Source organism: Gadus morhua, chromosome 21 (genome assembly GCF_902167405.1).
Source record: "Gadus morhua chromosome 21, gadMor3.0, whole genome shotgun sequence".
In the NCBI taxonomy this organism is placed as follows: domain Eukaryota; kingdom Metazoa; phylum Chordata; class Actinopteri; order Gadiformes; family Gadidae; genus Gadus; species Gadus morhua.
Window position 1 is genome coordinate 4,186,575 of NC_044068.1, and position 118,849 is coordinate 4,305,423.

At 45.3% G+C, this 118,849-nt stretch overlaps 6 protein-coding genes across 11 annotated transcripts in view; 3 read left to right on the forward strand and 3 right to left on the reverse strand.

Annotated features, from left to right (window-relative positions):
• The window catches only part of prkg3 (protein kinase cGMP-dependent 3), a 15,409-nt gene extending 1,490 nt beyond the window's left edge, over window positions 1-13,919 (reverse strand). Inside the window, exons 1-21 of one of the 2 annotated variants that reach the window (XM_030345396.1) lie at window positions 13,594-13,919; window positions 12,663-12,893; window positions 9,674-9,763; window positions 9,353-9,403; window positions 8,847-8,973; window positions 8,003-8,169; window positions 7,486-7,599; window positions 7,102-7,207; window positions 6,850-6,913; window positions 6,550-6,627; window positions 5,998-6,086; window positions 5,685-5,750; window positions 5,470-5,517; window positions 4,941-4,982; window positions 3,922-4,033; window positions 3,362-3,498; window positions 2,863-2,952; window positions 2,217-2,358; window positions 1,447-1,610; window positions 814-930; window positions 365-427 (exon numbers count right to left, since the gene is read on the reverse strand). In XM_030345396.1, coding sequence (XP_030201256.1) covers window positions 365-427; window positions 814-930; window positions 1,447-1,610; window positions 2,217-2,358; window positions 2,863-2,952; window positions 3,362-3,498; window positions 3,922-4,033; window positions 4,941-4,982; window positions 5,470-5,517; window positions 5,685-5,750; window positions 5,998-6,086; window positions 6,550-6,627; window positions 6,850-6,913; window positions 7,102-7,207; window positions 7,486-7,599; window positions 8,003-8,169; window positions 8,847-8,973; window positions 9,353-9,403; window positions 9,674-9,761 — 1,865 coding nt within the window. In that variant the 5' untranslated portion in view covers window positions 9,762-9,763; window positions 12,663-12,893; window positions 13,594-13,919. Of the gene's footprint in view, window positions 1-364; window positions 428-813; window positions 931-1,446; window positions 1,611-2,216; window positions 2,359-2,862; window positions 2,953-3,361; window positions 3,499-3,921; window positions 4,034-4,940; window positions 4,983-5,469; window positions 5,518-5,684; window positions 5,751-5,997; window positions 6,087-6,549; window positions 6,628-6,849; window positions 6,914-7,101; window positions 7,208-7,485; window positions 7,600-8,002; window positions 8,170-8,846; window positions 8,974-9,352; window positions 9,404-9,673; window positions 9,764-12,662; window positions 12,894-12,982; window positions 13,111-13,593 lie in introns of those variants that run through there. The other variant, XM_030345395.1, reaches the window with a different exon arrangement.
• A 237-nt stretch (window positions 13,920-14,156) lies between these two features.
• On the reverse strand, window positions 14,157-22,312 carry LOC115534417 (protein ABHD1). Its single transcript, XM_030345397.1, has 9 exons — window positions 21,561-22,312; window positions 21,232-21,392; window positions 20,870-21,052; window positions 20,117-20,162; window positions 18,660-18,772; window positions 17,955-18,128; window positions 17,685-17,733; window positions 17,125-17,290; window positions 14,157-15,874 (listed from the first exon to the last, which is right to left on the reverse strand). Exons 1-9 carry the CDS (start codon window positions 21,675-21,677, stop codon window positions 15,669-15,671), a joined length of 1,215 nt encoding a protein of 404 aa, XP_030201257.1. The 5' UTR covers window positions 21,678-22,312; the 3' UTR covers window positions 14,157-15,668.
• Window positions 22,313-56,832: 34,520 nt separating this feature from the next.
• LOC115534055 (WD repeat-containing protein 20) lies at window positions 56,833-62,477 on the reverse strand. 2 transcript variants are annotated; one of them, XM_030344649.1, is made up of 4 exons: window positions 61,974-62,477; window positions 60,423-60,605; window positions 58,831-60,267; window positions 56,833-58,524 (listed from the first exon to the last, which is right to left on the reverse strand). In XM_030344649.1, exons 1-4 carry the CDS (start codon window positions 62,220-62,222, stop codon window positions 58,468-58,470), a joined length of 1,926 nt encoding a protein of 641 aa, XP_030200509.1. In that variant the 5' UTR covers window positions 62,223-62,477; the 3' UTR covers window positions 56,833-58,467. The 2 variants fall into 2 exon arrangements, with proteins under 2 accessions (XP_030200509.1, XP_030200511.1); XM_030344651.1 differs by having other exon boundaries at window positions 56,833-58,682; window positions 61,974-62,476.
• On the forward strand, window positions 61,802-68,357 carry hsp90aa1.1 (heat shock protein 90, alpha (cytosolic), class A member 1, tandem duplicate 1). Of its 3 annotated transcripts, none has more exons than XM_030344648.1 (11): window positions 61,802-61,825; window positions 64,627-64,773; window positions 64,892-65,258; window positions 65,353-65,486; window positions 65,589-65,888; window positions 66,000-66,165; window positions 66,279-66,469; window positions 66,684-66,831; window positions 66,949-67,217; window positions 67,494-67,827; window positions 67,951-68,357. In XM_030344648.1, the coding sequence occupies exons 2-11, from the start codon at window positions 64,627-64,629 to the stop codon at window positions 68,055-68,057; spliced, it is 2,163 nt and encodes a 720-aa protein (XP_030200508.1). In that variant the 5' UTR covers window positions 61,802-61,825; the 3' UTR covers window positions 68,058-68,357. The 3 variants fall into 3 exon arrangements, with proteins under 3 accessions (XP_030200508.1, XP_030200507.1, XP_030200506.1); XM_030344647.1 differs by lacking the exon at window positions 61,802-61,825 and adding an exon at window positions 62,011-62,139; XM_030344646.1 differs by lacking the exon at window positions 61,802-61,825 and adding an exon at window positions 63,392-63,616.
• Window positions 68,358-68,469: 112 nt separating this feature from the next.
• On the forward strand, window positions 68,470-75,868 carry hsp90aa1.2 (heat shock protein 90, alpha (cytosolic), class A member 1, tandem duplicate 2). The gene is made up of 11 exons (XM_030344645.1): window positions 68,470-68,652; window positions 70,078-70,227; window positions 70,595-70,961; window positions 71,091-71,224; window positions 71,487-71,828; window positions 72,281-72,446; window positions 72,604-72,794; window positions 73,607-73,754; window positions 74,001-74,269; window positions 74,827-75,160; window positions 75,462-75,868. Exons 2-11 carry the CDS (start codon window positions 70,078-70,080, stop codon window positions 75,569-75,571), a joined length of 2,211 nt encoding a protein of 736 aa, XP_030200505.1. The 5' UTR covers window positions 68,470-68,652; the 3' UTR covers window positions 75,572-75,868.
• Window positions 75,869-77,539: 1,671 nt separating this feature from the next.
• ppp2r5cb (protein phosphatase 2, regulatory subunit B', gamma b) lies at window positions 77,540-101,629 on the forward strand. Of its 2 annotated transcripts, XM_030345720.1 has the most exons (16): window positions 77,540-77,671; window positions 78,173-78,232; window positions 80,157-80,322; window positions 92,293-92,492; window positions 93,828-93,938; window positions 94,799-94,891; window positions 95,093-95,223; window positions 95,334-95,393; window positions 95,789-95,897; window positions 95,993-96,046; window positions 96,362-96,532; window positions 97,607-97,734; window positions 97,891-97,992; window positions 98,144-98,216; window positions 98,489-98,605; window positions 98,786-101,629. In XM_030345720.1, the coding sequence occupies exons 1-16, from the start codon at window positions 77,645-77,647 to the stop codon at window positions 98,921-98,923; spliced, it is 1,740 nt and encodes a 579-aa protein (XP_030201580.1). In that variant the 5' UTR covers window positions 77,540-77,644; the 3' UTR covers window positions 98,924-101,629. The 2 variants fall into 2 exon arrangements, with proteins under 2 accessions (XP_030201580.1, XP_030201579.1); XM_030345719.1 differs by lacking the exons at window positions 77,540-77,671; window positions 78,173-78,232; window positions 80,157-80,322 and adding an exon at window positions 86,084-86,311.
• Window positions 101,630-118,849: the final 17,220 nt, after the last annotated feature.

A 118,849-nucleotide genomic window follows, 5' to 3' on the forward strand; every position in this document is an offset into this window, starting at 1 on the left:
GTAGTGATGGTATTTTCTTGCATTGTTTAGTACCTAATCTTGAAATTATTTGTCATTGTGGGGACACATTGTTGTGTTTGAAACTAACACAGCGTTTCTCCTGGGAGTTGTGGCAAAACGGTATATTTGCATATATTTTGAATTTGAAAGTCTTACAACTCTCATGAGGTATCACACAACCCAAGATGCATCCTGAAGTATAAGCCCTGTGGATGACGGCACTTGTGTCATCGTTAAATCTCAACCAGACACATGCTTCGATCAGTCACTATTATCAGAAACACGTTTGATGTGACCAAGGGATGAGTTCTAGAAAAATAAAAACATTCTATCATTCAATTACATAATACGTTTCCATGGTTACCTGTGGTGGCGAACATCTTTGATGCCATTCTTGGTATTTCCTAGTCTTTGACCCGGCCTGGGCCTGCCAACCAAAGCACAAGTTTAATCCCACATCACCATGAGCTCATGTCAGTTGCTTCAAGCACAAACAGGCTCTTCAAAGCATACATTACATGCACTTCAGAAATGTGCGTTTGAATCAAGTCATTACCTTTGAGGTGGCCGTATGGTCCTAAGACAGACACAGCTGATGCTCATTACACTAATTATGGGTCTGCTCTTTTTATGTACCAGGGCACGGTACTGGACTAAAGAGGACATTGCACTTTGATATTTGATCTTTACTGGTGCTTTGACACGCACAAATGTAATACAACTAGCTCAAACGTTGATGTTCTGAGGTCCACACCTGTTTTAGTCTGTTTTAGTATGACACTGACTCAGTGGGAAAAGGTCTATTTATCTCACCTGCACAGCTTGCTGATGATAGACTTGGCCGCTTCGTTCAGGTACGGTGGGTACTTTATGACTCCATCTAGGATCTTGGCGTAGATCTTCTGGGGCTCTGAGCTTGAGAAGGGGGGGCTGGCAGTGGCGGGGGAACAAACAGCGGAGGTGTTTTATTATTAACTCGAAAAGTAAACGGTTTCACCCGGCTTTTCAACCGATGCGTAATCCGTCACGCAACAATGCTGCCCCCTACTGGAGAAATTAGAGAATGCGGCACCCTACTGGAGAGATGAGGTCCTCAGAGTTTTTCGGAAAATGAACATGGCTTTTGATTCTAATTTAACGTGATTTTTTTGAGTCATTAAAAACCGGCTGATGTTTACGGCTATTAGCCTGACATGGCCTGACAAATTAAAAAATGCGTTTTAGACTGAATACTCTTAGTTCATTAGTTGATTTCAAAGTACAGTTTTCGACAGGCGGCCACCAAAATGCTTCTGAACTTAATTGGAGGGGGGGGGGGGGGGGGGGGGGGCACATTCCTCTGGTTTTCAGGCTATGTGGCTATAACTCTGTCAGATAAATCAAGACAATATTCCATAACGTGTAGTGCATGGATGCGTGGATGCGTCCCAGCGTATGGTGAGGTACCTTCCAGCCAGCAGCTCATAGATGAGGACACCCAGAGACCAGAAGTCCACCGCAAAGTCGTGGCCCTGGTTCTTGATGATCTCGGGGGGCATGTACTCTGGGGTCCCCACGAAGGAGTAGGTCTTTTCCCCCCGCACCATGTCCTTGGCGAAGCCGAAGTCCACCTGCACGCACGCACAAACATACACAGACACACATATTAATACACACACACATTTACAGACATGCTCACACACAAACACCCACACATATTCACACATGCAACCACTCACATATAATAACACATGCACACGCATACACACACACAAAAAAATGCACAGACACACACATATATACACACACACACACACACACACACACACACACACACACACACACACACACACACACACACACACACACACACACACACACACACACAAATGCTTACCAAATTGAAAATCCTTATCAATTTGTTTATAACCATACACATAAAAAATCGACCTTCTGACACACACACACCCCCACACACTCACACACAAGCATACACACACACACATGCACACACAAACCCAGATGACCACACACAGGCTGTAAACGTGCATATTTTCCTTATCAATTAGTTTATACGCATAAAATAAACATGCCTGATCACACGGAACACACACACACACACACACACACACACACACACACACACACACACACACACACACACACACACACACACACACACACACACACACACACAGACACAGACACACACACACAGCATTATCCCCCTGACCCACCAGCTTAACGTAGCCCCTGGAGTCCATCATGAGGTTCTCTGGCTTCAGGTCTCGGTAGAGGATGTTCTTTTTGTGGAGGTACGCGTAAGCCTCCACCACGCAGGCCGCGCAGAACACTGCGATGGGCTCATCGAAACGCCCTCTGAACCAACAACAACAAACTTTACAACTCCATACACTGTCCACAAAATGGCCACTCTAATCGCTGGCCTTGCACGTTTCAGGAATGTCGTCCGATGCCTACAGTCGTAGTTAGCTCTCTCTCTTTCTGTCTCTCTCTCTATCTGTCTCTGTCTCTCTCCGTCTCTCTCTCTATCTGTCTCTGTCTCTCTCCGTCTCTCTCTCTATCTGTCTCTGTCTCTCTCCGTCTCTCTCTCTATCTGTCTCTGTTTCTCTCCATCTCTCTCTCTCTCTCTCTCTGTCTCTCTCTGTCTCTCTCTCTCTGTCTCTCTCTCTCTCTCTCTCTCTCTCTGTCTCTCTCTCTGTCTCTCTCACTCACTGTCCCCCTCTCTCGCTCTCTCTCCCTGTCCCTCTCTCTTCCGTCATTTAACGTATTTTGTAAACATTTAAGGCGATGTGTGCGTGGCCGGACTAGCCAGCATGTGTTAAAGGGTTTGAAGGCCTGTGAAGCAGTGGGTTTCCTTACACTTCTTTGAGCTTGGTCCACAGCTCCCCTCCACTGCAGAACTCCATGACCATATAAATGTAGCGGGAGTCTTTGAATGCGCCGTGGAGCCTGGACCATTAGAGAGAGACAGAACAGAGGGGAGAGAGGAAAAGAAGAGACAGGGAAAGACAACGAGTTAGAGATAGAGAAAAGACACCCTTTTAGAGAAAGGCTTCTTGGGCAAATTTTGGAAGTAGTCAGCCTCGGTCAGAATCATTTCTTAAATTGCTTTGCGTGAATAATCCCTTTCCAGGCGCCTTTTTCCTTCGTCATTAACGATCCACATCTAACTCAGACCTTAAAGGGCCCCTATTTTTACCCTGTTTCAAAAAGGGCCCTAGCCATGTGACATAGTGACATCACAAGTGTACCAGCATACCCAGTGGACTGTACCAAGGCATAGGCTTGTCAACACCCCCAGCTGGCGGTAAAATGGGGCCATTTTAAGCTATCAAGAGTTTGTGACCAATCGGCTGACCTGACGATGAAGTCGCACTGGATTGCTTTCAGGATCTTCTTCTCGAACAGCATGTGCTCCTCCTGTCGCTTGGCAACGATGTGCTTCTTGCTGACGCGCTTCATGGCGTAGTATTTCCCGTATTTCACGGAGGTAACCTTCAGCACCCCAGATCAATACAAAGAATTACGGTGAGTAGCGAAGAGGGGTTGTGTTCGATTTACAGTGGTCTTTATGACACAAAAAGGCACTTAGCTATCGACATGCATGAATAGATGGATGATCCATCACACCCACACACACATACACACACATACACAAATATGCATACAGCTATACACACACATACATCCACGGCCACACAGACAGAGATATACACACACGTAGACACACGAACACAGACACTTACATGAAGAAACGCACACACACGCACACACACATACACATATGAAGATACGCATACAAACCACAAACACAACCACACAAACACACAGACGCACACATATGAAGTACGTGGAGGGACGCACAGAAGCACACAATCACACACCCACAATCACACACACACACACACACACACTCACCAGGCTAACGCGGCCAAAGCCCCCCACTCCTAGCGTGACAGCCTCTCCCTGGTAGCGGCCCTCCTGGTACAAGGCCGGGACCAGGTCTTTGAACTTCAGGGACGTGTGGAGACTGAAGAAGAGGAGGAGGAGGAGGAGGAGGAGGAGGAGGAGGAGGAGGAGGAGGAGGAGGAGGAGAAGAAGAAGAAGAAGAAGAAGAAGAAGAAGAAGAAGAAGAAGAAGAAGAAGAAGAAGAAGAAGAAGAAGAAGAAGAAGGAGGAGGAGGAGGAGGAGGAGGAGGAGGAGGAGGAGGAGGAGGAGGAGGAGGAGGAAAATACAGTAAAGCTGATAACCATACCAAAACTAACATAACAAGCAGTATCTTTCTCCCGTCCATCTAGCAGTAAGTCTAGTGGTATAATTAGGTTGTAATATAACTTCATTTGCACATATACTAGGTTAGAATGACTTTAAAATGAGTACACTTTCTTTTATTAGGTAAACTGTGTTTTCCTAGAATAAAAAGTGTGAGTCGACAACTCGGAGTCAAAGATCGTTAAAACAAAAACCTGTCACTGAAGCAACAGCCGCACAATGATTGCATCTTAACCACAAGGATGCTCGTTCTTGTTGTGTGACACTTTTCCAGACACCTCAGGCCTGTGATTAGTGAGTTGGAGGTTTCATAACGTCTTAACGATGATTAAATCGGACAGACAGATAGACAGACAGACAAACAGACAGACAGAAGAACGGACAGACAGGACAACAGACGGAAATTAAAGAAGACAGGCAGACATACATATAGACAGAAAGACCGAAAGACTGACAGACGGAAGGACAGACAGACAGACAGATATTCAGGCGGAGAGACAGGCAGACAGGCAGACAGACAGACAGACAGACAGACAGACAGACAGACAGACAGACAGACAGACAGACAGACAGACAGACAGACAGACAGACAGACAGACAGACAGACAGACAGACAGACAGACAGACACACACGCAGACAGGCAGACAGGCAGACAGATTCTTACCTGTGGTTCTCTGGAGTTTCAGCCTCCTGCAGCACTTTGGTACTAGAGATGGAGGAGAGAGGAGAGGAGAGGATAGGAGAGATGGAGGAGAGAGGAGAGGAGAGGATAGGAGAGATGGAGGAGAGGAGAAGAGCGACGGAGGAGAGGAGAGGAGAGGAGCGACGAAGGAGAGGAGAGAGATTTTTGAAAAAATAGGTCAGCTGCAGTCAGAATGATTTCTAAAGGTAATTTCTAAGTTCAATTACTGCCCTGCCATGTGAACTAGTGACATCACAAGTGGGACTGTCTACCTGGATGTATGGTGAAAATACGAGATGGAGAGGAGGAGAGGAGAGGAGAGGAGAGGAGAGGAGAGGAGAGAAGAGCAGGAATTAAAAAGAGTAGAGATAGATGACAGGACAGTTGTAAGACAGAAAGCTCATCAGGGTATGCTCTCACACAGACTGTATTGTTATTTTTTGCATTGTACAAAGAGGTGTCAGAAAAGGAGTGAGAGAGGAAATAAACGTTATCGCCTCCGAGGACATACTCATCGAAAAGCTCCAGGTGTTCCACAGGGATGGTCTCCTCAAACACCCTGAGATTCAAAGAAACAACACAGGTGAAGACAGGTGTGTGCTTGCAAATGGGATCCGGTTTGTACAATTATTGAGCAGAATCCACTCCGTTTGTCGTGACAGAGCTAAGACACCCAGAGAGCGGTGATATCCATTGATCACATGAGCGGTTTAAATGAGAACTCACTCTTTGTCGATGGATAAACACGTGACCGGGCCGTCGGCCGTGCACGTAGCCGTCCTCCTCACCTCCCTGCACATCCCCACGAGGGACACAAAAACATTCATCCACATGATACTATGAAAGTACTCAAACGAACGATTAGCGGAAAACACAAAAAGTTATTAAATCGTTAAGACGGATCGAAGGCGATATGAAACTCTAACTATCACGGACGCAGAAAGTTAAAACACAAAGCCGCTTAACTAAGTAACGAGCAACACTCCAATCATACAGTGTACCGTCTGCCGCACTCCGATCAAACCGTTGCTATGGTTACCTGATGAGGGCCTGCTCCCCGAAATGCTCTCCCTTCCCCATCCGGCGGATCTGCTTCTGAGAGCCGTTCACATTCTTCGACACCAGAACCTTTAGGGCGGACACAGGGACCGTGGAAGAGGGGAACAGAAGAGGGGGAAGAGTTTAGATTCGGTTCAATAAAATCTATTTTATTTCTATAGACCTTAATCACAGGTTCAGTCTTAAAGGGCTTAACAGGCCATGTAGTAATGACCCCCCCCCCCCCCCCCCCCCCCCCCCCCCGACATTAGCCCCCCAGAGGGCAAGAAAAAAAAACCTTAATTAGGGGATCCCTCCTTCCAGGGATGGTCAGGAGAGCAATGGGTGCAATGATTTACATACATACATTCAGGCAAAACACCAGCAATCATTTCGTTTATAAAATGAATGTCTATGGTGATGGCTGCTGCTTAGATATCTAGTCATGAAACATGTCTTGTGTTTTGGGCCTCGTCCAACGATGTGTGAGAGGGTGAGAAACACACAGGGGGCGAGCCCAGTGTGATGCAACATCAGATCGGCACCAGCTCACCTCGCCTTTGAGGATGATGTAGAAGGTGTTTCCCTCCGCTCCTTCTCGCACGATGGTGTCCTTGTCCTGGAACTTGACCTGAGGTACACAAAACAGAGCGCACACAACACTCTTCAGATACTTTAACATCAACCCCCGACGCAATGTTGACAGACACTGCTTTGAAGTACTGAAACATTTGTCCTTAAAAATATAAAAAAAAATTGAAGAAAGGACAATAGTAGATTTAGATTTATCTGATGTTAACCACTAAGCTTCTACTGTTCAAAACTGTTAGACTTATCCACTGAGAGTCCCTACCTCCTCCATGGAGTCGATGATCTTAGACAGCTGGATATCGTTCAGGTCCTTCAGAGTTCTGGACCTGAGGACAAGAACACAGAGACAAAGGGGCTTTGAACACTACTCCAGAAGTCCATCTGGCCAAAACAGACCCTGTGCGGAACTATTTTGCAAAAAATCACAAAGCGTTACATTATAAGTGAGACGTAGCCGTTGACACGATGATGTAAATGTGAATTCCAGTGACAAGGGCCGTATCTCTCCACTCACGTCTTCAGGAAGCCCAGTAGCTCCTCCCGTTTCTTCTTGGACTTGTTGGTCATGATGGTCCGGTAAGTCTGCCTCTCCATGCACCACAGCCGCACCGAAGACTTGGCTGGAAGTACACATCCGCTAGTAAGAGCTAGTCCCGGAACATATCACAGTCCGACAGTTAGCTCGTTTTGGACACGTTTAGTCAAAGCAATTTACATTGAATTCAGATACCTGAGTATCCTTAAAGAGCAAGTAAGGGGTCAGGCGTCCTGCTCAAGGTTAGCTCGGACAGCGGGGATCGAACCCATTATCCTGCCGGTACTATCTTCAGTGATGGACCCCCTGTGATACCCATGCACCTCACAGAGGCATCAAAAGTCGCAAGGGCGGTTTCCGTACCTTTGACCGTGGCCGTGCGCTTGCAGTTATACAAGATGGCCAGCTCACCGAAGACATCGCCGCACATCAGGGATCTGAGCTGTCGACCCCCCTGGGTGACGACAAGCTCCCCCGCTGAGAGAGAGCGAGAGGGAGAGAGAGAGAGAGAGAGAGAGAAAGAGAGTAAGCAAGAGCAAGAGAGTAATTGAGAGAGAGAGAGACAGAGAAAGAGAGCGTGAGAGGGTGTGAGAGAGAGAGAGAGAAAGAGAGAGGGAGAAAGAGATAGTGAGCGAGAGAGAGAGAGAGAGTGAACGAGAGGGAGAAAGAGAGAGAGTGAGGGAAGGAGCGAGAGGGAAAGAGAGACAGAGAGGGAGAAAGAGGGATCGAGAGATCGAGAGAGAGAGAGAGAGAGAGAGAGAGAGAGAGAGAGAGAGAGAGAGAGAGAGAGAGAGAGAGAGAGAGAGAGAGAGATCATCATCATCATCATCAGAATCACATGGAGACAGCGACACGTACACACATGAACCCCCAGATGTACCTGCCACGATGTACATGGTGTCCCCCTCAGAGGCCTCTGCTATGACCTCCTGCCCGGGACTGAAGTCATGTGACACCAGCAGGTCAACCATCATAGCCGTCTGCTCGTCGTCCAGCCGGCTCAGGAAGTCGTTCTTCTGGATCGCCTTGACGATCAGGTTGGTCTCGCTGGGTCAAATTAAAAATATGTGACTGTGAAAATGGTTTGCTCACGAGCCTTGCCATATAACATTCGTTATAGGAGAGTAGTTACATAACTAGATGTTGGTTGTTGGCATCTTTGTTGTTGCATAACACACAGTGTTTTATAGCTACTGAATCGTGATCCTTAAGTATTGTTCATAACAGCAGTTTTTACAGTGTATAGCTCCTGTTGTGCTTTATATTCTCTGTAATAACGCTTTACACATGATACATTTCAAACTGAATGAGACACACTCTGTGATGTCGATGGCAGCCCTGCTTTTGGTAAATGGTCTGCATTTAAACAGCGCTTTACTCATCTGTGGCCCCCCTATGCGCTTCACAATATTGCCATCATTCACCCATTCATGCACACATTCACACAACGACGGCCGAGTCAGCCATTAAAGGCGACAGCCAGCTCGTCGGGAGCAGTCAGGGTTAGGCGCCCTTCTCAGGGACACCTCGACACTCGCTAGGAGGAGCTCCCCGGAGACATCGAACTAGCAACCTTGCGGTTACCAGGCAACCCGCTCTACCTCCTGAGCTTCCGCCACCCCACTTTCATTTCCTTTGCATTTCATTTGTTGCCCGAGCGACATCACTGCTCCATCTCGCAGTTGATTGCAGCCAATCAGAGGCAGCGGTGCGCTGTCACTCACCTGGCGGTCTTCTTGACCCGTGTGCGGGTGATCTGCAGGCCCTCAGGGATTGGCTCGGGCGCCATGACGGCCGCGCGGCTCTTCCTGACCTCGGGGGCCGCATCATTACTGCTCTGGGAGGGAAACTCTGTGGCGCCGACCAATAGGAACGCAGGGATGGGGAGGTCTGTCAGCTGGAGCTGTTTGTGTGTCTCTATTTATAGATATGAGTGTGTATGTGTGCGTGTGTTTGCGTGTGCTTTTCTGTGAGTGAGTGAGTGAGTGAGTGAGTGAGTGAGTGAGTGAGTGAGTGAGTGAGTGAGTGAGTGAGTGAGTGAGTGAGTGAGTGAGTGAGTGAGTGTGTGTGTGCTTGCATGCTTGTGCCATATGTGTATGTGCTTGTGTGTGTGTGTGTGTGTGTGTGTGTGTGTGTGTGTGTGTGTGTGTGTGTGTGTGTGTGTGTGCGTGTGTGTGTGCGGGCGTTGTGCCAGGTGTGTGTGTGCGTGTGCGTGCACTGGGCATCTCACCTGTGTCTTCATATTCACTCAACAGCTTCTCTTTCTCCTGGAGTCGTTCCTCTGAAACAACCAATGGCAGAGAGTTACACTTTGCACTCTAACTTCACCAAACCACGCTGATGAACACGAGCATAGAATGAACCAATCACAAGCCTGACTCAAGTTTAACTGCATATTGCCACACTTGATATTTCCACACGGTGATCCTGTACTGGTTCTGGATTACGTTTGATTCATTTCAGAGATTAGATAGCATTTTAGGCTTTGTATATTGTTGTTTATGTGTTGTTGATGTTGTTGTTGTTGCTGTTGTTGTTGTGTTTCTCCTACCTAGATCCTTGTTCTGCCTCTTCAGTTCCTGGTTGATCTGACACTGTTTCTCCAGCTGCTGCCTCAGCTCCTCCAGTTGTTTCTCCATGGCTGCAGGAAGCGGACAGTAGTACAGTATTACAGTATCACAGTACTGCAACACACAGGTCACACATGCAACACCATGCTGAGCACCATCACGGTGAACCGCACACCACACAGCAGCCTATGGCATTCAAGGACGCTGCCAAACCAACCACATCGCGGTGACGGACGTGCAGCATGTGACGGTTTTCCTCTGCCACACCGTGGCACTAGCGCAGGATACTAAAAGCGTGACTACTCTGTCGCTCTTGGAGTCCCCTGTAGCGGGATGGCTTTGAAGTGCTCTCTGCAGGATGAGCTCCAGCACGGCCCCCGTCTGAATAATGCAGAGCATCAGCGACGGGAGACGCTCCGGAGACCCCCGACCCCAGACCGGTTTTATGCAGGTCTCCTTTACATAACACATGATCAGGGAATGGCTCGGAGAGCCCCCAACGTTATTGGCTTTTGCTTGGCATTCAAGACCTATGATTAGAGTGTTTCAGTATGTCAGAGGACCCGGCTGAGCCACAGTCCTGACGGTGTTTTCATATTGACTATTTTCTAAACACAAATGCGCTGACTAGCTGTACCTTGGTTTCGATTCGTTTCAGTCGACCATTGTACCATATGTCTATCCGTTAGGCATCGAATGGTTCCCTGGAAAACACAGTGTCCTGTTTAGAGGATGTTCCTGTGGATTCACAGAGTTTTTCCTGGCCATTTTGAGAGGGCTTAGGGCAAGCGGGCGTCGTAAATGTGGGCATGTTGTATCATTGTAAGGGGGCGTCATCAAACGGATGCCCCTTGAGGCTCCAACTGTTAAAGTCCCTGAACATATGGCATCATCAGTTTGATTGACATCAGCTGGGTCCAACCGGATCCACAGCCAACCGGGAAGGAAGAAGTTAACATTTTGCTGATTTTATTTCTACACAGTGTGTAAAAAATGCATGTTCATTTATTAAACAGTGTACAGTCAGAGGACCTATCTCTACCAATTCAGTCTACTGGTCCAAGTGCACCGAGACATAAAAAGAACACGCCCCTAATTAGTGTTATGACAGCTGTGTTTGTCCTACGTGATGGTCCTATAATTAAAAATAGCATGCAAAGAGTATGGCCGGCTTGTCCCTAACGTTTGTGATTGTGTCGAGCTTATGATGAACACCATTGGTTGTTTAGGTGTCACTCCTCATCGTAGATGTCCCGCCTTAATATATCCAGTTACAGATATGGGATTTACCTTTATATGTGTGCATCTACAGATTGACAGGAACACTTCTTTTGTCATCGCTTTGACTTTTGCCTTAGAGATGCCAATAACACTAATCCAAAGAAGTCCTCCTCATCCTCCTCATCGTCATCCGCTTCTCCGGGGTCGGGTCGCGGGGGGAGCAGCTCAAGCAGGGGGCCCCAGACTTCCCAAAGAAGTGTTTATACCAAAAAACAACAACTTTGAAGCAAATCCGGGTTTTTTGAGACACAGAGTCGTTAAGGTCTGTGAAAATGAAATGGACCTGACTTAAAGTTCTGTTTGAGCGACATGTTTTCTAATTTTGAGATCCATATATAGTGTGGAGGATTCATCTGAAAGGATCACAGTACACGCACAAGTACACACACAAAATACAAGTTCCTCCCTTCCCTGGTAACCTTTCCATCGATCAGTTCACAAGAGCCCTGATTGTGATAAATGACTACCATTATACTTTAGCTGTCAATTACAAATAGCGTTTGTAGTATCTGTGTTTTTTGTGTGTGTGTGTGTGTGTGCGGTGTGCGTGAGTGCGTGTTTGTGCGTGCGTGCAGGCGTGCGGGCGTGTGTGTGTGTATTCCATATTGACACATCAAACACATTGCATCAGTTTAAAACGTGGCGTTGCACTATCAAACAGACCTGCTTAAATACTCAGGGCGGCACGACCCGAGTGTGTTTGGCTGTAATCATTTGGTTGACCCTAATCACCACGCTCTCGCCTTGGACGTTGGACATCGGAGGTGGGGCTGAAACTCAACACTCTGTCTCTGAGGGACAGAAATACGACTACAGAGAGAGATGAGGCCCATTGTTGAATAGACTCGACTGTGGAGTGTTCCTGTGTTATTAATATGAATGGACCACATAAAGCATTTTAATTTATTTAAAGAACCATTCTCTCCGTGTGAGAGGGTTAAGACGCGAGGTTGTTCTGGAAGGATCCAGCCGTGCTTTGCCTGTGTCTCAAAAGGAGTGGGAGTTCTTGAAGATATGGGGCCTGTTATTAAATCAGTTAAGAATCGATGGGTGAAACTGTATTACATGGAAACGACACTGTGTTGGAGTCAACAAACCAAATCAAATTAAACTTTATGGTACTGTTGTCATGGTGACCTGTCCTGCAAACAAGTTAAACTGCTTTTTAACACGCACAAGGACCCGAAAAACCTCAACATTACCCATGTCATGAGACACCAACGTGCAAATGACCTTTTTGAGTGAAAGTAAAGAAAATGTTGAAAATGTGTCTCTGTTGCAAACGTTGTTGTGTGTTAAACCTTTATGGCTCATGGCTCAGGCCACAATGGAAAGTTACACATCATTACGTAATACCGGTGGCATATCTGGTATGCTGTATTTGTTGCATAAAATTGGCTGAGGATGTGATGCTCATGAAGACACACTGAAGGGCATGAGCATGGGACCAGATTGGGACAAGACCACCTTTCACAATAAACCTCATTCCATCGTATTCTGACCCTTTCGCAACTTTTGAATACAATTGCCTGATTCCCATGAAATACACAAACTGAGACCAACGACAAATGTGAAAGCTGGCACAATCAGTGCCAGATAGTTAGGAGCGTGCATGTCTCCGGTCTTCTTTAACACCCAAACCTCTACAGTACAGAAGACCTGCAGAGATGTCTTCAGAGCTGCACTCACCTGGAGCCGGCGGTGGAGATTAGGAAGGGTTCAAGTCCAGTTCCTTTGATCGGTATCAGATCAATCTGTAGGAGTCAAAGGGCTAGCCCGGACTGGAGTATGTGTAGACGTCTCGCTCTGCAGGTACAGCCGGACTCGGCCCGCTGCTGCCAGGTGAATCGTTTTGGATCGGCAGAGGATCGGAGAATGTCCGGGATGCACTCCCTGACCCCATGCAGACTGGACACACACCTGGGCAGATACAAGCGTAAAGGAGCTGCCAGCGATCTGTCTGGTTCACAGTCACACGAACGCTGAGCTTCTCCTGGCAGGACTCTCACCTTCTGCTATTGTCAGGTCCCTATGCCATTATTTTTTTCTCCCTCCCTGTCTCTCTCACTCTCTCTCTCTCTCTCTCTCTCTCTCTCTCTCTCTCTCTCTCTCTCTCTCTCTCTCTCTCTCTCTCTCTCTCTCTCTCTCTCTCTCTCTCTCTCCCTCTCTCTCTCTCTCTCTCTCTCTCTCTCTCTCTCTCTCTCTCTCTCTCTCTCTCTCTCTCTCTCTCTCTCTCAATATATCTCTCTATCAATCTCAGCAGCTCCGGTATTGAATCATTAACCACCAGGCTCTGAGACTCCGCCCTTCCCATCAAGTGGGAGAAGAGAGGGGAGATTTCCTTTTTTTTACCTAACTCGGGAAATTGCTGATTTGAATTTTTTTTTTAATGCTAAATAGATATCTTCAAAATAATGAATTATATAAATACATCGTTTGATTTAAAACTCAAGAAAAATATTATTTTTGGAGGTAATTAATATATAAATAAATTGCCTACCCTAAATTTAACAAAGAATATATGAACGTTGAAATGCAAACATTGCCTCATATTCCATAAGACACATTTCCCATTCATGGCGAAGCCGGTGTGTGAGTGATGCAAATCTACCCAGCGCACCTGCATTCCCCTGTGCAGCTGACGTGAATTTTAATCCGGAGCTTGAATCTAAAATGCTGGAAAAATGTCACCTCTATAAGGATATGTTTTTTCCACAGCGCTGTGAACGTCCCAGGGCCCTAGGGCGTCATTAGAGGTCTCTTAGCGAGGAGACGTTCAAGCGTTCACATGGTGGCCGGCAACTCGAGTCTTTATGGCCCTCTTGTTAATCATCGTCAGTCCCTCGGGTTAATCAATCTCCAAAACACACTGGCGAGCTGCAGCAAGTTGCTGTGATAAAACATGGGTATGGGTCGGGTCTGCTCACGGTGTGAAGGAACGCGCCCGGGTGACCGGCAACAAGGCCTGTCGTGACCTTTTCCTGCTCTGAGGTTAAAGACGTGCTTTAAACAAGCAACCCAAAGGAAACAATGGTGTGGTCCTTGAAGGGGTGTGTTGACAGCAGAGCTGAACAGGAAGCGGAGGGTTCAGCCTGCGGGGAACGCAGCCCGATAAGGAGAGAGGATGCGGTTTCTCTTCTTGTCTTTGTGCATGTGGATGAAATCGAAATAAAAGACGTGAAATATGATTCTTATTTTATTTCAGTTAAATAGTTTACAGTTTAATATTTTTTACATTTTTACACATGACAAATAGTGGTCATTGTGAGAGAAGTTCATTCAAGTGCTGCCAAGCTGGGATTGATATTGCAATGGTTTATAGGCATTAGCAGGGCTGGTGTATTTCATTTGTTACAAAAATAAACACATAATGCAGGACGGAATCGCATGATTCTGAAGTGGTTATAATGCCCGTGACAACTGGTAGTGCAAACATTTGACAGCTTCCTAGTATCTCACTTCCCCTTCCAATAGGCTATAATGAGTTGTACTTCCTCTTGCAAAGTCTGGCACGACAAAATGTGCACGAATAAACAGAGCAAAACAGCAGCCATGGTGACAGAGGCACACATTCATGGTCGTAAATGCAGTACTGTGGATGATATACAAGAGAATAAAACCCTGAGAAAGGCCACAGTGGTCAAACTAAGGAGAATATGTGTACCTTTCACTAAATCATTTATTTTATTAATAATTAATGTAAATACCATATTTATATTAGATACTTATTTTGGTGTCTACCGATACATTCAACACGTAGTATATACATGTATTATACACGGGTTAATTATTAGCCGATTTCCTAGATATTTGATTTCTAGGAAAACATTATTTGTCAAACATTACAAGGAAAATAAATGATTACAGCATTCTGTTTCAATGAAAGACATAATGTCTCGTCAATGTCATGAAGTCACAGAAAAACAATGGCGAACATATTGACGAACAGCAAGGACATCTTTGGAAAAATTATTAAAGACGATTAAATTGCATTGACATCAGAACCCCACAATCCAAATTGGCATTTAATAAAAACGCTCTGTAAAATCGAACAAACTGCTTGTGTAAAGAATCATGGAAAAAGGGCTTTATAGCAGTGAATCTGAGGTTGTGTTGGTGGGGAGATGGACGGTGGGGAACTGCAGACACTACAGTTCACATTCTGAGGCACCTGAATGGTTCCTTCTGTGCGTGGAGACAGAAGCTCAAAACCAGGCCGTTTACCACTAAGGTAAAACAATGCATGAGCGAAGACGCTATGAAAGTTGTGTAACATGAAGAATATATAATAACAATAATAATATAAGAATTATAGGAATAACATAATTATATCATTATACTACTTATAATAATACAAATAATAAGGATAAATATAATTATTATTACCGGTTTATCATAATAATCTAAAAAAAATCTCCTAATATTAATAATCATACAAATAATGATAAAAATCACTATTATTATATCATAATAATATCATAACACAACTTATAAAATTAAAGAAAATAATAATGATAAAAATAATAATTATATCATAATTATATCAAAAGAATCATATCTTAAAATAAATATTAATAATACTACTACTGTAACTACCAGTACTACTACTTCTACAAATAAAATAATACTGATCATACTAATAAAGCTGTTTCTGTGTGTTCCTGGGTCCTAACCCAAACCCATCCGGTCGGGGGGTCAGGCACCCACCTCCTGCCGCCTGCCACAGGCCTGCACCAGCTCCTCTGTGTGCTCGAAGCCCGCCTGCATGAACTGGCCGGCCAGCCGGTCCATGTAGCACTCGCCCCGGGGCAGCAGGCCCTCCAGGAAGCCCAGGTGGCCCCCATGGGCCGTCACCAGGAGGGCGATGTTGGTCAGGTGCTGCACCGTCGCCATGGGGAGGCCTGGGAGGGGGGATGGGGGGGGGACAGTCAGGGTCAGGCAGGTTTAGATAAATGACAACCATGGATGCAACTGATTTTTATTAATTTGTCTGATTTGTTGCAGCCGATAAAAGACCAATATAGTAAATTACTTGTTTACGATGCAGCCAATAAGCACTTACTCAAAGACATACCAAGATTAATGCTGAAAGGTTGTTAAGGAAGCGCCTGGGGTCGGCTTAGCTCAGGAGGTAGAGCAGTTGTCTTGTAACTGAAAGGTTGCTAGTTCGATCCCCAGCTCCTCCTAACTGCGTGTCGATGTGTCCCTGAGCAAGATACTAAACCTTTACTGCTCCTGACGAGCTGGCTGTCGCCTTGCGTGGTTGACTCTGCCGTCAGTGTGTATTAACCGATGTAAGTCGCTTCGGATAAAAGCGTCCGTCAAATGCCCTAATTGTAATTGTAATTATGGAATGAGTAAGAGCTATGTCCAAGGATGCCTACAGTCACTCCGTGGACATCAGGGGATCCGAAACAGAGACAATTGTGTGGGATTTCGTACTGGTGCCCAACTGATATATATCGGTCATACGATTTTATCGTCTAATATTCGCCTCGCACAGATTTATCGGTCTCTGCGTGTATGTTTACCGATATGCGGCGATATGAGCATTTTATTTGAGCACATCCATGTTAAACACTCCCAACACTAATAGTTGTACATGTTTTTTTTTACTCATGGTTTAACGCATTGGTTCTCAAAGTGCGGCCCGCGGGCCAATGGCGGCCCGCTGAATCATTCCTGGCGGCCCGCAATGACATACATAATTATGTAAGTTATAAAAAAAATAATAAAATAGATAAAATAAAATAATTTTCGTTTTTTATTATTATATCAATATTAATTTAAACAAATATAAATAAGTATAAAGAGAAAATTCGACTCTCTCTAGCTTTCAATTAAATCCTTTTACATTTGTTAGTTTTACGTAATCCGACTGTACATTACTTTGAAAGGGTGCACCTCAGTTTCGTGATTTAGACCTCTCTTGACCTCACTCCCGGAGGTCCACGGTGCAATGTTTTTTTTGACCACTGGGATGCTGACGGCGTTTCCCGCCATTTTTTTTTTTCCTTTGGCGGCTCTCAGTCAAATTTTGGGTTCCTAAATTGGCCCTCAGTTGTCAAAACTTTGAGAACCCCTGGTTTAACGCAATGTTGCCTGAATCATCCCCCCCTTCCCTGTGGGTCGTGGACCCCGCTCCACTCACTGCTCCCGGGACACAGGGGGTCATCAGCAGCGTTGAGGCAGAGGACGGGTGTGGCGGTCCTGGGGAGTTTGATGTCTGGGTTGGCCTCGCTGTAGTAGTCGGCGCACGACTTGTAGCCGTTCACCACAGAGGTGAAGCGCTCGTCGAACTCACGGATGGTACGCGCCTGGACGGAGTGAATCAGAGAGATTAGAGAGGAAGAGTCATCAAGATGGGATGCGTTATGAACGTAAAAGGGAGTTACGTTGGCATTTACATAGAGGGCGTTTAGCAGACGCTTTTATCCAAAGCGACTTACAATAAGTACGTTTGTTAGAAGAAAGAGAAACAACAATATATCGCTGACGCTAAAGTACGGATGTTCATAGAAACAAGTGCCAAGCACTAACAATCGCTTGGTTAACCCATTCCACCTATACAACCTATATACAACAAATGCTGCACGATGTTTAATACTATTTAATAATACAAGTGCCAGTAAGAGTTTAATCGTGAAAAAATGAGCTTATTATTAGGAAAGCATGCATTCTGGGAATGCTAGGACGTGGAAAAGGCCATACCTTCATCACATGGTCTATGTCAACCACTTTGTCCAAGACCTTACGGTTCCTTTAAAAAACAAAACATGACATCAGAGTCCTGAGTAAGACGTGGGACGGATTCTTTGAAGGGATGGCTGGGGAGAGGGGCGGCTCGTCTTAGGGTTAGGGTTAGGGTTTGGGTTAGGGTTAGGGTTAGGGTTTGGGTTAGGGTTAGGGTTAGGGTTAGGGTTTGGGTTTGGGTTAGGGTTAGGGTCAGGTATGGCTGGGGAACAGGGCGGCTGGTCTGACCTGCTGATGGCGTTGCAGAGGTTGGCGGCCAGATGGCGGTTAAAGAGCAGCCAGTTGATTGGCCGCTCCACCGACTCGGCTGACTTCTGGGTGTTCCAGCAGACAGACAGGGTGAGGGCCGCCACCAGGCCGGACCGGGGGCCCTTATCGGCAAGGTAGTTCAGCACCAGCATGCTTCAGAGACACAATAGGGTGAGAAAATATAGTATAAAAGATATTAAACAAAGGTTTAGTTTCCATCCAATTGATCTGTTTTTGTGAATTGCTCAGTTATAACCTGATTGGTCAATCTGTTAATTGATCGGGTTAGGGTTAGTTGATCGGTCGGTTATAAGCGGTTATTCCCAGACAAATTGGGAACGTTATATACCTACATACACTTCAACGTGCACATACACTCAAAAGGACAACGAGAAGACAACACCGCTGCTTCAGTCAGTTACAAACCAGGGAAATCACCATGGACAGAAGAACAAAGAAATAACAACACGACAGACACACTCCTAGCAACTATTCTCCAGAGTACGAACCCAGCCGAGCATTCCCAGATCTTAGGGATGAGAGGCACCAGGAATTCCAAGGGGGCAGATTTCAAAACTGGGGCTTTGAGGTAATTTCATCTGGAATAATTGACGGTGGATTTATTTATCCTGAAGTCAGAAGGTTAAAAAAAGAGTCAAAACCAAATCTAAAGGGGACACTTACCCGCCCATAGAGACCCCAACGCCCAACAAGGGGGCATGGGGGAGTAGAGCTTTAACGTGGAGGATCACATGATCCAGGTCTGCAGTATTGGCAACACAGAAGGTGTAGGGTGTCTGGGGAAGAGGAGCATGAGGTCAGGGGGATCGGTTTTATTGTTGAAGAGTGGAATTACTATAACCACCCGCTGGCTGCCTTCAGACTGACACTCCCACTGATGACATTCATTAGCTTCGCATCATGACAATTTAGTGTTTTTAGGGCTTTTTAGAAGTGCCTTCAATGCAGTCCCTTACAACAGTGAATCAATGTATTGATGTATTGATGCACTGATGGATTGCTTGAATACACGATTCCTTTTGTACCATCGTCGTTCCGTCTACAAACCATGCCCACTTCCAATGCATTATAGGGTATTCCCGTTTCAATTTGAAGTGGAGGGATTTATTGACTGCAACGAAATCGTTACTGCAGATGGTTGAAGGGTTTTAAAATAGACATAAGTAAGAGTAATGTGACATGGACAGTGACTTTTTAAGCGGGAGGGCCATGTTGTCCTCTGTCCTTAAACCCTTTCAAAGCGAAGGGGACATTTAAAACCACTTAGACTGATCCGGAGATGTACTCGAGTTGAAACGATGAGTTTGTTAGTTGTTGTCGTCGCTAGCATCGGCATGTTGTCAACGATTCAGGCTGACCCTCCCGACAAGCATGGAGGTGATTCTTAATAATTCATGATCACGGGAAGAGTTACAAGATACCGAAGATGTACTTGAACACTTATCACTTCACTACACTTTATTACTTGTACATTACTTGTTTAATTTCTCTACTAATTATTCCCAGATTTTTTTTAATCTATTATTGTGGTGCTGCTACTATTTTCATTTTTACTTATTTTTTCTTTTACATCTTGTACGGTTGCTGCTTTGTGACTGTTCAGCTACCAAGCCTAAGAATTGTTCTATTGTGTAATGGTACGATAAGATGTACGAAGAGAAACTCTGAATCTCTGAAGGGAGGAGTACTGTACACTATGTATTGTTTGTCCATAAATGCACTGTAAGGCTTTGATGTAGATTTACATTGAAATTCTGACAGTAATCTACTGTATATTATACAGTAAGATTACTTTAAATAATCAGTACCTTACTGGCGAAACTGCTGCCAGTACTTAACAGTACTTAAGTTGTACAGTGTGGGCGCAATGGATGAAGATACGTTGTTTGTCAGACGATGGACTAAGCTACTGGTTTGTTTGGTAAACATAAACATTTCCTGAGGCTACACGAGCTGGAACATAGTTCTTCTCTAGATAGGAAACTGGTTTGAGGGATGACACTGGGTCATGGGTTCGAACCATTTAGGCACATTTTGTTGTTTGTTGTTTGGCCTCACACGGAACACACACTGCATATTTACTAACAGCGGTTGAAGCTCTACATGAACACTGGACTCACCAGAAGCTCCTCACCATCGAAGCCTCGGTTGGTGAAGACCACACACCTAGAGAGAGGGACGTGTGGGAGTATAACTTCAATCTCGGGCCTGAACACAGGCGCCAGAAAACCAAACTACATAACATCTCGTCCCTGGGTCGTCTGTCTGTCCCTCGGTCCATCTGTCTCCTGGTCTCTGCCATGCCCGCAGGACTGGGTCGGTATCAAAAAATAATACATGAGAATAAATAATAATTATTCATTAAATTATATCATATATATTTTAAATAGAAAATTGTATTAAAGTGCTTTTTATTGCATAAAAAAGTCTGCCTCCCGTTCTACTAGTTTTCGATAACATGCCGGTCTTGGCCTCGACAATATTGACACACGATACAAAGGTCAATGCAGCGTCTATGAATATATGTCAAAGGTCTCTTCATCAGCGTGTGGAGCTGAGTCGGTCCCCAGGTGATATGGTTCACCTGGGCCACCTTTTTAAGTCCTGCGTCATCACTCTCCCTCTCTACCCTCCACCAGCAGTAAGGCTGCCACCACTAAATGGTGGGATCAGCTTTGCATCCTTGTATAAACCCTTTGGTTTACACAGGTTTGCGTTGATGATCTCCCTTTCTTGTTGCTGCATGCTATCCTCTGAATGTCATCTGAATGGTGCCCGTAGGACCACAACGTGGTCGCTCACTGTGCCATTATTTAGCCACCATACACATTGACTGAATGAAGTTTGGGCGAGGGGGAGCGGTCGCCCCTGACCTGTATCCACGTCGAGTGGCCTGGCTGACCACGTGGTACACGTAGAGCTGCTGGCTGTTCCCAGTCAGCCCGGGCAGGATGAGGACCGTAGGGCGCGTGGCGGACGAAGGGTAGGCCTCGCTGGACACGTTGTCCACCCAGTCCAGGGAGATTCGACCGCCATCAGCCGTCCTTAGCGCCTCACTGTGTATAGGGCAGCAATAATGCTGTTTAATCCCACACATAAAACACATTCAAATCCTCTTCAAGAAGATTTGACAGTGAACCCCAGATCTGAAGGATGTATTGCCAGGCTCAGCCAGATCGAGAAAACATAGGATATAATAGATAATATAGGGTCTCAGTCAGAAGAGGGGTCCTACTTGCGGTAGGTGACACGGGGTTTGGACTTGATGAGCAGCGGGAGCAGCGTCTGGAGCCGTCCACCCCAGCACCAGGGCGTGGGACAGAAGCGGTGAACCACTGCGGGGCAATGCTTGTGGAGGAAACCCCGGAACGCATCACTACACACCAGCACCGGTGCCTGAATCACAACACACCGCATATCATTTCAAATAGGATATCTGGACGGATGGATCAATAGATTAACTGCACAAATTAACGTGAAGTGGGTCGTACCCGATTACCGGCTAACACAGACAGTAATCCGCTAGAAAAATGGTGTGACCGCTCTCCCCAGCCTCCAACTAACCTGGCATTTGCGAGCCCATAGGTAGTACATTAGGACGGCGCTGCAGAGGGCTAGGGTGACAGGCCTGGGGAGGTACCTGCATATCCCCGTTACTTCCAAATGGGATGATAGAAGCATGACAAGGGCGATGCTGCCGAGGAGTACCGAGAAACGCTCCTAACAGTGTCTTCGTCAGACAGCAATGAACGGCACGAGTGGTTCCAGTTGGCATTTAACCAGACGCAGTCAAACCGACTATCACGAAAAACCGTGATAACGCATACTCTCACTTCATAAGAGTAATATCATATTTTTGTTATGAGAAAATGTCTTTGCGATCGCGTCTCCCTCCCGGCGCGGCTCTCCTCCTCGGCGAGCGGACTGGGTAGTACTGGTCTCAGAGCACCGGGGTGTTGCTGAAGGTGATCCTGTCAGCTGCTCCTTGCCTACCTGTCAGACGGGTTCTCCTGACAGGACGTGAGGAGGGACCGAGGACCTTTTGACTCGCCACGGACAGGTGTGGAAGTAAGAAGATACGAGCGGAAGAGCGCGTCTGCAGTAAGGCAGGAGTCACGGGGGCTGCGGGGGCTTTAGACTCCGGAGATGATCCGGACTTCTTTCCGTCTACCCCGGAGCCAGGGCTTTCTGTGAGCTGTTTAAGCTGTTTTTGATTAAGAACATTGTTAGGGATCAGATCAACCACCCGGGAGAAAATGTGATGCTTTAAGGAACTAAATGGACCAAGCATTATCCAAAACATATAACGGAAACGGAAATCTATCGAGTCTCTCCCCGACTCTCCAGCATCCAAATAATATCAATAAACAAATAGGCTCAATAATAAATAAGCAATTCAATGACCATTATCAAAGCTAATAATAGGCTTTGTTCACTGTATAATTGGTAAAACGGTTTAGTGAGGTTTCGGGCAAAATACGGTGTCCCTTTTGAGAATGAGTTTGTGTGATTGCTTGTGTGTTTAATGTAAAGAAAATAAAAGTTGAATAAAGAATTGATTGAACTGTATTCTAAACTATCCATTTATGTTTAGTTTAAAACCCTGGTAAACCTCGACAGTCAGTTACTGTGGTTCGTTTGTTCGTCTGCAGGTGGAGCCACAGCTCAGTTAGCAGAGGCTGCATTGCAGTCGACGCGTATTTATACGTTGTTATTTTATTTAAACAAAAATAAATAAATACAATAAGATCATCTTATAAGATGATCATCTTATAAGATGATCTTATTGTAGGCTATTTATTTTGTAGGAATTCGCTATCAAATATATGTTGCGGTGGGTGCATTAATAATGGGACTTGAATAACATTCACAACGAATATTCATAGTTTCATTAGTCAGTTTAATCAGTATATTAATATGTGACTGCACACAAATGTGTCCACAGACATGGTGACTAATATATGATAGTAGCATTGTTGGGCCTTAACACTAACATTCAGAAACAACACTGCCTCAAAAGGCTATTGGCTTAAGCAACACAAGTAGAGGCATATACTATTCCCTGAACATTTAAACGTTGCAAACGTGCAAAAACATAATTCTATATTTATGTGGCATTCAGTCCAATGCTTAAAATATATCTGTGGCATTCAGTAGGCCAATGATGTGGTAAAGTGTGTTAAGTATGACCAAGTGTTTCTTTCTGTTCAATAGATAGCACTTTATCAATCCCCTGTAGGAGAAATTTGTTAATGTTTGTCCCTATAAATTAAAACAATAATGGTAAAAAAAAAAATACAAAACATGACGGTAACTCTAAAGTCAAACCGTCCAATCTGAAGGCTCTACTTAACCACTCCCCCTACTCACTTCCACCAATGCAAAGCGAACAGAACTGAGTAGGGGAGGGCGTAGCCTAACTACTTTGTGACCGACCCAGAGGTCGACGCAACCCAACGCAAATTAATATGAACATGTATGAGTCTTTAATAAAATCCCGGACGATTTTGAAATTCCGCCCGGACATTTTTTTGTTAAAAGTGTCTCAAAAAGAGGTAATGTCTGGGCAATAGAGGACGTCTGGTCACCCTACGTATGGGGAACCAATCTGATTCCTACCTGTTCCACTGTTAAATAGCGGCGCAAGTTGGTGGACGCTATCCTGGTAATTTCTCTGCGTGAGAAACACGAAGTGTGGCGTGTGAATGAGTTGAATTGCGTGTGTCTCACGCCGAATGTGTGAGACTTGAGAGCCTTGCAAATAGTTTGGGTAGTCCAACCGCCATTTGGCCGGGGCTGCACGCTGTTTATGCAGTCACCACACTGTCCTCAATCGAACCGCCAATCTAGGCTTGTCCCGGTGATGCCAACACTATTGAGTTTTGGTATAAAAATACACATACTGTACCCCTGAAGTCTCCATAAAGACGTTATAATACAGTATCAAAATATGCTGCCAATATTCTCACAATGTAGCCTACATGGAGGGAGTAGTAGTGTAAAAGAACATGTTTCTTTAGTGGGAGCATCGTTTGATAGAGGCAGACGTTGATCAGCGGATTAAATACGCTACCAAACACATAAGGTAGCACTTGTAGAAATGGTAGCATGATTCGATACACTCTGATACAGTATAATTAAGTAATTATTGAAGATTTCAGGGGTACAGTACCTACAGTATGTGTCTTTACACCAATACTACACCGCCGCAGCAACCACGAGGAAGCAAAATCTGACAAGGAAACAGAAATTGGCAGAACACCGGCGAAGTTCTGCTGGGGGGAATTAAGAAGTGACATCGCCGACACAGCCCTGCCTATAGTCCGGTACAGTGCAGAGCTCCTCAGCTCAATCGGACCGCCAACCTCAGCCTCCCAGTGACTTGGATTAGAGGCACGCGCCACCGTGCCCGGCGGAGTTCTTCTGGAAGGAATTGAGTGACATCGCCGACACAGCCCTGCCGTCATATCTGAGGCAAGTAAACAATCAAGATTTTAAAGAAAATGGACGTCTAGAGGGGATTTAGTTAGCCTAGTGCAGAGGTTTAGGCTAACTTTTTCTCATTAGAAAAGTGTTTCAGGCCATTTCTTGTCCAATTTAACTAGAGCCTACATAGTAAACACATACAAGAAATAAAATGTCAACCTCAACAGAAAAGATTAGGTACCGCTGTTTTGCCAAGGCTGCACTGTAACGTCTATTCACGGATGCAAACCCACTACTGAGCGGCACGGGGGCTTTGACCTGCTCCGTTCCCGACCTGGGCCCGTACACCCCTCCTTAGACGACCTGGTGGTCCAAGGCTCCCCCAGAACCACCATATCGATACTGAACTTAGCATGGACACCCGTTAAACATAGTCCAGTACAGTGCAGAGCTCCTCAGCTCAATCGAACCGCCAACCTCAGCCTCCCAGTGACTTGGATTAGAGGCACGCGCCACCGTGCCCGGCGGAGTTCAACTGGAAGGAATTGAGTGACATCGTCGACAAAGCCCTGCCGTCATATCTGAGGCAAGTAAACAATCTAGATTTTAAAGAAAATGGACGTCTAGAGGGGATTTAGTTAGCCTAGTGCAGAGGTTTAGGCAAACTTTTTCTCTTTAGAAAAGTGTTTCAGGTCATTTCTTGTCCAATTTAACTAGAGCCTACATAGTGAACACATACAAGAAATAAAATGTCAACCTCAACAGAAAAGATTAGGTACCGCTGTTTTGCCAAGGCTGCATTGTAACGTCTATTCACAGTTGCAAACCCACTACTGAGCGGCACGGGGGCTTTGACCTGCTCCGTTCCCGACCTGGGCCCGTACACCCCTCCTTAGACGACCTGGTGGTCCAAGGCTCCCCCAGAACCACCATATCGATACCGAACTTAGCATTGACACCCGTTCAACATAGTCCGGTACAGTGCAGAGCTCCTCAGCTCAATCGAACCGCCAACCTCAGCCTCCCAGTGACTTGGATTAGAGGCACGCGCCACCGTACCCAGCGGAGTTCAACTGGAAGGAATTGAGTGACATCGCCGACAAAGCCCTGCCTTCATATCTGAGGCAAGTAAACAATCAAGATTTTAAAGAAAATGGATGTCTAGAGGGGATTTAGTTAGCCTAGTGCAGAGGTATAGGCTAACTTTTTCTCTTTAGAAAAGTGTTTCAGGTCATTTCTTGTCCAATTTAACTATAGCCTACATAGCAAACAAATACAATAAATAAAATGTCAACCTCAATTTGAACAGAAAAGATTAGGTACCGCTGTTTTGCCAAGGCTGCACTGTAACGTCTATTCACGGATGCAAACCCACTACTGAGCGGCACGGGGGCTTTGACCTGCTCCGTTCCCGACCTGGGCCCGTACACCCCTCCTTAGACGACCTGGTGGTCCAAGGCTCCCCCAGAACCACCATATCGATACCGAACTTAGCATGGACACCCGTTCAACATAGTCCGGTACAGTGCAGAGCTCCTCAGCTCAATCGAACCGCCAACCTCAGCCTCCCAGTGACTTGGATTAGAGGCACGCCCCACCGTACCCGGCAGAGTTCAACTGGAAGGAATTGAGTGACATCGCCGACAAAGCCCTGCCCTCATATCTGAGGCAAGTAAACAATCTAGATTTTAAAGAAAATGGACGTCTAGAGGGGATTTAGTTAGCCTACTGCAGAGGTTTAGGCTAACTTTTTCTCTTTAGAAAAGTGTTTCAGGTCATTTCTTGTCCAATTTAACTAGAGCCTACATAGTAAACACATACAAGAAATAAAATGTCAACCTCAACAGAAAAGATTAGGTACCGCTGTTTTGCCAAGGCTGCATTGTAACGTCTATTCACAGATGCAAACCCACTACTGAGCGGCACGGGGGCTTTGACCTGCTCCGTTCCCGACCTGTGCCCGTACACCCCTCCTTAGACGACCTGGTGGTCCAAGGCTCCCCTAGAACCACCATATCGATACCGAACTTAGCATGGACACCCGTTCAACATAGTCCGGTACAGTGCAGAGCTCCTCAGCTCAATCGAACCGCCAACCTCAGCCTCCCAGTGACTTGGATTAGAGGCACGCGCCACCGTGCCCGGCGGAGTTCAACTGGAAGAAATTTAGTGACATCGTCGGCAAAGCCCTGCCTTCATATCTGAGGCAAGTAAACAATCAAGATTTTAAAGATAATGGACGTCTAGAGGGGATTTAGTTCAAGTTGAAGTTCAAGTTGAAGTGTTTTTATTTGTCACATACAATAAATTGAAGTGAAATGTTAAAGGGTCAATGCTCCACACTGTGCAAAAATGAATAAAAATATAAAATAAAATAAATTAGTTAATTTATTTAGATAAAATAAAAAAAGTAAATAAAATCAAATTTAAAAATAAGGTGTTGAATTAAAAATTCCTTGAGTTGAGGCTTCGTAGGCGTCTACCCGACGGCAGCAGGGTGAAGAGGCTGGCACATCCTGATGTTTTTTGCCCTCGACTCCACCCTCTTGTGGTAGATGTCCTTCACGTTGGGTAGGGACGCTCTGATAGTCGGCTCAGCTGACTGGTCATTCATCATGCGGATGGCTTTAGCCTTGGCCAGCTCTAGGGCTGTGACCCATCTCTGGCGCTCCACCTCCGTGCTGGCCTTCAGGTGGTACGTGCGCCCCCCGCTGCTCAGCACGATGTTGCAGGCGTCCTCCGTGTCGATGTGCGCCGTGATCAGGTTGATGGTCCCGCGACACGTGTGCGCCATCTCCGCCTGCGTCCTTCCTCCTCAGTCTGTCCCGGATCCCCCCTCTTCTCCCTCTGTGTTTTGACCGTTTCCAGGGCTTGTCGCTATTGAACGTCAGTTTGTCAGTTTGTCGGAGAATCTCAGGCTGAAACGCCGACTTGCTGTCAAAAAAAGTGCTAACATAAAATATGCCGCACTGATCCCTTATTTCTAAAAGCATTTGGTGATCATATGTGATCATACTAAAAGTCACATCAGTAAAAAAGATTAAATATAAAAAAAAATAGGTAAAATGCACAGTCTAAACATAGAGACCCTGACGGCGTCTGGACACAGCCGCGCCGTCACCATGGCTAGTTAGCCTAGTGCAGATGTTTAGGCAAACTTTTTCTCTTTAGTAAAGTGTTTCAGGTCATTTCTTGTCCATTTTAACTATAGCTTACATAGTAAACACATACAAGAAATAAAATGTCAACCTCAATTTGAACAGAAAAGATTGGGTACCGCTGTTTTGCCGAGGCTGCACTGTAACGTCTATTCACGGATGCAAACCCGCTACTGAGCGGCACGGGGGCTTTGACCTGCTCCGTTCCCGACCTGGGCCCGTACACCCCTCCTTAGACGACCTGATGGTCCAAGGCTCCCCCAGAACCACCATATCGATACCGAACTTAGCATGGACACCCGTTCAACATAGTCCGATACAGTGCAGAGCTCCTCAGCTCAATCAAACCACCAACCTCAGCCTCCCAGTGACTTGGATTAGAGGCACGCGCCACCGTGCCCAGCGGGTTACTTCTGGAAGGAATTGAGTGACATCGCCGACACAGCCCTGCCGTCATATCTGAGGCAAGTAAACAATCTAGATTTTAAAGAAAATGGACGTCTAGAGGGGATTTAGTTAGCCTAGTGCAGAGGTTTAGGCTAACTTTTTCTCTTTAGAAAAGTGCTTCAGGTCATTTCTTGTCCAATTTAACTAGAGCCTACATAGTAAACACATACAAGAAATAAAATGTCAACCTCAACAGAAAAGATTAGGTACCGCTGTTTTGCCAAGGCTGCATTGTAACGTCTATTCACAGTTGCAAACCCACTACTGAGCGGCACGGGGGCTTTGACCTGCTCCGTTCCCGACCTGGGCCCGTACACCCCTCCTTAGACGACCTGGTGGTCCAAGGCTCCCCCAGAACCACCATATCGATACCGAACTTAGCATGGACACCCGTTCAACATAGTCCGGTACAGTGCAGAGCTCCTCAGCTCAATCGAACCGCCAACCTCAGCCTCCCAGTGACTTGGATTAGAGGCACGCGCCACCGTACCCGGCGGAGTTTAACTGGAAGGAATTGAGTGACATCGCCGACAAAGCCCTGCCTTCATATCTGAGGCAAGTAAACAATCAAGATTTTAAAGAAAATGGATGTCTAGAGGGGATTTAGTTAGCCTAGTGCAGAGGTATAGGCTAACTTTTTCTCTTTAGAAAAGTGTTTCAGGTCATTTCTTGTCCAATTTAACTATAGCCTACATAGCAAACAAATACAATAAATAAAATGTCAACCTCAATTTGAACAGAAAAGATTAGGTACCGCTGTTTTGCCAAGGCTGCACTGTAACGTCTATTCACGGATGCAAACCCACTACTGAGCGGCACGGGGGCTTTGACCTGCTCCGTTCCCGACCTGGGCCCGTACACCCCTCCTTAGACGACCTGGTGGTCCAAGGCTCCCTCAGAACCACCATATCGATACCGAACTTAGCATGGACACCCGTTCAACATAGTCCGGTACAGTGCAGAGCTCCTCAGCTCAATCGAACCACCAACCTCAGCCTCCCAGTGACTTGGATTAGAGGCACCCGCCACCATGCCCAGCGGAGTTCTACTGGAAGGAATTGAGTGACATCGCCGACACAGCCCTGCCGTCATATCTGAGGCAAGTAAACAATCTAGATTTTAAAGAAAATGGACGTCTAGAGGGGATTTAGTTAGCCTACTGCAGAGGTTTAGGCTAACTTTTTCTCTTTAGAAAAGTGTTTCAGGTCATTTCTTGTCCAATTTAACTAGAGCCTACATAGTAAACACATACAAGAAATAAAATGTCAACCTCAACAGAAAAGATTAGGTACCGCTGTTTTGCCAAGGCTGCATTGTAACGTCTATTCACAGATGCAAACCCACTACTGAGCGGCAGGGGAGCTTTGACCTGCTCCGTTCCCGACCTGGGCCCGTAAACCCCTCCTTAGACGACCTGGTGGTCCAAGGCTCCCCCAGAACCACCATATCGATACCGAACTTAGCATGGACACCCGTTCAACATAGTCCGGTACAGTGCAGAGCTCCTCAGCTCAATCGAACCACCAACCTCAGCCTCCCAGTGACTTGGATTAGAGGCACGCGCCACCGTGCCCGGCGGAGTTCAACTGGAAGGAATTTAGTGACATCGTCGACAAAGCCCTGCCTTCATATCTGATGCAAGTAAACAATCAAGATTTTAAAGATAATGGACGTCTAGAGGGGATTTAGTTAGCCTAGTGCAGAGGTTTAGGCAAACTTTTTCTCTTTAGAAAAGTGTTTCAGGTCATTTCTTGTCCAATTTAACTATAGCCTACATAGCAAACAAATACAATAAATAAAATGTCAACCTCAATTTGAACAGAAAAGATTGGGTACCGCTGTTTTGCCAAGGCTGCACTGTAACGTCTATTCACGGATGCAAACCCCCTACTGAGCGGCACAGGGGCTTTGACCTGCTCCGTTCCCGACCTGGGCCCGTACACCCCTCCTTAGACAACCTGGTGGTCCAAGGCTCCGCCAGAACCACAATATCGATACCGAACTTAGCATGGACACCCGTTCAACATAGTCCGGTACAGTGCAGAGCTCCTCAGCTCAATCGAACCGCCAACCTCAGCCTCCCAGTGACTTGGATTAGAGGCACGCGCCACCGTGCCCAGCAGAGTTCTTCTGGAAGGAATTGAGGGACATCGCCGACACAGCCCTGCCGTCATATCTGAGGCAAGTAAACAATCAAGATTTTAAAGAAAATGGACGTCTAGAGGGGATTTAGTTAGCCTAGTGCAGAGGTTTAGGCTAACTTTTTCTCTTTAGAAAAGTGCTTCAGGTCATTTCTTGTCCAATTTAACTAGAGCCTACATAGTAAACACATACAAGAAATAAAATGTCAACCTCAACAGAAAAGATTAGGTACCGCTGTTTTGCCAAGGCTGCATTGTAACGTCTATTCACAGTTGCAAACCCACTACTGAGCGGCACGGGGGCTTTGACCTGCTCCGTTCCCGACCTGGGCCCGTACACCCATCCTTAGACGACCTGGTGGTCCAAGGCTCCCCCAGAACCACCATATCGATACCGAACTTAGCATGGACACCCGTTCAACATAGTCCGGTACAGTGCAGAGCTCCTCAGCTCAATCGAACCGCCAACCTCAGCCTCCCAGTGACTTGGATTAGAGGCACGCGCCACCGTACCCGGCGGAGTTCAACTGGAAGGAATTGAGTGACATCGCCGACAAAGCCCTGCCTTCATATCTGAGGCAAGTAAACAATCAAGATTTTAAAGAAAATGGATGTCTAGAGGGGATTTAGTTAGCCTAGTGCAGAGGTGTAGGCTAACTTTTTCTCTTTAGAAAAGTGTTTCAGGTCATTTCTTGTCCAATTTAACTATAGCCTACATAGCAAACAAATACAATAAATAAAATGTCAACCTCAACAGAAAAGATTAGGTACCGCTGTTTTGCCAAGGCTGCATTGTAACGTCTATTCACAGTTGCAAACCCACTACTGAGCGGCACGGGGGCTTTGACCTGCTCCGTTCCCGACCTGGGCCCGTACACCCCTCCTTAGACGACCTGGTGGTCCAAGGCTCCCCCAGAACCACCATATCGATACCGAACTTAGCATGGACACCCGTTCAACATAGTCCGGTACAGTGCAGAGCTCCTCAGCTCAATCGAACCGCCAACCTCAGCCTCCCAGTGACTTGGATTAGAGGCACGCGCCACCGTACCCGGCGGAGTTCAACTGGAAGGAATTGAGTGACATCGCCGACAAAGCCCTGCCTTCATATCTGAGGCAAGTAAACAATCAAGATTTTAAAGAAAATGGATGTCTAGAGGGGATTTAGTTAGCCTAGTGCAGAGGTATAGGCTAACTTTTTCTCTTTAGAAAAGTGTTTCAGGTCATTTCTTGTCCAATTTAACTATAGCCTACATAGCAAACAAATACAATAAATAAAATGTCAACCTCAATTTGAACAGAAAAGATTAGGTACCGCTGTTTTGCCAAGGCTGCACTGTAACGTCTATTCACGGATGCAAACCCACTACTGAGCGGCACGGGGGCTTTGACCTGCTCCGTTCCCGACCTGGGCCCGTACACCCCTCCTTAGACGACCTGGTGGTCCAAGGCTCCCCCAGAACCACCATATCGATACCGAACTTAGCATGGACACCCGTTCAACATAGTCCGGTACAGTGCAGAGCTCCTCAGCTCAATCGAACCACCAACCTCAGCCTCCCAGTGACTTGGATTAGAGGCACGCGCCACCGTTACCCAGCGGAGTTCTACTGGAAGGAATTGAGTGACATCGCCGACACAGCCCTGCCGTCATATCTGAGGCAAGTAAACAATCTAGATTTTAAAGAAAATGGACGTCTAGAGGGGATTTAGTTAGCCTACTGCAGAGGTTTAGGCTAACTTTTTCTCTTTAGAAAAGTGTTTCAGGTCATTTCTTGTCCAATTTAACTATAGCCTACATAGCAAACAAATACAATAAATAAAATGTCAACCTCAATTTGAACAGAAAAGATTAGGTACCGCTGTTTTGCCAAGGCTGCACTGTAACGTCTATTCACGGATGCAAACCCACTACTGCGCGGCACGGGAGCTTTGACCTGCTCCGTTCCCGACCTGGGCCCGTACACCCCTCCTTAGACGACCTGGTGGTCGAAGGCTCCCCCAGAACCACCATATCGATACCGAACTTAGCATGGACACCCGTTCAACATAGTCCGGTACAGTGCAGAGCTCCTCAGCTCAATCGAACCGCCAACCTCAGCCTCCCAGTGACTTGGATTAGAGGCACGCGCCACCGTACCCGGCGGAGTTCAACTGGAAGGAATTGAGTGACATCGCCGACAAAGCCCTGCCGTCATATCTGAGGCAAGTAAACAATCAAGATTTTAAAGAAAATGGATGTCTAGAGGGGATTTAGTTAGCCTACTGCAGAGGTTTAGGCTAACTTTTTCTCTTTAGAAAAGTGTTTCAGGTCATTTCTTGTCCAATTTAACTAGAGCCTACATAGTAAACACATACAAGAAATAAAATGTCAACCTCAGCAGAAAAGATTGGGTACCGCTGTTTTGCCAAGGCTGCACTGTAACGTCTATTCACGGATGCAAACCCACTACTGAGCGGCACGGGGGCTTTGACCTGCTCCGTTCCCGACCTGGGCCCGTACACCCCTCCTTAGACGACCTGGTGGTCCAAGGCTCCCCCAGAACCACCATATCGATACCGAACTTAGCATGGACACCCGTTCAACATAGTCCGGTACAGTGCAGAGCTCCTCAGCTCAATCGAACCACCAACCTCAGCCTCCCAGTGACTTGGATTAGAGGCACGCGCCACCGCGCCCAGCGGAGTTCAACTGGAAGGAATTGAGTGACATCGCCGACACAGCCCTGCCGTCATATCTGAGGCAAGTAAACAATCTAGATTTTAAAGAAAATGGACGTCTAGAGGGGATTTAGTTAGCCTACTGCAGAGGTTTAGGCTAACTTTTTCTTTTTAGAAAAGTGTTTCAGGTCATTTCTTGTCCAATTTAACTAGAGCCTACATAGTAAACACATACAAGAAATAAAATGTCAACCTCAGCAGAAAAGATTGGGTACCGCTGTTTTGCCAAGGCTGCACTGTAACGTCTATTCACGGATGCAAACCCACTACTGAGCGGCACGGGGGCTTTGACCTGCTCCGTTCCCGACCTGGGCCCGTACACCCCTCCTTAGACGACCTGGTGGTCCAAGGCTCCCCCAGAACCACCATATCGATACCGAACTTAGCATGGACACCCGTTCAACATAGTCCGGTACAGTGCAGAGCTCCTCAGCTCAATCGAACCACCAACCTCAGCCTCCCAGTGACTTGGATTAGAGGCACGCGCCACCGCGCCCAGCGGAGTTCAACTGGAAGGAATTGAGTGACATCGCCGACACAGCCCTGCCGTCATATCTGAGGCAAGTAAACAATCTAGATTTTAAAGAAAATGGACGTCTAGAGGGGATTTAGTTAGCCTACTGCAGAGGTTTAGGCTAACTTTTTCTTTTTAGAAAAGTGTTTCAGGTCATTTCTTGTCCAATTTAACTATAGCCTACATAGCAAACAAATACAATAAATAAAATGTCAACCTCAATTTGAACAGAAAAGATACCGCTGTTTTGCCAAGGCTGCACTGTAACGTCTATTCACGGATGCAAACCCCCTACTGAGCGGCACGGGGGCTTTGACCTGCTCCGTTCCCGACGTGGGCCCGTACACCCCTCCTTAGACGACCTGGTGGTCCAAGGCTCCCCCAGAACCACCATATCGATACCGAACTTAGCATGGACACCCGTTCAACATAGTCCGGTACAGTGCAGAGCTCCTCAGCTCAATCGAACCGCCAACCTCAGCCTCCCAGTGACTTGGATTAGAGGCACGCGCCACCGTGCCCAGCAGAGTTCTTCTGGAAGGAATTGAGTGACATCGCCGACACAGCCCTGCCGTCATATCTGAGGCAAGTAAACAATCAAGATTTTAAAGAAAATGGACGTCTAGAGGGGATTTAGTTAGCCTAGTGCAGAGGTATAGGCAAACTTTTTCTCTTTAGAAAAGTGTTTCAGGTCATTTCTTGTCCAATTTAACTATAGCCTACATAGCAAACAAATACAATAAATAAAATGTCAACCTCAATTTGAACAGAAAAGATTAGGTACCGCTGTTTTGCCAAGGCTGCACTGTAACGTCTATTCACGGATGCAAACCCACTACTGAGCGGCACGGGAGCTTTGACCTGCTCCGTTCCCGACCTGGGCCCGTACACCCCTCCTTAGACGACCTGGTGGTCGAAGGCTCCCCCAGAACCACCATATCAATACCGAACTTAGCATGGACACCCGTTCAACATAGTCCGGTACAGTGCAGAGCTCATCAGCTCAATCGAACCACCAACCTCAGCCTCCCAGTGACTTGGATTAGAGGCACGCGCCACCGCGCCCAGCGGAGTTCTACTGGAAGGAATTGAGTGACATCGCCGACACAGCCCTGCCGTCATATCTGAGGCAAGTAAACAATCTAGATTTTAAAGAAAATGGACGTCTAGAGGGGATTTAGTTAGCCTACTGCAGAGGTTTAGGCTAACTTTTTTCTTTTTAGAAAAGTGTTTCAGGTCATTTCTTGTCCAATTTAACTATAGCCTACATAGCAAACAAATACAATAAATAAAATGTCAACCTCAATTTGAACAGAAAAGACTAGGTACCGCTGTTTTGCCAAGGCTGCACTGTAACGTCTATTCACGGATGCAAACCCCCTACTGAGCGGCACGGGGGCTTTGACCTGCTCCGTTCCCGACCTGGGCCCGTACACCCCTCCTTAGACGACCTGGTGGTCCAAGGCTCCCCCAGAACCACCATATCGATACCGAACTTAGCATGGACACCCGTTCAACATAGTCCGGTACAGTGCAGAGCTCCTCAGCTCAATCGAACCGCCAACCTCAGCCTCCCAGTGACTTGGATTAGAGGCACGCGCCACCGTGCCCAGCAGAGTTCTTCTGGAAGGAATTGAGTGACATCGCCGACACAGCCCTGCCGTCATATCTGAGGCAAGTAAACAATCAAGATTTTAAAGAAAATGGACGTCTAGAGGGGATTTAGTTAGCCTAGTGCAGAGGTATAGGCAAACTTTTTCTCTTTAGAAAAGTGTTTCAGGTCATTTCTTGTCCAATTTAACTATAGCCTACATAGCAAACAAATACAATAAATAAAATGTCAACCTCAATTTGAACAGAAAAGATTAGGTACCGCTGTTTTGCCAAGGCTGCACTGTAACGTCTATTCACGGATGCAAACCCACTACTGAGCGGCACGGGAGCTTTGACCTGCTCCGTTCCCGACCTGGGCCCGTACACCCCTCCTTAGACGACCTGGTGGTCGAAGGCTCCCCCAGAACCACCATATCGATACCGAACTTAGCATGGACACCCGTTCAACATAGTCCGGTACAGTACAGAGCTCCTCAGCTCAATCGAACCACCAACCTTAGCCTCCCAGTGACTTGGATTAGAGGCACCCGCCACCATGCCCAGCGGAGTTCTACTGGAAGGAATTGAGTGACATCGCCGACACAGCCCTGCCGTCATATCTGAGGCAAGTAAACAATCTAGATTTTAAAGAAAATGGACGTCTAGAGGGGATTTAGTTAGCCTACTGCAGAGGTTTAGGCTAACTTTTTCTCTTTAGAAAAGTGTTTCAGGTCATTTCTTGTCCAATTTAACTAGAGCCTACATAGTAAACACATACAAGAAATAAAATGTCAACCTCAGCAGAAAAGATTGGGTACCGCTGTTTTGCCAAGGCTGCACTGTAACGTCTATTCACGGATGCAAACCCACTACTGAGCGGCACGGGGGCTTTGACCTGCTCCGTTCCCGACCTGGGCCCGTACACCCCTCCTTAGACGACCTGGTGGTCCAAGGCTCCCCCAGAACCACCATATCGATACCGAACTTAGCATGGACACCCGTTCAACATAGTCCGGTACAGTGCAGAGCTCCTCAGCTCAATCGAACCACCAACCTCAGCCTCCCAGTGACTTGGATTAGAGGCACACGCCACCGTGCCCAGCGGAGTTCTACTGGAAGGAATTGAGTGACATCGCCGACACAGCCCTGCCGTCATATCTGAGGCAAGTAAACAATCTAGATTTTAAAGAAAATGGACGTCTAGAGGGGATTTAGTTAGCCTACTGCAGAGGTTTAGGCTAACTTTTTCTTTTTAGAAAAGTGTTTCAGGTCATTTCTTGTCCAATTTAACTAGAGCCTACATAGTAAACACATACAAGAAATAAAATGTCAACCTCAGCAGAAAAGATTGGGTACCGCTGTTTTGCCAAGGCTGCACTGTAACGTCTATTCACGGATGCAAACCCACTACTGAGCGGCACGGGGGCTTTGACCTGCTCCGTTCCCGACCTGGGCCCGTACACCCCTCCTTAGACGACCTGGTGGTCCAAGGCTCCCCCAGAACCACCATATCGATACCGAACTTAGCATGGACACCCGTTCAACATAGTCCGGTACAGTGCAGAGCTCCTCAGCTCAATCGAACCACCAACCTCAGCCTCCCAGTGACTTGGATTAGAGGCACGCGCCACCGCGCCCAGCGGAGTTCAACTGGAAGGAATTGAGTGACATCGCCGACACAGCCCTGCCGTCATATCTGAGGCAAGTAAACAATCTAGATTTTAAAGAAAATGGACGTCTAGAGGGGATTTAGTTAGCCTACTGCAGAGGTTTAGGCTAACTTTTTCTTTTTAGAAAAGTGTTTCAGGTCATTTCTTGTCCAATTTAACTATAGCCTACATAGCAAACAAATACAATAAATAAAATGTCAACCTCAATTTGAACAGAAAAGATACCGCTGTTTTGCCAAGGCTGCACTGTAACGTCTATTCACGGATGCAAACCCCCTACTGAGCGGCACGGGGGCTTTGACCTGCTCCGTTCCCGACCTGGGCCCGTACACCCCTCCTTAGACGACCTGGTGGTCCAAGGCTCCCCCAGAACCACCATATCGATACCGAACTTAGCATGGACACCCGTTCAACATAGTCCGGTACAGTGCAGAGCTCCTCAGCTCAATCGAACCGCCAACCTCAGCCTCCCAGTGACTTGGATTAGAGGCACGCGCCACCGTACCCGGCGGAGTTCAACTGGAAGGAATTGAGTGACATCGCCGACAAAGCCCTGCCTTCATATCTGAGGCAAGTAAACAATCAAGATTTTAAAGAAAATGGATGTCTAGAGGGGATTTAGTTAGCCTAGTGCAGAGGTATAGGCTAACTTTTTCTCTTTAGAAAAGTGTTTCAGGTCATTTCTTGTCCAATTTAACTATAGCCTACATAGCAAACAAATACAATAAATAAAATGTCAACCTCAATTTGAACAGAAAAGATTAGGTACCGCTGTTTTGCCAAGGCTGCACTGTAACGTCTATTCACGGATGCAAACCCACTACTGAGCGGCACGGGGGCTTTGACCTGCTCCGTTCCCGACCTGGGCCCGTACACCCCTCCTTAGACGACCTGGTGGTCCAAGGCTCCCCCAGAACCACCATATCGATACCGAACTTAGCATGGACACCCGTTCAACATAGTCCGGTACAGTGCAGAGCTCCTCAGCTCAATCGAACCACCAACCTCAGCCTCCCAGTGACTTGGATTAGAGGCACGCGCCACCGTTACCCAGCGGAGTTCTACTGGAAGGAATTGAGTGACATCGCCGACACAGCCCTGCCGTCATATCTGAGGCAAGTAAACAATCTAGATTTTAAAGAAAATGGACGTCTAGAGGGGATTTAGTTAGCCTACTGCAGAGGTTTAGGCTAACTTTTTCTCTTTAGAAAAGTGTTTCAGGTCATTTCTTGTCCAATTTAACTATAGCCTACATAGCAAACAAATACAATAAATAAAATGTCAACCTCAATTTGAACAGAAAAGATTAGGTACCGCTGTTTTGCCAAGGCTGCACTGTAACGTCTATTCACGGATGCAAACCCACTACTGCGCGGCACGGGAGCTTTGACCTGCTCCGTTCCCGACCTGGGCCCGTACACCCCTCCTTAGACGACCTGGTGGTCGAAGGCTCCCCCAGAACCACCATATCGATACCGAACTTAGCATGGACACCCGTTCAACATAGTCCGGTACAGTGCAGAGCTCCTCAGCTCAATCGAACCGCCAACCTCAGCCTCCCAGTGACTTGGATTAGAGGCACGCGCCACCGTACCCGGCGGAGTTCAACTGGAAGGAATTGAGTGACATCGCCGACAAAGCCCTGCCGTCATATCTGAGGCAAGTAAACAATCAAGATTTTAAAGAAAATGGATGTCTAGAGGGGATTTAGTTAGCCTACTGCAGAGGTTTAGGCTAACTTTTTCTCTTTAGAAAAGTGTTTCAGGTCATTTCTTGTCCAATTTAACTAGAGCCTACATAGTAAACACATACAAGAAATAAAATGTCAACCTCAGCAGAAAAGATTGGGTACCGCTGTTTTGCCAAGGCTGCACTGTAACGTCTATTCACGGATGCAAACCCACTACTGAGCGGCACGGGGGCTTTGACCTGCTCCGTTCCCGACCTGGGCCCGTACACCCCTCCTTAGACGACCTGGTGGTCCAAGGCTCCCCCAGAACCACCATATCGATACCGAACTTAGCATGGACACCCGTTCAACATAGTCCGGTACAGTGCAGAGCTCCTCAGCTCAATCGAACCACCAACCTCAGCCTCCCAGTGACTTGGATTAGAGGCACGCGCCACCGCGCCCAGCGGAGTTCAACTGGAAGGAATTGAGTGACATCGCCGACACAGCCCTGCCGTCATATCTGAGGCAAGTAAACAATCTAGATTTTAAAGAAAATGGACGTCTAGAGGGGATTTAGTTAGCCTACTGCAGAGGTTTAGGCTAACTTTTTCTTTTTAGAAAAGTGTTTCAGGTCATTTCTTGTCCAATTTAACTAGAGCCTACATAGTAAACACATACAAGAAATAAAATGTCAACCTCAGCAGAAAAGATTGGGTACCGCTGTTTTGCCAAGGCTGCACTGTAACGTCTATTCACGGATGCAAACCCACTACTGAGCGGCACGGGGGCTTTGACCTGCTCCGTTCCCGACCTGGGCCCGTACACCCCTCCTTAGACGACCTGGTGGTCCAAGGCTCCCCCAGAACCACCATATCGATACCGAACTTAGCATGGACACCCGTTCAACATAGTCCGGTACAGTGCAGAGCTCCTCAGCTCAATCGAACCACCAACCTCAGCCTCCCAGTGACTTGGATTAGAGGCACGCGCCACCGCGCCCAGCGGAGTTCAACTGGAAGGAATTGAGTGACATCGCCGACACAGCCCTGCCGTCATATCTGAGGCAAGTAAACAATCTAGATTTTAAAGAAAATGGACGTCTAGAGGGGATTTAGTTAGCCTACTGCAGAGGTTTAGGCTAACTTTTTCTTTTTAGAAAAGTGTTTCAGGTCATTTCTTGTCCAATTTAACTATAGCCTACATAGCAAACAAATACAATAAATAAAATGTCAACCTCAATTTGAACAGAAAAGATACCGCTGTTTTGCCAAGGCTGCACTGTAACGTCTATTCACGGATGCAAACCCCCTACTGAGCGGCACGGGGGCTTTGACCTGCTCCGTTCCCGACCTGGGCCCGTACACCCCTCCTTAGACGACCTGGTGGTCCAAGGCTCCCCCAGAACCACCATATCGATACCGAACTTAGCATGGACACCCGTTCAACATAGTCCGGTACAGTGCAGAGCTCCTCAGCTCAATCGAACCGCCAACCTCAGCCTCCCAGTGACTTGGATTAGAGGCACGCGCCACCGTGCCCAGCAGAGTTCTTCTGGAAGGAATTGAGTGACATCGCCGACACAGCCCTGCCGTCATATCTGAGGCAAGTAAACAATCAAGATTTTAAAGAAAATGGACGTCTAGAGGGGATTTAGTTAGCCTAGTGCAGAGGTATAGGCAAACTTTTTCTCTTTAGAAAAGTGTTTCAGGTCATTTCTTGTCCAATTTAACTATAGCCTACATAGCAAACAAATACAATAAATAAAATGTCAACCTCAATTTGAACAGAAAAGATTAGGTACCGCTGTTTTGCCAAGGCTGCACTGTAACGTCTATTCACGGATGCAAACCCACTACTGAGCGGCACGGGAGCTTTGACCTGCTCCGTTCCCGACCTGGGCCCGTACACCCCTCCTTAGACGACCTGGTGGTCGAAGGCTCCCCCAGAACCACCATATCAATACCGAACTTAGCATGGACACCCGTTCAACATAGTCCGGTACAGTGCAGAGCTCATCAGCTCAATCGAACCACCAACCTCAGCCTCCCAGTGACTTGGATTAGAGGCACGCGCCACCGCGCCCAGCGGAGTTCTACTGGAAGGAATTGAGTGACATCGCCGACACAGCCCTGCCGTCATATCTGAGGCAAGTAAACAATCTAGATTTTAAAGAAAATGGACGTCTAGAGGGGATTTAGTTAGCCTACTGCAGAGGTTTAGGCTAACTTTTTTCTTTTTAGAAAAGTGTTTCAGGTCATTTCTTGTCCAATTTAACTATAGCCTACATAGCAAACAAATACAATAAATAAAATGTCAACCTCAATTTGAACAGAAAAGACTAGGTACCGCTGTTTTGCCAAGGCTGCACTGTAACGTCTATTCACGGATGCAAACCCCCTACTGAGCGGCACGGGGGCTTTGACCTGCTCCGTTCCCGACCTGGGCCCGTACACCCCTCCTTAGACGACCTGGTGGTCCAAGGCTCCCCCAGAACCACCATATCGATACCGAACTTAGCATGGACACCCGTTCAACATAGTCCGGTACAGTGCAGAGCTCCTCAGCTCAATCGAACCGCCAACCTCAGCCTCCCAGTGACTTGGATTAGAGGCACGCGCCACCGTGCCCAGCAGAGTTCTTCTGGAAGTAATTGAGTGACATCGCCGACACAGCCCTGCCGTCATATCTGAGGCAAGTAAACAATCAAGATTTTAAAGAAAATGGACGTCTAGAGGGGATTTAGTTAGCCTAGTGCAGAGGTATAGGCAAACTTTTTCTCTTTAGAAAAGTGTTTCAGGTCATTTCTTGTCCAATTTAACTATAGCCTACATAGCAAACAAATACAATAAATAAAATGTCAACCTCAATTTGAACAGAAAAGATTAGGTACCGCTGTTTTGCCAAGGCTGCACTGTAACGTCTATTCACGGATGCAAACCCACTACTGAGCGGCACGGGAGCTTTGACCTGCTCCGTTCCCGACCTGGGCCCGTACACCCCTCCTTAGACGACCTGGTGGTCCAAGGCTCCCCCAGAACCACCATATCGATACCGAACTTAGCATGGACACCCGTTCAACATAGTCCGGTACAGTACAGAGCTCCTCAGCTCAATCGAACCACCAACCTTAGCCTCCCAGTGACTTGGATTAGAGGCACCCGCCACCATGCCCAGCGGAGTTCTACTGGAAGGAATTGAGTGACATCGCCGACACAGCCCTGCCGTCATATCTGAGGCAAGTAAACAATCTAGATTTTAAAGAAAATGGACGTCTAGAGGGGATTTAGTTAGCCTACTGCAGAGGTTTAGGCTAACTTTTTCTCTTTAGAAAAGTGTTTCAGGTCATTTCTTGTCCAATTTAACTAGAGCCTACATAGTAAACACATACAAGAAATAAAATGTCAACCTCAGCAGAAAAGATTGGGTACCGCTGTTTTGCCAAGGCTGCACTGTAACGTCTATTCACGGATGCAAACCCACTACTGAGCGGCACGGGGGCTTTGACCTGCTCCGTTCCCGACCTGGGCCCGTACACCCCTCCTTAGACGACCTGGTGGTCCAAGGCTCCCCCAGAACCACCATATCGATACCGAACTTAGCATGGACACCCGTTCAACATAGTCCGGTACAGTGCAGAGCTCCTCAGCTCAATCGAACCACCAACCTCAGCCTCCCGGTGACTTGGATTAGAGGCACGCGCCACCTTACCCTGCGGAGTTCAACTGGAAGGAATTGAGTGACATCGCCGACACAGCCCTGCCTTCATATCTGAGGCAAGTAAACAATCAAGATTTTAAAGAAAATGGATGTCTAGAGGGGATTTATTTAGCCTAGTGCAGAGGTATAGGCTAACTTTTTCTCTTTAGAAAAGTGTTTCAGGTCATTTCTTGTCCAATTTAACTATAGCCTACATAGCAAACAAATACAATAAATAAAATGTCAACCTCAATTTGAACAGAAAAGATTAGGTACCGCTGTTTTGCCAAGGCTGCACTGTAACGTCTATTCACGGATGCAAACCCACTACTGAGCGGCACGGGAGCTTTGACCTGCTCCGTTCCCGACCTGGGCCCGTACACCCCTCCTTAGACGACCTGGTGGTCGAAGGCTCCCCCAGAACCACCATATCGATACCGAACTTAGCATGGACACCCGTTCAACATAGTCCGGTACAGTGCAGAGCTCCTCAGCTCAATCGAACCACCAACCTCAGCCTCCCAGTGACTTGGATTAGAGGCACGCGCCACCGTACCCGGCGGAGTTCAACTGGAAGGAATTGAGTGACATCGCCGACAAAGCCCTGCCGTCATATCTGAGGCAAGTAAACAATCAAGATTTTAAAGAAAATGGATGTCTAGAGGGGATTTAGTTAGCCTACTGCAGAGGTTTAGGCTAACTTTTTCTCTTTAGAAAAGTGTTTCAGGTCATTTCTTGTCCAATTTAACTAGAGCCTACATAGTAAACACATACAAGAAATAAAATGTCAACCTCAGCAGAAAAGATTGGGTACCGCTGTTTTGCCAAGGCTGCACTGTAACGTCTATTCACGGATGCAAACCCACTACTGAGCGGCACGGGGGCTTTGACCTGCTCCGTTCCCGACCTGGGCCCGTACACCCCTCCTTAGACGACCTGGTGGTCCAAGGCTCCCCCAGAACCACCATATCGATACCGAACTTAGCATGGACACCCGTTCAACATAGTCCGGTACAGTGCAGAGCTCCTCAGCTCAATCGAACCACCAACCTCAGCCTCCCAGTGACTTGGATTAGAGGCACGCGCCACCGCGCCCAGCGGAGTTCAACTGGAAGGAATTGAGTGACATCGCCGACACAGCCCTGCCGTCATATCTGAGGCAAGTAAACAATCTAGATTTTAAAGAAAATGGACGTCTAGAGGGGATTTAGTTAGCCTACTGCAGAGGTTTAGGCTAACTTTTTCTTTTTAGAAAAGTGTTTCAGGTCATTTCTTGTCCAATTTAACTAGAGCCTACATAGTAAACACATACAAGAAATAAAATGTCAACCTCAGCAGAAAAGATTGGGTACCGCTGTTTTGCCAAGGCTGCACTGTAACGTCTATTCACGGATGCAAACCCACTACTGAGCGGCACGGGGGCTTTGACCTGCTCCGTTCCCGACCTGGGCCCGTACACCCCTCCTTAGACGACCTGGTGGTCCAAGGCTCCCCCAGAACCACCATATCGATACCGAACTTAGCATGGACACCCGTTCAACATAGTCCGGTACAGTGCAGAGCTCCTCAGCTCAATCGAACCACCAACCTCAGCCTCCCAGTGACTTGGATTAGAGGCACGCGCCACCGCGCCCAGCGGAGTTCAACTGGAAGGAATTGAGTGACATCGCCGACACAGCCCTGCCGTCATATCTGAGGCAAGTAAACAATCTAGATTTTAAAGAAAATGGACGTCTAGAGGGGATTTAGTTAGCCTACTGCAGAGGTTTAGGCTAACTTTTTCTTTTTAGAAAAGTGTTTCAGGTCATTTCTTGTCCAATTTAACTATAGCCTACATAGCAAACAAATACAATAAATAAAATGTCAACCTCAATTTGAACAGAAAAGATACCGCTGTTTTGCCAAGGCTGCACTGTAACGTCTATTCACGGATGCAAACCCCCTACTGAGCGGCACGGGGGCTTTGACCTGCTCCGTTCCCGACCTGGGCCCGTACACCCCTCCTTAGACGACCTGGTGGTCCAAGGCTCCCCCAGAACCACCATATCGATACCGAACTTAGCATGGACACCCGTTCAACATAGTCCGGTACAGTGCAGAGCTCCTCAGCTCAATCGAACCGCCAACCTCAGCCTCCCAGTGACTTGGATTAGAGGCACGCGCCACCGTGCCCAGCAGAGTTCTTCTGGAAGGAATTGAGTGACATCGCCGACACAGCCCTGCCGTCATATCTGAGGCAAGTAAACAATCAAGATTTTAAAGAAAATGGACGTCTAGAGGGGATTTAGTTAGCCTAGTGCAGAGGTATAGGCAAACTTTTTCTCTTTAGAAAAGTGTTTCAGGTCATTTCTTGTCCAATTTAACTATAGCCTACATAGCAAACAAATACAATAAATAAAATGTCAACCTCAATTTGAACAGAAAAGATTAGGTACCGCTGTTTTGCCAAGGCTGCACTGTAACGTCTATTCACGGATGCAAACCCACTACTGAGCGGCACGGGAGCTTTGACCTGCTCCGTTCCCGACCTGGGCCCGTACACCCCTCCTTAGACGACCTGGTGGTCGAAGGCTCCCCCAGAACCACCATATCAATACCGAACTTAGCATGGACACCCGTTCAACATAGTCCGGTACAGTGCAGAGCTCATCAGCTCAATCGAACCACCAACCTCAGCCTCCCAGTGACTTGGATTAGAGGCACGCGCCACCGCGCCCAGCGGATTTCTACTGGAAGGAATTGAGTGACATCGCCGACACAGCCCTGCCGTCATATCTGAGGCAAGTAAACAATCTAGATTTTAAAGAAAATGGACGTCTAGAGGGGATTTAGTTAGCCTACTGCAGAGGTTTAGGCTAACTTTTTTCTTTTTAGAAAAGTGTTTCAGGTCATTTCTTGTCCAATTTAACTATAGCCTACATAGCAAACAAATACAATAAATAAAATGTCAACCTCAATTTGAACAGAAAAGACTAGGTACCGCTGTTTTGCCAAGGCTGCACTGTAACGTCTATTCACGGATGCAAACCCCCTACTGAGCGGCACGGGGGCTTTGACCTGCTCCGTTCCCGACCTGGGCCCGTACACCCCTCCTTAGACGACCTGGTGGTCCAAGGCTCCCCCAGAACCACCATATCGATACCGAACTTAGCATGGACACCCGTTCAACATAGTCCGGTACAGTGCAGAGCTCCTCAGCTCAATCGAACCGCCAACCTCAGCCTCCCAGTGACTTGGATTAGAGGCACGCGCCACCGTGCCCAGCAGAGTTCTTCTGGAAGTAATTGAGTGACATCGCCGACACAGCCCTGCCGTCATATCTGAGGCAAGTAAACAATCAAGATTTTAAAGAAAATGGACGTCTAGAGGGGATTTAGTTAGCCTAGTGCAGAGGTATAGGCAAACTTTTTCTCTTTAGAAAAGTGTTTCAGGTCATTTCTTGTCCAATTTAACTATAGCCTACATAGCAAACAAATACAATAAATAAAATGTCAACCTCAATTTGAACAGAAAAGATTAGGTACCGCTGTTTTGCCAAGGCTGCACTGTAACGTCTATTCACGGATGCAAACCCACTACTGAGCGGCACGGGAGCTTTGACCTGCTCCGTTCCCGACCTGGGCCCGTACACCCCTCCTTAGACGACCTGGTGGTCCAAGGCTCCCCCAGAACCACCATATCGATACCGAACTTAGCATGGACACCCGTTCAACATAGTCCGGTACAGTACAGAGCTCCTCAGCTCAATCGAACCACCAACCTTAGCCTCCCAGTGACTTGGATTAGAGGCACCCGCCACCATGCCCAGCGGAGTTCTACTGGAAGGAATTGAGTGACATCGCCGACACAGCCCTGCCGTCATATCTGAGGCAAGTAAACAATCTAGATTTTAAAGAAAATGGACGTCTAGAGGGGATTTAGTTAGCCTACTGCAGAGGTTTAGGCTAACTTTTTCTCTTTAGAAAAGTGTTTCAGGTCATTTCTTGTCCAATTTAACTAGAGCCTACATAGTAAACACATACAAGAAATAAAATGTCAACCTCAGCAGAAAAGATTGGGTACCGCTGTTTTGCCAAGGCTGCACTGTAACGTCTATTCACGGATGCAAACCCACTACTGAGCGGCACGGGGGCTTTGACCTGCTCCGTTCCCGACCTGGGCCCGTACACCCCTCCTTAGACGACCTGGTGGTCCAAGGCTCCCCCAGAACCACCATATCGATACCGAACTTAGCATGGACACCCGTTCAACATAGTCCGGTAGAGTGCAGAGCTCCTCAGCTCAATCGAACCGCCAACCTCAGCCTCCCGGTGACTTGGATTAGAGGCACGCGCCACCTTACCCTGCGGAGTTCAACTGGAAGGAATTGAGTGACATCGCCGACACAGCCCTGCCTTCATATCTGAGGCAAGTAAACAATCAAGATTTTAAAGAAAATGGATGTCTAGAGGGGATTTATTTAGCCTAGTGCAGAGGTATAGGCTAACTTTTTCTCTTTAGAAAAGTGTTTCAGGTCATTTCTTGTCCAATTTAACTATAGCCTACATAGCAAACAAATACAATAAATAAAATGTCAACCTCAATTTGAACAGAAAAGATTAGGTACCGCTGTTTTGCCAAGGCTGCACTGTAACGTCTATTCACGGATGCAAACCCACTACTGAGCGGCACGGGAGCTTTGACCTGCTCCGTTCCCGACCTGGGCCCGTACACCCCTCCTTAGACGACCTGGTGGTCGAAGGCTCCCCCAGAACCACCATATCGATACCGAACTTAGCATGGACACCCGTTCAACATAGTCCGGTACAGTGCAGAGCTCCTCAGCTCAATCGAACCGCCAACCTCAGCCTCCCAGTGACTTGGATTAGAGGCACGCGCCACCGTACCCGGCGGAGTTCAACTGGAAGGAATTGAGTGACATCGCCGACAAAGCCCTGCCGTCATATCTGAGGCAAGTAAACAATCAAGATTTTAAAGAAAATGGATGTCTAGAGGGGATTTAGTTAGCCTACTGCAGAGGTTTAGGCTAACTTTTTCTCTTTAGAAAAGTGTTTCAGGTCATTTCTTGTCCAATTTAACTAGAGCCTACATAGTAAACACATACAAGAAATAAAATGTCAACCTCAGCAGAAAAGATTGGGTACCGCTGTTTTGCCAAGGCTGCACTGTAACGTCTATTCACGGATGCAAACCCACTACTGAGCGGCACGGGGGCTTTGACCTGCTCCGTTCCCGACCTGGGCCCGTACACCCCTCCTTAGACGACCTGGTGGTCCAAGGCTCCCCCAGAACCACCATATCGATACCGAACTTAGCATGGACACCCGTTCAACATAGTCCGGTACAGTGCAGAGCTCCTCAGCTCAATCGAACCACCAACCTCAGCCTCCCAGTGACTTGGATTAGAGGCACGCGCCACCGCGCCCAGCGGAGTTCAACTGGAAGGAATTGAGTGACATCGCCGACACAGCCCTGCCGTCATATCTGAGGCAAGTAAACAATCTAGATTTTAAAGAAAATGGACGTCTAGAGGGGATTTAGTTAGCCTACTGCAGAGGTTTAGGCTAACTTTTTCTTTTTAGAAAAGTGTTTCAGGTCATTTCTTGTCCAATTTAACTAGAGCCTACATAGTAAACACATACAAGAAATAAAATGTCAACCTCAGCAGAAAAGATTGGGTACCGCTGTTTTGCCAAGGCTGCACTGTAACGTCTATTCACGGATGCAAACCCACTACTGAGCGGCACGGGGGCTTTGACCTGCTCCGTTCCCGACCTGGGCCCGTACACCCCTCCTTAGACGACCTGGTGGTCCAAGGCTCCCCCAGAACCACCATATCGATACCGAACTTAGCATGGACACCCGTTCAACATAATCCGGTACAGTGCAGAGCTCCTCAGCTCAATCGAACCACCAACCTCAGCCTCCCAGTGACTTGGATTAGAGGCACGCGCCACCGCGCCCAGCGGAGTTCAACTGGAAGGAATTGAGTGACATCGCCGACACAGCCCTGCCGTCATATCTGAGGCAAGTAAACAATCTAGATTTTAAAGAAAATGGACGTCTAGAGGGGATTTAGTTAGCCTACTGCAGAGGTTTAGGCTAACTTTTTCTTTTTAGAAAAGTGTTTCAGGTCATTTCTTGTCCAATTTAACTATAGCCTACATAGCAAACAAATACAATAAATAAAATGTCAACCTCAATTTGAACAGAAAAGATACCGCTGTTTTGCCAAGGCTGCACTGTAACGTCTATTCACGGATGCAAACCCCCTACTGAGCGGCACGGGGGCTTTGACCTGCTCCGTTCCCGACCTGGGCCCGTACACCCCTCCTTAGACGACCTGGTGGTCCAAGGCTCCCCCAGAACCACCATATCGATACCGAACTTAGCATGGACACCCGTTCAACATAGTCCGGTACAGTGCAGAGCTCCTCAGCTCAATCGAACCGCCAACCTCAGCCTCCCAGTGACTTGGATTAGAGGCACGCGCCACCGTGCCCAGCAGAGTTCTTCTGGAAGGAATTGAGTGACATCGCCGACACAGCCCTGCCGTCATATCTGAGGCAAGTAAACAATCAAGATTTTAAAGAAAATGGACGTCTAGAGGGGATTTAGTTAGCCTAGTGCAGAGGTATAGGCAAACTTTTTCTCTTTAGAAAAGTGTTTCAGGTCATTTCTTGTCCAATTTAACTATAGCCTACATAGCAAACAAATACAATAAATAAAATGTCAACCTCAATTTGAACAGAAAAGATTAGGTAACGCTGTTTTGCCAAGGCTGCACTGTAACGTCTATTCACGGATGCAAACCCACTACTGAGCGGCACGGGAGCTTTGACCTGCTCCGTTCCCGACCTGGGCCCGTACACCCCTCCTTAGACGACCTGGTGGTCGAAGGCTCCCCCAGAACCACCATATCAATACCGAACTTAGCATGGACACCCGTTCAACATAGTCCGGTACAGTGCAGAGCTCATCAGCTCAATCGAACCACCAACCTCAGCCTCCCAGTGACTTGGATTAGAGGCACGCGCCACCGCGCCCAGCGGAGTTCTACTGGAAGGAATTGAGTGACATCGCCGACACAGCCCTGCCGTCATATCTGAGGCAAGTAAACAATCTAGATTTTAAAGAAAATGGACGTCTAGAGGGGATTTAGTTAGCCTACTGCAGAGGTTTAGGCTAACTTTTTTCTTTTTAGAAAAGTGTTTCAGGTCATTTCTTGTCCAATTTAACTATAGCCTACATAGCAAACAAATACAATAAATAAAATGTCAACCTCAATTTGAACAGAAAAGACTAGGTACCGCTGTTTTGCCAAGGCTGCACTGTAACGTCTATTCACGGATGCAAACCCCCTACTGAGCGGCACGGGGGCTTTGACCTGCTCCGTTCCCGACCTGGGCCCGTACACCCCTCCTTAGACGACCTGGTGGTCCAAGGCTCCCCCAGAACCACCATATCGATACCGAACTTAGCATGGACACCCGTTCAACATAGTCCGGTACAGTGCAGAGCTCCTCAGCTCAATCGAACCGCCAACCTCAGCCTCCCAGTGACTTGGATTAGAGGCACGCGCCACCGTGCCCAGCAGAGTTCTTCTGGAAGTAATTGAGTGACATCGCCGACACAGCCCTGCCGTCATATCTGAGGCAAGTAAACAATCAAGATTTTAAAGAAAATGGACGTCTAGAGGGGATTTAGTTAGCCTAGTGCAGAGGTATAGGCAAACTTTTTCTCTTTAGAAAAGTGTTTCAGGTCATTTCTTGTCCAATTTAACTATAGCCTACATAGCAAACAAATACAATAAATAAAATGTCAACCTCAATTTGAACAGAAAAGATTAGGTACCGCTGTTTTGCCAAGGCTGCACTGTAACGTCTATTCACGGATGCAAACCCACTACTGAGCGGCACGGGAGCTTTGACCTGCTCCGTTCCCGACCTGGGCCCGTACACCCCTCCTTAGACGACCTGGTGGTCCAAGGCTCCCCCAGAACCACCATATCGATACCGAACTTAGCATGGACACCCGTTCAACATAGTCCGGTACAGTACAGAGCTCCTCAGCTCAATCGAACCACCAACCTTAGCCTCCCAGTGACTTGGATTAGAGGCACCCGCCACCATGCCCAGCGGAGTTCTACTGGAAGGAATTGAGTGACATCGCCGACACAGCCCTGCCGTCATATCTGAGGCAAGTAAACAATCTAGATTTTAAAGAAAATGGACGTCTAGAGGGGATTTAGTTAGCCTACTGCAGAGGTTTAGGCTAACTTTTTCTCTTTAGAAAAGTGTTTCAGGTCATTTCTTGTCCAATTTAACTAGAGCCTACATAGTAAACACATACAAGAAATAAAATGTCAACCTCAGCAGAAAAGATTGGGTACCGCTGTTTTGCCAAGGCTGCACTGTAACGTCTATTCACGGATGCAAACCCACTACTGAGCGGCACGGGGGCTTTGACCTGCTCCGTTCCCGACCTGGGCCCGTACACCCCTCCTTAGACGACCTGGTGGTCCAAGGCTCCCCCAGAACCACCATATCGATACCGAACTTAGCATGGACACCCGTTCAACATAGTCCGGTACAGTGCAGAGCTCCTCAGCTCAATCGAACCACCAACCTCAGCCTCCCAGTGACTTGGATTAGAGGCACACGCCACCGTGCCCAGCGGAGTTCTACTGGAAGGAATTGAGTGACATCGCCGACACAGCCCTGCCGTCATATCTGAGGCAAGTAAACAATCTAGATTTTAAAGAAAATGGACGTCTAGAGGGGATTTAGTTAGCCTACTGCAGAGGTTTAGGCTAACTTTTTCTCTTTAGAAAAGTGTTTCAGGTCATTTCTTGTCCAATTTAACTAGAGCCTACATAGTAAACACATACAAGAAATAAAATGTCAACCTCAGCAGAAAAGATTGGGTACCGCTGTTTTGCCAAGGCTGCACTGTAACGTCTATTCACGGATGCAAACCCACTACTGAGCGGCACGGGGGCTTTGACCTGCTCCGTTCCCGACGTGGGCCCGTACACCCCTCCTTAGACGACCTGGTGGTCCAAGGCTCCCCCAGAACCACCATATCGATACCGAACTTAGCATGGACACCCGTTCAACATAGTCCGGTAGAGTGCAGAGCTCCTCAGCTCAATCGAACCTCCAACCTCAGCCTCCCGGTGACTTGGATTAGAGGCACGCGCCACCTTACCCTGCGGAGTTCAACTGGAAGGAATTGAGTGACATCGCCGACACAGCCCTGCCGTCATATCTGAGGCAAGTAAACAATCAAGATTTTAAAGAAAATGGACGTCTAGAGGGGATTTAGTTAGCCTACTGCAGAGGTTTAGGCTAACTTTTTCTTTTTAGAAAAGTGTTTCAGGTCATTTCTTGTCCAATTTAACTATAGCCTACATAGCAAACAAATACAATAAATAAAATGTCAACCTCAATTTGAACAGAAAAGATACCGCTGTTTTGCCAAGGCTGCACTGTAACGTCTATTCACGGATGCAAACCCACTACTGAGCGGCACGGGGGCTTTGACCTGCTCCGTTCCCGACCTGGGCCCGTACACCCCTCCTTAGACGACCTGGTGGTCCAAGGCTCCCCCAGAACCACCATATCGATACCGAACTTAGCATGGACACCCGTTCAACATAGTCCGGTACAGTGCAGAGCTCCTCAGCTCAATCGAACCGCCAACCTCAGCCTCCCAGTGACTTGGATTAGAGGCACGCGCCACCGTGCCCAGCAGAGTTCTTCTGGAAGGAATTGAGTGACATCGCCGACACAGCCCTGCCGTCATATCTGAGGCAAGTAAACAATCAAGATTTTAAAGAAAATGGACGTCTAGAGGGGATTTAGTTAGCCTAGTGCAGAGGTATAGGCAAACTTTTTCTCTTTAGAAAAGTGTTTCAGGTCATTTCTTGTCCAATTTAACTATAGCCTACATAGCAAACAAATACAATAAATAAAATGTCAACCTCAATTTGAACAGAAAAGATTAGGTACCGCTGTTTTGCCAAGGCTGCACTGTAACGTCTATTCACGGATGCAAACCCACTACTGAGCGGCACGGGAGCTTTGACCTGCTCCGTTCCCGACCTGGGCCCGTACACCCCTCCTTAGACGACCTGGTGGTCGAAGGCTCCCCCAGAACCACCATATCAATACCGAACTTAGCATGGACACCCGTTCAACATAGTCCGGTACAGTGCAGAGCTCATCAGCTCAATCGAACCACCAACCTCAGCCTCCCAGTGACTTGGATTAGAGGCACGCGCCACCGCGCCCAGCGGAGTTCTACTGGAAGGAATTGAGTGACATCGCCGACACAGCCCTGCCGTCATATCTGAGGCAAGTAAACAATCTAGATTTTAAAGAAAATGGACGTCTAGAGGGGATTTAGTTAGCCTACTGCAGAGGTTTAGGCTAACTTTTTTCTTTTTAGAAAAGTGTTTCAGGTCATTTCTTGTCCAATTTAACTATAGCCTACATAGCAAACAAATACAATAAATAAAATGTCAACCTCAATTTGAACAGAAAAGACTAGGTACCGCTGTTTTGCCAAGGCTGCACTGTAACGTCTATTCACGGATGCAAACCCCCTACTGAGCGGCACGGGGGCTTTGACCTGCTCCGTTCCCGACCTGGGCCCGTACACCCCTCCTTAGACGACCTGGTGGTCCAAGGCTCCCCCAGAACCACCATATCGATACCGAACTTAGCATGGACACCCGTTCAACATAGTCCGGTACAGTGCAGAGCTCCTCAGCTCAATCGAACCGCCAACCTCAGCCTCCCAGTGACTTGGATTAGAGGCACGCGCCACCGTGCCCAGCAGAGTTCTTCTGGAAGTAATTGAGTGACATCGCCGACACAGCCCTGCCGTCATATCTGAGGCAAGTAAACAATCAAGATTTTAAAGAAAATGGACGTCTAGAGGGGATTTAGTTAGCCTAGTGCAGAGGTATAGGCAAACTTTTTCTCTTTAGAAAAGTGTTTCAGGTCATTTCTTGTCCAATTTAACTATAGCCTACATAGCAAACAAATACAATAAATAAAATGTCAACCTCAATTTGAACAGAAAAGATTAGGTACCGCTGTTTTGCCAAGGCTGCACTGTAACGTCTATTCACGGATGCAAACCCACTACTGAGCGGCACGGGAGCTTTGACCTGCTCCGTTCCCGACCTGGGCCCGTACACCCCTCCTTAGACGACCTGGTGGTCCAAGGCTCCCCCAGAACCACCATATCGATACCGAACTTAGCATGGACACCCGTTCAACATAGTCCGGTACAGTACAGAGCTCCTCAGCTCAATCGAACCACCAACCTTAGCCTCCCAGTGACTTGGATTAGAGGCACCCGCCACCATGCCCAGCGGAGTTCTACTGGAAGGAATTGAGTGACATCGCCGACACAGCCCTGCCGTCATATCTGAGGCAAGTAAACAATCTAGATTTTAAAGAAAATGGACGTCTAGAGGGGATTTAGTTAGCCTACTGCAGAGGTTTAGGCTAACTTTTTCTCTTTAGAAAAGTGTTTCAGGTCATTTCTTGTCCAATTTAACTAGAGCCTACATAGTAAACACATACAAGAAATAAAATGTCAACCTCAGCAGAAAAGATTGGGTACCGCTGTTTTGCCAAGGCTGCACTGTAACGTCTATTCACGGATGCAAACCCACTACTGAGCGCACGGGGGCTTTGACCTGCTCCGTTCCCGACCTGGGCCCGTACACCCCTCCTTAGACGACCTGGTGGTCCAAGGCTCCCCCAGAACCACCATATCGATACCGAACTTAGCATGGACACCCGTTCAACATAGTCCGGTACAGTGCAGAGCTCCTCAGCTCAATCGAACCACCAACCTCAGCCTCCCAGTGACTTGGATTAGAGGCACACGCCACCGTGCCCAGCGGAGTTCTACTGGAAGGAATTGAGTGACATCGCCGACACAGCCCTGCCGTCATATCTGAGGCAAGTAAACAATCTAGATTTTAAAGAAAATGGACGTCTAGAGGGGATTTAGTTAGCCTACTGCAGAGGTTTAGGCTAACTTTTTCTCTTTAGAAAAGTGTTTCAGGTCATTTCTTGTCCAATTTAACTAGAGCCTACATAGTAAACACATACAAGAAATAAAATGTCAACCTCAGCAGAAAAGATTGGGTACCGCTGTTTTGCCAAGGCTGCACTGTAACGTCTATTCACGGATGCAAACCCACTACTGAGCGGCACGGGGGCTTTGACCTGCTCCGTTCCCGACGTGGGCCCGTACACCCCTCCTTAGACGACCTGGTGGTCCAAGGCTCCCCCAGAACCACCATATCGATACCGAACTTAGCATGGACACCCGTTCAACATAGTCCGGTAGAGTGCAGAGCTCCTCAGCTCAATCGAACCTCCAACCTCAGCCTCCCGGTGACTTGGATTAGAGGCACGCGCCACCTTACCCTGCGGAGTTCAACTGGAAGGAATTGAGTGACATCGCCGACACAGCCCTGCCTTCATATCTGAGGCAAGTAAACAATCAAGATTTTAAAGAAAATGGATGTCTAGAGGGGATTTATTTAGCCTAGTGCAGAGGTATAGGCTAACTTTTTCTCTTTAGAAAAGTGTTTCAGGTCATTTCTTGTCCAATTTAACTATAGCCTACATAGCAAACAAATACAATAAATAAAATGTCAACCTCAATTTGAACAGAAAAGATTAGGTACCGCTGTTTTGCCAAGGCTGCACTGTAACGTCTATTCACGGATGCAAACCCACTACTGAGCGGCACGGGAGCTTTGACCTGCTCCGTTCCCGACCTGGGCCCGTACACCCCTCCTTAGACGACCTGGTGGTCGAAGGCTCCCCCAGAACCACCATATCGATACCGAACTTAGCATGGACACCCGTTCAACATAGTCCGGTACAGTGCAGAGCTCCTCAGCTCAATCGAACCACCAACCTCAGCCTCCCAGTGACTTGGATTAGAGGCACGCGCCACCGCGCCCAGCGGAGTTCAACTGGAAGGAATTGAGTGACATCGCCGACACAGCCCTGCCGTCATATCTGAGGCAAGTAAACAATCTAGATTTTAAAGAAAATGGACGTCTAGAGGTGATTTAGTTAGCCTACTGCAGAGGTTTAGGCTAACTTTTTCTTTTTAGAAAAGTGTTTCAGGTCATTTCTTGTCCAATTTAACTATAGCCTACATAGTAAACGCATACAAGAAATAAAATGTCAACCTCAACAGAAAAGATTAGGTACCGCTGTTTTGCCAAGGCTGCACTGTAACGTCTATTCACAGATGCAAACCCACTACTGAGCGGCACGGGGGCTTTGACCTGCTCCGTTCCCGACCTGGGCCCGTACACCCATCCTTAGACGACCTGGTGGTCCAAGGCTCCCCCAGAACCACCATATCGATACCGAACTTAGCATGGACACCCGTTCAACATAGTCCGGTACAGTGCAGAGCTCCTCAGCTCAATCGAACCACCAACCTCAGCCTCCCAGTGACTTGGATTAGAGGCACGCGCCACCGTGCCCAGCGGAGTTCTACTGGAAGGAATTGAGTGACATCGCCGACACAGCCCTGCCGTCATATCTGAGGCAAGTAAACAATCTAGATTTTAAAGAAAATGGACGTCTAGAGGGGATTTATTTAGCCTACTGCAGAGGTTTAGGCTAACTTTTTCTTTTTAGAAAAGTGTTTCAGGTCATTTCTTGTCCAATTTAACTAGAGCCTACATAGTAAACGCATACAAGAAATAAAATGTCAACCTGAACAGAAAAGATTAGGTACCGCAGTTTTGCCAAGGCTGCACTGTAACGTCTATTCACAGATGCAAACCCACTACTGAGCGGCACGGGGGCTTTGACCTGCTCCGTTCCCGACCTGGGCCCGTACACCCCTCCTTAGACGACCTGGTGGTCCAAGGCTCCCCCAGAACCACCATATCGATACCGAACTTAGCATGGACACCCGTTCAACATAGTCCGGTACAGTGCAGAGCTCCTCAGCTCAATCGAACCACCAACCTCAGCCTCCCAGTGACTTGGATTAGAGGCACGCGCCACCGTACCCGGCGGAGTTCAACTGGAAGGAATTGAGTGACATCGCCGACACAGCCCTGCCGTCATATCTGAGGCAAGTAAACAAAATTTAAATGGATTATGATCATTGCTCATTCATATCACTCAGAGAATAATGACAATCACCGCTTCTACAAATGTGAGATATGATCTTCCTATGAAATCTTCATCACAATTCCAAATACTTTGTTCATTAATAACATGGAATTTTCTTTGAGGCTTCATCACGCACATACTTTTACCCACATCTCGGGTAGGTTGTACGCTTTCATTTAAATATATTTAGCTTGTATATCAATACATCAATGCCCGGATTCATGTCTTTAAGTACATTATCTTCTGTCCCGTGGCAGATATTTCACTTCCGCTTTAGCAGATTCAAATTAATTTACATATTTTCCCAGGACAACAGGCAATTTATTTTACTATTATTTTGTTTTAATAAAATTCATAATAAATCACCCACAATTTACTCAAGGTTCCCTATATTTTAAGTATATTCTGCCAATGCTATGATATTGATAAGCCATCTTAGATGCTTTCCTCAATAGATTTTTCCCGCTGTATGATTGACAGATCAGCCAACATGATGGTAGTCGATACTGCATGGAGTTAGTTTGATATATTGTAATGGTCAATAAAGTCACACAGGATGGTCCCATTGGATCCCTTTAAATCACAGACACACAGTAAAAGACTGGAGATCATAGGCATGGTCAGTCAAAGCTGTTTAATAGGCGTCACATTGAGGAAAAGGCTCCCACTAAGATTTCCTCATGAAGTCGTTCACCTTAAGCACACCCACGCACACACACACCCCCATCCAGTATTGACAATCGTCAATAATGGACACAGTGTCAACTGACGGTTCACCAGTTCAGCGTATGTTATGAGCTCCCACTGCCCCCATGCACGCATGGCGCTCTATCAGTCTCGGTCTAAGTGATTTCACATCGATGGTTCTTTCCGAATGGGACTGATGCGAACTGATGGGAGGGGCTATGTTTGCCTTAACCTGTGGTGTACCTGAGCTCTGAGTGATGGCTGAATAAGGGTGCGGAAGACCCGCCTACCTGCCTAGGTCATTAGCATCTGCAGCAACAGGCTTGCTAGTAGTCAGCGCTACCTGTTAAATAAGAGGATTTCATAGACTCTTCTTCTATATAAACATTTCGTTAAGGAAAAATACACCTGAATTCTCTTATATACAACAGAAGACAAAAAAAACATAACCTGCATATTCGTTATTCATTTTTAATATGTATATTTTCTGTATTAGAAATATCGCTATTTTTTCTGAAATTTACTAGTTTAATAACCATTTCACCCATAAATCATAGAATTACAATATATACATAAATAATACAGAACCCATTTAATCATAAACAATATTAAAATATATGTTCAATAGATACAAATGTTTTTTAATCCTATATTTCAACAACCCTAACAGGAAGTCCTTAGACACTCAGTTGTAAAGCCATTCTCCTCAAACTATTAAGTGCAAACAATTTTTCTAAAAAATAAAGACAAAAACAGATTGCAGCATCCAGCGTCGAGAGCAGGGGGGGGGGGTGTTACACGAGTCATGTGTGAAGTGCTTCTGAAGCCGTCTTTGATTTGAATTCGCTCACGTGTCGACGCACCTCATCCCAAATCGTAAATGAATGGAAAACCCAACAGTAAGACAGACACAACAAACAGTGCAAAATATAGTTAAGATGGGTGATCTGATTAGGTTTAAAAGCTTTTCTGTAGTTGAGGAACAACACAGGGATGAGAAGCCACCGCACTCTCCGAGGCCCGGGACTAAAGCGACCCCTTGCCGTCTTCCCTCATTATCTGCAGTCCATGGCAGATTAGATGATATAGGTGCAACACACACACACACACACACACACACACACACACACACACGCACGCACACGCCTTGGTCATCCTGACGTACAATGTAAGCTTGCACAGATGTCAAAGCTTACATGAAGATGTGCCTTGCCTACTCCTAAACCAACAGGCCCCTCAACAGGCCAAGTCTAGCCTATTTCCTAAATGATGCCTATTTGATTACACTCAACACACCAACACACTTCCCTCCCCTTACGATCTCCTAGACCACCTTTCATGCTCACTCCCAAATGCCCTTCTCTCTCTCGGCCAGTAAGCTGCAGGTTTCGACCAGATTGGCCAATTATTTGCTATTGAATGTAAAGCAACCCGAGTGTCGGGGCATCCTGGCGGCGGCGGGGACGGCGCTCGCGGTGTGTGCTAACGGAGCAGCGCTGCGGGGCCTGGCCCGGATCAACACCCTTAGTCGGGCTGTGGAGCTGTGGACCAGCAGCACCTGGGCTATACTACGGTCCCTCTGGGAGGGGTGGCCGTGTGGCTCTGGGATGAGAGCAATCCCTGTGGAAAGACAAGACAGGCAGAGACACTTTGATAACCAACCAGGCAGTGATTTTTTTTTTTTATACATTAAAAAGGTGAGGGGTGTAGTTGGCACACAAGTGGGAGGGGGGGGGTCATCATCCGGAAAGAGGCAAGTCTTCAACAGCCGTTCAAACCTGCGGATCGAGGAGTATCGTATTGAAGTAGTTGAGGAATGGAGAAGCGTTTAGTCGGGGGTGGGTAGGTGGGTGGGGTGCCTGGATGACTCTAGGGGGGGGGGGGGGGGGGTCACATCACCGAGTCCACCACGGGCCTGTCACTCACCACTTTCCCGGGCCGGGCCCATGTGCAAACAAAGCCTTCCTGACACGCTGTGACCAGACAGTCCTCCAGGAATATCAACACGGTGAGTCTCTCGTGCGCGATCTTCTTGCACACCAGCGGCTCCAGCAGGGGCACCTCCTCCATGCGGGGGCACAGGGTGGTCCCCAGGGTCTTTGCCGCGTCGGCCTTGGCCGTCCGCGAGGAGCTGAGCTGGTTGAGCTTGTCGCTGCTCTTGCTGTTGATGTGCCCCATGCTGTGGTTCCTCTTGTGGTCCTTCTCGTGGCGGTCCTTGCGCGAGTCGTGCAACGACAGCGTGGCGAACTTGCTCACCCCCGTTGCGATGAAGGTGCTGTCTATGATGCTGCCGCCCTTGCTGGCGGGGGTGGTAGTGGTGGGCGTGGGCGTGGGGGTTGCCGTGGTGGTGCTGCTGTTGCTGCTCGGGTGGCTGTTGGGTGTAGTGCCCCCTTGGGGGTTGGAGTGTGGTAGGCTGTTAGACCGCGGCAGGGTGGCCGGAAGGGAATTAGTAGTGTTGCCACTGTTATTACCACTAGTGCTCCCCGTATTGCTGCCATTCGTCCCGCTCGAGGCGGCGGCGGCGGTGGTGGTGGCAGCGGTGACGGTGCCAGCCGCAGGGGAGCTGGTGGCACTCATGACATTCGTGTGAGTCCTGGTCCGAGATAGGGGAAGATGTGGGAAGAGAATGTCCTCTGTGAGGTCCCACAGACACATCTGTGTGTCCTGGCCCACCGAGCCGAAACGGTAGGTGACGCTCACCGGCCTGCCATCCGTCGAGTTCCTCTTGGAGAGCCGCGACTGGGCGCTGTTGGCCCGGTCCCGCCCCACCCCAAAGTTAGTCTGCTCGTGGTACTCCTCGTCGCTGCCACTGAACTCCGCCGGGAGGTCGCTGTCCTCCACGCTGGTGGTGCAGTGGTCGAACGCCACCACGCTCACCCACGACTTGTGCCCGTGGCCGCGCGCGATCACCCTGCAGTCCGAGAACGACCACACGGTCACCAGGTCGTCCTCCCCGCCGGCCACGATGTACTGTCCGTCGGGGCTCCAGCACACGCAGAGCAGCCCGCCGAAGTAGCTCTTCATGGTCCCGTGGAGCTCGGCGGCGTCGAAGCCGAACACGCGCAGGAAGCCGTCCTGGCTGGCGCACGCCAGGAACTTCCCGTCGGGCGAGAAGGCAAACTCGTTGAGGGCGCCCTCGCCCACCGTCCAGCGAAGCAGGGGGTTGCGGGCCGACTTGCTCTTGCAGGTGTGCACGGCGTAGTTCTCCCCTTGCTTGAGCAGCTGGTAGTTGGGCGGCGTGGTGCCGCAGGTGTTCTCCACGTTGTAGAGGTACATGCTCCCACTGGAGTGGGCCACCAGGAACAGGCTCTCGGAGCCGGGGACCCACCGGACGCAGGTGACCCGCGACTTGTCGATCAGCCTCTGGGTGGGACGCAGAAGGAGGAGGACGTACACGGGGATGGGTTACTAATGAGGAGGTGACACGATTCAGAAGATTCCCCCCACACACTAAACATGAATATCAAGCATTCAGAAGCCACAGTGAAATGGATGCGACAGGCTTGCATAGCACCCACTTCTTCGTTGAATAGCTTGCTGGTTTCCTTCTTTATGGGGTCGATGAGCTGCACCTGGCCGGCTGAAAAGCCCACAAGCAGGGAGACGCTGTCAGCTGTAGCCGTGAGGGGGTTGAAGTCGTGACATGTCGGCTGCGTTCCTTTGTATATCCTCTTATCTATCGGTTTGCTAAGATCAGCAGCCTGTGAGCGAAAAAACAAGAGCAACAAAGAAATGTCAGGGGAGTCTATGGCAGAGGTTCTTAGTTTTTTATTAACAATGTCATACCTCAATGTCTTGCATATCAAAAGGAAGAGGCGATGAAACAAAACATCCCTATTCCCACGACGGCAGCACCACAGCTGGCTTTTCGTTACAATTAAGCTAACAAGTATGGGCTTGAAAGGCAGCTCTATAGATGACTAATTTTGTCATAAATTAATTCATGGAGTTATGTACAGCATTCTGCACCACTCTACACATGACACTAATCAACAACATTGCAAGTGCATACAAAGAGGTCTAGCTGCAATGACATCATCACTGCAAATCAAACCACTTGGTTCACATGGCCAGAGAGTGCAGACATAGTGAGTCAGCCTCCATCACAACTAAACATCCTCCAAAACAGCATTCAACATTCACAAACAAACATTCAGTGTGACAGCAAAATGCGCCTTTTTAACTACCATGGAGACACAAATGCCAACTTGGCATGGAGACTGCTGAATAAACAATTAATGCCAACAACATATCCCAGAGCTGTCCACCAAGGTTAAACCAAGTCATTAGGGGAAGCCACCCCTTCCTTGTTTAGACCCTGTCATGTTACATAAGCAAAGTGAGACGCTGTCCACCCATTGACTATAAACACGGGAAGCTTTGGGATGTCTAGTGAGCCCAGCCGCAGGCGACTAAGAGGACGTCTCGACCTGTTAATCGCCATTCCCTCCCTGGAGTGCCCTTTCATGACACCATAAGGCTTATCGGATTGCTCTTAATGGTGATAACCTCACCACTTTTGCACTTCTACAGACAGCTTGGATCATCCTCTTTGCATCTCTGCATGCATTCGGTTTCACAAAGATCAATGTGCGTCAAGTATGATCAACTTGGATAAATTCACGCTTAAAACATTGACCCCTTCAGAGACTCAACAGAAAGTTGCTCCCACATGACCCAACGCTGATGTGTGAAACAAAAAGCATTCCTACGCAAAGACGACGACCCAGGCTGTCCGTGGAGGTGCAACAGTGGCGGGTCTGTCTGACCCCCATTAAACCCAAACAAATGAGTCCTATATTTCAACGAACAGGGCGCACTACGGGGGGCACGTCGACCACAGAGGCTGCGACGCGGACGTCCTGGTGAAACCTTCCTGGAAGAAACCAAAACAAACAGTGACGGAGTGACGGAGCTGGGGGTGAGCTGTCTGGCCTGGTCCGACCATCTGCGCACTTTATCCACACAGCCCCCCCGAGAGTGACCCCTGACGGCCCCGTCAGCCGGATGACATGGTCGGCTGGGGCTGGGACACGGGGGATAGTTTGTGGGACGCAGTGACGGGTTACCTTTCGGACGCCTTTGTAGATGTAGAAGTAGAGCTCCCTTCCCACATTGAAGCAGATCCTGTCGCCGTTGCCCGACTGGTCGTTGACGTTGACGAACGACACCTTGACGGGGTTGGAGCCCTGCGAGTTGAAGGGCACTCTGTTCGGGCGGCTGTATTCCGAGTGGGTGAGGAGTTTGTAGACGCCTTCGCGGGTCGTGAATTGAGTTTTGATTTCGTTCGTCTCCTTCCCTCCTCCCTCCGCCGCCATCTTGAAAACTGGCGTTCATGCCGCTGAGCGGAGCCCGGATCTTACGCAGTGCGCAGGCGCGGCCGTAGTGGAGAGCGCGCAGGCGTCCTCTGCTTGTTTGTTTGTTTGTTTGAATAGTGTCTCTTGGAAATGTGTCTCAGAGCCGTGTGTTTGTTATATAAGGCGTGATGCATGCACTTTAATGTTCACCGAGAACTGAAGTAATTCCATGAAGTAGGGGTCGTTTGGGTGTCCAATCGTAATGGTGGGCCTATCTGTCCCAGTCCCCCCCCCCCCCCTAATTTGGACCTGGGCTGGTGTGTTAATACCCTTGGCTGGTAGCCAATGTAATTATCATTGAAAATCTCAACATATACATTGTCTAATCCTTTTTATTGCTTGAGTTGAAATGGTAGGCTTACTCATGATACTTGGATAGACCAAAATAATCAGACTAAAAAAATATAATCTCAATGCCATCTCTTGTGTTACACAAGACAGTGGTACAGTCTGCATGCAATCAACTGGAAATATATTATATTGCGTAACCAGTCATAGAGCATACGACAACGCCATCATTTGGTAAACAAAAAAAAAGATCCAGTTAAAACAGCTACACTAGACCAGAACCTTCTAGTCATTTCTACAGTTCTACTGGCCTTCATAAAAAAGATTTACAAAAGAATGTTTTCCAAATCATTGTCCTCATAATTATACCCATAGCCTATATGTTAAGTAATACGCAGGACTACATAGACCGACCTGATAAAGATTTGCAAAGGCCTTCATCCAAAGGCAAATCATCACAGTAAGCACCCATTCAGAAGCTCATGTAAATGTGCATAATGCGCTTCAACGGCTATCCCCTATGCCTGTGAAACCTGTGATGATAACTTAAATCTGGGATCAATCTGGACCAACTGAAGACTGGGGCCTTGTGTCTTCTTTCAAAGCTTTGGGGCCAGCGTCGGTATTCTTCCCTGCCTTGGCGGCAGGTGTTGGAACAGGCCGCAGAACCTCACAGCTGTGACACCGACCGGAGGTCTGGGAGATAGGGTGGGCCAGGCCCGGGACAGGCTATCAGGAAAGCCCTCTTGTCTGAGTGACATGCACCCCTTGTGACTCTGTGGCCCTATAAGGGCACATGAAGTTTAGGGCTCAGGAGACCCTTCCCTACCCCCCACCCAGCCAATACCCATACTGTAGTGGGCAATTCTTCTGGAAGCTTCTGAATGGGTTCTTCGAGAAGCCCCCCCCTTGAGTATAAAAAGACAGATGCATGTGGAAGGGCTAGTACATAGAGAAAGAAGCCACGAGAAGACTTTACTCAAACCAAGAGGAGAGAAGCACATATTTGGAGAGCTTGAGGTGGACATATTCTAAGATAAAGTTCAAACAAGACTATCCTAGTAAAGGTAAGGCTGGACTATCGAGGCAAACTAGTCGTTGTTTAATTCATAGTATTCAGTTTAATTCAGATTTCAATGGAGTTTAACGTTTGCAGAGAGAATTTAAAATGGGTTTAAATGCAGTGGATGAGTGCTCGGTACAATATAAACCCGTGAGTCTCTTAATGATTGATGAGGAAGGGGTTATTTGAGTTGTTTCTATTCTCTGAATGACTTTGAGAGGCCATAAAGTGTAAAGAGCACATGGCTTACAGCATGACCCCCTAGGAGCAGCAATGGCCGCTTAGCAAAAAGAGCAGTGAAGGAGTTTCTTTCTGCAGCCCTACTCATATACTCTTAACAGTTATCAGGGACATTTTACTGATACATAGGAATAAATGCGGGTATTCAGAAATTCTACTACTACACTACAATAACTAATACTACTACTAGACTGATGAGAACTGCTACTACTACCATCACCAAACTACAGTACACAAATAAGTATAATATATTATTTGATAGAATCATAAGGAAAGTCTATATTGTCTTTCCTTCTAAAGATATATCTCCATAAACCTACATTCATACATTTGCTTATTGCAGGCCTTTCACTACAGGCCTATAATTAAACAAAGTTTTCTTGATACAAATCTAAATTAAATAATCATATATTGTATTTAAATGTAATAATCATATGTTGCATTTCCTTATTTGCCAGACATGTTAACCTTATTCTCAGTCTTTTTAGAGTGGGCTTCATGCGACACACCTCGCAGCTGTTGGCAGCCGGGTGTGAAAGGCATGGTAGACCCCTCCCCTTTTCTGAACTGCCCATCTTTGATTGGCAGAAGGAACATGTGTAACAGGAGCCTAGCAGTTCCCATATCACCCCCGAATTGCAATGCACTCACTTACAGGCGTGGGGGGGGGGGGGGGGGGGGATGCGCTTTAAACAATTCAAAGGACAAATTGTTGTTTCTATTTGCAATCTCTAGGCTTTGTTTCTAACATTATTATATTCTCTCATGATTCAGATGCCAGGGAAAGCCGGTACCATGGAGGAGGAAGCGGAGACCTTTGCCTTCCAGGCTGAGATCGCTCAGCTTATGTCTCTGATCATCAACACCTTCTATTCCAACAAAGAGATCTTCCTTAGGGAGCTCATCTCCAACTCTTCTGATGTGAGTAAAATCAATTGATTTGTTATCATTAGTTTTAGCCATATGAAAACCCTTACTCAAACTGTTAACAACTTAACATCAAGCATTGATGTTTAACTTTTGTATTCCATTCGCGCAGGCCTTGGACAAAATCCGATATGAAAGCTTGACGGACCCAACCCGACTTGAGACCTGCAAGGAGCTGAAGATTGAAATCAGACCCGACCTGCGCACTCGCACCCTCACCCTGATCGACACCGGCATCGGCATGACCAAGGCCGACCTGATCAACAACCTGGGAACCATCGCCAAGTCTGGCACCAAGGCCTTCATGGAGGCCCTGCAGGCGGGAGCCGACATCTCCATGATCGGACAGTTCGGCGTGGGTTTCTACTCAGCCTACCTGGTGGCAGAGAGGGTGACCGTCATCACCAAGCACAACGATGATGAGCAGTACATCTGGGAGTCAGCGGCTGGAGGCTCCTTCACAGTCAAAGTTGACACCGGTAAGACTACCCTTCACTCGACCTCCAGCTCTTGGATTGTAGAGCATTCATACACAGCCTTGCATCAACTGACTCCTCGCTCCGTCGCTTTCAGGTGAGGACATTGGCCGCGGCACCAGGGTGATCCTGCACCTCAAGGAGGACCAGTCTGAATACTGTGAGGAGAAACGCATCAAGGAGGTGGTGAAGAAGCACTCGCAGTTCATCGGTTACCCCATCACCCTTTACGTAAGTTCTCCCTTGACTTTAATGCTACTCACTTTATGAGCATGTTATACTTCAACCTCAGCCCAACGACCGACACTTCATTAATCTTAAAACTTATTCCAGGTTGAGAAGGCCAGGGAGAAGGAGGTGGACCTGGAGCAGGGAGAGGAGGAGCTGGAGAAGGATGTGGATAAGGACAAGGACGCGCCAAAGATCGAGGACGTGGGCTCGGACGAGGATGAGGACACCAAGGACAGCACGAAGAAGAGGAAGAAGATGGTCAAGGAGAAGTACATGGATGCCGAGGAGCTGAACAAGACCAAGCCCATCTGGACCCGTAACCCAGACGACATCACGAACGAAGAGTACGGAGAGTTCTACAAGAGTCTCACCAATGACTGGGAGGACCACCTGGCTGTCAAGGTAGGCCTAAAGTTCGGCAAATCAAACTGCGATGCTTCTGTATTCTCCATTCAAGTAGCAATGTCCTTTGGCGCAAAGAGTTAAGAATGTCCTTTCTTTGGTCTCTGCCAGCACTTTTCCGTGGAGGGCCAACTGGAGTTCCGTGCGCTGCTCTTCCTGCCCAGGAGGGCTTCCTTCGACCTCTTTGAGAACAAGAAGAAGAAGAACAACATCAAGCTGTACGTGCGCAGGGTCTTCATCATGGACAACTGCGACGAGCTGATGCCCGAGTATCTCAGTGAGTGTCACGCTAATGCTAAAATAAAGTGTGAGCTTTTATCACCACGATATGAACTGAAGTGTGTGTAATAACAATGACCCTTGTCTCCCTCCCCCCCCCTCCCCCATTAGACTTCATAAAGGGTGTGGTGGACTCTGAGGACCTCCCCCTGAACATCTCCCGAGAGATGCTGCAGCAGAGCAAGATCCTGAAGGTCATTCGGAAGAACCTGGTGAAGAAGTGCCTGGATCTCTTCACCGAGCTGGCCGACGACAAGGAGAACTACAAGAAGTGCTACGAGCAGTTCTCCAAGAACATCAAGGTTGGTTTCAGGCCGCTTGGCCTCTCCCCGCCTTGTTTTTGCTATCAGTTGTTATAGCTCACCTGGACAATTCTGCAACCATTTGTATGTATTTATTTGTATTCAGTGGTCATTTTTTGTTTTAAAGATATAGGTTGGTAATTATTCAATGTATATTTAAATATTTTAAATAATAATTTTTAATAATCACTAAATGTAACTTTCTGCCTCATAGCTTGGTATCCATGAAGACGCCCAGAACAGGAAGAAGCTGTCGGAGCTCCTCCGGTACTACACCTCCACCACTGGTGATGAGATGGTCTCCCTCAAGGACTACGTGTCTCGCATGAAGGAGAACCAGAAACACATCTACTACATCACCGGTTCGTAGCTTCAGCTGGATGTATTATAATTCTTTTGAATCGATGGTTCTCGCTGATGCTTCCTTTTCCAAGAGGCTCTGAATCTGATTTTTTTTGTGTGAATTTCTGTTTGTTCAGGTGAGACCAAGGACCAGGTGGCCAACTCGGCCTTTGTGGAGCGCCTTCGCAAGGCCGGGCTGGAGGTAATCTACATGATCGAGCCCATTGATGAGTACTGCGTCCAGCAGCTGAAGGAGTACGACGGCAAGAACCTGGTGTCGGTCACCAAGGAGGGCCTGGAGCTGCCCGAGGACGACGACGAGAAGAAGAAGGGGGAGGAGCTGAAGCTTAAGTTTGAAAATCTCTGCAAGATCATGAAGGACATCCTTGATAAGAAGATTGAGAAGGTAAATATCCCCTTTAATTCAAAGATGAGACATTTTATCGATGCAGTATATCCCTCCTGTCATCGCATCTTTGCCTTTCACAGCCTACAGCAGTTTCAAAAACTTTTTTATTGATATTGTTACTTAATATTTCGTTCTTAATCCTTCTTATTCAATATTATGTTAATATTTTGTATGTATCCTGTTGCTCAAAATATTCTAAGCACCAACTTCACAGCGGTAATCAATTATATTCCTGAGACACATCACCCTCATTATCCTGTTCCTCCACCACAGGTCTCCGTCTCCAACCGCCTGGTCTCCTCCCCTTGCTGCATCGTCACCAGCACGTACGGCTGGACCGCCAACATGGAGCGGATCATGAAGTCCCAGGCCCTCCGAGACAACTCCACCATGGGCTACATGACGGCAAAGAAGCACCTGGAGATCAACCCCACGCACCCCATCTTGGAGACCCTGAGGCAGAAGGCGGAGGTGGACAAGAACGACAAGGCCGTGAAGGACCTGGTGATCCTCCTGTTCGAGACCTCCCTGCTGTCTTCTGGCTTCACACTGGAGGATCCCGCCACACACGCCAACCGCATCTACAGGATGATCAAGCTGGGTCTGGGTGAGTAGCTGTCACTCACCGCGTGTGCGGAGACGAAACAGGCTGGAGATATCGGGATGATGGTTCTGGTTGTAGATCTCTGTCAAGGAATGTCTTGCTGATGGCTGTTTTCTCTCTCTTCAGGTATTGATGATGAGGCTGCGACTGAGGAAATCATTCAGCCCAGTGAGGAGGATATGCCCGTGTTGGAAGGGGACGAAGACACATCAAGAATGGAGGAAGTTGATTAAATTATTGTGTACTTATGTGCCGTCAACTTTCCTTCAACTTCGTCTTTTTTTTTTAATAGCATTAGTTCTTCCAGATATATTTTATTTTACAAAACTGCAATATTTTTTAAAATGTCATTTTAGCAAATTGTAACTACCTTAATTCATATTATTATAACAGTCCACCGTGGTTATATTCTAAATCAGGTGTCTAATTCAGACCTAATCAAAATGTTTTGATTTCGATCAGTCTTTTTGTACCTGTTAAATGTTTTTTAAGAAAGAAATCCGATTTATAATAAAAATGTATTTATACATGTTCTAAAATTGGTCTCACTATGACTCTTCGGGAAATTTCTCGACAACCTCGGTGGTCTTTGCGGAGCAGTCACCTCTCTCCAGAGCCCGCCTACGGAGCGACAAAACCTGATTGACAGTCCGACTAGCCTATCCGCGGCACGGCAGGGAACATTCGAGACTAGACCGTTCTCGAAGGTTTGAAGGCTTCGATATAAAGTGAGCCCAGCGTTATTCTGGTGACTTCATCCGGCTTGGCTGAGATTACACACAGGAGTCTGCACTTCCCGGCGGGATCTTCCTTAGACAGAAACTCAAGGTAAATAAATTAAGGCTCGATATAAGAAACCATATATCGCTAGGATGCTGGAGGGGCAAGTAGGCTACTTTAAATTGGTGCATTATTTTTTAATATAGGCTACTCAACTGTTAGGAAAACATTTGCGGTGCAATTGCTGCTATAACGTTACATTCGTTGGTAAAATTGAATGTATAAAATATAACACGCTGCGGATCATTCACTAGACCTATATATCGTCAAATACTATCTCCTAAAAAAAAAGTCCTGCATTATAATATTAATCCTGCATTAATGATTATTATAGTAGTTGGATGTTTCAAACTAGTATAACGGGGTTGTATTGTTTTGTGCTATTATTATTTTATTCCTGCTCAACATGCCTATTTATTTGGGCCAGTGGAAAAACTTTTTGATTACTTTTATTGTGGAGCATAATCGAGGTATTAGTGTCTGAGGAGACCGGTGTGATCTGCTGCTTCTCCCCGGGGTGCAGCAGCATCTCACATCGACCATCCACAGAGACGGATATTACACACATAATAATCCCTCTGTTTTAAATCGCTATTTAGATTAGAGGCCTGGGATGGTGAAATAGGATGATGCGTCCATGCTTAACGCGTGGAAAGGACCGTGAATTAAAACCATGGTAACGAGGAGGAGCTTTCCTCATAGGAGCTGAAGCGGCCAGACGGGATCCGTCTGGTAGTTTCTAGAACCTTGTTGTTCCCTCCTGAACCGATAGAGGGGCGGCACTTGGCAACGGCTCCTCACCGCGAAACATTTAGCCGTTGGTCTGCAAGGTTCATCCAAAGGTTGTCATGTGATGTTCAGTAAAAAGTAATGGCAAGCTTGCTTATATAATTCTAAGGCAGAAGCAGACCTTTCTTGTCCTGACCTGATTTAAGGATGGTTTATGTACAGAAAGTGTGGCGTTAGTAGGACACGCTCGGTTAACCACCAGGCCAGCATCAACTCGATGTCATCAGTTTATACCTCGTTAAATGATCATTACATTTTTTCAATTATCCTTTTTCCCAAGCTATGAACGGACCCAACTCAATCAATGGTATAATTATTATTCAGCTGACTCCAATTACATTTCTATTCAATTTTCCATGTTCACCAATTTAAATTGTGTTAATGAACATTAACAGTATCGGCAAGTTGCACAGCGTTTTTTATAAACTAATTTCAGTTAATGTCGACGGTACATTTGCATCTTTGCATTGCGTTTCTTGTATAAATAAAGGCATTCTATACTTATCTCTAAAACAAAGACAAGAAACCATGTCAATATTGTTTACCATGAAGTTAGAAACAGCCAGTTCCATTATTGCCTCAAATATGTGCAGACTGGTTAGAAATAAACTAAGATAAAAGGTATTTTCGTACAATGAATGCCATTCGCGTCAGTCTTGACATTTCCTTGCTGCCTCTGTCTAGATGCCTGAAGCACACGATCAACCCATGGAGGAAGAGGCTGAGACCTTTGCCTTCCAGGCTGAGATCGCTCAGCTTATGTCTCTGATCATCAACACCTTCTACTCCAACAAAGAGATCTTCCTTAGAGAGCTCATCTCCAACTCCTCCGATGTGAGTCGCTTGGAGAAGATAATCATCCAAGTTTCTGTGATGTTATACTTTTTTTTTAAATCTTTGTTATTCACAAAGGGAACATAATAATCCACAATAAATCAATGTACAGTACCGTACATTACACAATTCACCACATACCACAGATATAATTCCATTAATCTTTGGCCTAATGTGTTATATTTCCCTATGTTTGTGCAGTCAATTCCATTTCCATGTCGCCTAAGATTTTAAGATGAAGTATAATGAGGATAAACACTGCTTCAAAATTTGTAGCATAACTAAAACTGTGATCATGAAACCGTTAATCACTTCATTAAAACCTTAATCACTTCATGTAACCCATGAAACCATGTCTTCCTTACAGGCGTTAGACAAAATCCGTTACGAGAGTCTCACCGACCCCGCCAAGTTGGACTCGGGCAAGGACCTCAAGATCGAAATCATTCCCAACATCCCGGAGCGCACGCTCACCCTGATCGACACCGGCATCGGCATGACCAAGGCCGACCTGATCAACAACCTGGGAACCATCGCCAAGTCTGGCACCAAGGCCTTCATGGAGGCCCTGCAGGCGGGAGCCGACATCTCCATGATCGGACAGTTCGGCGTGGGTTTCTACTCAGCCTACCTGGTAGCGGAGAGGGTGACCGTTATCACCAAGCACATTGACGACGAGCAGTACATCTGGGAGTCCTCCGCCGGCGGTTCCTTCACGGTGAAGGTGGATAACGGTAAGTGAACGCTCTCACGGTTCTCCCAATCCGAGTTGGCCTCCGTAACTGGAGAATGACCGATATCCATCTGGGATCTCAGTTTTTCAAGATTTTATGTTTTTCGTTTTTTGTATGTTCTCTGAGCAGCTGAATCCATCGGGCGTGGCACCAAGGTGATCCTTCACCTGAAGGACGACCAGATCGAGTACATCGAGGAAAAACGCATTAAGGAGATCGTGAAGAAGCACTCGCAGTTCATCGGTTACCCCATCACGCTCTTTGTAAGAACAACAGGCACCTGTGACATGAGCTGCCTTGAATTAGAGCATTAAGATGGCTTCAAAATAAATCAATCAATGAAAACCTTTCAATCTTTAATTTTCGTGTCAAATAATGAATGAATCTATACATTTCTGATTGATGTATTCTTTCATTATTTTTCATGAAAATGAAATTCATTCATTTTCATAGGTCCTTGTCTTAACAACACGGTGGTTTGTATGGTGATATCTCACTAATGGACTGTGTGTGTGCTCATCTAAGATGGAGAAGGAGCGTGATAAGGAGGTGAGCGACGACGAGGCCGAAGGCGAGGACGGGGAGAAGAGCAAGGAGGAGCACGGCGAGGACGACGCGGACAAAGACGAGGACAAGCCCGAGATCGAAGACGTGGGCTCGGACGACGAGCACGACGACCACGACCACGGCGACAAGTGCTCGGACAAGAAGAAGAAGAAGAAGATCAAGGAGAAGTACATCGACCACGAGGAGCTGAACAAGACCAAGCCCCTTTGGACCCGTAACCCCGACGACATCACCAACGAGGAGTATGGGGAGTTCTACAAGAGTCTCACCAACGACTGGGAAGACCACCTGGCCGTCAAGGTACGGGGGCGGTGGTCTCAGCCAAGGGTTAACATTAGGGGCGGGAATCACGGGGTCCCTCACAATACTACATGCGATACACGGCCCACGATACTGATGAAATCGCGATATTGCGATTCTGCGATAATCTATATATATATCGCGATATATTTCTTAACTATGAATGCAAAATGACTGTGAAAAGGTAAAAGTGATGATGGTGAGTGAGGTACCCCTTTTCACTGTAAAGCGTCTTTGAGTGTCTAGGAAAGCGCTATATAAATTCAATCAATTATTATTTTCTTCTTATTATTATTATTATTAAAGAGCTTGATTTCTGTCATTATTGATAGTCCAAACTGAGTTTGCACCATAGTTGACATACATTCTTAGACGTTTAAACTGGGAAGGGTATTTCCTGAAGGGGAGAAGCAATGGGCGCCACTCACACCCGCTGTGCTTCCATTCCACAGCACTTCTCGGTGGAGGGTCAGCTGGAGTTCCGCGCGCTAATCTTCGTTCCGCGCCGCGCGCCCTTCGACCTCTTTGAGAACAAGAAGAAGAAGAACAACATCAAGCTGTACGTGCGCAGGGTCTTCATCATGGACAACTGTGACGAGCTCATCCCTGAGTATCTGAGTAAGTTGTGAGGACAACTCTGTCCACCGATTCATGAGAGTTCGGACCACCGGTTTGGCAGCCTTGTGTGAAATATTGAACCGTTGTTCCAACCGTGTCGTTGAGTTGCTACTTCGATAGGGCCAGACTAAGGACAAATTGTCTCTTCTGTTTTTAGACTTCATCAGAGGCGTGGTGGACTCTGAGGACCTCCCCCTGAACATCTCCCGAGAGATGCTACAGCAGAGCAAGATCCTGAAGGTCATCCGCAAGAACCTGGTGAAGAAGTGCCTAGAGCTCTTCATTGAGCTGGCAGAGGACAAGGAGAACTATAAGAAATGCTACGAGCAGTTCTCCAAGAACCTCAAGGTGGGGGACTTCAGATTATCAGTGGGCAATGTTGTGGCCCTCTTGAATTTGTATTGATCAAATCCTCGATCATCGTGGTCTTATTTGTTACTTGGATATTTTGTGTTGGATGAAGAAGACCAGCTACCGTCTCTAAACACTACGTCTGTCCCTGTGACCTAACCCTTACCACCTGGCTGATCCTCTTTCCCTATTAACAGCTTAAGCTGCTTGAGACGATTTGAAAGCTCCTTACTGCCATCTTCTGTCTTGTTTGTGGACTGACATCAGTGTTGTTAACAGAAACCTGGGCTCTCAATAATCAAGTTTTCCGTTCTGATTTTTTTTTCGTAAACCATGTGTACAATTTTAAAGGGGAGAGTAAAGGGGAGAGGTAGAGGTAGACATTTTACTGCCAACCACATTTGCTCTCATGCCACAGTCTTAGAAAGTTTAGTTTAGAAAGCTTACTCTAGTTTAAAGTGTACCGAGAAGGGTTGATTACACCTCTGTCTCAAGAATTTATATTTCACTCTGTGATAAATGTATATCCTTCATGTTTTTGCTGGACGTTTATTGACCATATATGGTTATTTAGGGGCTTACATATAAGGAGATTTGTTTTTTTTAATGTATGCCCAGCATCAGAACACTAGATTAATGCCAACTTTTGTCACACTTTTTGTGCGTATGTACAACCCAGATGTTATGCGCACGATAGAATTTAGAACCTCTTCTACCAACTCTAATAAATGAGGGCCCTGGCCTCTAAAGCTGGAATATAAAAAGCACCTACCTTGCCAATGATTCTAATCCATGGACATCCTTTTCAGCTGGGCATCCACGAGGACTCTCAGAACAGGAAGAAGCTGTCGGACCTGCTGCGGTACCACACCTCTGCTTCTGGAGACGAGCTGGTGTCCCTGAAGGACTATGTGACCCGCATGAAGGACTCCCAGAAACACATCTACTACATCACTGGTGTGTATGCTGGTTCACACAACACAACCATCTTCAGTCACAGGAAGATGTTCAGTGACCATGTTCTGCTTGTTTCTCATGGAAAGTGATAATGAAACCTATTTCCTTTGTGCTTTTGTGCCGACTTCATGAAGAGGCACGTTTTTGGTGTCCTTTTATAAATATCCTGGAATGTAAGAATACAGGTTGGCCATAAGAAAGGTCTTACATTTACCCAAAGATCTGACAAAAGTACCTGTGTTTCAGGTGAGACCAAAGAGCAGGTGGCCAACTCGGCCTTTGTAGAGCGCCTCCGCAAGGCCGGTCTGGAGGTCATCTACATGATCGAGCCCATTGATGAGTACTGCGTCCAGCAGCTGAAGGAGTACGACGGCAAGAACCTGGTGTCGGTCACCAAGGAGGGCCTGGAGCTGCCCGAGGACGACGACGAGAAGAAGAGGGGGGAGGAGAAGAAGTCTCAGTTTGAGAACCTGTGCAAAATCATGAAGGACATCTTGGAGAAGAAGGTGGAAAAGGTGAGAGGGAGAAACGGGTCTACCGACAAGTCACCAACTAGGCTGGGAGTGCAAGTCAACCCTAATACAGCCTAACCCTGATACAGCTCAATGTCAAACCATTTGAGGTTTGAATATAAATGCAATTTGAGGGGGAGGGGGAGGTGTTATCCCCATGGTTACGATCCCTGGAATTATTTTTTTCCTAGCTAGTACTCCTTGTTTATGATGAGCGATGGTTACCCTCTCTGGGAGGCAGTCAGGAATGTTAAGCGCTGCCCAGATAACGCACCACACAACCACACACAGTGTGTGTGCGGCATGGACCGGTCACAAACAGATTGGCCAGACTGGCCACACAGGAATAGGAGCTTGTTCTTTCTAAATCAAGGTAATGTTTTAGTAAAAATGGCACAGATTACTATGTTCAATGTCATGGGTGTTTAAAAACCAAGAGAACAGGCCTTTGGGTTCACTGGCACTTTAAGGAACACACTGGAACATGCCTCTATGTGTCAGTAATTACTCAACTTGTTTATTCTCTGTCTTTAACTGCCTGAATCCTTATCTTGTCCCAGGTCACCGTCTCCAACCGCCTGGTCTCCTCCCCTTGCTGCATCGTCACCAGCACGTATGGCTGGACCGCCAACATGGAGCGGATCATGAAGGCTCAGGCTCTCCGAGACAGCTCCACCATGGGCTACATGGCGGCTAAGAAGCACCTGGAGATCAACCCGGACCACTCCATCGTGGAAACGCTGAGGCAGAAGGCGGAGGTGGACAAGAACGACAAGTCTGTGAAGGACCTGGTGATCCTCCTGTTTGAGACGGCGCTGCTGTCCTCCGGGTTCACCCTTGATGACCCCCAGACCCACTCCAACCGCATATACAGGATGATCAAGTTGGGCCTTGGTAAGTACCTGGGCCACCAGCCCAGGGACAATAGACCCTTTACACACAGGCGGAAGCCTAGCACAAAAAGGGCCACTAATTATAGCTCTACTGCTCGTGTGCAGCACGGCACCTCATCCATTGTCCGAGTGTGATATCTTCACTACTTTAGTCTACGGCCTTCGCCCTGGTTCATAAACAGACTGTGTTTAGTTTTATGAGTGAGAACTGTGTTTGTCCTACGATGAGGTGTCATTGCATAGTCTGTAACTTTGGTCCAACATGGCCCCCGTTTGTTGACATGTGTCCCTCTTCCTCTCAGGCATCGACGAGGACGACCTGACCACGGACGAGCCAACGTCCGCCCCCGTGGAAGACATGCCTCCTCTGGAAGGAGACGAAGACACATCCAGGATGGAGGAGGTCGATTAGGATATCCCAGAATCCCTTCTGTTGTCTAGCTTTGGATTTAATATAACACAATGGAAAGTATTCAATGTGGTTGACTGACATTGAAACCTTGCATTGACTACATGCACCTGCAGTTCATTCCTTTTACAATTATTATTATTTTTTTGTTAATTTCAGTTTTTTTTCTATCATGTGTGTTTCTTTTGTTGGTATGCATTCCAAAGTTCCAAGTGTGTTCACACTTTTACTGTAAATAAATATTACTGTGATTTGGAATGGTGGTACCCAGAAGAAATAAAGTTGACCATGTTGACCAACTTTGGTTTCCAATAGATTTTTCCTGTATCAATCAATGATAATGTTGTCCTACTCTGCATGGATTAACAGGATTCTTGAGCAAGTTTGGACGACGCTGAAGTTGGCATCCGATTCGCAGCATCCGATTCAGCAGCTGGTCCACTTTAAATCGGTCCTGATTGAAAACCACTACACCTAGACTCTTCAAATCTGGACTAGATTATCACAGTGAGGCTATACATTATAATAAACATAGTTACAGATTTGTGAAACCTTTTTTCTATTTGTGAAAATGCAATACAGGCTAATTTTAATGCTTTTTAGGGGTCCAGACTGCATTAGAACTGGTCCTGATTGAAAACCACTACGCCTAGACTCTTCAAATCTAGACTAAATTATCACAGTGAGGCTATACATTATGTAAAACATAGTTTCAGATTTGTGAAACCTTTACCCTATTTGTGAAAATGCAATAAAGGCACATTTTAATGCTTTTTAGGGGTCCAGACCGCATTAGAACTGATCCTGATTAAAAACCACTACACCTAGACTCTTCAAATCTGGACTAAATTATCACAATGAGGCTATACATTATGTAAAACATAGTTTCAGATTTGTGAAACCTTTAACCTATTTGTGAAAATGCAATGCGGTCTGGACCCCTAAAAAGCATTCAAATAAGCCTGTATTGCATTTTCACAAATAGGGTAAAGGTTTCACAAATCTGAAACTATGTTTTACATAATGTATAGCCTCACTGTGATAATGTAGTCCCGATTTGAAGAGTCTAGGTGCAGTGGTTTTCAATCAGGACCGATTTGAAGATACTAAGTGGTTTTCAAGCCGAATCGAATGCTGCGAATCGGATGCCAACTTCAGCGTCGTCAAGTACGAAAGGTCTGGGAAATTACCTTAAAGTCTGGGCATTATTATGTATGGAAATTTAAAATAATTTGTTTATTAATACAAGTAAAAATATTATTTTATTTAAAAAGAGTGGCGACACATTAATATGATCATGAGTAAACCCTCAGGTTAGTTCAAATAAAATGTGGTAAATTTAATAAATAGTCCAGTCATAATGCAAGGATAGTCAGAGGATTATGGACAATTTTGCTGAATGTCAAGTCTTTATCTCGCCAATGAATAGGCCGTGTCAGCATTTGATTTTTCATCACTTAATGACTGCATCATTGTTAAACGATAGACAGGCTAATTTCGTCCTAGCCTTGATTTTCCAGTCTCTCTTCTGAGTTAGGTTGTAATGTAGGCCCCTTCCACTGAATCAATAACTCGTTAACCAAACCAGAATAAATAAATTGAATATAAATGTATCCAGCGATATTTATTTTTTATATATCTTAATCCAGACACATAGGTCAAAAAGGTAATCGATGAAGTCCACAAGGTAGGATGATGCATGCAATGCTCTAAACTGAAGTAATGAGACGTTATTTGTGACACAGTATGGCAAAAGTATTAATAGACCTGTTATAAATGTTAATTCGACTTGAAACATTTCAACGAGCTAGACTTTGACGTTACCAGTCAGCTGACCGCCACACACCAATAGCGTGGCTGCGACGGACAACAGCCAATAGCGTGGCTGCGGACGGGCAGAGGCCAATAGCGTGGCTGTGGACGGGCAGCAGCTAAGCCAATAGAGTGGCCTTGGACGGGCAGCAGCCAATAGCGTTGCCGCGTACGGGCCACCCGCCACAGTCCGGTGCCAGAGGAGTTGTCAGTGCTTCAGTTGTGGAGTATTCCGAGAGGGAGTGGGTGGGGGACGTCTGTGCGATGCCGAATAAAACGAAAAAAGAAAAGGTGAGTTATATACAAGAACGATGTTCAGAGCGAGAATAACAAAGTGAGAATAAGCGTTACTTGTAGTGGAAAATACGTTTTTTAGAACACTCGACATGAATGAACACAGTTGCCCCATCACCTAGCGAAGAGGCCAGCCTACCCACATCCATCAGCCGCTAGGTTAGCTCGTAGGTTAGCATTTTTAGGGTATTTTTAGGTTCTACACAGACTGAGCAATTGTTTGTTTTAGCACATTCTTCCAAATCATGGGTTATTGTGAGATGGTTGCACACGCAAAACGCTCTCTTCTCGAGTGACGTGTCTTTTGCAGACGGTGGGTGACTGGCCACATACCTGCCAATGTGTTGGAAACGAGTGTTGCTATTCGTGGTCAGCCCAGCTATATTTGGATGGAACCTATGTGTAAAATATTTAATACGTGTGTATCCATATTGCCGTGTCCCCATCCAATGTACGACATCCCCTTGAGTGGTACATAACGGTTTGTCGTTTTCCCAGGATCCCTCCAAGTCTGGAAAAGTGGGCAAGGGTGGAAGTCAGGAGAATTCAGAGCATGAGGTAGGCTAACTGGAGACATTTACCCACAGTCCTCTCATGTGCAACCAGACGAAACTGATCTGTTCCAGATAGACAACCACACATACTAATGTATTGTATTGTATTGTTTGAATGACATTGTTTTATAGAGAGTGTTTCCAGATCAATTACCCTAAACAAATTATGGATTTTGAAGTATGGATTTTCTTGCCCTGACCTAGAGTAATTCAACTTAATTGATTTATATGTTGCTTTAAATTAAAGCAAAAAGAGAAAAACATACCCTTTGGCAATTCCTGAATTTAATTAATGCATTATAGAAAATTCAGCAATTCACTTGTGGACAGGCAAACAAGTTGTGTCAATTGTTATTTCTGTTTAAACGGACAGGCAACAATCCTTTCATAAGGATCTCTGCATTGCTCGGAGATTTGTCATCATCTGCTGTTATCTTCCTTCCTTTATGTGTTTTTTCCTAATCTGTGGTACACTCCCTCTTCTGAGGCAAGCAGATCTGCTAATGCGTCAACCCACTGTCAAATTAAAACCACTATTCACCACCCTGCCGCTGCTGTTGTAGCTCCTCTCAGTGAGCCCTCAGCCTTAACCTCAGATTATTGTTGGCCTTAAGATGTCAGTTTGAGGACATGTTTAAGATGATGAGCATGTTCACGCAGAAATTGGCTTCTTCAACTTTAGTATTGGAGGATCTGTGTATGGGAACTTAATCAAATGCACTGGGATATTGAACGGAGAGCTTTGATTAAAGTGTTTAGACGATCTTGTGAGATGTACTAATGCGTACAACTAATGATTAACTAATTGCATGTTTCCTAGTGAACATCGCATTTCAACTGTAAAGTGCACACAGTGCCTTATTTGTGTTTCTATATTCTTGAGGTTGGGTCAGCAGCTGGCCTGCCTCAGGGTAGATTTTCCCCTTCATGTAATTAATACAATCAGCCTTACAGAATTTTTCCCTGTTTGTGAGCCATTGCTTTTGCCCCCATGACTTGCGTGTCTTTTTGTGGTTATTAACATAAATTCTGTTCTAGTCTTGCTAGAACATTTTTTACTTGTTTATTTTTTTGATTGTGCATTTACAGATGGACCTTATACAAAGACTTATCTATTTTGCGTTAAGGTAGATAACCGGCAAGAATCATGGAGAAGATAAATTCTGTCGGGTCACATTATTGCATAATTCTTCCCACAATGAGGACCGTTTTGGCTTTATTTACCTCATTGCCAGTCCGCCTGGCAAGCAGGGCCGACCACAAAAGCCATGACATAATTGCCTCAGATGGTTGCCTACTTTTGTTAGGTTTTAAGTTAATTACACAACCCCCTTTCCCTTGTGAATCACAGAGGAAACTTCACAGCTGCAGCTAGGGAAGCGAACACTGAGTGGTCAGGTCGTGTTGTCAAGTGGAACCTAACAGGCCAGTGGGACCAGCTAAGATGCCACCTAGTACATTCATTAGATTCCACAGTGGGTCTGCCCAATTCTCTACGGGGCTTCTATTGACTCCATAGACAATCGTGAATAAGAGAACAGCCGATGTTTGAGTCTTCTCCACAGGTTGCTCGTATGGGTGATAACGGAGGTGTCCTAAAATAGATTATGTTGTGGTTTTCTATCGTCAATGTTTTGGCTTCAGCTAAATCAGGGGAACTGTGGGTCTAGATTAAGTTGTTGTCTAGTTTATGAACAGGATTAACTCGAAGCCATCATCGTTTCTTCTGCATACCAGACGTCTGTGTTAACGTTGAGTATGCTTTTGTAGGGATCTTACTACAGTGTGTTTTTTGTTTTGTTTCTGAGGAAGTGTGAAAGAAGCACTCACTTCTTTTGGTTTTGCCGTCACTTGATACCGTTATGCATGGCAGATCCTGCCTGGCCCTAGTTCAATGCCGCTGACATGCAAATTTTCTACCCCCTCAGTCGGGCTCCAATAGGAAGGGCGGCAACAATGTCCCTCCCACCACGCAGCTGCTGAAGGGGAAGCAGCCAGTTTCCCAGACACCTGTCAAAAAGGACAAGAGGCAGAGCTCCTCTCGCTTCAGCCTGAGCAACAACAGGGAGCTGCAGAAACTGCCGGCCTTCAAAGGTATTTACTTCCCCAAGTTCACAACCCTCATGGCCTCAATGGCTCCCGGACACTACTGTTGGCAACATACAAAATATCCGCATTTTATAACTTGGGTATATGTGTGTGTGTATATATATATATATATATATATATATATATATATATATATATATATATATATATATATATATATATATATATATATATCTCATTTAATATATCATTTAAATGTATATAATAATATATACATTTTGTCATAATTGACAACAAGTATAATTGATTATCAATTCAATTAAGAAAGATGTACAGAAAAATATGATACTGACGCAATATCTGAGTTGTATCATTTTTAATTAGTCTTTAATGTAACAGGGATACCTCTCACGTTTTCGCCAAGTAAAGAGGCCAAAAAATGAACTGTGAAAAACATCGAAAGCATCCTCTCGCACACAGTCAGCATTTCGATGATTTCTCTTGAACAATGATGTCAAGTCCAAGCTTCCTCTCGTACTCTGAAAGCGCCTTTGTACACTTCTCTGATCTGTGCAATGTTGCATAACATTGCATAACCTCACGTTGCATAACATTCTAGGTTAGGTTAATGTATTGCTTTCGAAACAACTATTAGGAAACGTACATGTATGCACTTGGATCACATCCAGCAGCCCATGTCAACATCAAATCCTGCAGGACCCCCAGACATCCAGTGTTGTACTGGAGTATTTCAGGAGATCAGATGCTCGCACTCAAAGCCAACTAATGTCGACCCCTATGGCCACATAGTCACCCATGCTGTTATTTTTTTCATTTGTCCAGCGGCATTATGTTTGGTATGACTAAGGGATAAAGGAGGCATTACGCAAGACATGGAAACTAACAGAGGACATAGGCCTACATGGTGTGGACTTTGCTGTGGATTTAACCAGAGCATCTATATTTAGTGGTAATCCCGAGATAAGGCTTTAATGCCATGGCACTTGCATTACAGGATGGTTTTGAGCCATACTCTTGTCCTGTCGCACGTTTCTTTCTTTGATATGTATATAAATATACATGTTATAGCACTTCACGTGCATTGTATTCTGCAGGCTGTTGTCTTGGGCATGTTGTGTAGGGTTTGACCCTACATGCATCTCGCGGTGGCACAGCGCCTCAGCTGGATCACTAGCGCCACTGCAATCAACCTTTTTATTTGAAGGGAATTGGAAATTATGCTTTGTAATTCCGATTCCCAAAATGCTTTGTATTATTATATTTTTTATTATAGGTGCCCACTACTGCCCCCCCCCCCCCCTCAATTGTTAAATTGTCATCATTTTCCGTGTCAAAAACAATGACAGACACAGAAAATTATGTTCTGCTGTAGAACATAAAAAAAAACACATTGATGGTGGCATTAGCTCTTGATTGGTCTTATACCGAACGTTGGATGAGACCATTTATGTTGGCACCACGAGTCCTATCGGAATCGTGGAGAGGACTAAACCCCTCGGTGCCCACAATTATTAGTACTGTGCACAGGCAAAGCAGCACAGTTCACAAGCCCATCAATACTGTGCACACGCACATCAGGGCTGTGCACAAGCACATCAGTACTGTGCACAGGCAAATCATTAACGTGTACATGCAAATCGGCTCAGTAAATGAACTTATTGCACTTCACAGTAACCTCAGCAAAGCTGCTGGAAAACAATCGTAGGCTAAACCACTGAATTGTAAATCACTGCAGGAGCAAACGGGCTTAACACCAGAGATGGACTATGAGGCTTAATTTGCTGACATAAAAGATAAAGAAGTTAATACTAAGTTGAATGGAGACTTATTGTGTTATAAAACAAACATTGTTACTAGGTGAGATCCAAGAAGCACAACGCATGGTCATCGCCCGCAGTCCCCCACGGAGCGGTCAAGGTCAAAGGTTAGCTTTGACAATCACTTCCTCATTGCAGTGTGCAATGTACACCGGGCACTTCTGCTGCCTTTGCTGTAACCCAACACGTACATTTATATATTAAACGCTGGAACGTGACCGTTGCCTATGTATCTCAGTCTAATTGCATCGTAACTATTTTGCTGACCTACTGAAATGTTAGTGGCTGAAGAACAGTTTGCTCTTTGGATTTTTTGGCTAAATAAACATAATTCACTTTCAAATTTATATTTGTCAAAATAAAAATGCAAACAATAAACAAGTTCAGAGTGCCTTCCTAGACTATAGGTCTATTTAAAATGAAATAGGCTAAACACAATCTGTCTCTCACGTAATACTGGAAACGACAAGATGACTGCTTTATGGTGTGGTCCTATATTAACGTACAAGTCTGCAGAGGTTACATAGATTCCAGGAGAAAGCTACTGCTGCCTTTTCTGTTGAATACATCAAACTATGTGTCTATATTTCCTGGTAAATGGAGTTATTTGTTATCAACTGTGAAGTCACACCAATCCTGTGAATTGGGTATAGTATGGATTGACCATGCGTGATTCCTTTGTAACTTGGAAAAGCTAATTTGTCTTGCAGCGAGGCTATTCATGCAACACAAATTAAATCCAATGCTTTTAAATGATTGGTTTGGACACCTATTCTCTCCTTGTGAGGGCCTGGTATTCCTTGTAAACGCCTCATATACACCAGCCCACCAGTAAGACCTCTGGGCTTTCAGTCGGCGATGTGCAGTGATTCAGCAGTGCTCCAGTATCGGGATATAGAGTCAAGCTGTGAGGCTGTTGTTTTTGTCTATTTTAAGAACGATAATTGGGGTGGCATGAAAATAAACAGTTTCTGTGACTCGCTTGTGACAGCCTTGAGAGATAACCACAGTTGTTCTGCCTTCGGGCAAGGCACCGTTGACAGGTGTGATCCAGGTCTCAGCACAATCAGGGCATACAGTCGGTGTTCCCTCGGTGGGCTGGTCCGGTGTGTTCAGAGTCGGAACGGAAGTTATAAATGCGGAATAAAACCAAGCTCTGGGTTTTAATCGTTGTGTTTCAGTTCTTTATCTGCAGTCCGAGATCCTGGATGACGGCTTCTGAAAGTGGCGATGGAAGTTGTTATCAGTATCGTTCATGCCCAAACAGGCACTGCGCTCGCGCTGTGTTCATTCCAGGCATATTTCTTCCCTTCCTTGAGAGTCCTTCAATTGAGACGACATCAAAACGTCCGATTTGGTTGTACTTTTTTCGATAATGAGGAGTACCCTTGTTGCTTTCTCCATGTTTCCTAGCAGAGACTAACACTGCTCTGTTTGTTGTGCCAGACTTAAAGTTTAAGTATCTGATCTCTCACTACGTGAGAGATCAGATACTCAAACTGTAAGTCTTCCCAGTTTAACAATTCAAAGCCTTTTTTAAACTACGTGATTCCTGGCTGAAAGTGACAGAGTAACGAGGCTTGTAGAGGGCTGTTCCCTGTCTAAATAGATCCCAGCTGAAAGTAAGCAATAAACCATCTCAATTTGTCTCCACCTTCTGGTTAGAATGGCATTCACGTCATCAAATCCCCTTCTATCAACCTCCCAAAGAAGCAGGCCTTGTAGGATTTGTTAATCAATATTATCATGGAAATTCCTATGCTTTATTGTGCCATGCTTGGTTTTGTTGTGAGCTCTACAAAAGGGTGGAAACCCTTTTGTTTTGGGCTGTCTCTAATAATAACGGAATAAATTTGATTATTTAGGGATTTCGATTTTTTTTCCTTACCAGTTTGAAAGTGCTGTGGGAAAACCATGCAACACTTATTCAAACGTGCATCCTCAAATGTAATGTATTTCTGGCCTTTAGGATGCTTTTATTTCCTTGTACTCAACGCAGGAAAATATGGTAAATTGCTGTTTTTGACAGGACCATTGTTAGACCAAACCAGGGTCTTTCTCACTGCATAATAATCAGGTGAGGTGGTGGCAAGAAAGAGTAGAATTTCAAACCAAGCCCGCAAAAATGTGTTAATTAAGACGATCTGCTGCTTTTCCACATACAAAGAAACACAACAACGACAAAAAGACTCCTGATGCCTCACAAGTTGTCTTCCAACGCGTTGCTCAGAATAGCCCTGACCTCCGAAAAAAAGAACTCAGGTCTGCTGTTTGCATGTGCCAAAAAGAAGCAGGGGGGGGTATTTATAACAGAGTATTGTGTGTTGCAGCTTAGTCTTTGTCAATACAACAGATCTTTTGATAGTCAGTTGTCCCCCATGACTAGGGGGCCGGCCCAGCAATATAGAGCCCTTCATTTAGTCTGGCCAGACCACCCATCTTTACAATTGGCTTCAATGTCTGTATGGGATAACAGGTCGAAATCTGTGCTTATTTGACCTAATTCTTATTGGTGGATCTCAAAACGGTGTATACAGGCATAGTTCTGGTAGAACTGACCGATTTTGATGAATAATGCGACTGATGGAGTTAGACTGCAAATGCTGATGAGGAAATTGCACACGTTGCTTTAACAAATGAGCTGTTTCTGTGAAAAACCTACAAATAAAGAAATATTGAAATTGGACCTTCCCTTGGATGCCTGGATACCTTTTTGTATACAATTATTAATAAAATGAGGCATGCATTTGTTTTGAGTAAGCAGAAGAATAGGGTTTTGACGTAACCATGTTATGATTAAAGATCTACGACTCATTGGAGAATAAAATGTGTATTTATGCATGTGTTTATTAATAAAGCGTTATTGCTGTGTTCAAAATGCATTCATATAAACTCCTATTGCTGGGAAGTGGCCTTAAGAAACTGCTGAAGGATAAGTCACAAACTCGGCACACACTACTGTTTTTATAATCTGAATATCTCCGACTGCCTGGAATGGAGGAGGAGGCTGATCAAACGACAGTGCAAAGTCATGAAGCTTATCTCGATTCATTCGGATGACACCACACATTGACACTTCTGATAAATGTCAACGTTCAAAAGGTGAACAACGCCGCTCGTAAAGAAAGGGGAACGGGTGTGTTGTGGTTTACGGCCGCTGAGACGGTGTTATTCGTTGCGTCAGCAGAGCATCCTGTGTGGCCTGCAAATGCACTTCCTGCCTTTCTTTTTGTGTTCGCCTACACCTGGGCTCAGGGTGTCGTCCCGCAGAGCCATCTGCCAGGGGAACGTACACACACACACACACCCCCACACAAGAACACACCACAACAGACACGCTCAGTCCCTGTCCCCTTGGCGCTGGTTACAGCGATGTATGTCGAGCACTGGTCTGCCGCAGCCTCTTGTCTTGTTTGTTTGACATGTGGGGATTGGTTTTGCATTATGTAAGCTGTGCTTCCTGTGTTAATTTGAGGCCTGCGTCAGTAAGCTGCAGCTCTCGGGTCTTGGATTGTCTTTATTGTTCGTATTGGCCACTGTATGGTGTTCATTTTATTTCATTTCACTCCATTGTTTTCAATGTTTGTTCCAGACCTCACTCCCTGTGTCGTATGGCTGGGTTTGATTCGTCTTGACAGTGAGGGACACGACAACGCCCCCCCCCCCCCCCCCCTCCTCTCTGTTGGCTGGCCTCAGTTTGGAACTGGGTGCGGTCTGTTTTTTAGTGGTCTTTATTTTCTCATCCAACTATTTAATGTACAGCCTTTCACCCGACCTGATTTACCAACCTGTAAATCACGGCCTAGCCCCCGCTCTCCAAACCTCCTCTTGCAACAATCACAGAGGCCGTCACTCCTCCCCCCCAACGGGCCCCCCGGCCAATCCCGTCGCGCGTGTTTATTTATTCTGACAGGGAGGCCCATGTGACTGCAGCCGGCCAATGGGGCGGCCGCTGTGGGCTATGACGTCACTATCTAGCTGGTTCCCTTCAGCAGCAGGGGAGCTTCATTTTCTGCTCGGTGTTTGTGCTAAAATGGAGGCTGGCTCGTCGCCTTAGCACGGGCTGCCCTCTGCCCCGCTCCCGCCCAGCCTCGGCACCCTGATGTTGGCATGCGCTAGAGCCGCCGACGACATGGTACTGGACGCGTCTAGCTCCAACGGGCCCTTCCAGCCCATGGCCCTTATGCATTTTAGAGGTGAGAATACCTTCCGTTGCTAGTGTGTGTGTGTGTGTGTGTGTGTGTGTGTGTGTGTGTGTGTGTGTGTGTGTGTGTGTGTGTGTGTGTGTCAGTCAAAGGCAGGCTGGCGAGGAATGTCGTTTCCCTCAACAATCCCTAGCTGCTAAATGCATGTTGCTGTGAGGATAATGGCTCTGGGGCACTGGGTCTGGCTCGCTACAGACTTTTCTAGAGAACGGGGTGGAGAGGGGTTTTTATGTAGTGGTCGCTGTGGCCATAGTATTTCAGGGGAGGCAGGGGGATGTTTGTGTTTTATGCGTTCGGCGGAGTGCTGCTCAGCTAGCTGTTAGCAGCGTGCGAGTGTGTGTGTGTGTGTGTGTGTGTGTGTGTATGTGTGAGAGAGAGAGAGCGAGGGGAAGGGGGTTAACGGAGGGAGGAGGGCTAGTTTTACTGCCTTTTCTGCCTCCCATCCCCCACCAAGACTGCTGATGTCAAAGGAAGTGGGCTGGGATTGTGTTTGTTTGAGGGCCGTATGCATCGGGCTGAGTTTCCATTTTACTGATCAATCTAATCCTTATTGACCCACATCGGAGCCCCTATTGAGAGATTATTCCACCTTTTTGAGTCGGTTTGGGGGCGTTTGGTGTAAGCCTGCTGTTTCATGAATGAATGCTCGAGTTAAGGCACGAGCCTGGCCCACACTCGCTGTGGATTTGGGAGTTAAACAGAACCCTTTACATTTGAATATGCATGATCACTCGGTCGAAGCCCGTGGTTCTTGTTGTGCTTTTTATCGTTTACTTGGGTAACATTGCAGCTTTATAAAAGCGTACACTGCCCTCGGAAATGATGGACCCTCGTCTACATTTTACCAGCACATTCTACCAGCAGGAGAGAGGGCTTGTTTTCCAGCCTGACTATGTGGCAGTGTCGGTCTGGCCTCGGGGTGGCGTGCGTCAAGTCGATACCTGCCTGCAAGCAGGGACCTGTTGGGGAGTAAAGGTCAGGCTGGCAGCCATGCAGTGGGGACTGTGTGGGAAGTCTACAGTTGCACAGCGTGTTCCTCAATATTTCAGGCTCGCACAGAAACCCCAGAGCTGTTGTGTAACTGGAGCAGGCCTGAGGTCGAGCTCTGGGAAAACGGTGGTAGCGTGAGATGTGACACACAGGCACACGCGCACACACCGAGACACGCATACAGAGAAAAACACTCGCAGAGATGTGTACACAGGGACAAACACACATGCACACAGAGACAAGCAGACACGTACACACAGAGACATGCATACAAAGAGACACGCACACACACCCACAAACACCCAGGGACACACAGACGCACGCGCACACACACGGATACGCACGCACACAGACACACATACAAAGACACAGACACCCAGGGATACACACTGGCACGCACGCACACAGACAGACAGACAGGCACCAGACAGAAACGCACGCACGCACACAGACACACAAAGACACGCTACATTAAGGTGGGCGTGCCTTGCTCAAAAGCAACCGGTATGTTGAATGGAATGGTGTGCAGTGGAAAGCTTCGGAAGATTATTCTCCTTGTTAAGATGCAAATGTCAGTATGACTGCAATCCAAGTTAGTTAAGACTCTTCACTCAGTTCGGTTGGTCATCAAACACTTCATGCCCACTGATTAACACTTGCGAGAACATTGATGGATATGAAAACATTTCAATGTTATTGTTGAGGACATCTTGTGTTCAGAGGCTGAGTTACTCAACATCTGCCTATTTCTGAAATCCGGCGTTGCATGAAAAAATATGAAGACAGAAATCTACATATTCTTGAAACGTTACACAACCTTACCGCATTTATATTGTATTGATCTCTTAGCATTCAAGTTACTTAAGTCATATCGTGAGCCTCATAGCATAAATGCATTGTTAATGTTTTCAGGTTCATCTTGTATTTAGCTTCAAATGCATAAGTCAAGTTGATGACTTCGGCAGATAGTGATTATGGAATGTAAAAATAGCACTCTGATTGGCTTAGGATATAGCCAATGAGGCACAGTGAATAAACAGCGTTAGGAGAGTGGAGTTTGGTTAGATATCACAATTTGGAGTAAATATGATTCAGCCAATCGTGCTATGAGGCTAAAGATATGCAAACACACCTTGTAATGAGCAGCCAAACCAACAGTAACAGAAAATTTTAATATTTGTATTTTATGAGCCTGTTGGCATCAAACTGTTGGACACTTTTGTTAATAAATTACTGTAAAGGGAAAGGTGACTAAACAACTACCCACAACATTTAGCAGTTTATTGTCTGTTTAGTAATTCATTAATCAACCAATCATTTCAGCAATCATGGGTCACCTCTCATTACCACAGAAATGTATTATGGATTGACGTAACTCATTGATTGGATTGTGCTACGTGATAATGGGATTTAATCCCTGGTTTGGCTGACCCACCAACCCCAGTAATTGAGAAAAGTACTTTTACCTGACTCACATAAGCAAAGTGTCTTTCACACTGGAAGTGTTGAATAAATTCTCCGTTACTATCTGCGATGTACCTCGGGTGTGAAGTTTTGTTTTGTGGGAACATCCTTCATTGTAATTTATTTTCACATTCATATAGTTCTTGTTTTGCGGACGTGTTGATTTCCTGACTTTTTTTCCCACAACACTCAAGAGCTTGTTTGTCATGCAGCAAGATAACCATTTTACCCAGATGACGGTTTTATTAGTGTGTGTGTGTGTGTGTGTGTGCGTGTGCGTGTGCGTTTACGTGCGTTATAATATAGATAGACTGTGTAAATATTTCCAACCAACTCTCATACTGATAACACATACTGACATGTATATGATACACCAATGGCGGACAATATTCCCCAATCAAAGGAGCCTCGTTGTTAAGCAACCACGGCCGAGGGCGGAAGCCATCTTTGAATCGCTGTTGACCTCCCCTAGACCAAAGTCCTGCTCTGAACATGTCGCCATGGCGATGTTCACATACACACACGTATTGTCCGTTGAGATAATGGACGGCTTTCGTGGACTTAGTATCGGCAAAGGATTCGCTGTTGCTAGGGTTATGGTCTCGAGTATACGTCACTCTAAAATGCACATTAGCCATACTATAAGACTATAATGTGTGTATGTATACCAGCCGAAAGAGTTGGTCAACTAACTATACGTATTGTGTGAGTGTGCTTGATTGACAGGTGGTTTGATCAGGGTTTGGTTGAGTGACGGGGTGATGTGTGGTAACCGTAGGTTCTCCATGGCCGGATGGTGAGGCAAACCAAGTGGTGATGTCTACACACTGTGTGGCTTCTGAGGAACGCTGTGTTTGTTTTTCCTCTAGCCCGATGGCCTGCTCCATTAGCGCTATCGGGGTGGCCTGAATTAAAACACTGTTCGCTTATTCTGAGCAGAGCTGCTCTTCCGTAGCAGAGATTCGAAAGTGGATGTCCGACATCCCTGCAGTTAATGAAGGGCGTTTTACTTCCCATTTTGACCCAACCTCAGATCTTACCAATTCTCTCAAATCACGTTCCACCGCTGACCTTCCAATAAGAAAGAAACGGATGTGCTCCACTTTAAAATGGCCAGGGCCTCCTGACACTCTGTGGCTCTAGTCTGCCTGTACCGTGCTCTGGAGTAAATGTCATGTCCTCAGTGTGGAGGTGGGCTCTGCGTTGACCTTCACAGCTTACGTGATAATTCTATGAGTAAGCGTTCTGATTGTTTTCTCTCGCCACCACCCCTCCCATGCTTCCGGGCCGGGAACGATCGATTGGCAGGGGAAAGCTGTTGAGTGGGGAAGTCATGCATGCTCCCTGGCACTAAAGAATGGGCTGTCTTGTTGACAGTGATGAGTGTGCTGCCGTGTGTTCTCGTAATGGATCTGGAGGGGTGTTCCATTCCATTTGAGAAGGACTCTTGTCGGCACGATGGTGTAAGGCATCAAGCACTGAAACGTCAGCTACGTCTCCTCTACGCCACTGCAAAGTAGGGGAGTGCCCCATGGCCAGGAGGGGGTGTTTGTGAAGGAAAGCCCGAGCAAAATGTGTAATCCTGTTCCTCGATGCTTCATCATGGGTTCTGCACTTGTGACATGGCCCGTAACCAAATGATTGCAGTCGGGAGGAAAATTCAACATCACCGGGTTTGGATAGATCAGCAGTTGGGTTTCAATTGCTCGTTTGCTTTAATTATTTTTAGGAATGATACTACCCCGAAAGCAGGGGACGGTAATTTGTGAGCCGTGATTAGGGATTGAGCCTGACTGCGCTGACCTTATTAAAGATGGTGTCTCTCGCCCTGTGATCCGTCGCTGGTGTTCTGCTCGGTTTTAAATATGATTAGTGTCCGGTCTAATGAGGTTTCTTACCTGATCCCCTTTGGAGGTTTCGCAGTTAAGTTAACGGTGATTCGGTAGCCTGGGAACCAGACGGATTTGGGCGAGCTCGTGTTTCATTTCCTCTGCAGACGGGACTGGCGTCGCTCCCGTGCAACCTGGTATGAAGTAGACCGACCAATCACAACCGTTTATCTCACATGATGCGGGATGATTATGATGAAGGTGCAGGGATGGCTGCCGCTGCTGTACACCGGTCTATTTGTTACGCTATAGAGACCATAGTAAAGGAACTCAACGGTATATTTTCACTAAAAGAAGAACGGACGTCTGTATTTTAGCTTTTGCCAAGGAGAAATATCTTATTTTTTGTCCCTTGCTTCAACTTTTAAGTTGTGTTTGTGTTTGGTCTGTGCACGTTGGTGCAGCCCTTTGGACATCGAACATGAACAGGGAGGTTCCGATGGCAGGCACGTGATTTGACTCCCTACTGCTTAGAAACAGCATTGGACAGTTGGCTGACGGTAGATGGACGTACAGACTGACTGCTATTTGTAATCTGCAGTCAGAAAGGATAATTTCTTAAGGTTCTTTTCACCCAACATTTTTTAATGGCAGTTCTAGGTGAAATATTTGCATGTACTATTTATTTAGACACACAGCAGACTCCTTTACCAAAAGGGAGTTTTGTAGGATGCATGACATGTCATTAAGGAGCTGAAAGGGTGAAGGCTTGTAGCTGAAGAATGACTTCAACTAAAACTAAATGCCTGTCTGTGTTTTGCTCTAACAACATTTCGTTGTTATTCTATAACAATGACAAATACAACTGAACTGAACTGAGGTACATTGTGGAAATTGGGGTTTAAACCCACAACCCTTCGTCTAGGACAGAGGTCAGGAACCTATGGTTCTGGAGCCATACTTGGCGCTTTCAGTGATTGCAAACAGCTGACCATAATGCTGAAATCATATTGTATTACCAAAAATAAATGCAATTTTAACAAAAATAATGTATACATGTCTTCAATTACAAAGCTACATTTCATTGGCAAAGTTACAAAGCAAGGTTCATATCCAAGTCTGATTCAACATCTATTGACCCGTATTTAATCAGAGTAGATCATAAACTGCTAGGAAAGGGAACATCATCCTTCTTTCCAGCCCAAATAGTCGAATATCCATTGAATGAATATCTTGCCGAAAACTTTTGAAAAGGAATTGTGCAAACTCTTCTTTGGCTCTTTATCATCCATCTCAAGTCGTTCATTTATCTTATGGATCTGCCAAATTTAAAGGTTCCCGACCCCTTGGCTATGATCATAAACACCCAAGTTGTACCGTGGCCCCCTATGACATACAGGATAACGGTTAGGATGATGTGAATAAAGAAATTGCTTAAATTATCTGCATATCATTAAAACATGATATGCAGGGTTACATTATTTTTGACATTATTCATGTAAAAAATACTACTAATACGTTTTGTGGAAGAAAAGTCAAGAGGTAGTGGCGAATATCTATTCGCCACTACCTAGGGACCAAAGAGAGAGACGACAGCTCCTGTTAGGATGGTCCTGTTACAGTCCACAGAGGAAGAACTGCGTGTTCATTCTCGGGGGCATAACGTTGTCCTCCCTCTTCTCCCTGCAGATGTTCCCCCTGCCGAACAGGAGAAGCTCTTCCTCCAGAAGCTGCGGCAATGCTGCGTCCTCTTCGACTTCCTGTCCGACCCTCTGAGCGACCTGAAATGGAAGGAAGTGAAGCGCGCTGCGCTCAGCGAGATGGTGGAGTTCATCACGCACAACCGGAACGTCATCACGGAGCCCATCTACCCGGAGGTGGTGCACATGGTGAGTGAGGTGGAGGGGGTGGAGGTTGTTGGAGGTGGGGGCTGTTTAATGCAGCGGCGGTGGCCTGAGGGCGATGAATCGATGGGATTTACTAACGGAGACGTTTATGTTTCCGTTAATTAGCGTATGCTCGGCTGCAAGGCGGAATTATGTGTGGATTTTATTTTGAATCAGTTTGACACACAAACAAGGCTATTTTTATATGGATTCAACATGTGAAGAATGATGTTTCTAAAAAAACATCCTGGATGAAGACATCGGATTTTTGTATAAAATTCTCCAATATGATGCTCCATAGCTCATACTAGTGTTGATGCGGTAAAATATCAGCAACGTGTTTATCAAACCATCGGTTAGACAAAATTGCTTAACTTTATCACACTAATGAACAAAAAAAACAGTTTTACTTTGATAGTTCCCCAAGCCAAGCCGCTAACCTGGTGCAGTACACAACGATCGCTTGGTTCCTGAAGATACATCAGTGGCTGAACAAACCTTTGTATTATGGTCTGCCTTGTAACACCATCCTTTTGATCTTTTATTCAATTCCTCCCTCGCAGACTGAAGCCACGGCAATCGCCAGTGGCGTAAATACTCCCTGGCTATTTCCGATTCGTATATCTCCAGCCTTACTCATGACCGAGTCACAGGACCCTGCAGCCTCCCAGACCCCCCTGTGAACCCGAGTGTGACTAAGACCCTGGTTCCTACGGGACTAGTCGCTGAACCATACACAGATAGTTCAGTTGGTAGCGATTGAACCATGCATGGTTTTAAACCTCCTAGATGATGGTCATTCTGGTGTCTACAGTGGATACTGGACGGCTGATGCAAGTAGTAGCCTTGGTGTGTTTCACTGACTTTTAATTACCGTAGTGAGGTTTTCACTGCAACATTGTTGTGGCTGACGTGACCACCGTCCTTCAGTTATTATTACGTCTGAATCGGTTTATTGATGCGCTGCTCCGAAGGCATCATGTGGCCAAGTTTGCTTTCCCCGGCACGGCTTAAAGCACTTTGATGTTTATCAAAGCCTTTCCTCTGTGCCACGCGGTGACCTGCGGACGATCAAGGTGCAAATGTGGCCTCGTTCTTAACCCCGGCCGCTATTTGATCATTGCGGCAGGAAATGCAAGGGAGCTGTCGAATCAGCATGAAAATATCCTCTTACAGGCCTGGCAGACCCTTCGCCCACGGCGCTTTAATGTCCAGCGGTCCCTTTAATCATCAAAGTGGGGACTTTGTCAGGACATCTTTTATGCTCATAAGTGCGCGAGGGTCAATCTTTGTTTTTTGATTGTATTTTTTTGTTATTTTGTGTTTCCCTGGTCCCAGTTCTCGGGGAACATGTTCCGGACGTTGCCCCCCTCATCCAACCCCACAGGGGCGGAGTTTGACCCGGAGGAGGACGAGCCCACGTTAGAGGCTGCATGGCCACACCTACAGGTACGTGATGTCACACCTACAGGTAGATCATGTGACTACTACAGGTAGATCATGTGACTACTACAGGTAGGTCATGTGACTCCTACAGGTAGATCATGTGACTCCTACAGGTACGTGATGTCACACCTACAGGTAGATCATGTCACACCTACAGGTAGATCATGTGACTCCTACAGGTAGATCATGTGACTCCTACAGGTAGATCATGTGACTCCTACAGAGATTGTGTGACTCCTACAGGTACATCATATCAGACCCTCACGCCTCGTTTCGACATACGTACATTCTCGTATGCGATCCAACTGTCTCCGACCGAAAGTCCATTCATTCCTATGTGATTCTCCGTAATGTCCGTTTTTCCTCCGAGACTCCTCCCCTCCGTAAAATTTCTGTCCGGTATGTCCGTAATATACGTTCAAAAAATTTAACTTTCGCCGTCGTTTTACGGAGATACCGTATGAAAGTTTTTATGTTTTCCCAAAACATGTAAGTACCTGGCAGGCCAAACTCCTCGCCGATCTCTTTCCAAGCCTGGTTGGTTTTGTTTTTATCTCTGTATATGTCGATCCTCATGTTCCAAAGTACCGGTCTCCTAAAAACGGCCATTATCATACGCTCCCCCATCTTTTGTCCGTAAATAAATTCATGTCCGTACGTAAAACACTAGCGACTCCTTCCATAAATTTACGGAAGCACGGATACGAAAAACATACGTATGTGGAAACGAGGCGTCAGGTAGATCATGTCACATAATGTGACCTATAATAGATGTAATAAATCGGCATAGTATATCAACACACGCAACACTCCTTATGTTTTATTGTTTGAGTGACTTCCTTGTTCGCTCCCCTTTCCGGCAGCTGGTCTATGAGTTCTTCCTGCGGTTCTTGGAGTCACCAGACTTTCAACCAAATGTAGCCAAAAAGTATATCGACCAGAGATTTGTCATGCAGGTGAGCATTTCCTTTTTATTTTCTGTTTCTTATTTGAATGTAAAATGTAGATACAAAACATTTAACATATACAGTCAGCATTCGTCAAGCTCTTTCGGTTTCCAAAAATGGAAAAAGACACAAAATGACGATTGCTGTGTTTCAGTCACGCTGTAGTGGTGCCTTTTCATTTCATGTTCTTCCTTGTGTTCATCCTCACAGCTACTAGACCTTTTCGACAGCGAGGACCCCCGCGAGAGAGACTTTTTAAAGACCACGCTCCACCGCATCTACGGGAAGTTCCTCGGTCTGAGGGCCTACATCCGAAAACATATTAACAACATATTTTATAGGTGCGTAGCGGACGAGGAGGGCTCATTAAGGACATCTGTGGTTATTTACCCCTACTGGAGGCTGATGGATTTTCTTTGTTAACCGCCTGTGGGTTGATTGTTGTTTGCAGGTTCATCTATGAGACTGAACATCATAACGGAATAGCAGAGCTACTGGAAATATTAGGCAGGTAAGAACAGGTCGAAGCCCGTCAAGCTTCTATGGCTCCCTTCCATTCTTCTGATTTACGATTTCTAAAAAAGATCACGGGTTGAGATAAGAATCTATAAAATGCTAATTATGCATATAAATAGCCTCTTTCACAACAGGCTTCTCCCAAATATGATTAAATACATAAAATGACAACCAGCTGGTTTATTAATAAGCTTAATTTCAGTCTAGAATTTCTTCTTGGTATAGATATTCAGTGGAGCACGGTGGTTCCCAGTAAATCATTTTAATTTTGACTACAGAGTAGTGACCTATGCAGAGAAAGTAGCGATAGCGAAAGTGAAGTCTGCGTGGCCTCCAAGCAGAGCTTCTTGGTACTTTCCTTCTTGACCTCTGTGATCTGATCTCTTGCAGCATAATCAACGGCTTTGCGTTACCACTAAAAGAGGAGCACAAGATATTCCTTCTGAAAGTTCTGCTGCCACTGCACAAAGTCAAGTCTCTCAGCGTCTATCACCCACAGGTCAGTAGTTACGTCCATGTTATGAGCCATCTCAATACACTCACGGCCTTCATTTGTCTGATAATAACCGTTGCATCACTTACTTTCTCTGTTAGCTGGCCTACTGTGTGGTTCAGTTCCTTGAGAAGGACAGCACTCTCACAGAACCGGTAAGCCTTTTGTAAGACTTTGTATTTCGCTCAGGATCCATTGACTCACGAGGCCAATGATTACCATGTTATCCCATTCACCGGAAAATCATTTGATTTGGACAATTGGATTACAATCTTATTGCCTAAACTGTATAGAGTTATAGTGTTGTGGCTGGTTCAAACAATCAAACACAACCCTTTGGGTATGGGATGGAGCCCCCATGACAAACCATAACCATATATCCAAACCATAACATACATCATAACCAATACATCCAACCCATAAACCATACATCCTAAACCGTGGGTACTAAGGCTCTGGTTTCTCTGCAGGCTGTGACGGCGCTGCTCAAGTACTGGCCCAAGACCCACAGCCCCAAGGAGGTGATGTTCCTCAACGAGCTGGAGGAGATCCTGGACGTCATCGAGCCCTCGGAGTTCGTCAAGGTCATGGAGCCGCTGTTCCGTCAGCTGGCCAAGTGTGTCTCCAGCCCCCACTTCCAGGTACCGAGTGCACGCTAGGCCGACGCTTCTCAAACCCAAGGTTGGGGACCGGGCTTATGGCTACGTGCAGTGTTGCAAGATTTGGCCAGGTTTCCGGCCGATGCCAGTGTTGCCAGATTGGATGGGAAACCTGGCCCAATCTGGCAACACCGGCCATGTGTAGCCAGATCAGATCCTTGATTGTGTGGACCCGTGCGTCACGTTTGTTGATGCATGCAAAAAATACTAATCGACGCGTCAGATCACAGATTTTGCAATTTGCACCAGAACACATTTCACATCACTCAAAGTCACTGAGGGGAAACTCCCTCTCCGGATCCACCCACTTGATTTTGAAACCAATATTAATTCTTCAATTCAAATTCTGTGTATATGCTGTCCTATCTATGGAGGAGGGGTAGGGTACTTTCAAAATCGACCTTGCTCCAAATCGCCGTCCCTACCGTTAAAGCAGAAATCTCTTGGATCTCTGTTTGATTATTTTTGGTGGCAACGGGGGCAAATCAATGCCGCGACACTCGAAACAAAGCTGGGGAGCGAGTGTGTTTTGGTAGCAACGCCTGCCCTCAAACCAGCCCCTGCCTTTGGTTGACAGCAGGGCAGGAATGTCACCACCGAAACCAAGTCCTTGACATTTATCGTGCTGCAAATCAGTACATGAAAATCTTTAGAGAGGTCTTCGAGATTGTCAATTAAGTGGATATTGTATGCAAGATCCTGTACTGCAGGATCTTTGCTCACGCCCCCAATACGTGCCCCCCCCCCAAAAAGGCAAACTTCCTGGATCCCTTGCAACAACATCCCTGAACAAACCCCCCTCTCCAGAAGGCTCTCCTCACGTCATCTGTGTGAAGCGCCTCTGGCCACTTTCTAGTCTTTTTCGTTTGGATTCGTTCGTCCCCAACTTCTTGCCGGTGAAAAATCCCCAAGAATGCATCATCTGTAAACATTATAACCGTTACAATGGTGGCTATCTTTACCGGAGTCCGTGGGTTAGGGTGGATCCATGAGGGGGTGAAGGGGTGCTGGCGGGTACTGCTACGACGCTACTGACCGCGGCCTCTGCTCCTGTAGGTGGCAGAGCGGGCGCTGTACTACTGGAACAACGAGTACATCATGAGCCTGATCAGCGACAACGCGGCCAGGATCCTGCCCATCATGTTCCCCGCGCTGTACCGCAACTCCAAGACCCACTGGAACAAGTGAGTCAGCCTTCTCTCTCTCTCTCTCCCTCCCTCTCCCTCTCTCTCTCTCTCTCTCTCCAGTCTGGGCCTCTCTCCGCCCCCGCAGACCAGCGCACACGCTGCCACCGTCCGTATGGTCCGTGTGTTTATCGCTTTTTTTATATTGTGTCGCAGGACAATCCACGGGCTTATCTACAACGCTTTAAAGCTGTTCATGGAAATGAACCAGAAGCTGTTTGACGACTGCACCCAGCAGTTCAGAGCCGAGAAGAGCAAGTAAGGTCACACCCCTCGCCTCGCATTCTAGCATCAGCTCGAATAAACGCCATTCATCCGTGTTCACCCGCTACATGTTTTAAGTGTCTTTTCCTCTGGTTTGACGTTTTGTACGGCAGTCTCTAACGGGTTTTGTAAATGTTGTTGTCAGAGAGAAGGCCAAGTGGAAGGAGAGGGAGGATGCATGGGTGAAGATTGAGAGTCTGGCCAAGACCAACCCGCAGGTGAGTGAAGTGCCTCCATTTCTCTGCACTCGTCTTCCCCTTCCACAGGCTTTGAATAATCTCTAATATCTAAACCATGTTCATGAAAAACAGCCAGGCTGTCGGGTCTTATCCCATTTCAGTTTAAACGGACTCGTATAGCAGTGACGGACTACACCGGTTAAACCTCCTATCTCCTGCCTCTGAATCCATCTGGGGGTGACTCCTCGGAGTCCGCACGCGTCTCACCTCCTGTCCCTGCGCCCCCCCTTCTCCCCCCCCCCCCCCTCCAGTTCCTGCTGTACATCGACCTGGGGGGCACGGGCTCCCCCATGGACATGGAGACGGACTGCCCCCCGCTGGACGACGTGGCGCTGCTGAAGAAAACGGTGGAGGAAGAAGCCATCCAGGTAGCCCGCCTGCGGAGGACACCCATGTGAACCCCCCCGACCCCCGACCCCCGACTCCCACCTACACCCCCACCACCACCCCCCCCCCCCCCCCCCCCCCCCCTCCCCGACCACCACCAGCTGTGGAATTCGTTTTTTATTTCGTTCTTCCTTTTTTTTATGTTTTCACGTCGAATCCAGATCCAGCGGGATCCGCGCAAGGACCGCCCGCTCATGCGGAGGAAGTCTGAGCTCCCCCAGGACGTGTCCACCGTCTCCGCCCTGGAGTCCCACCGGCGGGCCCAGGACATATTGCCCCTCGGCGACGGCGGCCACTAGGACCGCCGCCGCCGCCGCCGCCGCCGCCGCCGCCCGGTCCGGCAGAAGCCAGCATCAGCCGCCGGCGCCATCCGGCCGCACGGGACGGGCCGGTCCTGCCAGCACACCCAGCCCACCAGCCGCCCCCCAGAGCCGAGCCCCCCCCCCCCCCTCCCCTGGCCTGGCCTCAGTGCAGGGCCTGACGGGGGGACGAGAGCTGCGGGCAACGCTGGACTTTCTTTGCTTGGCCGGAATAAAAAAAGGCGCTCCACCACGTTCAAAGGCGGCCGTTCCTTCTTCCTCCTCCTCCTGTTCTCCGCTCCCGTTCTCCTGGCTTCTTTCCTCTTTTGTTCAAGTGTTTTCCGCTTTGTTTCGCTCTCGGTTAACGGGGTGCAGTGCTGCCCCCTTCTGGTCATTTCTCTCAGGTGTTTTCTGTGTGAACTGTCTCTCTCTTCTTCTCTTGCCTCTTTTTAAGATGTCAGTGGTTGTACGGGTGACGCACGCTTGCCCCCCCCCCCCCCCCTGCGCACCTCCACCTGGGATTTCTTTCGCATTTTAATTTAAAAACAAATCCATACAACACAAACCCATCGATTGTTTTCTTCTAAACAGCACACTGCGATTATCCCATACCGTGTCGTATGGTCCCCAAACGGCTTTATGTGTGTGTGTGTGTGTGTGTGTGTGTGTGTGTGTGTGTGTGTGTGTGTGTGTGTGTGTGTGTGTGTGTGTGTGTGTGTGTGTGTGTGTGTGTGTGTGTGTGTGTGTGTGTGTGTGTGTAATTCATGGCTGTATCCGTCTGTCCTCTAGAATGCACGCTTGGATCCAAACTCCTCCGTTTTGTGGGCGTTCCGCCCCCCGCCCCCCCCCCGCCCCCCAAAGCATAGCTCTCCAGGTTATTCCGTCTGTGGGACCCCTTTCTGTGCGTTCCCTTGCAGGGGCCTAGTCTGGTGCCAACAGCGTTCTCGTTGTACCACGCCAACCCCCCCCCCCCCCCGTCTGTCTGAAGCGGTCGTCCGTGCACAACTCGGGTGTCAGCTCATCCTTTTCTTTTGCCGGCTCTGGAGAGGAGCTGGAGATCTAGCCGCGAAGGTGTTTACAGACCGTCCCAGGCCACGCTGGGTTCAGAGGGAAGCAGACTCTGGGGACTTGTGCTGGTGTCTTGCGGCTTATTCCCCCCCCCCCGGCCCCCTTTGTCCCCTAAGGACCACCGTGTCTCCAAAGCGCGGTAGGCTAGGGGCCGGGGATGTGTTGGACCACCGGCCTTCTTCTGTTCACAGTGCCTTCTGTAGTCCGAGTGGGGGGGGGGGGGGGGGGTCCGAGGGGCTGATGAGACGGCGCTCGCGCTGACGATGCCAAAACTCACAGCGCAACGCACAGCTCACGCCTTCTGAGGGGGGGGGGGGGGGGGGGTCCGGCTAGTGTGGGGGTGGGGTTGTGGGGGGAGGGGTGTATTGAGAAGGGAAGTCCGTCAGAGGAGTTGCTCGTCCACCACTGCAGCGAGGAAGGACTTCCTGGTGAAACTTGAAGCAAAAGGTCGCAGGACCAACGACAATGACACACGAGAATATAACAAAAGAAAATCCACAATGCTGTCTACCGCGTGGGTGTGTAGGGCTCCAGCACTCCAGTGTGCCTATTAATACAAGTTGGCAGCCACCCCAAAGCCCCCCCCCCCCCCCCCCCACACAAACACACACGCGCACGTATATATATATATATACAAAATGTATATAACATACGTTGTAACTTTGGGACACCTGTACTGCCCACATGGGGGGCAGTACCCCAACACTGCCCCCCCCCCCCCCCCCACAGCTAAGCTCCCAGGATCCCTTGCAACCACACTGCTGTACAAACCCTCTCTCTCTCCAGAAGGCTCTCTTCTTCACGTCATCCGTGTGAAGCGCCTCTGGCCGCTTTCTAGTCTCTTGCGTTTGGATTAGTTCGTCTCCAACTTCTCGACCGGCAAAACTTCTTGTCAGTGTTTTTTGACTGAATGTATTGCATACTGTAAATAACGGACAAAAAAACTCCCGGATCTTTTCTGTCTTCTTTACCCCTATCCCCCCCCCCACCTCCCCCAATTTTAAAAAGGACATTAGCAGACGGATTAGAGTGCTAACAAACTGAGAAAACGGCCCACTACCGGAAGCCATGGTGTTGTGTTCACGGCCCCGTTACGAGACACGCGGTAGGGCGTTGTTCAGGAGACGGCTTCAACGAGGCCCTCTCTGGAGCTCTGCTCACTTTTGGTTTCACTTCTTTTGTTCTCTGAAAAGAAATGATTGTTGCAAGTGTCCTTTAGTATTTGTATTTGTACTACTCGTACTAAATGACTTCATCTAATATTGTACATATAATGTACTTTTATTTTGTGTTGAATCTATTATTAAATGGTAGATTTCATATTTTGTACAAAATACCTGGATAATGTACAGAATACAGAGGTTATTACGACTGCAGTCAGTTGGTAAGGGGCACAGACTTCAACACGTGAATATTTACATTCAGAACTGTATAGAATTTGGATAGTCGCTTTTTTTTTTGGATGACATAAAAAAAAAAATTGAAATGTTGACATCTTTCCGTTTTGGGTTTCTCTTGGAAACGTCGTCATCCCACATGTGTCATCTTTGAGTGTGCTTCGATCCAAATCTCCAGTGATGTACATCTATCTATATACAGTAAATAAAGAGAACATGTGAGTTTTATATTTTCATCCTATACCTGCTGTGTGTTTTTAATTTTCTTGCCATTTCTTTAAATTATTTATAATCGATAACCTATCTTGGAACGCAATTGGTTCATTTTGTTAAATTAGAGTTCAACTGTCTTTCTGAGCGACAGTTGGAACTTGTTTTTCAGAGTTTTTTCAGACAAAACCAACACGGTATATTTACATTTACATTTACATTTAGGGCATTTAGCAGACGCTTTTATCCAAAGCGACTTACAATAAGTACATTTGTCATAAGAAGTGCATCAATATATCGCTGTCGGTACAGAAAGGATGTTCATAGAACCAAGTGCAAGTACCACAATCGCTAGGCTAATCAATTCCCCGTGTTACAGCCATGATAGCAGCTACTGCAGTTGCTACACAGTTAAGTGCTACAATACAATACACTATTATTAAGTGCTACAATACAATACAATACACTACAATACGGTGTACAATGGTGGTCAGAAGAGGAAAGGTGGCTATGCAGGTGGTAGGTGGTATATTAACGACTAATGCTAAACAATGTTAAATTATAAACGTGTACTAAACACACAGCACAATGGTGGGAAGAGGGGGCTGAAAATAATGCATGGCACAAGGAACAAATATTTGATGCAGTAACATTAACTGTCATTCACACAAATGTAAACTATAAATGATGGCAGGGTGAGAGAAACGAAATAAATATTGACCACGTCCAAAATCAATTTAAATACATTTTAGGTCTATGGTAATACATTCTGGGGAGATGGTCTTAAAATAATGTTGCAGAAAAAGGTCTAAAAATAGAAGAAAGTGTAATAATAGTATGAGTCTTGAGTCGCTTCTGCATTCCACCTAATTGTTGGCCTTTGGTGCCATCTGGTGGATAAAGGTCGGAATAAAAAAATGCTCCATAACGGTATGTACAGTACACCCTTTCCTTAACATTAAACGCCACAGTCCACGGTGACTAATTATTTTAACGTGTGTGTGTGTGTGTGTGTGTGTGTGTGTGTGTGTGTGTGTGTGTGTGCGTGTGCGTGTGCGCGTGTGTGTGCGTGGGCGTGTGCGTGTGCGTGTGCGCGTGTGCGTGTGTGTTGCTAACTACTTGCACCCATTTCCCAAGTTATATCTTCTCATCCTCACCGGAACCATAAAAGGTAAATGATCACAATTGGCTGTCCACTCTTACACACAGGCACCTTGTTTGCGTCAACAACGAGTAATTAGTCAGCAAACCTTTTCCAGTGATGATTCATAAGCAGAGCGCATGACGCACTCCAATCAGCCTAATTAGCACACAGGCGGTAATTTTCACTGAGAAACACCGGCATCATTAAACCCCTCTCGAGGTCTGCACCTCATCATCCCTCATTAGAGACACGGCTCTGACATGTCCGTGGTCAAATGAAAGCCGATCCATACCCCCGGATCCGGACGAAAATCGTCTGTCCCCAGCTTATACACCAAAGGGTTATGGCGTTTGCTAAATTGTGAAAAAATAAATAAGAGACTGACCACATTTTGGTGTTTCAGGACTTGCTTTCTTTCTCAAGGATTCTCCTTGTTTCCTGGTTTACGTTTCAAACACTAGTCCTTTCTCTAAATTTTCTATGATCAGAATTCAAACTTGCTCAGGGTGAAAAATATGATGAAGATGAGATGTAGACGAAGCCTCTATTGTGCTTTTTATTCAGTGAACCCCCAAACTTAAAGTGTAAATTGATCCTCTGCTGAACACAGAGGACATTCAGTGAACCCGCTGAGTCGTTATTAACCAAAAAACAGTCCCTCACATGTACACAATAAACATTGACATAATTACAATATGGGTTTAAAGAACATGTCTGCTGCTTCGATTGTTTGAGTCCTTGTGTTTATTGTGTTCATGTAAGGGACTGTTCTTCTATTGTTTGAGTCCTTGGCCCCGTTTCCCGAAAGCGTCGTTAGCCTAAGTGGATCGTGAAGTGCGTCGAAAGGGCATCGTAGAGTTTTCACCGCGTTTCCCGAAAGCATCGTGGGGAACGAACGTCTTTAAAACGCTCGTAGCTAACGAGTACTCCAGGGGTGCTCGTAGGTACTCGTAGGACGCTAAGAGCATCGTCAGCTATAGCCTCAGTGGCGACACCATCGGACATTCCGTCTATTGGATGCGTTTTATTAAAACGCATTGCGCCTTTATGTTCTTAGTTTGGTAATTAATAAAGATTATTAATTAATTTATTAATAAAGATGTAAAAATGGCCAAAATAAAACGGGACAGTCCAGAAAATGTTTGCGCAGGCAGGGCACTCAAAATGTGTGAGAGAAAGTGGGGGGATTTGTGCAGACTGACATAGGCTACTCATAAAACGAAGCATAAAATAATGTAAAAAAAAAATTAAATTAAACAAATTAAAAAAAAATAACGAAAGGAGCAGGCAAAAGGCTGGGATATGGTGGGGATTGGTCACGTTGACGGGAATGTTTAGTGACATGAGGGAGGGTGGAGGGGGTTAAAAAAAATAAGTCTCAATCACTATTCGACGCGCATGAAAACCAGCCGCGTAGTTATGAGGGAGGCCGTCCTCACACCGATCTTCCTCATCGTCATCGTCCTCAACGTCCTCCGGTTCAAGCAATGCCACCCCAGCCTTAGCTGCAATGTTGTGCAACATAGCCGTCACACATATCACGGCGCATGACTTGGCCGGCGAAAACTGGAGCCCTCCGCCTGACTTGTGAAGGCATCTAAAGCGCAACTTCCACCTCCCGATCGTGCGCTCAACGATGCACCGGGCCAGACGGTGGGCTTCGTTGTATTCCTCATCATGGACGTCTCCCGGGTTATTCACAGGTGTGAAGAGGAATTATTTCAGGGGGGAAAATGCCGTGAAACGCACAGTGCATTCAGGATTAGGACTGATATATGTCGGTTTAAGCCTAATCAATTGTGTTTTAATGTCTTTAGCATTCATATAATTGCAGTCTATTTTTTTTGTAGGCTACTCTGCTGTTGTCCTTGATGGGGATATATTTTAACCCTTTTTAACACAATTTTCCTGCGACATTCCTGCGTCTCCCCCTCCTACGGAGCCCATTTCAGCACCGCGTCAGTAGACAGTTACAATCCTACGACGTCGTGAGTGCAGCGAATGCGCGTTCACGTTAAGAGGAGTTTCGGGAAACGCGACAAAGAAATTATCGATGGATCGCAAGATCCATCGGGAGAATGATCGTACGAGCGAAGATCCATCGTTATCGGGAAACGCGGCCCTTGAGTTTATTGGTCTTCATGAAAATAAACATAAGGTTGTTTTTTATTGGTCGTCATGAAAAAAAACACAAGGGGTAACACTGTTGTTTTTTATTGGTCGTCATGAAAAAAAACATAAGGGGTAACACTGTTGTTTTTCTTTGGTCGTCATGAAAAAACCACAAGGGGTAACACTGTCGTTTTTTAATGGTCGTCATAAAATAAACATAAGGGGTAACACTGTTGTTTTTTATTGGTCGTCATGAAAAAAAACATTAGGGGTAACACTGTTGTTTTTTATTGGTCTTCATGAAAAAAAACACAAGGGGTAACACTGTTGTTTTTTATTGGTCTTCATAAAAAAAAACATAAGGGGTAACACTGTTGTTTTTCTTTGCTCGTCATGAAAAAAACCACAAGAGGTAACACTGTCGTTTTTTATTGGTCATCATGAAATAAACATAAGGGGTAACACTGTTGTTTTTTATTGGTCTTCATGAAAAAAAACATAAGGGGTAACACTGTCGTTTTTTATTGGTCGTCATGAAAAAAAACATAGGGGGTAACACTGTTGTTTTTCTTGGTTGTCATGAAAAAAACCACAAGGGGTAACACTGTCGTTTTTTATTGGTCGTCATGAAAAAAAACATAAGGGGTAACACTGTTGTTTTTTATTGGTCGTCATGAAAAAAAACATAGGGGGTAACACTGTTGTTTTTCTTGGTCGTCATGAAAAAAACCACAAGGGGTAACACTGTCGTTTTTTATTGGTCGTCATGAAAAAAACCACAAGAGGTAACACTGTCGTTTTTTATTGGTCATCATGAAATAAACATAAGGGGTAACACTGTTGTTTTTTATTGGTCTTCATGAAAAAAAACATGAGGGGTAACACTGTCGTTTTTTATTGGTCGTCATGAAAAAAAACATGGGGGTAACACTGTTGTTTTTCTTGGTTGTCATGAAAAAAACCACAAGGGGTAACACTGTCGTTTTTTATTGGTCGTCATGAAAAAAAACATAAGGGGTAACACTGTCGTTTTTTATTGGTCGTCATGAAAAAAAACATAGGGGGTAACACTGTTGTTTTTCTTGGTCGTCATGGAAAAAAAACGTAATTGGTCAACTGTCATTTTTTATTGGTTGTCATGAAAAAAAACGTAAGGGTAAGGGAAATAATAGAAATACACACATACATTTTAATGTCATGTATATCCTCCTTATTGATGATTGATTATTGTGTATTGTCATCGCCTCAGTGGTGCAGTGCAGTGCACTCTGCCTAACCCACTGGAGACGGTGGCTCAATTTCTGTGGAAAACACAATATCTGTAATTTGAAACGTAATGCTATCATGTCTATTTCACTGTCATATATAACCTCAGACAATATTAAAATGTAATTCTCAGTGGGAGGTGGAGAGAGCTGTGCGCTAACCCCCTGGAGACCGGGGTTCAAGTCCGATTGATGTCATCTGTTGGGAGACTCATATCTCTATTTCATGCAAATTATAAAGTCAAGTATAACCTTTGTGATGACTTTATCCGTTGTCTTGTTGGTGCATTGTTAAGTTGGAGGATAACACTCTAAACAGCTGATGTTCGGATCCCCGCTAAAACGTTGACAGGGGTGCCACTGTTGTTATTTATCGGCCGTCATGAAAAAAATATAAGGGGTAACACTGTCGATATTAATCAAATAAAACATTGGGGGTAACACTGTCGTTTTTTATTGGTCGTCATAAACATAAGAGGTAACACTGTTGTTTTTTATTGGTCGTCATGAAAAAAAACATAAGGGGTAACACTGTTGTTTTTTATTGGTCTTCATGAAAAAAAACATAAGGGGTAACTCTGTTGTTTTATATTGGTCGTCATGAAAAAAAACATAAGGGGTAACACTGCTGTTTTTCTTTGGTCGTTATGAAAAAAACCACAAGGGGTAACACTGTTGTTTTTTATTGGTCGTCATGAAAAAAAACATAAGGGGTAACACTGTTGTTTTTTATTGGTCGTCATGAAAAAAAACATAAGGGGTAACTCTGTTGTTTTATATTGGTCGTCATGAAAAAAAACATAAGGGGTAACACCGTTTTTTTTTTATTGGTCGTCATGAAAAAAAACATAAGGGGTAACACTGTTGTTTTTCTTTGGTCGTCATGAAAAAAACCACAAGGGGTAACACTGTCGTTTTTTAATGGTCGTCATAAAATATACATAAGGGGTAACACTGTTGTTTTTTATTGGTCGTCATGAAAAAAAACATAAGGGGTAACACTGTTGTTTTTTATTGGTCTTCATGAAAAAAAACATAAGGGGTAACACTGTTGTTTTTTTATTGGTCTTCATAAAAAAAAACATAAGGGGTAACACTGTTGTTTTTCTTTGCTCGTCATGAAAAAAACCACAAGAGGTAACACTGTCGTTTTTTATTGGTCATCATGAAATAAACATAAGGGGTAACGCTGTTGTTTTTCTTTGGTCGTCATGAAAAAAACCACAAGGGGTAACACTGTTGTTTTTTATTGGTCGTCATGAAATAAACATAAGGGGTAACACTTGTTTTTTATTGGTCGTCATGAAAAAAAACATAAGGGGTAACACTGTTGTTTTTTATTGGTCTTCATGAAAAAAAACATAAGGGGTAATACTGTTGTTTTTTATTGGTCTTCATGGAAAAAAAACGTAATTGGTCAACTGTCATTTTTTATTGGTTGTCATGAAAAAAAACGTAAGGGAAATAATAGAAATACACACATACATTTTAATGTCATGTATATCCTCCTTATTGATGATTGATTATTGTGTATTGTCATCGCCTCAGTGGTGCAGTGCAGTGCACTCTGCCTAACCCACTGGAGACGGTGGCTCAATTTCTGTGGAAAACACAATATCTGTAATTTGAAACGTAATGCTAGCATGTCTATTGCACTGTCATATATAACCTCAGACAATATTAAAATACAAATCTCAGTGGGAGGTGGAGAGAGCTGTGCGCTAACCCCCTGGAGACCGGGGTTCAAGTCCGATTGATGTCATCTGTTGGCAGACTCATATCTCTATTTCATGCAAATTATAAAGTCAAGTATAACCTTTGTGATGACTTTATCCGTTGTCTTGTTGGTGCATTGTTAAGTTTGGAGGATAACACTCTAAACAGCTGATGTTCGGATCCCCGCTAAAACGTTGACAGGGGTGCTACTGTTGTTATTTATCGGCCATCATGAAATAAATATAAGGGGTAACACTGTCGATATTAATCAAATAAAACATACGGGGTGACACTGTCCTTTTTAATTGGTCGTCATGAAAAAAAATATAAGGGGTCACATTGTTGTTTTTTTATTTGTCGTCGTAAACATAAGGGGTAACACTGTTGTTTTTTATTGGTCTTCATAAAAAAAAACATAAGGGGTAACACTGTTGTTTTTTATTGGTCTTCATAAAAAAAACATAAGGGGTAACACTGTTGTTTTTCTTTGCTCGTCATGAAAAAAACCACAAGGGGTAACACTGTCGTTTTTTATTGGTCATCATGAAATAAACATAAGGGGTAACACTGTTGTTTTTTATTGGTCTTCATGAAAAAAAACATAAGGGGTAACACTGTCGTTTTTTATTGGTCGTCATGAAAAAAAACATAGGGGGTAACACTGTTGTTTTTCTTGGTTGTCATGAAAAAAACCACAAGGGGTAACACTGTCGTTTTTTATTGGTCGTCATGAAAAAAAACATAAGGGGTAACACTGTCGTTTTTTATTGGTCGTCATGAAAAAAAACATAGGGGGTAACACTGTTGTTTTTCTTGGTCGTCATGGAAAAAAAACGTAATTGGTCAACTGTCATTTTTTATTGGTTGTCATGAAAAAAAACGTAAGGGTAAGGGAAATAATAGAAATACACACATACATTTTAATGTCATGTATATCCTCCTTATTGATGATTGATTATTGTGTATTGTCATCGCCTCAGTGGTGCAGTGCAGTGCACTCTGCCTAACCCACTGGAGACGGTGGCTCAATTTCTGTGGAAAACACAATATCTGTAATTTGAAACGTAATGCTATCATGTCTATTTCACTGTCATATATAACCTCAGACAATATTAAAATGTAATTCTCAGTGGGAGGTGGAGAGAGCTGTGCGCTAACCCCCTGGAGACCGGGGTTCAAGTCCGATTGATGTCATCTGTTGGGAGACTCATATCTCTATTTCATGCAAATTATAAAGTCAAGTATAACCTTTGTGATGACTTTATCCGTTGTCTTGTTGGTGCATTGTTAAGTTGGAGGATAACACTCTAAACAGCTGATGTTCGGATCCCCGCTAAAACGTTGACAGGGGTGCCACTGTTGTTATTTATCGGCCGTCATGAAAAAAATATAAGGGGTAACACTGTCGATATTAATCAAATAAAACATTGGGGGTAACACTGTCGTTTTTTATTGGTCGTCATAAACATAAGAGGTAACACTGTTGTTTTTTATTGGTCGTCATGAAAAAAAACATAAGGGGTAACACTGTTGTTTTTTATTGGTCTTCATGAAAAAAAACATAAGGGGTAACTCTGTTGTTTTATATTGGTCGTCATGAAAAAAAACATAAGGGGTAACACTGCTGTTTTTCTTTGGTCGTTATGAAAAAAACCACAAGGGGTAACACTGTTGTTTTTTATTGGTCGTCATGAAAAAAAACATAAGGGGTAACACTGTTGTTTTTTATTGGTCGTCATGAAAAAAAACATAAGGGGTAACTCTGTTGTTTTATATTGGTCGTCATGAAAAAAAACATAAGGGGTAACACCGTTTTTTTTTTATTGGTCGTCATGAAAAAAAACATAAGGGGTAACACTGTTGTTTTTCTTTGGTCGTCATGAAAAAAACCACAAGGGGTAACACTGTCGTTTTTTAATGGTCGTCATAAAATATACATAAGGGGTAACACTGTTGTTTTTTATTGGTCGTCATGAAAAAAAACATAAGGGGTAACACTGTTGTTTTTTATTGGTCTTCATGAAAAAAAACATAAGGGGTAACACTGTTGTTTTTTTATTGGTCTTCATAAAAAAAAACATAAGGGGTAACACTGTTGTTTTTCTTTGCTCGTCATGAAAAAAACCACAAGTGGTAACACTGTCGTTTTTTATTGGTCATCATGAAATAAACATAAGGGGTAACGCTGTTGTTTTTCTTTGGTCGTCATGAAAAAAACCACAAGGGGTAACACTGTTGTTTTTTATTGGTCGTCATGAAATAAACATAAGGGGTAACACTTGTTTTTTATTGGTCGTCATGAAAAAAAACATAAGGGGTAACACTGTTGTTTTTTATTGGTCTTCATGAAAAAAAACATAAGGGGTAATACTGTTGTTTTTTATTGGTCTTCATGGAAAAAAAACGTAATTGGTCAACTGTCATTTTTTATTGGTTGTCATGAAAAAAAACGTAAGGGAAATAATAGAAATACACACATACATTTTAATGTCATGTATATCCTCCTTATTGATGATTGATTATTGTGTATTGTCATCGCCTCAGTGGTGCAGTGCAGTGCACTCTGCCTAACCCACTGGAGACGGTGGCTCAATTTCTGTGGAAAACACAATATCTGTAATTTGAAACGTAATGCTAGCATGTCTATTGCACTGTCATATATAACCTCAGACAATATTAAAATACAAATCTCAGTGGGAGGTGGAGAGAGCTGTGCGCTAACCCCCTGGAGACCGGGGTTCAAGTCCGATTGATGTCATCTGTTGGCAGACTCATATCTCTATTTCATGCAAATTATAAAGTCAAGTATAACCTTTGTGATGACTTTATCCGTTGTCTTGTTGGTGCATTGTTAAGTTTGGAGGATAACACTCTAAACAGCTGATGTTCGGATCCCCGCTAAAACGTTGACAGGGGTGCTACTGTTGTTATTTATCGGCCATCATGAAATAAATATAAGGGGTAACACTGTCGATATTAATCAAATAAAACATACGGGGTGACACTGTCCTTTTTAATTGGTCGTCATGAAAAAAAATATAAGGGGTCACATTGTTGTTTTTTTATTTGTCGTCGTAAACATAAGGGGTAACACTGTTGTTTTTTATTGGTCTTCATAAAAAAAAACATAAGGGGTAACACTGTTGTTTTTTATTGGTCTTCATAAAAAAAACATAAGGGGTAACACTGTTGTTTTTCTTTGCTCGTCATGAAAAAAACCACAAGGGGTAACACTGTCGTTTTTTATTGGTCGTCATGAAATAAACATAAGGGGTAACACTGTCGTTTTTTATTGGTCGTCATGAAATAAACATAAGGGGTAACACTGTTGTTTTTTATTGGTCGTCATGAAAAAAAACATAAGGGGTAACACTGTTGTTTTTTATTGGTCTTCATGAAAAAAAACATAAGGGGTAACTCTGTTGTTTTATATTGGTCGTCATGAAAAAAAAAATAAGGGGTAACACTGTTGTTTTTTTATTGGTCGTCATGAAAAAAAACATAAGGGGTAACACTGTTGTTTTTCTTTGGTCGTCATGAAAAAAACCACAAGGGGTAACACTGTCGTTTTTTATTGGTCGTCATGAAATAAACATAAGGGGTAACACTGTTGTTTTTTATTGGTCGTCATGAAAAAAAACATAAGGGGTAACACTGTTGTTTTTTATTGGTCTTCATGAAAAAAAACATAAGGGGTAACTCTGTTGTTTTATATTGGTCGCCATGAAAAAAAACATAAGGGGTAACACTGTTGTTTTTTTATTGGTCGTCATAAAAAAAAACATAAGGGCTAACACTGTTGTTTTTCTTTGCTCGTCATGAAAAAAACCACAAGAGGTAACACTGTCGTTTTTTATTGGTCATCATGAAATAAACATAAGGGGTAACACTGTTGTTTTTCTTTGGTCGTCATGAAAAAAACCACAAGGGGTAACACTGTTGTTTTTTATTGGTCGTCATGAAATAAACATAAGGGGTAACACTGTTGTTTTTTATTGGTCTTCATGAAAAAAAACATAAGGGGTAACACTGTTGTTTTTTTATTGGTCTTCATAAAAAAAAACATAAGGGGTAACACTGTTGTTTTTTATTGGTCTTCATGAAAAAAAACATAAGGGGTAACTCTGTTGTTTTATATTGGTCGTCATGAAAAAAAACATAAGGGGTAACACTGTTGTTTTTTTATTGGTCGTCATGAAAAAAACATAAGGGGTAACACTGTTGTTTTTCTTTGGTCGCCATGAAAAAAACCGCAAGGGGTAACACTGTCGTTTTTTTATTGGTCGTCATGAAAAAAAACATAAGGGTAACACAGTCGTTTTCTTTGGTCGTCATGAAAAAAAACATAAGGGGTAACACTGTTTTTTTTTAATGGTCGTCATGAAAAAAAACACAAGGGGTAACACTGTCGTTTTTTATTGGTCGTCATGAAAAAAAACATAAGGGGTAACACTGTTGTTTTTTTATTGGTCGTCATGAAAAAAACATAAGGGGTAACACTGTTGTTTTTCTTTGGTCGCCATGAAAAAAACTGCAAGGGGTAACACTGTCGTTTTTTTATTGGTCGTCATGAAAAAAAACATAAGGGTAACACAGTCGTTTTCTTTGGTCGTCATGAAAAAAAACATAAGGGGTAACACTGTTTTTTTTTAATGGTCGTCATGAAAAAAAACACAAGGGGTAACACTGTCGTTTTTTATTGGTCGTCATGAAAAAACCATAAGGGGTAACACTGTTGTTTTTTATTGGTCTTCATGAAAAAAAACATAAGGGGTAACTCTGTTGTTTTATATTGGTCATCATGAAAAAAAACATAAGGGGTAACACTGTTGTTTTTTATTGGTCTTCATAAAAAAAAAAATAAGGGGTAACACTGTTGTTTTTTATTGGTCTTCATAAAAAAAACATAAGGGGTAACACTGTTGTTTTTCTTTGCTCGTCATGAAAAAAACCACAAGGGGTAACACTGTCGTTTTTTATTGGTCGTCATGAAATAAACAAAAGGGGTAACACTGTTGTTTTTCTTTGGTCGTCATGAAAAAAACCACAAGGGGTAACACTGTCGTTTTTTATTGGTCGTCATGAAATAAACATAAGGGGTAACACTGTTGTTTTTTATTGGTCGTCATGAAAAAAAACATAAGGGGTAACACTGTTGTTTTTTATTGGTCTTCATGAAAAAAAACATAAGGGGTAACTCTGTTGTTTTATATTGGTCGTCATGAAAAAAAACATAAGGGGTAGCACTGTTGTTTTTTTATTGGTCGTCATGAAAAAAAACATAAGGGGTAACACTGTCGTTTTTCTTTGGTCGTCATGAAAAAAAACATAAGGGGTAACACTGTTGTTTTTTATTGGTCTTCATAAAAAAAACATAAGGGGTAACACTGTTGTTTTTCTTTGGTCGTCATGAAAAAAACCGCAAGGGGTAACACTGTCGTTTTTTTATTGGTCGTCATGAAAAAAAACATAAGGGTAACACAGTCGTTTTTCTTTGGTCGTCATGAAAAAAAACATAAGGGGTAACACTGTTTTTTTTTAATGGTCGTCATGAAAAAAAACACAAGAGGTAACACTGTAGTTTTTTATTGGTCGTCATGAAGTAAACATAAGGGATAACACTGTTGTTTTTTATTGGTCGTCATGAAAAAAAACATAAGGGGTAACACTGTTTTTTTTTTTGGTCTTCATGAAAAAAAACATAAGGGGTAACCCTGTTGTTTTATATTGGTCGTCATAAAAAAAACATAAGGGGTGACACTGTTGTTTTTTATTGGTCGTCATGAAATAAACATAAGGGGTAACACTGTTGTTTTTTATTGGTCGTCATGAAAAAAAACATAAGGGGTAACACTGTTGTTTTTTATTGGTCTTCATGAAAAAAAACATAAGGGGTAACTCTGTTGTTTTATATTGGTCGCCATGAAAAAAAACATAAGGGGTAACACTGTTGTTTTTTTATTGGTCGTCATGAAAAAAAACATAAGGGGTAACACTGTTGTTTTTCTTTGGTCGTCATGAAAAAAACCACAAGGGGTAACACTGTCGTTTTTAATGGTCGTCATAAAATAAACATAAGGGGTAACACTGTTGTTTTTTATTGGTCTTCATGAAAAAAAACATAAGGGGTAACACTGTTGTTTTTTTATTGGTCTTCATAAAAAAAAACATAAGGGCTAACACTGTTGTTTTTCTTTGCTCGTCATGAAAAAAACCACAAGAGGTAACACTGTCGTTTTTTATTGGTCATCATGAAATAAACATAAGGGGTAACACTGTTGTTTTTCTTTGGTCGTCATGAAAAAAACCACAAGGGGTAACACTGTTGTTTTTTATTGGTCGTCATGAAATAAACATAAGGGGTAACACTGTTGTTTTTTATTGGTCTTCATGAAAAAAAACATAAGGGGTAACACTGTTGTTTTTTTATTGGTCTTCATAAAAAAAAACATAAGGGGTAACACTGTTGTTTTTTATTGGTCTTCATGAAAAAAAACATAAGGGGTAACTCTGTTGTTTTATATTGGTCGTCATGAAAAAAAACATAAGGGGTAACACTGTTGTTTTTTTATTGGTCGTCATGAAAAAAACATAAGGGGTAACACTGTTGTTTTTCTTTGGTCGCCATGAAAAAAAACGCAAGGGGTAACACTGTCGTTTTTTTATTGGTCGTCATGAAAAAAAACATAAGGGTAACACAGTCGTTTTCTTTGGTCGTCATGAAAAAAAACATAAGGGGTAACACTGTTTTTTTTTAATGGTCGTCATGAAAAAAAACACAAGGGGTAACACTGTCGTTTTTTATTGGTCGTCATGAAAAAAAACATAAGGGGTAACACTGTTGTTTTTTTATTGGTCGTCATGAAAAAAACATAAGGGGTAACACTGTTGTTTTTCTTTGGTCGCCATGAAAAAAACTGCAAGGGGTAACACTGTCGTTTTTTTATTGGTCGTCATGAAAAAAAACATAAGGGTAACACAGTCGTTTTCTTTGGTCGTCATGAAAAAAAACATAAGGGGTAACACTGTTTTTTTTTAATGGTCGTCATGAAAAAAAACACAAGGGGTAACACTGTCGTTTTTTATTGGTCGTCATGAAAAAACCATAAGGGGTAACACTGTTGTTTTTTATTGGTCTTCATGAAAAAAAACATAAGGGGTAACTCTGTTGTTTTATATTGGTCATCATGAAAAAAAACATAAGGGGTAACACTGTTGTTTTTTATTGGTCTTCATAAAAAAAAACATAAGGGGTAACACTGTTGTTTTTTATTGGTCTTCATAAAAAAAACATAAGGGGTAACACTGTTGTTTTTCTTTGCTCGTCATGAAAAAAACCACAAGGGGTAACACTGTCGTTTTTTATTGGTCGTCATGAAATAAACAAAAGGGGTAACACTGTTGTTTTTCTTTGGTCGTCATGAAAAAAACCACAAGGGGTAACACTGTCGTTTTTTATTGGTCGTCATGAAATAAACATAAGGGGTAACACTGTTGTTTTTTATTGGTCGTCATGAAAAAAAACATAAGGGGTAACACTGTTGTTTTTTATTGGTCTTCATGAAAAAAAACATAAGGGGTAACTCTGTTGTTTTATATTGGTCGTCATGAAAAAAAACATAAGGGGTAGCACTGTTGTTTTTTTATTGGTCGTCATGAAAAAAAACATAAGGGGTAACACTGTTGTTTTTCTTTGGTCGTCATGAAAAAAAACATAAGGGGTAACACTGTTGTTTTTTATTGGTCTTCATAAAAAAAACATAAGGGGTAACACTGTTGTTTTTCTTTGGTCGTCATGAAAAAAACCGCAAGGGGTAACACTGTCGTTTTTTTATTGGTCGTCATGAAAAAAAACATAAGGGTAACACAGTAGTTTTTCTTTGGTCGTCATGAAAAAAAACATAAGGGGTAACACTGTTTTTTTTTAATGGTCGTCATGAAAAAAAACACAAGAGGTAACACTGTAGTTTTTTATTGGTCGTCATGAAGTAAACATAAGGGATAACACTGTTGTTTTTTATTGGTCGTCATGAAAAAAAACATAAGGGGTAACACTGTTTTTTTTTTTGGTCTTCATGAAAAAAAACATAAGGGGTAACCCTGTTGTTTTATATTGGTCGTCATAAAAAAAACATAAGGGGTGACACTGTTGTTTTTTATTGGTCGTCATGAAAAAAAACATAGGGGAAATAATAGAAATACACATACATTTTAATGTAATGTATATCCTCCTTATTGATGATTGATTATTGTGTATTGTCATCGCCTCAGTGGTGCAGTGCAGTGCACTCTGCCTAACCCACTGGAGGCCATGGCTCAATTTCTGTGGAAAACACAATATCTATATTTTTAAACGTAATGCTATCATGTCTATTGCACTTATATATAACCTCAGACATATTTAAATTACAAATCTCAGTGTTAAGTGGAGAGAGCTGTGCGCTAACCCCCTGGCGACCGGGGTTCAAGTCCGGTTGGTGTCTCCTGTTGGAAGACTCTTATCTCTATTTCATGCGAATTATAAAGTCAAGTATAACCTTTGTGATGACTTTTTCCGGTGTCTTGAGGGTGCATTGTTAAGTTTGGAGGTTAACACTCTAAACAGCTCATGTTTGGATCCCCGCAAAAACGTCGACAGGGGTGCCACTTTCGTTATTTATTGGTCAACATGGAAAAAACATGAGGGGTAACTCTGTCGTTTTTTATCGGCCGTCATGAAATAAATATAAGGGCACTGTCGTTTTTATCAAATGAAACATGAGGGGAAACACTGTCGTTTTTCTTTGGTCGTCATGAAAAAAAACATAAGGGGTAACACTGTTGTTTTTTATTGGTCTTCATAAAAAAAAACATAAGGGGTAACACTGTTGTTTTTTATTGGTCTTCGTGAAAAAAAAACATACGGGGTAACACTGTTGTCTTTGTCAAATACAATATAAGGGGTAACACTGTCGATATATATCAAATAAAACATAGGGGGTGACACTGTTGTTTTTCTTGGGTCGTCATGAAAAAAAACACAATGCTGTCGTTTTTATCAAATGAAACATGAGGGGTAACACTGTCGTTTTTATCAAATGAAACATAAGGGGTATCACTGTCCTTTTTTATCGGTCATCATGAAAAAAACATAAGGGGTAACACTGTTGTTTTTATCAAATGAAACATGAGGGGTGACATTGTCGTTTTTCTTTGGTCGTCATGAAAAAAACCATAAGGGGTAACACTGTTGTTTTTCTTTGGTCGTCATGAAAAAAACATAAGGGGTAACACTGTCGTTTTTTATTGGTCGTCATGTTTTAATTATGTTTTATGTAAAACAATTATCTTTTAATTGTTGATATTCAGCAATTATATTATCATACTGACCGGACTTGAACTCAGAACTCCAGAGCCTAGAGTCGTGTGCTCGCTCCGCTGCACCCCGGAGACACAGGCCTTTGTTTAGTTGAAAGTTATATTTGACCTTATGAATAACTAAAGGATAAAGCCAGGCAATCCAATCAGAATCCTCAGAATCAACAACAACGAATAACACGGGCGTCTTCCTGTAACAAACAAACTGTACACATAGGGCGCTCATATGACGTTAAGCATTTCCTGGCGCATATTGTGACGCTTCAGAACCTAAAACCCTGTTTCTCCCCGTTGACACGACAACACATAACCGGCGTTTTCAGAAATCTCCACTTTGGCCGGAGTTTTTAGAAATGATCGTTTCTGTGATAAAAACAGCGTTTTCGTGTAAATGAGAGGCCAAACCGCGTGGAAATATCTGCCCTTTCCCTTCTAAACGGGGCCTGGGTCAGGCTGGGCCGCATCAAGTATTCCACAAAAAAAAGGAGCACAACTGACCCAATCTAAGTTAATGATTGGGCTATAATAAGATCACGTTGGCTATGTAATCGCTGACAACAGGGTCATTTCATAGCGGTTGTTGGAAACCGGTACTTTTTAGCATCCTTTGGCTTTTGTAGGATTTGGGACTGTCCCGGCAAAAACTGGGACATCTGGTCCCCCTATAACAAGTGATAAAAAAGCGTGGCAAGCCACTCAGCAAAAATCTGCGTTTGACAAGAACACGCGGGCCGCACTAATGCTAAACTTTGATGTATAGCAGGGGGCCACAATATATCATCCCGCGGGCCTCAATTGGCCCCCGGGCCGCGAGTTTGAGACCCCTGGTTTAGAGCGTGCAACTAGTGACCATCCATAACTTACTGTAGAATTTAGTGAATATTTTACTAAATTGGCCTCACGTAGCACACCTATTTTGATTGCGGAAGTGTACTTAATTTATTTTACATCAATATTTGACTAGAAAATCAGCTCAGTTTATTCAGGAACATGCATTCAAAAGAATCATAGGAGTTTTGATTATAAATTAAATAGAAACACACAAACACAGAAGTAGTTAATTTGGCACCTATACATTTATTGACACCCAAGACATTGCAGCTTTTATGCATTTGTTCTGAAATATGAAGAAAAATGATTTATATAAAAACTACAACATTGGCATGACAACCCCTTCTATTACTTGATGCCTTTCTTAAGACATTCAAGCAAAACAGAAACATACAAGACAAGACAGTTCATAGCTACCCACAGAGTTCACCTTCTGGGACGAGGCCGTTCCAAACTACTATAATTGCAGCTTTTCTTACAACTCCTAACAAACAAAGACGATTTAAGACTCAGAAAGACCTGGAATGAGATGGAAATGAGAGCAAGAATTGGTTAGGCTTCACTTGCTAAGCTCATTTAAAAAAAGGAAATCCTCTTACTAACTTTGCTCAAGCAGCCATTTCTATCACATTTGCAAATTTCAACAAAGCACCTTTTCCGCTAAAAAATCCTCTGCAATCATGAGCCGATGTCACAAACATAAATGAGATTATGACGCGAGCACGACGAGAAAACAGTCCTGTCGCCCGCTGAGAACAATCAATACAAATCAGATTTGTAAACACTTTTCATTTTTCACCAAGTGTTCCCTAAATATCCTGTAAAC

Excerpts from the sequence above, each read along its gene's own strand:
- LOC115534417 (XM_030345397.1), bottom strand. The coding sequence starts at position 21,677 with ATGCTTCTATCATCCCATTTGGAAGTAACGGGGATATGCAGGTACCTC. Across the intron at positions 21,393-21,560 it reads TATGGGCTCGCAAATGCCAG|GCACCGGTGCTGGTGTGTAG; the intron begins GTTAGTTGGAGG and ends GTTGTGATTCAG. Across the intron at positions 18,773-20,116 it reads TCGATGGTGAGGAGCTTCTG|ACACCCTACACCTTCTGTGT; the intron begins GTGAGTCCAGTG and ends CCTCTTCCCCAG.
- hsp90aa1.1 (XM_030344648.1), top strand. The coding sequence starts at position 64,627 with ATGCCAGGGAAAGCCGGTACCATGGAGGAGGAAGCGGAGACCTTTGCC. Across the intron at positions 64,774-64,891 it reads TCATCTCCAACTCTTCTGAT|GCCTTGGACAAAATCCGATA; the intron begins GTGAGTAAAATC and ends CCATTCGCGCAG. Across the intron at positions 65,487-65,588 it reads GTTACCCCATCACCCTTTAC|GTTGAGAAGGCCAGGGAGAA; the intron begins GTAAGTTCTCCC and ends AACTTATTCCAG.
- ppp2r5cb (XM_030345720.1), top strand. The coding sequence starts at position 77,645 with ATGCCGAATAAAACGAAAAAAGAAAAG. Across the intron at positions 98,217-98,488 it reads TGGCCAAGACCAACCCGCAG|TTCCTGCTGTACATCGACCT; the intron begins GTGAGTGAAGTG and ends CCCCCCCTCCAG. Across the intron at positions 98,606-98,785 it reads TGGAGGAAGAAGCCATCCAG|ATCCAGCGGGATCCGCGCAA; the intron begins GTAGCCCGCCTG and ends CGTCGAATCCAG.
- hsp90aa1.2 (XM_030344645.1), top strand. The coding sequence starts at position 70,078 with ATGCCTGAAGCACACGATCAACCCATGGAGGAAGAGGCTGAGACCTTT. Across the intron at positions 70,228-70,594 it reads TCATCTCCAACTCCTCCGAT|GCGTTAGACAAAATCCGTTA; the intron begins GTGAGTCGCTTG and ends TCTTCCTTACAG. Across the intron at positions 73,755-74,000 it reads ACACATCTACTACATCACTG|GTGAGACCAAAGAGCAGGTG; the intron begins GTGTGTATGCTG and ends CCTGTGTTTCAG.
- LOC115534055 (XM_030344649.1), bottom strand. The coding sequence starts at position 62,222 with ATGGCGGCGGAGGGAGGAGGGAAGGAGACGAACGAAATCAAAACTCAA. Across the intron at positions 60,268-60,422 it reads GCAAGCTATTCAACGAAGAA|AGGCTGATCGACAAGTCGCG; the intron begins GTGGGTGCTATG and ends CGTCCCACCCAG. Across the intron at positions 58,525-58,830 it reads GGGCCCGGCCCGGGAAAGTG|GGATTGCTCTCATCCCAGAG; the intron begins GTGAGTGACAGG and ends GTCTTTCCACAG.